General features: G+C 45.6%; 4 protein-coding genes, 1 long non-coding RNA gene and 1 pseudogene across 9 annotated transcripts; 2 read left to right on the top strand and 4 right to left on the bottom strand.

The window, feature by feature from the left end:
- Window positions 1–1,379: 1,379 nt before the first annotated feature.
- LOC118081076 (uncharacterized) lies at window positions 1,380–10,041 on the bottom strand. The gene is made up of 2 exons (XM_060271214.2): window positions 9,865–10,041; window positions 1,380–3,460 (listed from the first exon to the last, which is right to left on the bottom strand). Exons 1-2 carry the CDS (start codon window positions 9,947–9,949, stop codon window positions 2,781–2,783), a joined length of 765 nt encoding a protein of 254 aa, XP_060127197.1. The 5' UTR covers window positions 9,950–10,041; the 3' UTR covers window positions 1,380–2,780.
- Window positions 10,042–26,326: 16,285 nt separating this feature from the next.
- On the top strand, window positions 26,327–32,266 carry NRM (nurim). The gene is made up of 4 exons (XM_035107239.3): window positions 26,327–26,550; window positions 27,723–27,925; window positions 28,465–28,641; window positions 30,319–32,266. Exons 1-4 carry the CDS (start codon window positions 26,406–26,408, stop codon window positions 30,634–30,636), a joined length of 843 nt encoding a protein of 280 aa, XP_034963130.2. The 5' UTR covers window positions 26,327–26,405; the 3' UTR covers window positions 30,637–32,266.
- Window positions 32,267–37,433: 5,167 nt separating this feature from the next.
- On the bottom strand, window positions 37,434–53,706 carry LOC148687027 (uncharacterized; annotated as a pseudogene). The gene is made up of 4 exons (XR_015948315.1): window positions 51,199–53,706; window positions 41,381–41,504; window positions 40,472–40,598; window positions 37,434–39,134 (listed from the first exon to the last, which is right to left on the bottom strand). The product of XR_015948315.1 is annotated as an uncharacterized LOC148687027 (transcript).
- Window positions 53,707–53,835: 129 nt separating this feature from the next.
- LOC132591642 (uncharacterized) lies at window positions 53,836–98,228 on the bottom strand. 4 transcript variants are annotated; one of them, XM_088662712.1, is made up of 4 exons: window positions 98,023–98,228; window positions 78,166–78,352; window positions 75,179–77,093; window positions 53,836–58,946 (listed from the first exon to the last, which is right to left on the bottom strand). In XM_088662712.1, exons 2-4 carry the CDS (start codon window positions 78,263–78,265, stop codon window positions 57,173–57,175), a joined length of 3,789 nt encoding a protein of 1,262 aa, XP_088518838.1. In that variant the 5' UTR covers window positions 78,266–78,352; window positions 98,023–98,228; the 3' UTR covers window positions 53,836–57,172. The 4 variants fall into 4 exon arrangements, with proteins under 4 accessions (XP_088518838.1, XP_060126991.2, XP_088518837.1 ...); XM_060271008.2 differs by lacking the exons at window positions 75,179–77,093; window positions 78,166–78,352; window positions 98,023–98,228 and adding exons at window positions 60,127–60,186; window positions 60,414–60,540; window positions 69,367–69,537 and having other exon boundaries at window positions 53,836–59,013; XM_088662711.1 differs by lacking the exons at window positions 75,179–77,093; window positions 78,166–78,352; window positions 98,023–98,228 and adding exons at window positions 60,414–60,540; window positions 69,367–69,537 and having other exon boundaries at window positions 53,836–59,013.
- On the top strand, window positions 69,531–71,897 carry LOC148687026 (uncharacterized). The gene is made up of 2 exons (XR_015948316.1): window positions 69,531–69,646; window positions 71,546–71,897. It is a non-coding gene; the product is annotated as an uncharacterized LOC148687026 (long non-coding RNA).
- A 10,701-nt stretch (window positions 98,229–108,929) lies between the features above and the next one.
- Window positions 108,930–142,056, bottom strand: GNL1 (G protein nucleolar 1). Its single transcript, XM_060271217.2, has 12 exons — window positions 141,224–142,056; window positions 132,367–132,535; window positions 126,620–126,756; window positions 125,367–125,518; window positions 123,232–123,303; window positions 117,192–117,390; window positions 115,707–115,802; window positions 114,299–114,496; window positions 113,013–113,191; window positions 111,770–111,932; window positions 111,225–111,365; window positions 108,930–109,373 (listed from the first exon to the last, which is right to left on the bottom strand). Exons 1-12 carry the CDS (start codon window positions 141,297–141,299, stop codon window positions 109,072–109,074), a joined length of 1,884 nt encoding a protein of 627 aa, XP_060127200.2. The 5' UTR covers window positions 141,300–142,056; the 3' UTR covers window positions 108,930–109,071.
- Window positions 142,057–142,537: the final 481 nt, after the last annotated feature.

Raw genomic sequence — 142,537 nt, 5'->3', positions numbered from 1 at the left:
AACAGCTCCTCGGTACAGTAAGACAGAGCGGGTGAAGGATGGTTGTGTCCCAAATGTGGAAGCCTCCAAACAGGCCGTAGCAATTAAGGTTCCTTTTGTTAGCTGGAATCGGATGAGGCAGAATGCCCACCCAGGCCACTGTCAGGGCTGGTGCTAGGGTTTTTTGCGCCCTAGGCGAGATCACCTTCTGGGGGGCCCCCCCATTAATAAAAAATAAAATAGAAAAAATGCAGCGCTGTGAGGGGGCGAAGCAGCGACGGCGACCGGAGGATCAGCGCACTTCCCCGGGCAAAGAGACCCGCGTCCATGGGCGGCAGCGGGCAGGCTTGCCAGCAACGCCCCCTCCATTTTGGCGCTCTAGGCAGGTGCCTAGTTCACCTAAATGGACGCACCGGCCCTGGCCACTGTAGTCAATTCTCTTCGTAGCTTCACTGCGACTTCCCAGGGAAACGATAATATAGGCAAAGCACACTTGTCGGTTGGCCAGGTCTTACAGATGGTATCTTTTATTTCTTGAAAAACTGAACCACGGGGATTGAGGGCCATCCATCAGAAGAGGATAATTTAAAAGGCTGACAGCCCCACCACAACAATCCCATAACCCACCAAGCATTGTAGGATGGAGTGAGTTTAACAGAAAAGCCCTACTTGGATGCTGCTATCAGCCCCCAACTAAAGACTTCAGAGAGAAACTGGAAATGTGTGTTGTTCCTGTTGAGCACTTAAATATGGGCAGGGAAGGGATGGGGCAGTCCAGAGAAAAGCTGGGAGGCTTTCGAGTATTTGGGAAATGAGAGTTCTTCATTCAGCTTAGCTTCATGGCCTCCCTTCTCTGTGCCGTTCTCTATAGATGTCTGTTGCACCACAATATTAGAAACGAAGGGGGAAAGCTCTGGTTTGTATTATGGTGCCTCGCTAGACGAAATTAATTTGTTCCACGGGTCTTTTCTTATAGCGAAAAATTCGTCTAGCGAATCCCATAGGAATGCACTGGATTTTTTTGACTTTTTTTGCCCATAGGAACGCATTAATTGAATTTCAATGCATTCCTATGGGAAACCGCGATTCACTAGACGAATCTTTCGTAAAACGCATTCGTCTAGCGAGGCAACCTCCGCTCGAAAAATCATTTCGTTAAGCGGAAATTTCGTTAAGCAGGGCATTCGTTAAGCGAGGCACCACTGTATTGATTTCCACCTCAGATTGGGAAGGCGACTTAGTTCAAAACTCCAGATCAGCCGAATGCTGTGAGGCTCCTTTCCAACGTTGCGGTTTCATTCCCATTCTTTTCTACCCCTCTCTCCAAACTAGCAAGATGGCCCAGGAGGAGGATCTGCTTAGAGGCCCTGGATCAGTTCCAAAAGAAGACCATTATGGCATTACAGTACATAGGATTTTAATACAGGCATTTTGTCTGACAAGAATACAAAAAAGGCTTTGCTTCCAAAGGGGTTATGGTACATAACAAAAGCAGGTGACAAGAGGTGACAGAGGTTCTTTAATACATTCTGCTTCAGAGAGAGAGAGAGAGAGAGAGATGCACTAAACAATCAGGCCGGCATCACAAGCAACTATAAAACATTTTTGATACAAACAGCCCCTTTGATTTTGCCATCTCAGGCAGGTTTAACTCCCCTCAGGATTGCACTACGCTATGCAGGCCTGGTCCAAGATGGCCAAGATGCTTCATTTATGTTGGCACAGACACAGCCTGCTCAACTGGGCCGTGTAAACTGGTTCTTAATCAAGCGGCGAGCTAGCAACTATTGCTTGAGCAAAGGATTTCGGCCCCTGACTGGACAAGTCAACCCATATGACATACTATACTTTTAACCTACTGCGCCACATGGAGGAGTGGGACAGAACTGTGACACCAGAAGGCTGAGAGCAAACGATTCCGCCTTGGGATCTGGGCTACCAAGGGGGTTGAGAAGGAAGGGTTTCCTAATGGAAGAAGCAAGGGGGCATTGACTGGGAAACAGCTACACTACCAATTTGAAACTGGATTGCCATGGGAAGGCAACCCAAATGATCAAGGGTCTGGGAACCAAGCCTTATGAGAAACAGTTGAGGGAGATGGGTATGTTTAGCCTGGAAAAGAGGAGACAGAGGAGATGAGATAGCCATCTTCAAATCATCTGAAGGGCTGTCCCATGGACGATGGAGCATTGGAGCAAGCTTATTTCTCCTGCTCTGGAAGCTAAGACCCAAACCAATGGATTCAAGTTTACAAGAAAGGAGATTCCGACTAAATGTCAGGAAGAGCTTTCTGACAGTAAGAGCTGTGGAACGGACTGCCTTGAGAGGAGGTGGACTCTCCTTCCTTGGAGGTTTTTAAGCAGAGGCTGGGCAGCCATCTGTCACGGATGCTTTGGTTGAGATTCCTGCATTGGGCTGGATGACCTTCCATCTCCGATTCCTCCAGAAAACTCTTGTAGTTCTATGGCGGTTTGGAGCATATTTGTCAGGCAAAAGTTCTGAAAACTCCTTGGTCAGGAGGACTCATAACCATGTCTTTTGAATGTGTTTTAATTCATTTTTTAAGGGTAGGGGTCCAAAGCTTGGGGGGGGGGAACACAGCCTAAGATCACATACGCCTCTTCAGTGTATCTGAAGAAGTGTGCATGCACACGAAAGCTCATACCTATGACAAACTTAGTTGGTCTCTAAGGTGCTACTGGAAGGAATTTTTTTTAATCTTTTGTCCCTCTCAGAAGAGTTGAGCTGACATTCCACCCACCCCCGCCTCAAGTTCCCAGGATGTGGACCAGCCTTTCGCCCTAACAGTTTGGTGTGCAAGGGTTTCCTTTATCCCCACTGTCTCGCTGTCCACCAGGCTGCACACTTGCAGGGACGGGCCCGTAGCTGCCATCATACGTGCCCCTCGGCCCATATGCTACGGACCCGCCGCTGTAAGCCGATCCCCCTGCTGCAGCTCCACCAGCGCCATATGGATAAAGCCTAGGTGGTTCGTTTCGTATTGGGATGTAGCCTCCACCCCGCTCCTCAGCAGTCGGTATGTATGGGAGCCCAGGTCTCTTCCACACTGGGCGGGGGAAACCCCGGCTGTTATATCCAGGGCCATACCCATACTGGGTAGCGCCACCCGACATGCCAGGTTTCACATTTGGTGCCCCTAACGCAGGAGGGAGCGTCCCTCCAAATATAGACCCCAGCGGTTTGCCCGACAGCCCAGGCCGGCTTGGCTTGCCATATTGGAAGGGGCTCGCCCCTGGTGAACTGGGGCCAGCCGTAGAAGAACCCCCTGCCTGTCCCCCAAAGGTTGCAGGGCTGCCACCCACTATGCGGGTGTCTCCTCCATCAGGGATGCAATCTCTTCGGCCCATTGACGAGACGTCGGGTTGCATGAGGCCGCTGGGCAGAGAGTTCCGCTGCACTCCAGGAGGCATGGGCTGCAGGTCTTCCGTGGACGACCCTTCAATGCATCTGGAGGCTGAGCCTAGAAAGAGACAAAGCGGCCGATTTCAGGAATAGTAACAGTGGCATTCTGGGACTCGCCATGACAACCTGTCCTGTTGCCTTTGGTCTGCCAATGCAGTGAAAGGTGTGGAGGCTCAGGGGGCATTGACGCAGAATGGAGACAATGGCGAAACAGAAGGGGGCAGAGCCAGGCCCAACCCACTCCGTGGTTCTGTGTAGAGAGCCCCTGCCCGGCTGCTCAGTCTTCAAGAACTTCTGGTAAACGAACTCAGATAGCAAGCCCCCTGTTTAAATCCTGGATACAGGATACAGCAATGGGAAGCTAGGTGGACCAAGAATCTGCCTTCGCACCAAACATTTAAAGCATTGCAATGCCACTTTATGCAGTCGTGGCTTCCCCCAAAGAATTCTGGGAGCTGTAGTTTGTTAAGGGAGCTGAGACGCTCCATTACCCTCGCAGGTTCCACGAGTGGTTTAACAGTAAATCTTCACATGGGAACCCTAGAGATGGTAGCTCTGTGAGGGAAATACTGTAGGGGTTTTTCTAATAACTCTCAGCACCCTTAACAGCAGCTCCCAGAATTCATTTTGCACATGTGTGCACATATTATGCAGATTTAATTGGGGGCAGTTAAAGGATTGCTTGTTGCTTTTTTAAAAGGTCACCTGTTTACAGTGGTACCTGGTCCATTATGGCAAAAGGGTATATTGCTCTACCATTGTCTGTGTGCTAGCTCCCATTTGACAGCCTTCTTACTTAACAACTAGTCCCTGTGGGTGGTAGGGGGAGGGCATTGCCTGTCGGTTCGCTCCTCCTAAGTTAGTGTTGCCCTTGTAAACTCAGAAGGGAGACAGACTGGGACAAAACTTGCCTGTCATTGGCTCTTGCTCCCCCTACTGTTGACCTCCCTGCCTTCCATCCAATCAGGTCCACCAGGCACTGCTGGTTTTTTTTGTTTGGTTTGGTTTTTTTAAGTTTAAAAGAAGTCTAGGCTGCCCTTCAGTTCAGCAATCGGGATGCAGTAAAATTGACTCAACATAAGATCGCTTTAACTGGATGACAGCCCTCATTTTTACATCCTAATGGAATTGAAGGTAAGACATTCAGGAATGCTGTCAAGCACCTTAATTACCAGGCTCACATTGGAGAACCATTCTTTCCACGGCAAGTCACGAGGATCTTTAAAATCAGTTTCAGCTTGCGCTGAGTGAGGCCTCTGATGGCTGACGAGATTCTTGGAAGCACGAGGAGGGAAGGCAGGAAAGCAGCTCGCTAAGATGGGAGGAGTAGGCAGGGTACCATGACCCGTGGGTGGCATAAAAGTCAAGGGGTGTGGAGAACACAGACTGCCGTTCAAAACAACCAAAGCAAACAAAGGCTTATTGAGGACGCTTGCTTTCAGTTCGCATGCTCTGTGTCAGGGAGGGGCAACTGGGAAAGGGGTGGAGTGGGCCCTTCTGTGGGAATGTTGACATGAGCAAATCTCTCAGGAAGAAGGGCACCATGCTTTGCATTAAAGAGGAATCAGGACGCCTAGTTCCTTCATCGCAGATCTGTGCCTCTCCTCCGAACGTGGTTGAGCTCCCAACTCCCGTCAGTCCCAGCCAGCATATATAGCTGATGGTCAGGGATAGGGTTGCCAGACTCAATAGAGGACAGGACTTTTGTGCCTTTAATTGCCCTGCTCTCTTTTGAGTCTGGAAACCTTAAAGAGAAACCAGCAGACCCTATGTTTAATTTCCAAGCAAAGGGTCTGCTGGTTTCTCTTTAAGGTTTCCAGACTCAAAAGAGAGCAGGGCAATTAAAGGCACAGAAGTCCTGGCCTCTATTGAGTCTGGCAACCCTAGTCAGGGATGATGGGAGTTGTACTCCAGGAATATCTGGAGCCTTGCTATTTTTCTAGATAAAAGAGGTGCCGGAACTCTCCATGAACGCCTCCCTTGTTCTCTTTTCATGGCAATGGCGCCCACCTGAGAGGTGCTGGAACTGAGTTCTGGTGAGTTCCAGCTTGGGGGAGCCCTGATCTGGAGGGCTGCATGTTGCTCACCCCTCCTCTAACTCCTCCTGTGTCTCACCCGGCAACAAACAAATTATTGAAACAAAAGGGGGAGTTGGTGCATTCTGGGTTTGCTAAGTAACATAAGAGCTCATGAGAACCTAAATTGGATATAAAATTGTATAGATAACAGAATGCACAAATGGTAACAAAGATACAACAGAAGTCGGAAAAGCGACGGGGAGAAGTCGAGGGGGGAAAGGGGAGGGAAAGGGGGAAAGGTGACGGGAAATTGAGATGGGAAAAATGATGAAATGAATTGAAATGTATTTTTCTTTTTCAGTTATCTTTGTTATTCTTTATTTTTGTTGTTGGAGATATTGCAGAAATGGAATTGCAATGAATGTATTAATTTAAATAAATAAATACAGTAAGAGAGAGAACCTAGGTGCAATTGGGTGGGTAGGTAGGAAGGATTCCAAGAGTGCTGGAGTATAGCTGGTTGATTGTGATTTATGCTCATCCACATTTTACCTTTTTGTCCAAATGTGGACATGCACATCAGTGGCTTTAAATGCCGCAAGGTCATTTGCACCCGCTCCATTTCAAGTTGCAATTGCACATTGCTGTACACAGCACAGAGAGGGGCTGGGGGTGTCTTTTTCCAATGCACATCATCCCTTTGGTTTTCCCACCGCTGTAACTCCAGATACCCCTATTGATGAAGCTGTCGTCTGCCCATGTGCAGTGGCTCAAACGTACACACCACACCTCCGTTTAACTGTGAAGTAAATGTGCCTTAAGTTTTCCTTTTGGGTTGAGGCTGGTTTGAGGAGAAACGCATCAAATGGCAGTATATTTCGAGAAACCACAAGGTAGCTCTGCGTCGTGGGTAATGGGTGCATGCAAATTCAAAAGCCAGCAGTGGGAGTGCGCCGGAGGCAGAGTAAATGGTAATGTGTATGCAGCCTCGGATAATGCACAGTGAGAAGAGGCTTTTCTGAGACATTTGCTCTGTTAGTGTATATGGTACATACAAAATGCATCATACGATCACAAGTCTGCATTTGTAGCACACTTGCAAGCACAGTTGAGGTGTTGAATGCCAATTTTGCAGCCGCGCAAGGAGCAGTGTTTTATAATGCAGTGACTGGAGACATTCTGCAGGATACATTTATGGAAATTGATTCAATAAGAGTCTGCTGGATCAGGCCAGTCGCCCATCTAATTCAGCACCCTGTTCTCACAGTGACCAACCGGCTGCCTGTGGGGAACCCATGTAGGATAAAAGCACAAGAGCACTCTTGCAGTTTCCAGCAACTATGCATCCACTATGCTCCCATGGCTGGTTTTGGAAGCCATTAGCCACCTTCTAGAGATCTATCCTGTCCTTTCTTATGAAAAGCTGCACTGGATGCATTTCCCCTGCACAAACCAGCCTTGATCTGAATTAAGAATAATTCACGCCTTATCCTCCAGCTTCGCAACTGCTAATCAACCTCTTTGCACTGCAAGGCTTTCCGCATCAGGCACGCCCAAGAGTTTGATGCCCGATACCGCCTCTCATTCCCAAGCGCTGAATGCATTTGGAACATTACCCAGGAATTCTGACTCCCAGCCAAAAAAACATTTTCCTAATCTATAAGTAATAAAACAGAAGCATAGCTTTCATCACTAGGGACGGACTCATCTCACCTATAAGACATTTGCCCCAGGCAATGGGCAGGCCAAGAGCATCGTGTTAACCTGATCCAGGTCAAGTGCTGGCAATAATCGCGATAAAGGCAAACATGGGAGAAGGCGGGGGGGGGGGAGAACAAGACTAGGAAAAACGAAAAGGGAAGAAATGATCTGTATTGGCAAGATGTCATTCCCATCATCCACTCTCAAGATTCTATTCTTCTCCATCCACCTGCATTTACATCTCATCTCCTATTTCATTCTGTCTGCTCTAGGTGTGCAAGGTTGACTCTTGTTTGTTCGATTACTAGCATACGGTTTTATGCTGTTAACCACTTTGTTAACCACCGTTAAATGGTGGTACAGTATATGTTCTATAAACAGTGGGCAAATAAATAAACGAATATTGGATCATCTTCTTCTTCTTACTCCCACTTTAAGGCACAGTGCCATTCCCTTCCCTAGGGCTGGACCAGCTCTCGTTTTTTTTTGCAATTGGAGCAGTGTTGCAAATTTCCTTCCGCATTCCCCTGCTATCATTCCCCATCCATTAGCAAGAAAAGAAATTGCGCTCAAAAATGATCAAAGGGGAGGGGGAAATTGGGTCAAATTCTTGTGTGCAGGGTACGATGCGAGCTTTTTGTTGTGGTAACCTTACTATTGAAGTGGAGGAGAGGTTTCTGAACATCCTTTAAAAAAAACAACAACCATTCTGCAAATCCTCTTTCTAGGGGGTCTACACTCTGTAGTTTCACTGGACACTTGCGTTTCCTGAAAACCACCTGACATCGTCAGCTGGGCTTCCTTGTAAGTACAGGAGGCCAGGGAGTCTGTCTACCAACGCTACTGACAGCTGTTTATTGTTGTTTTTAAGTGAAGCCTTTTTGCTTTTAAAGAAATCAGCATGGGTTGTTGTTTTTTAAAAGAGATTTTTTTTTCTGGAACAAAATGATCAAGCTCACCAGTCTGAGACACTTCCTGGCTTTCTGTGCTTCAGTTAAAGCCCAAAAGAATAATAGAATCCTAGAACTGTAGTCTAGTCTAGTCAAACCCCCTGCAATGCAGGAATAGGCAGCTGTCCCAAATGGGGATCGAACCTGCAACCTTGGTTTTATCGGCACCATGCTCCAAGCAACTAAGACAGTGTGAGGTGTAGAGAAGGGTTGTTGCTCAGGGGTAGAGCGCACACCTTGCATGCAAAAAGTCCTGGGTTCAACCTCTAGCATCTCCAAGGCCAAGTTGACAGATATAATAAATAAATAATAATAATAATTTATTATTTATACCCCGCCCATCTGGCTGGGTTTCCCCAGCCACTCTGGGTGGCTTCCAACCGAATATTAAAACAGTACAGCATTAAACATTAAAAACTTCCCTAAACAGGGCCGCCTTCAGTTGTCTTCTAAAAATAAAATAATTACTTATTGCCTTGACATCTGCTGGGAGGGCGTTCCACAGGACGGGTGCCACTACCGAGAAGGCCCTCTGTCTGGTTCCCTGTAACCTCACTTCTCACAATGAGGGAACCGCCAGAAGGCCCTCGGTGCTGGATCTCTGTGTCCGGGCTGAATGGTGGGGGTGGAGACGCTCCTTCAGGTATACAGGACCGAAGCCGTTTAGGGCTTTAAAGGTCAGTACCAACACTTTGAATTGTGCTCGGAAACCTACTGGGAGCCAGTGTAGATCTCTCAGGACCGGTGTTATGTGGTCCCGGTGGCCACTCCCAGTCACTAGTCTAGCTGCCGCATTCTGGATTAATTGCAGTTTCTGGGACACCTTCAAAGGTAGCCCCACGTAGAGCACATTGCAGTAGTCCAAGCGGGAGATAACCAGAGCATGCACCACTCTGGCGAGACAGTCCGCGGGCAGGTAGGGTCTCAGCCTGCGTACCAGATGGAGCTGGTAGACAGCCGCCCTGGACACAGAATTGACCTGTGCCTCCATGGACAGCTGTGAGTCCAAAATGACTCCCAGGCTGCGCACCTGGTCCTTCAGGGGCACAGTTACCCCATTCAAGACCAGGGAGTCCCCCTCACCTGCCCGCCCCCTGTCCCCCCAAAATAGTACTTCTGTCTTGCCAGGATTCAACTTCTGCCCAACAGATGGGCAGAACCACTCCTCTGCTAATCACCTGGTGTCAGTTGACACTTCTTTTACACACATACATACTGCTGTCAGGGAACTATAGCAGACAGCCTTCCTGGCTTCTTGCACTTACAAGGGAGCCTGACAACCAAGGATGTCAGCTGATTGACAGAGCCTGAAAATCCTCTTTTGGCTGAGCCAAAAGCTCATTCATTACCTGCCCCACACTCGATGCCCAAAATACCTTGTTAAGATATAGGCAACTTAGCAAATCTAAAACATGGGCATCCCAAATAGCAAAGGAGCCAGGTAAGAACATGAGAAGACCCTGCAGGGCCATCATATCCATCCATCAGAATGGGCGCCCGGGCCCCGTGGGAAACCTGCAAGCTGTACCTGAGCACAATAGCCCTCTCTCTTCCTGTGGTTTCCAGCAGCTGGTGCTCAGAAGGTAGATTGAGGGACTATTAGGGATTTACATACCCTCCAACACTTCTCAGCTGAAAATAGGGACCTCCTAAGGAAAAGCGGGGCATTCCGGGATCAAATCAGAAACCGGGACGGCTTCTTTAATTCCGGGACTGGAAAATAGGGACACCTGGAGGATTTGTACTGATGATGTCTGAATGATGATAAGCCCTTGGGCCCCACCAAACCATACCTTGCCATTGGAGACACAGAACCAGGAGGAAGGCCGCAGGAGCCATGCCACAGAAGGGCCATCGCCCAGGACTTCCACAGTTCATATCGGGAGGCTTCTGAGAGGAGGAAGAGGAGGAGAAGTTCTGCTTCCCTCTGCTGACTCTGCCTTGGAGTGATGGAAGTATCCTGCTCCCTCCCTCTGTATTCTGGAATTTATATCACCAGAGCCCCACCCAGCCTTGAAAATAGCATCCCAAAATGGGATTAGGAGGCTGCATTCCACCTGCTCTATCACTGCGGTTGGCCACACCTGTCAGCCCTGCCATTAACTGGATGGTGCTTTCAGGGGAACAAGGTGATTGGGTGGGGAAATGGGAGGAGCCCATTTCGGGGGGAAATATGAACAAATTCCTATGCCCCACAAATAACCCAGAGATGCATTTTAAATAAAAGGATACATTCTACTCATGTAAAAACACCAGGCAGACTCCACAAATAACCCAGAGATGCATTTTAAATAAAAGGACACATTCTACTCATGTAAAACATGCTGATTCTCGGACCATCCGCGGGCCGGATTTAGAAGACGATTGGGCCGCATCCGGCCCCCGGGCCTTAGTTTGGTGACCCTGGCCTAAAGAATAATTTGCTACACTAAACGACCTCTTCAAAAAGACTCTTCCTCTGCACAGAAGTTGGTACCATCCTGCAGTAAGGGTATTACAATTAAAAGCACATGTGTTCGGACACCCATTTTTCGCCTTCTGAACAAAAACCCTGGAATTTCCCCCACCACATTCCTAGCTCAGTCAGTAGAGCATGGGACTTTCAATCTCTGGGCTGTGGGTTCAAGCCTCACCTTGGGTGAAAAAATTCTGCATTGCAGTGGGTTGGGCTAGATGACCCACATGGTCCCTTCCAGTTCTACAGTTCTATGATTCCAGTGGTCGTTTCATTTCCCTTCATCTCCATGCTAAGCCGCGTTTGGCCTGCTGGAGTTTCTGGTTGTTCCCTTGGTGCCAATGGGCTGGGACCAGCTAAGTCGTTGTGCGAGGCAAACCATTTCTGCTCGTGCAATGGAACTTTCCGTCCCTCTTCCTTCAACATGTCTCCACCACATCGCTTCCCAATCTGCTCCAGATGGTTGCGGGGAAACCCAGATCAGATGTTGAAGAAGTTTAGGGGAAGAGCAGAGGGAGGAGAAGTCCTGTTGTACTCGTGGAAGTCTTTCTGCTTGCACAGTGACAAAGGCTGTTGCGCAACTCTGCAACCGATGTCCTTCTGGCACTGGTTTTGGAAGCAATGTCCACACAGCCTAAGCCACAATTCATATCTATCCTGCACCTATCCTTTTGTTTTCTTACGGAATGCTGCGTTTCAATGAGCTTTCCCCCAAACTGGGTTTGATCCGAACTGAGAAAAACGATGGTCTTGCTTGTGTTGGGAACTGACAATGTGTACACAGCCCTTGTTGAATACACCCAGTGCTGGATTTACATATAAGCTAAACAAGCGATAGCAGGGGTCCCCAAACTAAGGCCCGGGGGCTGGATGTGGCCCAATCGCCTTCTAAATCCGGCCCGCGGACAGTCCAGGAATCAGCATGTTTTTACATGAGTAGAATGTGTCCTTTTATTTAAAACGCATCTCTGGGTTATTTGTGGGGCCTGCCTGGTGTTTTTACATGAGTAGAATGTGTCCTTTTATTAAAATGCATCTCTGGGTTATTTGTGGGGCCTGCCTGGTGTTTTTACATGAGTAGAATGTGTCCTTTTATTTAAAATGCATCTCTGGGTTATTTGTGGGGCCTGCCTGGTGTTTTTATATGAGTAGAATGTGTCCTTTTATTTAAAATGCATCTCTGGGTTATTTGTGAGGCCTGCCTGGTGTTTCTACATGAGTAGAATGTGTCCTTTTATTTAAAATGCATCTCTGGGTTATTTGTGGGGCATAGGAATTTGTTCATATATATTTTTTCAAAATATAGTCCTGCCCTCTACAAGGTCTGAGGGACAGTGGACCGGCCCCCTGCTGAAAAAAGTTTGCTGACCCCTGAGCTATAGCTTAGGGCCCCACTCTCTTGGGGGCCCCAGAAAATTTAAAGGAAAAAAAGGTGTACAGTTCCAAAACATAAGATAAAAAAACAAATAAAACAAAACCTACATACAGCAACAGTGTTTTGTGTTGTGTAGGCTCCTATGAATTACCATCTAGCATATATTCAACACAAAGAACAACAATTTGTTGTTGACAAAGGACAGCTGGACATACAAAGGGCCCCATTACCTTCAGTAGTTTAGGGCCTCATCAAACCGAAATCCGGCCCTGAACACATCCCCATGGATTCAGACATCGTGCAGAGGGCATGTTCATCTTTGGTTTAGTACTGTGATGATTGCCGCCCTTCTTTGGTGCCCAGTCATTACAATGCCATTCTTGGCCATATCCAGCACCACGGTGATTCATGCTGAAGAAATCATTATAAAGCACTTTAGCATTCCCTTCCTTTCATATTAGGTACCACGGTGATTAATGCTTCTTTACGCAGCAGTTTGATTACAGGCAATTTCGTTGCCTTCCTTTCATATCTGGTACTTTGTATAACTGAGCCACTGGAGTTACATATTTTGCACTCTATCTACCTAGTTTTGTTTGACAAAGAAAGACTTCCTGTGAATAGGGGTGAAATAACATTGTGAAACGGTTATCTGCATAACCGTCTGTGATAAAAATTAAAATTAAATTACTGTATTTTTCCATGTATAAGACTATATTTTTTCCTAAATTTTTGAAGTTTAAAATAAGGGGTCGTCTTATACACAGATAGTGCGTAGTGAATTTCATAAATTTAGAGTCCCCCAAAATAGGGGGCGTGTTATACACGGGGGCGTGTTATACATGGAAACATACGGTAAATAACAGAAGCTAGACACATGAACAATGTTTGAGCAATTAGTTCTTCCGCATTTGACCATTATGAAATTCACTCACTTGATAAGTACTTCACCACTCGGCTACTTTGATCAGGTGATATGTCTTTGAACAAACAGTGTTTTATGTAGGCTCTTTCCACCTGAAACGCAGAACTGGCCAATATATACAGCAGTGAAGAAAACTAAAGTGGTCTATAAAACAAAGAATAGCCACTACAAACTTGTTGAATTCCCGATCACGCATGAGGTTCAGATGTTTAACTTTTATCCCTTGCTAAACTAGATCACATCCGTCATCCTATACATTTAAAGCACTCTCTTAGCACTTGAGCAGTGATGGCTCTCACCAAAGGCTCCCGTAGTTTGTTAAGGCAGAGCCACAATTCCCAGCGCCCTTAACAAACTACAGTTCCCAGGATTCTTTGGTGGAAGCCATTACTGCCAAGGTGGTACAAGAATGCTTTAAAAGTATGATGTGGGTGTGACCCTAGTCCCTTTTTCTTCTCCGCTTCCTTGCCCACCATCAAAGCTGTAACCAGTGCTTTTTTTTCCTAAAAAAAAGTTTAGGGGTACTCTCATTTTCCTACTCATATTGAAATATTGCCCCTCAATGAGGCCAAACTTAGATTCAAAAAATGTTGTTAATAATAATAATTATTATTTATTTATTTATTTATTCATTTATTCATTTATTTATACCCCGCACGTCTGGCTGGATTTCCCAAGCCACTCTGGGCGGCTTCCAACAAGAGATTAAAAATACATTAAAACATCAATCATTGAAAACTTCCCTAAACAGGGCTGCCTTCAGATGTCTTCTAAACATCAGATAGTTGTTTATTCTTTTAGCATCTGATGGAAGAGTGTTCCACAGGGCAGGTGCCACTACCAAGAAGGCCCTCTACCTGGTTCCATGTTACCTCACTTTTTTCGCAGTGAGGGAACTGCCAGAAGGCCCTCGCAGCTAGACCTCAGTGTCCAGGCAGAACGATAGGGGTGGAGACACTCCTTCAAGTATACTGGGCCGAGGACATTTAGGGCTTTAAAGGTCAGCACCAACAGTTTGAATTGTGCTTGGAAACGTATTGGATACATTTAGGGGTATGCATAACCCTGCGTCCCCCCAGAAAGAAAAGCACTGGGTGTAACTGTACGCTCTGCAGGGCAGAGACCCGCACTTTCGTTTTTAGTTCATGTTTACCTGCAGGAGCAGGGTGGCACTGTGGGTTAAACCCCAGAGCCTAGGGCTTGCCGATCAGAAGGTCGGCGGTTTGAATCCCCGTGACAGGGTGAGCTCCCGTTGCTTGGTCCCAGCTCCTGCCAACCTAGCAGTTTGAAAGCACGTAAAGTGCAAGTAGATAAATAGGTACCACTACAGTGGGAAGGTAAACTGCGTTTCTGTGTGCTGCTCTGGTTTGCCAGAAGTGGCTTTATCATGCTGGCCACATGACCTGGAAGCTGTACACCGGCTCCCTCAGCCAATAACGTGAGATGAGCGCCGCAACCCCAAAGTCGGTCACGACTGGACCTAATGGTCAGGGGTCCCTTTACCTTTTACCTGCAGAGCACCATGCACCTGAATCGGTGCTCTATAAGAACATAAGAAGCGCCTGCTGAATGAGTTCAATAGCCCATCTAGTCCAGCATCCTGTTCTCACAGCGGCCAGACAGATGCTTGTGGGAAATCCACAAGCACAAATAGCTCTCTCCCCTCCTGCATTTTACAGCCACTGGCATTCAGAAGCAACCCTGCCTCCAAATGTGGACGCAGGTCACCGCCATTGTGCCTAGTAGCCCTTGAGAGCCATTCCCTCCATCCAAGTTTGCGGCCATCACTGCCTCCTGTGGGAGTGAGTTCCGTAGTTCAAATAAATCATCAGCATTACAGCTAACCACAGCCAGTGGACAAAACATGCAGTTAGGGTGGATCCTGATCTTATCCCGTGTTTGCCTTTCTGGATACCAATCTGCATTGCAAAGCGAGGCCAGCTCAGCAAAGAATAGAGCTGGCTCAGAGTTGGGAGTCCTTTGCCACATTGCCTTTCGTGTTAAGCAAGAACCCGTCCTGTAGGAACCTAGTTGGCAGGGATCAAGTATCTATTTCATCACTCGAATAGAACAGGAGAAATATTTAGGTCAGAAAATATGGGAGGGGGGAAGGTAAAGGGAATCGGGATTTCTCTCCGGTGCCCAGGAGGACATAGCACAACCGAAGTTGTGAGTCCTGGATTCCATCCACCTCCTCTTTGGGAGGAAAAGAATGAGGACGAGCGATGGGTTTTGCATGAGCCTGAGAATGGCAAACTATTGACTGGGAAAGATCACCCCAATGACCACGGCAAGTTAGGAGGGCAGGTCTTTCAGGCTGTTTATAAGCACCAGCTGCTATACACTATTACATCAAGAGACCTGCTTGCCATTCCAGCAGGACCTTGCATGGCTAGACTGGCACCCACTCACCCACATAATTCTGGGTGGGCAGAAGGAAAATGCAGGTGGAGCACATTGGTCAAAGTGCACAGGCTAAGGGAAGCACCAGAGCATCCTTAGGCAAGGCCCCTCACCCAGGACCAAGAGGGGTTGTTTCTCTAAAGAAGGTAAAGTGACCGCTGGAAAGTTAAGTCCAAAGGCGACTATGGAGGTGCGGCACTCATCTCGCTTTCAGGCCGAGGGAGCCAGTGTTTGTCCACAGACAGTTGGGGATTCGAACCTCCGACCTTCCGATCAGCAAGCCCAAGAGGCTCAGAGGTTTGGACCACAGCGCCACCCGCATCCCTTCTATAAAGAAGACAGGTCTGAAAAGGACCAGGAGGGGACAAAGCCTGTGTTTTGCATATTTGAATTACTTTTAAGTGGGTGGGTGTTATTATTTCATCAAGGCAAATGTGTTTTTATGTGCTCTCTCTTTTTGTACAATATTTTTATTAATCTTCACAAAAACATTACATTTTTTTAAAAAAGCCTACAAGAAAACATTTAAAAAAACCACAGTATATACACTATCAGTACTGAATCCACAGTATAGGAATAACTTGAATCCCCTGGATTCCCTCCACCACCTCCCTTTGTTCCCTTATAATATTTTCATTCACGCATGTCAATAAAGCCTTTTTCTCTGATTACTTCCAATTTTTGTACATTGTCTATAATATAACAAGTGTTTTTGACAACATGACAACAAATATATTTAAAAAAACGGAAAATGTCTATTGCATATTTGCAAAAGCAATGTACACAAGGTAACACATTAGCAGGGTTTTTTAATGGGCCATTTAAAACATCACTCCAGCTTCCCAAAATACCCAGATATACCTACAGTAGATAGGTTTTCCTGCCTATTTTTGAGCTGAAAGCAGTAACTGTTAGTTCGAAAGAGAAAGACCAAAGTTGAGGGCCAGATATAGGTCTGGAACGGATTAATCCACTTTCCATTACTTTCAATGGGAAAGTTCGCTTCAGGTTAAGTACACTTCAGGTTAAGTACAGACTTCCGGAACCAATTGTGTACTTAAACCGAGGTACCACTGTAATGTGATATGATTCTGAAAGACTTCCTAGACCAGGCACAGGGAATCTGTCACCTTCCAGATCAGGGGTCAGCAAACTTTTTCAGCAAGAGCCAGTCCACCGTCCCTCAGACCTTGTGGGGGGCCAGACTATATTGGGGGGGGGTGAACGAATTCCTGTGCCCCACAAATAACCCAAAGGTGCATTTTACATAAAAGCACACATTCTATTCACATAAAAACATGCTGATTCCCGAACCATCCGTGGGCCAGATTTAGAAGGTGATTGGGTCAGATCCAGCTCCTGGGCCTTAGTTTGCCCACCCATGTTCCAGATATTTGTTGGACTAAGGGACCCCTGACCATTAGGTCCAGTCGTAACCGACTCTGGGGTTGCGGCGCTCATCTCGCTTTATTGGCCGAGAGAGCCAGCGTACAGCTTCCAGGTCATGTAGCCAGCATGACAAAGCTGCTTCTGGCGAACTAGAGCAGCGCACGAAAACGCAGTTTACCTTCCCACCGAAGCGGTACCTATTTATCTACTTGCACTTCGAGGTGCTTTCGAACTGCTAGGTTGGCAGGAGCAGGGACCAAGCAACGGGAGCTCACCCCATCGCGGGGATTCGAACTGCCAACCTTCTGATCGGCAAGCCCTAGGCTCTGTGGTTTAACCCACAGAGCCACCCGCGTCCCTATTTGTTGGACTACAACTCCCATAATCCCTGCTCATTGACCAGGCTGGCTGGAGATATTGGGAGTTGGAGTCCCCCACCCTCAGATGCTCCATCCTAGACAATGTATTACTGATGAGCAGGTAAGTTTGGCTTCATTTGTATCTGCAGTTTATGCCACCTATTATTTAAGTGGTAGAATGCCTGATACCATTTAATGAATATATTTGAGTGCTCTCTCCTATTTAAATAAGAGTTAGCCGATTAAATGAATAAATGGATTCACAACATGCATAGCTTTGCAAACATCTGCATAAATGAATAAGAAATACAAGCACACTTTTGTTTATACAGAATCATAGAGTTGAGAGGGACACTGAGGAGCATCTAGTCCAACCTCCTTAGGGGATCAAACCTGCAACCTTGGCATTATCACACCACACTCTAACCAACTGAGCTATCCAGCTGAGCTGATAATAATTTGTGTATACAGTACATAGGCATGTTCCCAATACCTCACAGCAATATTTCTAAAATATTCTTCAACATGATTCTTCAACATCAACTTTGTTGGACTGGTCATGTTGTGCAGATGCCTGATTATCGTCTTCCAAAGCAACTACTTTATTCCAAACTTAAAAATGGAAAGCGTAATGCCAGTGGTCAATAAAAGAGGTTTAAAGACTCTCTCAAGGCAAATCTTTAAAATGTAGTATAAACACCAACAACTGGGAAACACTGGCCTGCAAGCGCTCCAATTGGAGAACAGCCTTTACCAAAGGTGTCATGGGCTTCGAAGACTCTCGAACTCAGGACACAAGGGAGAAAGGTGCTAAGAGGAAGGCACACTTGGCAAACCCTCACTGTGATCAACTCCCACCCGGAAACCTATGTCCCCACTGTGGAAGGACATGTGGATCCAGAATTGGTCTCCACCGTCACTTACGGACCCACTGTTATAACCGTGTTTATGGAAGACAATCTTACTTGGCTACGAGTGATCGCCAAAGAAAGAGGAAGATTGATAAAATGGAAATATGCAAGGGCAAGATACAGCAGGATAGCACATCCTTTTGGACTCTGGTGTGATGATCCTAGAGTCATAGACATGTACCAGCTTAGAAAAGGCATTCCCTTCTGTGAGAGATAAATGAGAAAACTTTAGTATGCAAAAGTCAAAGTAGCCAACTGTACAAAGGTAAAATCCGCCCCCCTCCTTTTCCTTCTCTGATGGCAAAGTGAGCTCTGGAACAGGCTTCCTGGACCTGCCACCTCAAATTGCTTCCTCTTTACTCACAAGCTCCATTTAAGGATTATTTTAATTGGCTAAAGACTGAGCAATGCCGTTGCTCAGATAAAAAGAGCCACGCAACAGGTTGTTACTGCTACTGACAACAGGATCAGAGTCACTGCTTAATACGTGGTTATCCCTCTGCTACTTTGATCCTCAATTGTCTATTGTAGTCCTGGCAAGGACTACAGTATCATCGGATGCAGGCTAGCCTTAAAACTCCCAAGTAATAAACAACAGTGATTGAGGGTGACAGCATGCCTGTTACTCTGATTTGTATTGTTAGAAGGCACCTAAAAGTGTGGGGGAGTTATTGTTTTGTTTTTATTATATATTTTTCTGGGTTTTTTTGTCTTGTATTTTTATGCTGTGAACCACCCTGAGATCTACAGATGAAGGATGGTATATAAATGTAATAAATAAAATACATACATACCTCAAAGGTCATCTACTCCAGTGGTCCCCAAACTTTTTTTCCTATGGAATACTTGAGAATTGCTGGTGGTCTTGGTGGACCACACAATGATTTTTCTGCCTGCCATAGTGTTACACAAATTTTAAGGTACACACGTAGCAGGGTCACACTCAGTGCCGGATTTACGTATAAGCTAAACAAGCTATAGCTTAGGGCCTCACTCTCTTGGGGGCCCCAAAAAAATTAAAGGGAAAAAAAGATGCACATTTCCAAAATATAAGATAAAAAAACACCTACATACAGCAACAGTGTTTTGTGTTGTGTAGGCTCCTATGAGTTACCATATAGCATATATTCAACACAAAAAACAGCGACAATTTGTTGTTGACAAAGGACAGCTGGACATAAAAAGGGCCCCATTACCTTCAGTAGCTTAGGCAGGCAGAGTGCTCTGGTTGACAGAGCAGTCTTTCACCACCCAAAGGTGGCAGTTGGACTCTGTGAAGCCGGGCATCGTGGCTCACAACGATCACGGCTGGAAGGGGGAAGACAGTTAGCACATATTGCTCTGAGAAAAACCCACTTGCCGCAACCCACCCACCCCAAAAAACCACTTCCACAGTACAATATACCGCACTTTTCCATGTATAACATGAAGGTTTTTTTACTCTAAAACAGGCATAGGCAACCTCGGCCCTCGAGATGTTTTTGGCCTATAACTCCCATGATCCCTAGCTAGCAAGACCAGTGGTCAGGGATGATGGGAATTGTAGTCCCAAAACAGCTGGAGGGGCGAGTTTGCCTATGCCTGTCTTAGGGCCTCATCAAACCTATATCTGGCCCTGGACACACTCCACAGAAAACCAATCCTTCACCCTTCAGAAATCAGGAAATACTCCCCACAAGAAATAGACACTTTATTTGAGTTCCCAACGTAATCCCGAAGCCTTCCCAAATATTTTCTCTGCAGCAGAAGGAAGTACCTTGAAAAAAAATAATTTCCAATAGTTATTTTCGCTTGCGAAAACCTTCAAATCCTGTAAAGAGATAAACTTCTCACATGCTCTGTGACAATAGAATCAAGAACTGGGGTATTTACTATTTCAAAAGAATGGCTCACACTAACCAAGATAAGGCAATCAGCAAGAATGATCAGGTATCTTGACTGGACAGGAGACAACAAGCCACACCCTCGTTTTTCTGTGCCTCTTTCTGTGATGCTGGTATGATGCTTGTAGGTGGTCTTTGGCTAAGGGGTTGGGCAATTTCTAAAGTCTTTAAAAGTTGTTCTGGGTCTTCACCTTCTTGCAAGGATGTGGTGGGCAGACTCTGATGCAACATAAAATAAAGACCTGGTTCCAGCCTCCACTCATTCTTTTGTGATCGAACATGGAGGACACTGAACCGCTTGGTGGATTTGGGAGTTAGGCTGTAAACGCCAACCCCATTTTGGTTTTCTTATAACAATAGCAACAGCAATACACTGTGCATGCTATGGTATGGTTTTCAATGGTATATTTGCAGCTATACCACAGACCACTTGAATTAAGTTTGTATACCACTGGTGGGAACCCTGATCTCGTCCAAAGAGGATTACACAACTTAATGGGGGATAAGCCTATCAACAGACACAATGGCTATGTTCTACTTCCCCTGGTGGAAGTATGCCTCTGAATGCCAGTTGCTGGAGATTCATGTTGTAGGATAACCAGTCTCATATAAAGCTCAGCCTCAGTGAAGAGGCTCAGCTGGTTGCTTCAACTTATCCACATAGTTCTTATAAGCTATTCTTGTGTTCTTATACCCATAATTTAGGAACTTTCACCACTGTAACGAAGCCAAGTTTTACTGCCTGCGCAACGTTTTCTGACCGCTGTATGGAAAAGCACACGAATCTGACCTTTGGAGAGTTTGTAAGTAAATCATTATTAACTTACCAAACGTGTGGTCTCTTTCTATGCTTATGCAAGCGGGGGATTTTGGAACTTAGTACAGTATATTTTAAAGATCTGTATTTCTATGTTTGGCTTTGGCAAGTCACAATATCCCAGGATAGCCTACCTCAAAGAATTGTTGGGATGTTAGAATGGCATCGTTGGGGAAAGGGCAGGACTCGGATGTAACAAATAATAACAGCTATGAACTAGCCAACACATTTAGGACATCTAAGGCTACAGTCCTTACCTGGCAGTCAGTCTCAGTGCATGCAGTAGATATTACTTATTGAGTAAGCATGCAAACAATCGAAGTACACAGACACAAAGCTCAGCAAACTTGGAAGAAAACTGTTAAAATCAGTGAGTTAGGCCTCATTCATACGATTGTTTATTCCAGTGGTCAGCAAAAATTTTCAGCAGGGGGCCGGTCCACTGTCCCTCAGACCTTGTGGGGGGCCGGACTATATTTTTTGGGGGGTGGGTTAACGAATTCCTATGCCTCACAAATAACTCAGAGATGCATTTTAAATAAAAACACACATTCTACTCATGTAAAAACATGCTGATTCCCGGACCATCCGTGGGCTGGATTTAGAAGGCAATTGGGCAGAATCTGGCCCACGGGCCTTGTTTTGCCTAGCCATGGTTTATTCTGTTTCCCTGTTAATTTCTATATCATCTTTGAGCTTTGAGCCACTTTTGAAATCAAGTGAAATCTAGTGGATGTTTAGTGATCATGTAAGGCAGGCATAGGCAAACTCCGGCCCTCCAAATGTTTGGGACTACAATTCCCATCATCCCTAGCTAACAGGACCAGTGGTCAGGGCTGATGGGAATTGTAGTCCCGAACATCTGGAGGGCCAGAGTTTGCCTATGCCTGATGTAAGGGTTAACCATGATCCCTTACAATTCTACAATTCTATGATTCCAATTTTTATTTTTCCAGCAAAGGATTACTTTCCTTATCACAAGCTGACGCAAGCACCTGCTGAAAGTTAAAATCCCACGATTGCAAGGACATATAATTGCATTTCAAAGCCTTCCACATTAGAACAGATTACAGTAGTTGCATTTTTGGAGTGATGTACTTTGAAGATCTCAATTAGCCAACCAACAGATAGATTATTACCTGTTTAATGGATAAAGAAGTGCATTCCTTATCCCAAAGGAATGCAAGCTCTGAAACGTCAGAGAGCTTATATGGCTACTTGTGAGTAAAGATTCACAAATGGTGCCTCCCATTTGATTCATGGCAGAGAGTCGCAAACCTCCCTCATGCATGCAACCGTCCATCAGGAACAGCCTATAATAAATTCAGGCGGAAAAGAAGTTAACTTAGCCACCAGAATCCTTTGCTTCTGCCTTCTGCACTTGGTTCTGAGTTTGTATAATTTCAGCCCATTTATTTCAATGGGAGAGATCTGAGCATCAATGAAACTTGAAACATGCTTCCTTTTGTCTGGATGGTGGCCTCTGACAGGGCTGGGATGACCAAAAGAGTATCTGATCTTAACAGGGCAGGTGCCAGACATCAGAGAACCCCCCCCCAACACACACACACACCAGCACAGTCTAGCCCAGTGTTTCTCAACCAGTGTGCCTCCAGATGTTTTGGGACTACAACTCCCATCATCCCTAGCTAGCAAGACCAGTGGTCAGGAATGATGGGAGTTGTAGTCCCAAAACATCTGGAGGCACACTGGTTGAGAAACACTGGTCTAGCCAATAGGTCCAGCCACCAGCAGGGATGTAAGACAGCAGCAAATTTTGCTGCAATCACAATCAGTGCTATTTCTGTTCCGCTGCAGTTTGGTTTATTAACTACAAGGTCCCAGGGTGGGTTACAACTGGCTTGAGAGCAGTACATGTGAAAAGGATCTGGGAATCCTGGTAGACCACAAACTTGACATGAGTCAACAGTGTGATGCAGCAGCTAAAAAAGCCAATGCAATTCTGGGCTGCATCAATAGGAGTATAGCATCTAGATCAAGGGAAGTAATAGTACCACTGTATTCTGCTCTGGTCAGACCTCACCTGGAGTACTGTGTCCAGTTCTGGGCACCACAGTTCAAGAAGGATACTGACAAGCTGGAACGTGTCCAGAGGAGGGCAACCAAAATGGTCAAAGGCCTGGAAATGATGCCTTATGAGGAACGGCTTAGGGAGCTGGGTATGTTTAGCCTGGAGAAGAGAAGGTTAAGGGGTGTTATGATAGCCATGTTCAAATATATAAAAGCATGTCATATAGAGGAGGGTGAAAGGTTGTTTTCTGCTGCTCCAGAAAAGCGGACACGGGGCAATGGATTAATACTACAAGAAAGAAGCTTCCACCTAAGCATTAGGAAGAACTTCCTGACAGTAAGAGCTGTTCGACAGTGGAATTTGCTGCCAAGAAGTGTGGTGGAGTCTCCTTCTTTGGAGGTCTTTAAGCGGAGGCTTGACAGCCATATGTCAAGAATGCTTTGATTGGGGTTTCCTGCTTGGCAGGGGGTTGGACTGGATGGCCCTTGTGGTCTCTTCCAACTCTATGATTCTATGATTTAAAATATAATATTTTAAACAACATACAACACATAAATAAGGAGGGTCCTAAAAACACACACCTCAGTAAGAATAGCTCAGTTGGCACAGCAAGACAGAGCATTAATCTCAGAGTTGTGGGTTCGAGCCCCACATTGGGCAAAAGATTCCTGCATTGCAGTGGGTTGAGCAAGATGGCCCTTGGGTTCCCTCCCAGCTTTAGAATTCTGTGATTCAGGTGTCAAAAATTAGGATGAAGAGCTGCATCTACAGCATTAGCCAAAAGCTGTACAATGAAGGTGCCAGGCACAACTTGGGGGCTCCCACAGAAGGGCATGTGACCCTCTTTGGCATGCGCTTTTAAACCTTGCTTCACTCTCATTCCCTAAGAATGACAAACACCATAAGAAATATCCGGGATTCAACAGATCAGTGACAGGTATGTGTGAACCCTGGCACACACACACACACACACACACACACACACACACCTCTTTCTCTCTCACACAGACAATTTGATCACTAATAACAGTTGCAATGCCAATAACTTAGGGTTTGCCTTTTCCTTTTCAGGTTTGTTTGTTTTGTTTTTTAGTTGCAAAATGCTGAACCAAGAAACACTAAGACGAACCATAAACGGGACCCCTGACCATTAGGTCCAGTTGTGACCGACTCTGGGGTTGCGGAGCCAGTGTGGTGTAGTGGTTAAGAGCGGTAGACTCCTAATCTGGGGAACCAGGTTCGCGTCTCCGCTCCTCCACATGCAGCTGCTGGGTGACCTTGGGCTTGTCACACTTCTCTGAAGTCTCTCAGCCTCACTCACCTCACAGAGTGTTTGTTGTGGGAGAGGAAGGGAAAGGAGAATGTCAGCTGCGTTGAGACTCCTTAGGGTAGTGATAAAGCGGTATTCAAATCCAAACTCTTCTTCTTCTTCCTCATCTCGCTCTATTGGCCGAGGGAAGCGGCGTAGTACAGCTTCTGGGTCATGTGGCCAGCATGACAAAGCTGCTTCTGGCAAACCAGAGCAGCACACGGAAACACAGTTTACCTTCCCGTTGTAGTGGTACCTATTTATCTACTTGCACTTTGAGGTGCTTTCGAACTGCTAGGTTGGCAGGAGCACGGACTGAGCAACGGGAGCTCAACCTGTCATGAACCGCCGACCTTCTGATCAGCACACCCTAGGCTCTGTGGTTTAACCCACAGCGCCACCTGCGTCCCAAGACGAACCATAAAAATGTGCTAATGGCAGCTTTGTCGTGTGGTGCGCCTGTGGAATTACCGGTAACTGTTCCTCTGAAGCATGAGCAATGATAGGTTCACCAGATGATTCAGTCTCCAGGGACTGGCTGAAGCAATGATAGGTGTTGAGGATCCACTTATTGGCTTCACCAGAACAGGAAGTGCAAGGAAAGCAAAAATGTTTTCCATCATGGGGACTTAAGAACTGCCACCTGCTGGTGAGAGCATCCTTAGTGCATCTAGCTGGGATGAAGCCAGAGTAGACCACTGCTTTTCAACTAGTGGGTTTGTCACCTGATCCAAGGTGGGTTGCAATTTGTGGTGAAAGATTAAGAAATGGGTCGCCCAGTGTATGTTTGTGGTAAAAATAGTTTTTGGGTCTGTAAAGATTGAAGATACCTGGTGTAAACAATACTGAGCCAGGTATTCTTCTCCTCCTCTAATATTGATCATTGACACTGCAAGCCAAATTCCCTACAATTCCCAAAATAATTATATGGACAGAACTGCCTACATTGTATAGAAATTTATTTATGTATGTGACTACAGCAGCAAGAATGCTACTTGCCCAAAAATGGAAATAATAAGTTTTTGGATACAAAAACTTATGGAATATGCAGAAATGGTGAAACTTACCGGAAGAATAAGAAATCAAGATGACAAACTTTTTATAATAGGATGGAAATGGTTGATTGAATATTTACAGATAAATTGCAAACAGATAAAAACATTGGCATTGTAATAACCTGCACTTTCATAAGAGTACCAGTATATATTTAAAGTAGATAATTAAATGAGCAAATTAAATGAATTTGGATATGCAGAAGATGTTAAAAATTAAATTTAAGGAACCACGGAAAGAGGGGGAAAGAAGTCAAACTTTGAAATGTTAAAATGATTGTAAAATTAATGAAATGTATAAATTTGAAAAATATATTTTTTTAAAAAAGACACTACAAGCCAAAGTGTGTCCTACCAAGACTGTTTGAACGTGATGTGTCGGGGGGGGGAGGGGCTTCCTTTCTTCCCTGTTGTTGTTTAGTCGTTTAGTCGTGTCCAACTTTTCATGACCCATGGACCAGAGCATGCCAGGCACTCCTGTCTTCCACTGCCTCCCACAGCTTGGTCAAACTCATGTTCGTAGCTTCGAGAACACTGTCCTGTCTTATGAATTATGTTTGGATTGAAAGAGGAAGGCGACCCTAAAATGTCACACCTGTACATTCGGGTTATCAGCATGTCGGGCGGTGGGGGGGGGGGAGCGTTTGTTTCACTGTGCAATCCTAAACATCACTACTCAGAAGTCAGACCGCCTGAGTTAGATGCTACTTACCCTAAGGTACGTGAGGATGGGATCGCAGCCCCCTACGCAGACTTACCTTTGAGCTTCCATTGAGCTCACTTCTGAGCAGGCAAGGTGAGAATGGAGGCATTCTTAGCCCCTCCTCCGCGGTATTGCGCTTAGAATCCGCTTTCTGCTTTCTACGTTGCGGTTTGCGGTCGTTCTTGGTCCGGATCAAAGAATCACAAAGTTATCAGGGACCACCAGGGTCATCTAGTCCAACCCCCTGCAATACAGGAATCTTTTGCCCAACGTGGGGATGGAAGAACGATAGCTGCGTCGAGGCCCCTGGAGGAAAAGAGCAGACGCTCCTTCCTTACAAGGTTCGAGGGAGCTTTTTTTTCCCCAACCCTTCCGTGTTCCTCTGCCACGGGGAGGAATATTTCGGCGGGCGGGGAGGTTCTGCTCCCTAGATCCATCCTGTATGACGTCAAAGCCCCCTCCCAAGAGTTCTTCGTGATGTCACGACGTGAAGGGGGAATCCCTCGACGAGAGCCCCCTTCCCAGCGTGTGATGTCACTCAGCTATGGGAATGCTAGGGGAAGACCCCCCTTCTCCCTCCCGCTCCTGATAGGGAGGAATCCCCCCCGCGCTCCTCATTACGCGTCTGTGACGTCACGGGAGGGCGGGAGATTCCGGAGGGAGCCCCTCCTCTCCGCGAGGCGGTTCCTCCAGGCGGCGGGAGAAGCGTAATTTCCCCGCTATGGCTGCTCTTCAACTCCTGATGATGGTCCCGGCGCTGGGCAGCTTCCTGTTCACCTTCGGGACCGGCGTGGAGCTGATCCGCTTCGTCTCCTTCCGCGCTCTGTTCCTGCAGCCGGGGACGGAGGATGCCCAGCACAGAACCGGTGCGTGGGCGGTGGGGCGGGAGAAAAATGGCGGGGTCTTGCGGGGGAGGGAATGAGAGCTTGGGTTTGCAAAGGGGTGCGGGCCGGGGTGCGCGGTCCTTGGACGGAGGAGCAGGGATCCGGCGGCCCTCCAGATTTGGGGCTCTGTATCGGGTCCAGGGCAGCATGGGCAGTGCTGAGGGATGACGGGAGTTGTAGTTCAGCAGCATGCCAAGAGGTATGAAAATTTGCCCGTTCATCCCCTATTTTTACTTTTGGTCTGGATCCTGAAGACGCCCAGGCGAGTGGCAGGAGGCTGAAACTCGAAAGCGGCCACCTTGAAACGGAGGAAGGCAAATGATAAAAAATTCCTAGATGTTAGCTAAGATCATAGCTGCCAAGTTTTCCCTTTTCTCGCAAGGAAGCCTATTCAGCATAAGGGAATTTCCCTTAAAAAAAGGGACAACTTGGCAGCTATGGCTAAGATGCTTTTAACACCGTGTTTTTATGTTTCAGTGGTTCCTGTTGGAAGTTTGCTTCTTGCCCTGGGCCTTTTCCAGCAACAGAAAGCTGGCAAGCAGAAATAAATGTGGCGCCTTGTTGTCAAAAGGCAGGGCAAAGGATGTGGTCTGAGATATTATTATTTTTTCTGCCGATGCTTCTAGTATGTGAACAATATGATTTGGTAAAAATATCCCATGATGTCGTAATAGATGATTGGATAAAAATGTCTGTATGTTCTACTTCCTTCTCTGTATGTTAAGGCCATTAAATTCAGCAGCTTCACAATACTTTGAGACAGCCTTCCCCATCCATAAGTTTTGAAGTACGATTCTCACCATCCCTGCTGGCTGGGGCTGATGGGTCTTGGAGTCCAACATCTCATACACAATAGAATCTGAGATTATAGAATCATAGAGTTGGAAGGGACCCTGAGGATCAGATGGTCAAGTCCCCCTGCAATGCAGGAATACGCAGCTGTCCCTTACCTGCAACCGTAGCACTATTGGCACCACGCTCTAACCAACTGAGCTATCCAGAGAACACCAGCTTGTGGAAGGATTGTTTTAAGATGATGAGAGAGAGAACAATTTATCTCTGGGATTAGTTTCTGGGCTACTATCTGAGATCCTCTGCCAGCCCACTGCTGGATGCAGTAGGCCTCACCTTGACCAAACCTCTTTTCTTTGCAGATGCTGCTCCTAATCTTCAATGGGAAGCTGCCCTGAGGGATCCCAAGATCATGCGGCCACTAATGGTGGATGTGGGCCTAATTGTCCTCTTCATCCTGCAACACAGCCTCATGGCCACCGAGCAAGTCAAACACTGGACCAGAAGTTGCTTTGGAGTTCTACAGAGATCTTTCTATGTCTTCTGCACAGCGCTGGCTCTCCAGGTAGGGGTATCAATTTGGGGCAGCAAAATTGGGGGGGGGGAGAGGACTGAAGGGGAGGAAGAAGTCCCAAAGGAAGATAACAGAGCAATTCAGACTGAATTATTGCCCAAGTCAGAAAAGCTAAGCTCAAAATGCAGAATATATCTTTCCAGGCATGATGCTGTTCGGATTTCATACGCTGCATTTCATGCATATTGCCAAAGCAAATCCCCCAATTTCAGCATTCTTTGCTCCTTGGTGCAGTTTATTTTGAGCACAGAGCTCCCAAACCCACACTGTTAACTCAGGATAGCGTTCTGTATGTTGTGAAGAAAAATGCATCATTGCAATGATGAGGACTAGAATCTTGCACCATTTAAAAACAACAACAACAACCCAGTGTGGATTTGATTTGTATGATTTGGCTAATGCCTCCAGGTCCAGCACCACACAGTTTCTACAATGTGATCGCAGTTCTGTATTCCCAAAATGCAGCCACATTAGACGTGTGCCTGCAGGAGAATCTACTTTATCTAATGCGCCTTTTCCTTCCCACGTAGCTGCTGATAAGGTACTGGCAGCCTGTGCAGGATGGTCCTGTGCTCTGGAATACGAGCAGGGAGCCGTGGGTCACTTGGGTCCCTCTCATCTGCTTCATCCTCCACTTCATTGCTTGGCTGGTCATCTTTAGCATCATCCTCATCTTTGACTACGCAGAGCTGATGGGGGTCAAACAGGTACCGCACAGCTTCCCTTTCCCCATCTAGAGAGGCCACCGTCCTATATTTGGTGGCTGAGCTCAGCGAGGCCAAATGACCCACCCAGTGATGGTGATAGAAGATCTTTGCTCCTGCTGAGCAATATTTCTAAAAAGAGAGGTCCCAGGGTTGAAGCAAATTTCAAAGCCATTACCTCTCTCTTGCTGTGGCTTTATAGTGATAGCAGTTAGGGGGTGCATTGGATTTGGATGAATTCTGAGGGATTAAAATAATAATAATAATTTTTATTTGATTTTTAAAAGTATAAGGTTATAACAATACAACCATCCACATTTGGAGATTCCTCAGAATCTCTGGACTTCCCACATCCCCCTCCGTGGGTCCTATTATTAAACCTTTTCTACTGCATCTTTTTCAATAGTCCATATCTATATATATTTATATAAATGTAAAAGGTCCATGTAAATGTAAATGTATATATATAATGTATACATGTACATGTATACATATAAATGTAAAAAGTGTGTGTGACCACAAACCTTTCTCCGCAACCGCTTGACCGATTGCGTTGAAATTTGGACACAATGTTCCATGCGTATATGCGGGTGTTCATACATACGTAGAATATACACATGCCATACCACTCACACGTAACAGCATAATTTGTGTGAAAAACAGCAAAATCAGGAGCATGAGAGGTTGCAAAACATCGCCCTCTAGCGGCCAATCCACTGGTACTGCACCTTCAAATTTTTCACTCTCCAAAGCAGCTCAGCCCACGTTTCCAGGGCTGCACGTTGTTCTGCACGTACTCCGTTCTCTAACTGGCCACGTCATCCCTTCTGTAATGGACTACGCGCAAACAGAAAACCGCCAACGGCCAAGAAACCACCAGCCTTAAGGAAGGGAGCCCCCTAAACGAACCATGGGGGGGGGAGGCAAAATCGCCATATGGTATGTCAGTGGGAGAGAGAGAGATCAGGGTGGGAGTGACACAATGTAGGGGGAGTATTGCGCGCAAACAGAAACCCCCAACAGGAAGAAACACCCACCCTTAAGGAAGGGAGCCACCTAAACGAACCAGCGGGGTGGGGGGAGGCAAAATCGCCATACAGTATCTGAACTGGAAAGAGACAGGGGTCGGGGTGGGGGCTGGCACAACGTGGGGGTAATATAAGGTTACACACCGGGCGCAACAGACAAAGGGGTGTCATTGCGTCATACGCCTATCCTGGGAAACGGGGACCCTGACTGGGCCACAGCAACGCGTGGCCGTGACAGCTACTTTTATATAAGTCCATTATCTCTATAGTACTTGCTACATTACGAGTGTTATTGCAATCCTGCTAATGTTTTCATCTGTTTAAAGTGGTCTCCAAGATAAATTATAAATTTTCCCCATCCTTTCTTAAAGGTTCTGGTCTTCTTGGTTCCTGAGCTTTATGGTCAGTTTTGCCATTTTGGCATAGTCCAACAGTTTAATTTGCAATTCCTCTCTGGTAGGGACTTTATCTTCTTTCCAACTCTGGAATTCTGAGGGATTTTTGGTCAGTCCAGTCCAGATAACAAAACATAAACAGATCTCACACACACCCTTTGTGAATATGTAGAGGCCTACAGATCTAAAACGGTGTCTTGTTTCCTCAAAAGATTTGTGTGCCTGTGGTGCAAATGGGTGTTTCTCTCATTCTGCAGGTTTACTACCACTGCCTGGGCATGGGGGACCCTTTGGCCGTGAAGTCCACGCGTGCTGTCCGCCTCTTCTCCCACCTTCGCCACCCCGTGTACCTGGAGTTTCTCCTCATCCTATGGGCGGTTCCCTGCCTCTCCCTCGACCGCCTGCTCCTCGCGTTGCTCTTCACAGCCTACATCACCTGCGCCCACAACCTTGACCACCACGACTACCTCTACCTGCGAGCTCAGCTAGACAAGAAGTTCCAGATCTTCTCCCGTGAGGAGGCAGCCTATGGGGATCTGCTGGCTCAAAATGGCCCCTCCGTCCTTAAGAACTGAACTGGTGTGGCCCCAACTTTATATGTGGGTGCTGGTGTCCCAGTATATTGGGGCCTGAGAGCCTGGTACCTTGCACTCTCCCATGCTAAGCACTGAACGATGCAATGTGTCTTACATCTCCTTTTGCTTTTATGCACTCGGGACTTGAGTGGTCTATAAATGGGACCCAAGAGTTCTGGCTTCCAGCAGGCCTACTTTGCTACATCTCTTAAAACACATATAAGGAGTTCTATATGGTGATGCCAGGTCGAGCCACATGGCCCATTAGGTTGGAATCCCTGAGGATAGAGGTGGCACTCCAAAGATGGCAGAATTCAACCCAAGTTCCTTGGTGGGAAGTCTCTAAAGCAGGGGGGGAAGCCTATGCCCCCCCAGTAGTTGGACTTCAGCTGCCATCAACATCTGGAGGGCTGTGGATGTCCCATACCTGATATATAAGCTTAAAGGGATATATTGGGCCCCAAAAGAGTCCCCCCCCCACACTAGTTCTAAGAAGAACAATGAGTCACTGATAACCGATTGGAATTTGGGTGAGGTGGTCAGGTTGTTGTTCTTTGTGTGAGGCTTTTTTACAATTCACAACTGCACACAGCAGGCAGGTAGGTCAACAGACAAAATGTTCCCCATCTCTGGGAAAGCTGCGCCCGCTGGAATCAGTGGGGCACTGCCCCAGTAACCTCAGTCTGCCCCCAGCCATTCCCCACCTGCTAGCTGGCTTGACTTACAACCAGTCAGGGGGTGGGCTCTGTCTGTCATGGACCCAAGAGGACACCAGGCACACCTGACTGGAATTCTGCAGCTGTTAAAAAGCATAGCAGATGCCTCAGTTGAAATTCATTATAATAACAAAGCATTAGAACTGGGTTTTTCCCATTCATTTTTTGCTACGGAACTTCTGCCCAAGTGATTTTTAAAGTATAGGATTTTTAGCTTTGATTCACAAGCAAGAACTATTTTAAAGAGGTAGCAGCCTGGATTATTTGTGGAGTGGGCTGTGAGCTTCAGCAGAGTGTCTCGCAAATACATTTCTGTTTCAAGCAAGCAATCAGAATTCATTGCCTGTCCTCTTGTTCCATCGTGTCAATTCAGTCCCAAAGCATTCTCGATTCAAAGGCCTACCTGGGTTGAAATAGACAAGGCCTTGAGAAAGTCTCGTCAAGATGGCCGTCCGGCAGTGGACCACCTGCCTCTCAAACCCAAATATACCTCCATGGGGCGACTTTTAACTCGTCCCCGCCCATTAGAATTAATGAAGAAAAAAATATCATGATTTATGTGATCTTTGAATCAATTCCACTTACAGGCAAAAGCGGGCTGTGGGGGGCAGGGGTTGATTCTAGGATTATGTCTCCTGGGTCTACCTAGCAATGGATGATCTTTGCCTTAATTTGTAACTCAATGCCTTGAACACCCACTAGCATTTCTTTTTAAATGCTAATGCTTTTATTGCAGTTTTTTGAATTATTTCTGTACCCTCTTGCTAACAAAGTATATTTACACATATGAAAAGCAAATCTTGGATTAAGAAGATTGTGGTTTGTAAAGTAAAAAATGGTGTTTTTTATTTTAAAAAATAGTTTATTTTGCCTCTGTTCTGAAATTTGGTTTTAAAGTAAAGTGTGTCAATATCTTTGGGTTTGTTTCTAAAGCAGAAGTGACCAGTTGCTCCTGGAAGCTAAAAATAAGCTCTGTATCAACAAAAGTTTTACCCATAATAATTCATAATGAAAAGCTGTAAGAAACGTGAGATTTTCCACCGCTGAGCTTTTGAACTACAACTCCCATCAACCTTGGCCATACGGGCTGAGACTTATGAGAGTTGTTCCCCAACATCTGAACAACCCCATGTTGGATATCCCTGCTCTATACTTTTATTTATTTATTTCTATACCGCTTTATATTTTTAAGGAAAACCTCAAAGCGGGTTGTTGTTGTCGTTTAGTCGTTTAGTCGTGTCCAACTGTTCGTGATGCCATGGACCAGAACATGCCGGGCACTCCTGTCTTCCACTGCCTCCCGCAGTTTGGTCAGACTCATGTTGGTAGCTTCGAGAACACTGTCCAACCATCTCGTCCTCTGTCGTCCCCTTCTCCTTGTGCCCTCCATCTTTCCCAACATCAGGGTCTTTTCCAGGGAGTCCTCCCTTCTCATGAGGTGGCCAAAGTACTGGAGCCTCAGCTTCACGATCTGTCCTTCCAGTGAGCACTCAGGGCTGATTTCCTTCAGAATGGATAGGTTTGATCTTCTTGCAGTCCATGGGACTCTCAAGAGTCTCCTCCAGCACCATAATTCAAAAGCATCAATTCTTCGGCGATCAGCCTTCTTTATGGTCCTGCTCTCACTTCCATACATCACTCCTGGGAAAACCATAGCTTTAACTATACGGACCTTTGTCGGCAAGGTGATGTCTCTGCTTTGTAAGATGCTATCTAGGTTTGTCATTGCTTTTCTCCCAAGAAGCAGGCGTCTTTTAATTTCGTAAGTGCTGTCACCATCTGCAGTGATCGTGGAACCCAAGAAAGTAAAATCTCTCACTGCCTCCATTTCTTCCCCTTCTATTTGCCAGGAGGTGATGGGACCAGTGGCCATGATCAGCATATTAAATCAACAAAACAAAAACAAAACAATTGAAAAAAGTGAAATATAGAGTATACTGTCAAAGCAACATAACAGAAAACTAAAATATTATCTTAAAGATTTCAAAATAGATTTCAAAATAAAACATTACAAAGGTCAACTACAGAATACATATTTAACATATTAGGGCTGGGTGAGTCTGGGCCCTGCCCCCTAGGCCAGGTGGAAAAGGCCTTGCAGGGCGTGGTGGCCTTCACGCCTCACAGTGGGGCAATGTTCGTCCGGCCTCATGAGGATCCTCTTTAATGGGACCCAAGTGTGTTTAAGGTTGCAATTAACTTAATCTTCATTAGATCTGCTTTTAACAGAAGCATGTGCCACTTCCACTGCCCATCTTCAAACTCAAAGACACTGCAAGCCATAGCCTACAGAAGATCAAAAGTGATTATGAGGCTCTGGGCAGGAAGTTGAAGCAATTAAATGCACAGATTGTCGTCTCATCTGTCCTCCCAGTTGAACGACATGGCCCAGGGAATAAAAAAATTCCTTCAGTAGCACCTTAAAGACCAACTAAGTTTTTATTTTGGCATGAGCTTTCGTGTGCATGCACACTTCTTCAGATACACTGAAATAGGAGTCCCCAGGCGCTTATGTAGAGAAGGGGTGGGGAGGGGGTGGGGTATCATTCAGAAGGGTGGTGGAAGTGGGTGATTGACTGACTGATAGATGTTGATGACCGAAAACGACTGCAAATGGTTTTGCATGAAAAAGCAAGGGTTGAGACAATGAGATGGCTGAAGATTGCTTTATCATGTATAATGAGATAAGAATCCAGTGTCTCTGTTCAAACCAGGTCCCTCCATGGTTTTGAGCTTGGTGATAAGTTGTAATTCAGCAACTTCTCTTTCCAGTCTATTTCTGAAATTCTTTTGTAGTAAGACAGCTACTTTGAGATCTTGTATAGAATGTCCTGGGAGATTGAAGTGTTCTCCTACTATCAGTCAGTCAATCACCCACTTCCACCACCCTTCTGAATGATACCCCACCCCCTCCCCACCCCTTCTCTACATAAGCGCCTGGGGACTCCTATTTCAGTGTATCTGAAGAAGTGTGCATGGACACGAAAGCTCATACCAAAATAAAAACTTAGTTGGTCTTTAAGGTGCTACTGAAGGAATTTTTTTATTTTACTTCGACCCAGACCAACACGGCTACCTACCTGTAACCATGGCCCAGGGAGAGAGGGAAAAATAGGGGAAGTGAACAACTGGCTTCGCAAATGGTGCAAACAGGAACGGTTTGGATTCTTAGATCACGGTCTGCAGTTTCTTGAAGATGGACTTCTGGAAAGTGATGGGCTGCACCTCACAAAAGTTGGGAGGAATATTTTTGCCATGAAACTCAAAAACCTCATCAGGAGGGCTTTAAACTGATTTATGTGGGGGAGGGAGACAGTGGTCCTGAAGGTAGGAGTCTATCAAGTTCTGAAGATGATCATCCAAATGTCAAGGACCAAATGGAGCAAAAAGCACACAGACCTAGTGGTGGGAGGAAAATATCCTTAAATAAGAGACATGGGGGAATGATAAATGGTATTCAATGTCTGTATACTAATGCACAGAGCATGGGAAATAAACAAGATGAACTTGAGCTCTTGGTACAGCAAACTAAATATGACATAATAGGCATTACTGAAACCTGGTGGGATGAGTCTCATGATTGGAATGTAGAAATAGAGGGATACAATCTATTTCAGAGAAACAGACCAAACAGGAGAGGAGGAGGAGTAGCGTTATACGTCAGGGATGTGTATACCTGTGAAGAGATCCAGGATTTAAAACTTCAAAGCCAAGTTGAGAGTATCTGGGTCAAAATTAAGGGAGAGAAAAATAACAGTGATCTCATTGTGGGAGTTTACTATAGACCCCCAAGCCAAACTGAGGACACAGATGATGCCTTCCTGGAACAGATGACCAGGCATTCAAAAGGAGGTGAGATAGTAGTAATGGGGGATTTCAACTATCCTGATATTTGTTGGATGTCAAACTCAGCCAAGAGCATAAGGTCAAACAGATTCCTCACTGGCCTTGCAGACAATTTCATTGTCCAGAAAGTGGGAGAAGCAACAAGAGGATCAGCCATTTTAGATCTGGTCCTAACCAATAGTGATGACCTGGTTAATGGGGTAGAAGTGGCAGGATCATTAGGTGGGAGTGATCATGCTCTTCTGGAGTTTATTGTTTATCGAGTTTATTTGCTCTCCTCTGGAGAAGAGAAGGTTAAGGGGTGATATGATAGCCATGTTCAAATACATAAAAGGATGTCATATAGAGGAGGGAGAAAGGTTGTTTTCTGCTGCTCCAGAGAAGCGGACACGGAACAATGGATTCAAACTACAAGAAAGAAGATTCCACCTAAACATTAGGAATAACTTCCTAACAGTAAGAGTTGTTCGGCAGTGGAATTTGCTACCAAGGAGTGTGGTGGAGTCTCCTTCTTTGGAGGTCTTTAAGCAGAGGCTTGACAGGCATATGTCAAGAATGCTTTGATGGTGTTTCCTGCTCGGCAGGGGGTTGGACTGGATGGCCCTTGTGGTCTCTTCCAACTCTATGATTCTATGATTCTACGATACCCAAGAAAGGTATTACAACAGCAGCTAGAATTGTACTAGCAAGGAATTGGAAAACCGAAGATGGACAGTGGACAACTGGCAGATGAAGCAATAGAAATTCATGGAACTGTCCGAGCTGACTGGGAGACTCCGGGACCAGGGGGAAGAATCAGTGGAAGAAGATTTGAAGAAATTTAAAGTTTATTTAGAGAAGAATTGTAAGATTAGCAGTATCTGGCAAAATATTTGGAAGTAAAAGGAGGTTGTAGAAGAGAGTTAGATAAGTATATTATGTATTAAGATTTAGTTAAGTGTTATTATGGCAGCGTTTCTCAACCGCTGTTCCACGGCACACTACTGTGCCGCGAAACGGTGGCTGGTGTGCTGTGACGTGTGGCTTGTTTCCCGGGCGAGAGCGCAAACCTGGCTGACGAGAGAAAGCTCCACTTCCGCCACCCCCGCACGCCGTTGAGGGAAAGGGAGCCAGAGAAAGGACTACAGTTCCCAGGGGCTCCTTTCGGGCAACTGTTCTCGCCGCTTGCTCTCGCGAGATGGCCCGGCGCCGCTCTGTTCCCCAACCCCACCTTTCGCAAGTTCGCGCTCGCTTGCGGCGCGGTGGTTGAATGTGGGGCGGTGGCGGCGATGGCAGCGCGCTCCGCTGCCTCGTCGCCTCCTCCGACATTCGTCCGGAAGCTCCGTAAGTGGTGGATCCTCCGAAGCCCCTCTCCCTTTCAGGCTAGCAGAGACGAGCGCGCTGGAGCCACAGCCGCTGCTTCTAGGGGCGCCGGAATGAGCGGCAGAGGGGAACTTTCTTCCAGGTGTGCCGCGTGGTTTTTTTCATGTAACAAGTGTGCCTTGGCCCAAAAAAGGTTGGGAAACACTGTATTATGGTATTGAATTTTTAAGATTTAATTAGAATAGAATTATATTTTGAGATAAGTATAAGAAATTTATTGTATTGATAAGGTATTAAGAGTATTAATCAATTTAGATAATTATTAAAAATATTGGAATCAAGACATGGAAAGTACTAAGGAAGGGATATAAAGAAACACAGTTAGGAGGGAATGGAGGAAGTCGACAAAGATACGTGATATAAGATTGATTGGAAATATTGTTGTTTTTGTTGTAATGTTGATATTTTGTTGTGTTGTGTATGTATTTTTTTGTGTTCTGTTTTTTCTATGTTTTGTTGCAAAAATCAATTAATATATTTTAAAAAGAAAAAGAAAACGTCAAATCTTCACCAAGGCCAACTATCCAGACTGGTCCTATGTGGGCCAGAAAAAAGCCAGGGAAGTCCCCAAAAAGGGGATCCATGACAGAAGGAAAAGGAAAGAGGGGGAGGTGATCAGGCTGATTCCAAGCCCAAAGCCAGGAGGAACAACTCTGTCTTACAGACCCTGCGGAAAGAAATCAGATCCCGCGGGGCCCTGGTCTCATGAGACAGAGCGTTCCACCAGGCCGGAGCCAGTGTTGAAAAGGCCCTGGCCCTGGCAGTTTTAAGCACCCTGACAATTGTTTACTGTTCCCCCACCATTGTAGCCCATCATTTTGGCAGTGAAGAGCGGAGGTCAAAACTCAACAGATTCATCACACACCTTGAGCATTCCAGATTCACTCTCCCCCTGTTTATCTAGCAACAACTTGCAACTTATTTTGTACATTTAGTATATGTGACCTTATTTACTTTAATACATATATGTGTGTATGCAAATTTAAATACAAGCACCAGAACATCACACGGGATCCATGCATTTAAAATTTACTTCCCCCTTTATGAGTTTCTTGATTTGTGAACCCTGAGTGGAACACTGCATACATTTATATGGCTTTTCACCTGTGTGAATTCACTCACAAATATATATATTTGTGAATAATTCTTTATTATTTTCTCCATAACAATATTTTCAACAATACAATTAACATATGCGCATGAATATTAAGGTCTCCAATCCCTCTGAAGTTCTTTCCACATTCCCTACATCTGTGGCTTTCTCCCTGTGTGAGATCATTGGTGTATTCTAAGGTATCCACTTTGACTGCTCTCTCCACATTCAATGCATTTAAATGGTTTCTCCTGTGTGAGTTCGTTGATGTTTTGTAAGGGATCCACTACGACTGAAGCTCTTTCCACATTCAATACATTTAAATGGTTTCTCCCCCGAGTGAGTTCGTTGGTGTATTCTAAGGTTTGAACTACTACGGAAGCTCTTTCCACATTCAATACATTTAAATGGTTTCTCCCCCGTGTGAGTTCGTTGGTGTATTCTAAGGTCTCCACTTTGATTGAAGCTCTTTCCACATTCAATACATTTAAATGGTTTCTCCCGTGTGAGTGCGTTGGTGTATTCTAAGGTATATACTACAAGTGAAGCTCTTTCCACATTCAATACATTCAAATGGTTTTCCCCCATGTGAGTTTTTTCATGTATTCTAAGGGCATCATGGCGACTAAAGCTCTTTCCACATTCAATGCAGTAAAATGGTTTCACCTCTGCGTGAGTTCGTTGATGTCTTCTAAATGTTCCACTTTGACTGTAGCTCTTTCCACATTCAATACATTTAAATGGTTTCTCCCCTGTGTGAGTTCGTTGGTGTATTCTAAGGCTTCCACTTCGACTGAAGCTCTCTCCACATTGAATGCAATTAAACGGTTTCTCCCCCGTGTGAGTTCGTTGATGTTTTCTAAGGTTTCCACTTTGACTGAAGTTCTTTCCACATTGAATACATTTAAATGGTTTCTCCCCTGTGTGAGTTCGTTGATGCATTCTAAGGGCTCCATGATAACTGAAGCTCTTTCCACATTGAATACATATAAATGGATTCTCCCCCGTGTGAGTTCGTTGATGTATTCTAAGGTTTTCACTACTACTGAAGCTCTTTCCACATTCAATACATTTAAATGGTTTCTCCCCCGTGTGAGTTCGTTGGTGTTTTCTAAACTCGCCAATACTACTGAAGCTCTTTCCACATTCAATACATTTAAATGGTTTCTCCCCTGTGTGAGTTCGTTGATGTATTCTAAGGTCTCCACTTTGACTGAAGCTCTTTCCACATTCAATACATTTAAACGGTTTCTCCCCCGTGTGAGTTCGTTGGTGTATTCTAAGGGATCCACTTTGACTGAAGCTCTTTCCACATTCAATACATTTAAATGGTTTCTCCCCTGTGTGAGTTCGTTGATGTCTTCGAAGTGTTCCACTACGACTGTAGCACATTCCACATTCCCTGCATTTAAACTGTTTCTTTGTTCTTCCCAATGAATTCACAGATGACTCCGCAGAATCCTGATCATCCTCCTCCTCACCTGTTTGGGAGTGGTGGGGGGGAGAGAATCGTGTTAAGGCTTTCAAGAAAGACAAGAAAGGAACTGAACACACGTCATCCCCATGTGCACCTTCTCTTATTTTAACACCCTCTCCATTCTCCACTGTCCTCTCCATGTTCCAAATTTTAATGACAAGAGAAACCCATGATCACTCCATTCACACTTAAGGAAGAACAATCATTTTATAACAGAGATCTACGATGGAACCGTCTTATAAAACACGTCTCTGTCTTTTTCGTCTCTCTTTTTTTCAATTTAGGAAATGATCTCAGGCTCCAATTGCAGTCTCCTCTATGAGTAAGAAGTAAAAATTAAATGTTATCATGCCACATGTAAGTGTAAAAACATTACAGTAGAATATTATTAGAACCTAAGAAGAGCCTGCTGGATTGGGCAAAGGCCCACCTAGTCCAGCATCCTGCTCTCACAGTGGCCAAGGAGATGCCTGTTGGAAACCAGCAAGCAAGATTTCAGCACAAGAGCCCTCTGCCCTCCTGTGCTTTCCAGAAACTATTATTAAGAAGCTGCTGGTCGTCACTGTCTCTTGTCCTTTTCTTTACTCATCTTTTGTAGCCCTTAAAAGCTCATAAATGTATTATGTCCTAAGCTTTTGTGGGCTGCAGTCTGACAAAGTGGAGTCTTCTGACACTGCGAGTCTCTTTGTTGGCTTTGTGCACTCAATTTGAAATCTGCACCAAGGTTTTCCACAGTATCTCCATGTAAGCTTATGGATGGGCAGAATTACAGGGGCACTATGATTTTTATCCCACTCACCCACTTTCACACACTGTAAGTTTGGCAGGTTTACACACTTCACATATAATTCTGGCCCAATCCAATGTGTAGAGCCTCCTTCCCCAGGAATTGTGTATCATGGTAACGGGTCCTTTGTCCCTTAAGCCCAGTAAACTGGGGTGGTGCATGCATTTACTGTGCATTTATGCTGGTGGAGTGTATCACTCTGACCCTGTTCATAAAAAATAAAAGTAACCGAAACTATTAAAATATATGAATTAAAAAATGACAGGAAGAATTTCCATAGCCCCCTTCACCCATTTTTTTGGATTGGTGTGCAGCATCATTATCATAAATTAATCCTGCAATGGAAAAAACACCAGAGATTTAAAAGTCTGGAGGAGGAAAATCTGCCCAGACTACTTTATGAAAGGGATTAAATAAAAAAAGAAAGGTGCTTTGGAAAAAGGCCTCATCACTTCCTTTGTTCTCACTGACTTTGTTCCCCTCTCCATCTTTTCCTCTTTCTCCCTCCACCATCCATCCATCCCTGTCCCCATCTCCTCTCCCTTGGAACTCACCAATTTTCTCCAATGGTCCTGGGAGGGGATGCTCAGAGGTTGTGGGGAGGGATGCGGGAGACAGCCTGACCAGGTCAACCGTCCATCTTCCTCCTTCCATCCTGACCAGGTTTGCAGGTTCAGCTTCCTGGGAGGAAGGAAAAAGCCAAGGGAGTATTAGAAACCTCTGCAGGGATTCTCCTGCCCAAGACATTCTGATGCCCCTGTAGAAGACCCTATTGGGCCCCACCTTCCCAAGAGCCCCCACCCATTTTCAAACACCTTTGGCAATTCCTCCCATCTGCCTGTCCCACCTCCCTTCCTAAGGCTGGCATGATATGCACAGTAGTGGCCTGAAAGTAGATCCCATGGAACTTTAGACTTAATCTTAAAAGGACTGCTCTGAATACATGGGTGGCCCTTGAATGTAGAAGAAAGCACCTTGCTTGCATCTGGAGTCTGGACCCCCTGGGAGAGGTTGTAGATCCACCCACTCCTCCTCTGCCCTCGCTGCCTCCTCCTCTATTCACCAGCTCTCCTCCTCCTGCCCTGCAAACACCCTTTGCTCATTCCACCTTCCTTTCATTCCACTTTTTTACGGTAACCTCTGTATCCCAAGTATGTGTTGCTGTTTCCTTTGTAAACTTCTCTGTATACCCACCCACTGGCCACCCCAATTTGTCTACATAAGAGCTCACAGATCCATCTGATACAGCAAAAGGGATTTTATTAGTGAACAAATAAAGCTAGAGAAGTTGAGAGAATGGCAAATGTACATGCAAATGTTCAGCTCCTGCACCCGCCCAAAATCCTGTCAGGCGACAACCACCGGGGAAATCATCTTTTGTATCTAAACACGACAACATCATACACAATCAGGAAAAACCCTCTCCCTTTCAACACCCTATTCATCCTCTATAATCCACTCACCGCACCCGGATAACTATATCTGCTCCATTGTCTTGTACTGTGTCAAAACTGTATATGGTAAATGTCCAGAAACTCTTTTGTTCATACTCAGGACCAGGCCCTTTAGGCTAACCCCTCACCGCACCTGGATAACGATAAGTATGTGACGGGTATAGGGCTCCATTGAGTTGTTTATGACTCAATTAGGAGCCTCTGATTATCGCCCGGCGCGCTTCCTCTCCGCTTCTCTGCTTCCGTAGAACCGGGCTGGCAGTAAAACACACACAGCAGAGTTCTTCTTCTCACACAGCGAAAGCTTGTATAGCCGTTGGATAAAAAGCCTCTTAAGAACACACAGAGTCCAAAGTGTTCTAATAACTACTTAAGTTTATTCTAGAGAGAAAATAACAAACAACCTGGTGAGAGCGCAGACATCTTGCGACCGTCTCCCAGGCAGAAACGAAACCAACCGCAACATACAGAAACACTTCTGGTACATTCTGTAACATGATATTCCTCAGTGGTCAGGTGCTACAGTACACAGTTAACTCTTTAGTTACTTGTTACTCATCACACCCCCTCTCACCTGAACACTGGGGATAGCGGGTATCCAAACTTACCCCCAAACCAACCCTTCACAGAATTCCCCATGCCGTTGGAAACTCAAGGGTTTTATGAACCCATCTGCTAGGTTCTTTTGGCTTGGACAATACCTCAACTTCACCAAGCCTACCTGTATGCTCTGACATACGTTTCGGAAGCGGATGTCTAAATGTTTGGTTCTGGCTTTGAACTGTCCAGACTCCGCCAGTCTCAAAGATGGTTGATTGTCGCCCCAAACAGTGATGGGCTGGCTACAATCACCCCAGATTTCCTGGACCAAACATCTGTAGTACTCCAATTCAGTGCATGTCGCAGACAACGCACAGAATTCGGCTTCCGTGGAAGACATTGCTATTAGGCTTTGCCTGCGCGACCGCCAACCAATCAGGGCATTTCCAAACTTGACTACCAAACCAGTCACTGACTTCCTGTCCTCCTGATTGGCCCAATCAGCATCTGCAAAACAAGTGAGTTGTGGCTCACCTTGCGCTGACATCTCCAAACAATACTCTTTGGTCTCCTGCAAATACCTAAGCACTCTCTTAATGCCATTCCAAGCATGCACGCTAGGTTTCGATGCTTCCCTACTGAGCAAATTGACTGCAAAAGCAATATCTGGTCTGCTCCATTGTGACAAATACAACAGACTCCCTAGCGCTGACTGAAACACTTCAGGACTCTCAAACGCTACTTTGTCCTTCACTTGTGACTCTTTCACAAAGTTTGTCTCCATGGGTGTTCTGACCCCTTTACAATCAGACATTCTGAACTTCTCAAGCAAATGTTCAATCTTGCCTTTCTGACTGAGCAAGAAACTTCCATCCTCAGTTCTGTCTATCTGCACACCTAGATAAACATTCACTGCACCTAGATTCTTGAGTTTGAACCTCTTGCCTAGCTCTTTTGCAAACTTCTGCACTTGCATCTGGCTCTTTGCTAAGCAGATCAAGTCATCAACATAGACAAGCAACAGTTCTTGCTGTTCTCCTTCACCTCTGAGATACAGACAACTGTCAGCTAGACTCTTCCTGAAACCTAGGCTCTTCAAAACAGAATCAAGACATGAATTCCAATTTTTAGCGGATTGCTTCAGACCGTAGATCGACTTGTGCAGCTTCCACACCTGACCTGGCACGTCACTCTCAAACCCTGGAGGAGGCAACATGTACAACTCCTCCTGGAGGTCAGAGTTCAAATAAGCGGTGTCCACATCAAAATGGTTGACCACTAGGCCTCTCTGCGCTGCAGTCGCTAAAAGCATCCTGAAAGATTCCACTCTCGAAGTCGGACTAAAGACATCTGTGTAGTGGATTCCTTTCTTCTGAGTAAAACCTCTAGCCACTAATCTAGCCTTGTACTGAGGCTCTCCAGTCACTGTGGGTTTCAGCCTGTAGACCCACCTACAACTGACTGCTTTCTTGCCTTCTGGCAACTGTGTTAGGCTATACACACCAAGAGATTGCATGGAGTTCAACTCTTTCTCCATTGCAACTTTCCACTTACCAGCTTCCTCTACTGACAACTGTTGCACCTCTTCAAAGCTTTCAGGCTCACACACTGCTAGGTTCGCCCATACACTGACAGCTGTAAACCTTTCAGGTGGTTTACCTTTCGTGGTGCGTTTTGAACGCCTTGGTCCCACATCTTCCCCCTCTAAATCCGAACTGCTTGTCTCTGACTGTGGCTCTCTCGGACTAGCAGCACTGTCAAGAGACCTACTACGCTTTACAGCCCCCTCTGGGCTTGCTTTGGGTGAAGTGGGTGACCTACCACGTTTGCTGTACTTCCCAGGCTTGACCTGGGGTGAAGTCGGTGCGCTTCTGACTACTTGCTTCACTTCCCTAGGAGCTACACCACTTGGACCAGCTGCCTGACCTGGATCTGGTCCTGCAGCACCTGGAACTCCAGCATCAGCTACCTGAGTTTCCTCTTCCTGGTCAAAACCTGAAGACCAGTCAAGAAGAACTTCGGGGTTAGCATGAATGCGTCTCCAGCCCTCTTGTTCACAGAACGTAGCACTCCTGCTAATGTGAACGCGGGTTTGGTCCCCCTCTGCTGGTACAAACCTCCAAGCCTTTGAGTTTGGTTCGTAACCACAGAAGATCATTTTTCTGGATCTTGATCCTCCCTTTCTGCGCTTCTGCTTTGGAATCAAAACCCAAGCCTCACACCCAAAAGTTCTGAAATAGTGCACCTTCGGAACTTTGCCATACAACATGTAGTAGGGTGTGTTGTCCACAACTGAATTAAAAGCGCGATTTGAACAATAATTCACAAATTTATAGCATTCCCCCCAAAACTTCTGGGGTAGTCCTGCATCAAACAACGTTGCCTCCACCAGTTCAGACAGCGTTCTAAATTTCCTTTCAGCTAAACCATTCTCCTGTGGACTAAAAGGAGCGGTTTTCCTGTGCCTAATTCCCTTGCTACGGAAAAACCCTTGTAGTTCTGCACTCAAAAACTCTCCCGCCCTGTCACTCTGAAAACACTGGACAGTGACGGAGAACTGTAGTTCTACCTCGGCTACCCACTCCTGTATCACTCTGGCAGCCTCCCCCTTCTCTTTCAGTGTTATGACCCAGGAAAAATGACTGAAATCATCCAGAAGACACAAAACATATTTTGAACCACCTAAACTTGACGTTGACATAGGCCCAGAAATATCCAAATGCACTAACTGAAATGGCTTTGTGCTCTTCCTCTCAGACCTAGGATAAGAGCATCTCTTCGTCTTCGCTTTCGTACATGCGCGGCATTGCAGGTGTTTTTGACATGGCTTGAACCTGCAACCTTTGACAAAATCAGGGGCTTTTTGCACATAAGGAAAAGACATATGACAATACCTTCTGTGCCAAGCATGAATACAATCCTTATGGATAGCGCCCTCTGTGCCCTTTGGGGTATTGGCACTTTTAGCCTGAGCATCACCAGTGTTACTTCCACCTGCTTGCCCCCTCCCATCTAGGACAAACAGACCATCAGACCCAACAGTAACACTTACCAGCTCAGCCCCATCTCTGGCAATTTTGCAAACACCATTAGCAAAACTTATTTCAAAGCCCTCACGCAATAAGCAAGACACACTTAAAAGACCATTTTCCATGCCTGGTACAACATAAACATCAAGGTTAGTGTCTAAGCATTGCATATAAAAAACACCCTTGCTTTTAATTGCTCCAGAAGAACCATCAGCAAGATGCAGGCTCTTTTCATCTTCAAGTGGCCTGCAGTTCAGGATCTGTCCTGAAGGCGGCACAAGATGATGGCTGCTGCCTGAGTCGATAATAAAAGCGAAACTGTCCTGTCCTCTGTTTCGAACCGTTGCTAAGGCAGCAGAAAGACGGCTGACAGGCTTATCTGGAGTTTTCCCACGTCCTCTGCCTCGGCGCTGCTGGCTGGTCCCACGACCACGTCCGCTGGGTTGCCTGGCACCTGGCTGAGTGACCTTGGCTGCTTCCGGAGCTGGGCAAAATCTCGCTACGTGCCCCGGCTCCTGGCACCGAAAACAAAGCCTTGTTGCGCACGCACTCACAGTGGATTCCTCAGTGCTTTTTACTGCACCCCCACTGGCTTCTCTGCGCCCACGGCCCCCCTTCTCAGCCGATTCTTTCTGGCGTCTCAGTTCCTCATCCGCCAAACTGTCCCAGGCTTGCTTGGCATTTTCAGCATTTTGCACATAGGGCAGTTGTGTAGCATCGCAGCTCATGGCAATGGCACATAGAGCCTTATTGTCTTTCCTGGTTTCTGCTGCAAACCTCTGTGCTTCAGCTGCTGAATTATCAGCGACAGGGGTTGGAGGATTTAACACACAAGTCCACAAATCCTTTCCCAGCAACCACATTCTGGCCCTTTCTCTCCACTCTGCATAGTTGTCGCCATTCAACCTCTGGAACGGCACGACAAATGACTCCTGTAGCTGCTCCGCCATCTTGTCCACCCCCGGGCTCCGTGTCTGTGTACTCACTCAGAATAGCTCACGTTGCTCCTCCGGGTAGACTGCGGATCCCAGCCTTCTGGTACAGGGTCTTTCTGCTAGCGAGTGCATCTATTGATTGCCGACTGCAAAACAACAGGTTTCTCCCAGCTAGCTCTTTACACCGGCTTTCTCCAAGGCTTTTACAGCTGCAATCACCTTTTATTGCTTTGGTGATTGATTAGGTTCAAGACCTCTTATCTCCCATAACCTGTGACGGGTATAGGGCTCCGTTGAGTTGTTTATGACTCAATTAGGAGCCTCTGATTATCGCCCGGCGCGCTTCCTCTCCGCTTCTCTGCTTCCGTAGAACCGGGCTGGCAGTAAAACACACACAGCAGAGTTCTTCTTCTCACACAGCGAAAGCTTGTATAGCCGTTGGATAAAAAGCCTCTTAAGAACACACAGAGTCCAAAGTGTTCTAATAACTACTTAAGTTTATTCTAGAGAGAAAATAACAAACAACCTGGTGAGAGCGCAGACATCTTGCGACCGTCTCCCAGGCAGAAACGAAACCAACCGCAACATACAGAAACACTTCTGGTACATTCTGTAACATGATATTCCTCAGTGGTCAGGTGCTACAGTACACAGTTAACTCTTTAGTTACTTGTTACTCATCACGATAACGATAAGTAACGGTAATAAGTGATGCAATTTCCTTCAATAAATGGCAAAAAGATATACTGTATATAAATGGCAAAAAGATATACTGTATATAAATTTAAAGATATACTGTATATAAAGATATACTGTATATAAATTCCCAGAAGTGCAAGCTGGATTTCGAAAGGGCAGAGGAACCAGAGACCAAATAGCAAACATGCGCTGGATTATGGAGAAAGCTAGAGAGTTCCAGAAAAACGTCTACTTCTGCTTCATTGATTATGCAAAAGCCTTTGACTGTGTCGACCACAGCAAACTATGGCAAGTTCTTAAAGAAATGGGAGTGCCTGATCACCTCATCTGTCTCCTGAGAAATCTCTATGTGGGACAAGAAGCTACAGTTAGAACTGGATATGGAACAACTGAGTGGTTCAAAATTAGGAAAGGAGTACGACAAGGTTGTATATTGTCTCCCTGCTTATTTAACTTATATGCAGAATTCATCATGCGAAAGGCTGGACTAGATGAATCCCAAACCGGAATTAAGATTGCCGGAAGAAATATCAACAACCTCAGATATGCAGATGACACAACCTTGATGGCAGAAAGCGAGGAGGAATTAAAGAACCTTTTAATGAGGGTGAAAGAGGAGAGCGCAAAATATGGTCTGAAGCTCAACATCAAAAAAACCAAGATCATGGCCACTGGTCCCATCACCTCCTGGCAAATAGAAGGGGAAGAAATGGAGGCAGTGAGAGATTTCACCTTCTTGGGCTCCTTGATCACTGCAGATGGTGACAGCAGTCACGAAATTAAAAGACGCCTGCTTCTTGGGAGAAAAGCAATGACAAACCTAGACAGCATCTTAAAAAGCAGAGACATCACCTTGCCGACAAAGGTCCGTATAGTTAAAGCTATGGTTTTCCCAGTAGTGATGTATGGAAGTGAGAGCTGGACCATCAAGAAGGCTGATCGCCGAAGAATTGATGCTTTTGAATTGTGGTGCTGGAGGAGACTCTTGAGAGTCCCATGGACTGCAAGAAGATCAAACCTATCCATTCTTAAGGAAATCAGCCCTGAGTGTTCCCTGGAAGGACAGATCGTGAAGCTGAGGCTCCAATACTTTGGCCACCTCAGGAGAAAAGAAGAATCTTTGGAAAAGACCCTGATGTTGGGAAAGATTGAGGGCACTAGGAGAAGGGGACGTCAGAGGACAAGATGGTTGGACAGTGTTCTCGAAGCTACGAACATGAGTTTGACCAAACTGCAGGAGGCAGTGCAAGACAGGAGTGCCTGGCGTGCTATGGTCCATGGGGTCACGAAGAGTCGGACACGACTAAACGACTAAACAACATATAAATTTATCTGGAGGGGGAAGAAGCCGAGAATAAAATATAAAATTTAAAATTCTAATTCTAATTTTATATAGGATAGAGGAGTGTTCACTCTTCCAAATATAAAATTGTATTATGAGGCAAGCTGCATCACTTGGATGCAGAATCAAATTAGAAAATACTGTATTGATTTATTGGATTTGGAAGGACACAATAATAGATCTGGTTGGCATGCATATTTATGGTATAATAAAGGGAAGATACATAAAGGATTTCATAATCATATAATTAGGAAAGCATTGTTAAAAGCATGGGGAAAATATAAAATTTGTTACAGCAAAAAACATCCGGGTGGGTGGCCCAACAGATGCAATGTCAATCAAAAGAATAAATATGGAGGAAAAATGGCCAACATATAGATATTTATTGATAGAAAGAGAAGGGAAATTAAGACTTTAAGATTACGGTGAAATAAAAGATTTGGTTCATGACTGGCTGCAACATTGACAACGAAATGAGATCTTCAAGGAAAATGATAAGAAAGGAATTAGTTATACCATATCTAGATTCCAAAGAGATATAATAGTAGATAATAATCAATTATTAAAGAAAACATATAACCTATTGTTAGAATAGGTTATAGAATAGGTTATTGTTAGAATAGGTTATAGAAGTAGTGTGACAGATGACCTTGAGCCAGACATCCTGGAGAGTGAAGTCAAATGGGCCTTAGAAAGCACTGCTAATAACCAGGCCGGTGAAAGTGATGACATTCCAGTGGAACTATTTAAAATCATAAAAGGTGGTGCTGTTAAGGTGCTACACTCAAAATGTCAGCAAGTTTGGAAAACTCAGAAGTGGCCGGAGGATTGGAGAAGATCAGTCTACATCCCAATCCCAAAGAAGGGCAGTGCCAAAGAATGCTCCAACTACCGCACAATTGTGCTCATTTTACACGCTAGCAAGGCAGGCTTAAGCAGTATGTGGACCGAGAACTCACAGAAGTACAAACTGGATTTCAGAGGGGCAGAGGATCCAAACACAAAGACAAAAATTGCAAACATGTGCTGGATTATGGAGAAAGCTAGAGAGTTCCAGAAAAACATCTACTTCTGCTTCATTGACTATGCAAAAAGCCTTTGACTGTGTGGAGCACAGCAAAAGCAAATTAGTTATACCATATCTAGATTCCAAAGAGATATATAATAGAAGATAATAATCAATTATTAAAGAAAACATATAACCTATTGTTAGAATGGGAGACTAAAGATGAGGAGGTGAAATCGGTAAGGATTAAATGGGCACAAGATATAGGACAAACTATGGCAAGTTCTTAAAGAAATGGGAGTGCCTGACCACCTCATCTGTCTCCTGAGAAATCTCTATGTGGGACAAGAAGCAACAGTTAGAACTGGATATGGAATAACTGACTGGTTCAAAATTGGGAAAGGAGTACAACAAGGCTGTATATTGTCTCCCTGCTTCTTTAACTTATATGCAGAGGACGAGATGGTAGGACAGTTTTCTCGAAACTACTAACATGAGTTTGACCAAACTGCGGGAGACAGTGGAAGAAAGGAGTGCCTGGAGTGCTCTGGTCCATGGGGTCATGAAGAGTCGGACACGACTAAGCGACTAAACAACAACAACATCAACAGCAATGTCCAATCAGCATTCACTAACGTAGAAGAAATTCTGAGAATGTTCCTTTGTATGATGATTGCAAATTGCCATTTGTAAAGATAAATTTCTCAGCTGAAAAGAATAAAAAATGAATTTAGAACAACAATGTCTCAAGATGAATTGTATTACTTCAGAAAGTGACAAGCTATGCAGTTTGTCATTTGATGGTATCATCAGTCACTTTGCTTTAGTAAAGGCAAGAAAGTATTGTAATCATGTTTGTGTCCGGTTTGTATACACAGTACACAATGAATCATGATAAAATTATACAGTTGAATGGGTATTGGATAGATGCATTACTATAATTAGCCCTGTAAAATAATTTTTTGATGTACATGTGTGTATAGTATTGATATTATTTATGAATGCGAAATATTACTAGAAATACCATCTTCAAGGTCTGCTGTCCCAATGAACAGTGTGGACCACTATGGTCATATTGATACTATATTAAAAAATGCTTTGTATTAACTACAATTGCATTGTACGGGTTATAACACTTAAGTTTTATATTAATAAAGCTATTTATAATTATTAGTAATTTGCATTGTATATTTGCACCTATTATTATTTCAAGTTATAGCAAGTTTCTAGGACTAGATCATGATTGTTTGTAAACTCTCTCTCTAAAAGGAACTTTTGTTATTGCCAAATGCCAATGTGTTTGCATTATTAAGGTTGTTATGAATAACAAAATCATTTTAAGTTAGAGTTTAATAATTATTTCACTATTAATGCAGTCAAACCTCAGTTTGCGACTGCCTCCGTTTGCGACCGCTTCAGTTTCCGACCACCGCGGACCCGGAAGTATTTACATCCGGGTTCCACGGCGCTCGGATGCGCAGAAGCATATTTTAGTTCAACAACAACTTTGAGAAAATATGTCTTTTGTTATGTGCAAATAGTTTTAAATACCTATTAGGTCCCTAAATGACCATATAGCAACACAAAAAACAGCGAGAATTTGTTTTTGACAAAGGACAGCTGGACATATAAAGGACCCCATTACCTTCAGTAGCTTAGGGCCTCATCAAACCTAAATCTGGCCCTGCCCCCACTACTTTATGAAAGGGGTTCAAGAAACAAGGAGCTGCTTTGGAGAAAGCCTCACCCCTTCCTTCTTCCTGCCAGGACCTCACTGCCTTTGTTCTCTCCATCTTTTCCTCTTTCTCCCTCTGCCATCTATCAATCCATGTCCCCATCTCCTCTACAAAATGGAAGACTTCGATGTTTAGATGTTCTTTTTGGTGTTTTTTATTTTGTTGGAAGCCCCCCAGAGTGGCTGTGGAAACCCAGACAATGGACGGGGTAGAAATAGCATTAATTTATTATTATTATTACTATTATTACTATGGCGAGCCCGGTCTGCAATACCCAACCCTCTCCCCTTTTCCGCCTCCTTCCATGCAACTCCCTTTGCACCAGATCCTGCAGGAGGAAGCTTCTCTCTTTCCACAGCGGAAATGCCCCCTCCACTTTCAAGGCCTCCATTAAAAAACAGTTCCCTTTCCTCCATTCTCTTATTCTCCCCGCCGGAACTTGTGCAGGCCGCCTCTCCCAGTCCCGAGGTTTCCCATCCTGGACCCCCACCGCCTTGCAAAGCCCCTTCCCTCCTTCTCCGCCACTGGCTTTGCACTCACCCGAAATCCTGGCGACGGTGGTAGCGACCCTGGGCAGCGGGGGCGGGAATGGGAACCCCCGCGTGGGAGGCAGGATATCTCCGCTGGATAATTGTAAGGGGGAAAGCCTTGCAGTACCCAGCCAATGGGGAGATAAGGGAGGGAACCTGCGCTTCGAGTACAGTATAGGGAACATACGCTCGTTGCCTTAAGGGTTAAAGCCAGAGAGTGCAAGCTGAGAAAGAGAGGAGAGGGGGTGCTGCTCGATACTGACTTGGGAAATGGGGCGCGGCTTAAGCAGAACAGTTTATCCGCCCCCTCTGCCGTCGTGCACTGCCCTTGTCCTGCAAAGAATCGGGTGAGTGCAAAGCACCTTGGGGTACAGCAAGCGTTGGGAGGGTTGTGCAATGCAATGCAATACCCATGGAATTGGGGTTCGGGGTGGAGAGAGAGCAGGCAGGGAAGGCGGGTCAAGTGTGGGCGTGTTGCAGCTGGTTCATCCTCGTTGCAAAGAAAAGATAGGGGCCTCTCCCTGAAGGTGCTCTCTCTCTCTTTCCCTCTCTCTCTGTCTTCTCACACACACACATCTGCATGCACAAAACACGTCTGCATGAAGGAAGAGCCTTCTGGTTTGATCAAGCCCATCTAGTCCCGCACCCTTTTAGAATCGTAGAGATGGAAGGGGACCCTGAGAGTCATCTAGTCCAACCCCCTGCAATGCAGGAATCTCAGTACTGTCTCTCCAGGGTGGCCAAGCCTGCAAGGAGGATTGGAGTCCAAGAGTATCTCTCCCCTCCAGCGGCTTCAATTAGGCGTAGTAATACAACCACCACCACGTCATTTATACCCGCTCCTCTGGCTGAGTTTCCCCAGCCACTTGGGAGGCTCCCAACAGAGTATTTTTTTAAAACCAATGAAACATCAAACATTAAAAGCTGCTCCATGCAGAGCTGCCTTCAGATGTCTTATAAAAGTCTGATAGATGTTTATTTTCTTGACATCTGCTGGGAGGGCGTTTCACAGACTGGGCACCACTACCGAGAAGGCCCTTTGCCTGGTTCCCTGTCACTTAGTTGATATATAGAGCATCTATCCTAAATTTTTCAGCTTCTCTCAAAGAAGCAGGAACAGGAAGTTTTTAATGTTTGATGTCTTATTATGATTTTATATTTTGCTGGAAGCAGCCCAAAGTGGCTGGGGAATTATTATTATTATTATTATTATTATTATTATTATTATTATTACACCACTTGTTGAATTTGAAAATTTTTTTGTACCAGTGCATTTGGAAGCATCATAATAACTTGAAGTTATATATTCATACAAAAACTTTGTTCCCGATTCATCATTTGCAATCCTACCAGCTGAATTTGATCTGAGTCCTGGGATAGTTCAGTTGGTAGAGCATGAGTTTCTTGGGGTTGTGGGTTCGAGCCCCAAAGATTCCTGCATTGCAGAGTGTTCTACTAGATGACCCTCTTGGCCCCTTCTAGCTCTATGATTATGTGGTCTATGAACCTCACTTATTCACAAAGAGAGAACCACCACATTTTGTTTAAGCAAAACTTTTTTAGAAGTTCTGCAACCCACCTTTGCATAATAAGAGTTTGCCTTTGTAAAATTGGAGAGCAAAAGGAAAAAGAATCTCAAGGTGAGCTTTTTTTGTGGGGGACATGACTTTTCTTGGTTAATGGGCAAAAGGAGCTTGGATCAATCCCTAGATAGAGGTCTGCCATCCCCTTGTCTCGGTCCAGATTTGGGTCTCTGCCTCCCAGGAGTTTAGACACACACACACACACACACACACACACACACTGTCGCCACATGTTGAGTGCAACAGGCAATGACTCCCTCGCATGTGTGAACAGCCATTGGGGGTTGCCTTAAAACACCAGAGAGATTGGGCATTGCTTCGACGAATATCCTGCAACCCCCTCTTGGGCCCTCTGGTCTCTCCGTTTACCTGACGCTGACACAAAAACTCACATACTATAGAAATGAAATGTTGATATCTTCCCCCCTTTCCTTCCCTCTCTCTTCCCACTTTTCTTCCCACCCCCAACCCCATATTGCCTAGAACAGTCCTGTCTCATTCTGAATAAGACTAACTTGTTTGAAGGATGCTGTGACTTGAAAACAAAGACTCTGAGTGTACCCAAGAATTTAATAAAAACATTTTTTTAAAACCACTGCCTCTCTCGTCCATAAACGTTTCTCAATGTAGCCTCATTGGAAAGCCATGAAATGTGATCCTGTAAAGGGCCAGTCTAGATATTAGGGCTGCCATCTTGTTTTGCACCTAGGAGGCAGACAATATGTGGTAGATAAATAAGACAATTTGGGTTGTAGTTGAGGAAGTTTCTTCTAAACCAGCACAAAAGCCCCCAAACATACGCCACAAAGCACATAGTAAACTTGCTGCATACATGTTATCTTTCACCTTATAACAGGCACTGTATCTCAGTGTGGTGTCTATCTGTTATTCTGGGGTGTGGGCTGAAGTATCAAATACCAGTTTTTGTGCAGCCTGGACCTATTCATATTTATTTAGGAGTCCCATTTGGTTCAGATTGTATTTTAAGGAGCGGTGATCAAGGGTTCCATGACCCACAATGTATGAAGTAGCTTACAGCAAAAAAACAAAAAGCCTAATAACTCTTCTGGTTAACTGAATAATTATTTTAATAAATATTTAAATGGAGAGCATATTTTACATTCTGATGTTCATGCAAACATGGTTCCACTCCAACCTCACTTATTCCCTACTTCCACCTCAGGAGTTATTTATACAGAAATCTCCTGAACAGAAGTCTCTCAGTTTACATATATAGGGAGGGATCACTCTGTCTGGCTTATTGCACCCTCATAACACCCTATATCTTTTGCAGTGTCCTATTTTCGGTGCTTCATTTTTAAAGCATAAATAGTGCCAGTACTCACCATGTACTCACCATGAAATTGTTACAGTAAGTGTCATACTTTGAACAGATTGGGGAAAAGAGGTTCCAGGACTGTGTACCATTGAGTAACCCTGGAAAAAGGACCCCTTCTTCTTCTTTTATGATCTGTACTAGCAAATGGGGTGGTGATGGGTAATAAGCAAATCCAAACAGCATTTTGAGTTCTGAGATCCCATCCAGGGGAAGGGAAATGTTCACATGCCTTACAGCTGTGATAACTTCTCTCTAAGAGTCTTACTTTTTTCATGCTATTTCCATAGTTCCCTCAACCATTCCACATGCAAGATTCAGTCTAGTTCTGCTGTGGCAACGTGCTCAGGGAAGCTATTTTGAGAGTGAAAATGTTAAGCAAGGAAGCCAGAGGAGCGGGTATAAATCTAGGCCAAGCCCCCATATCCCGTAAATACACTCAGAAACCCACTACCCAGAGACACACAGAGATAGGCTGATAAGGATTACCAAATAAGGACATGGTCTGAAGCTCAACATAAAAAAAAAAACCAAGATCATGGCCACTAGTCCCATCACTTCCTGGCAAATAGAAGGGGAAGAAATGGAGGCAGTGAGAGATTTTACTTTCTTGGGCTCCTTGATCACTGCAGATGGTGACAGCAGTCACGAAATTAAAAGACGTCTGCTTCTTGGGAGAAAAGCAATGACAAACCTAGACAGCATCTTAAAAAGCAGAGACATCACCTTGCCTACAAAGGTCCATGTTATGTATTAACTGCAGTACTCCTTCTGGCCACCATGGCTGCAGTTCTTACCCTGCCCACTGTGGCTGCAGTTCTCACTCAGGTCCACAACATGCAAATGAAGGATTGAGAGTGCTGTTCACGGATTGGGTAGCTAGGGGAAGTTTGTTACTGTTGCAAGTTACTGACTACTATATAAGCCAGTTGGCTAAGCTACTGTTCTGTCTGGACTCAGAGCTAGAATAAAGAGCTGGTTGTTTTGAGAGCTGTGTCTTCATCCTTCTTACCCACTATTCTACAGTCCGTATAGTTAAAACGATGGTTTTCCCAATAGTGATGTATGGAAGTGAGAGCTGGACCAAAAAGAAGGCTGATCGCCGAAGAATTGATGCTTTTGAATTATGGTGCTGGAGGAGACTCTTGAGAGTCCCATGGACTGCAAGAAGATCAAACCTATCCATTCTGAAGGAAATCAGCCCTGAGTGCTCACTGGAAGGACAGATCGTGAAGCTGAGGCTCCAATACTTTGGCCACCTCATGAGAAGAGAAGACTCCCTGGAAAAGACCCTGATGTTGGGAAAGATTGAGGGCACTAGGAGAAGGGGACGACAGAGGACGAAATGGTTGGACAGTGCTCTCGAAGCTACGAACATGAGTTTGACCAAACTGCGGGAGGCAGTAGAAGACAGGAGTCCCTGGCGTGCTATGGTCCATGGGGTCACGAAGAGTCGGACACGACTAAGCGACTAAACAACAACAACAACATTGTATCTATCAGAGAATGTCTAATGCTGTAACTTTTGATTGGATAAAGACCTGATTCAAGAATCAGGTCGTGAAGTGAGTCACAAAGACTCCCCCCCCATTCTAATGAAACAACAGTCTCCTTTTAACAACAACAACAACAACAACAACAACAACAAGGCGGCTAACATCAGGTATAAAAACAATTGATGAAAATACAAATTACAAACAGGATTAAAGTACACCTTAAAATGCAGCCTCATTTCAGTAGAAGCCCAGATCAAAAACTGTTTGGGGGGAGAAAACGTCAAATCTTCACCAAGGCCAACTATCCACACTGGTCCTATGTGTGCCAGAAAAAAAGCCAGGGAAGTCCCCAAATAGGGGATCAATGAGAGAAGGAAAAGGAAAGGGGGAGGGGATCAGGCTGATTCCAAGCCAAAGGCCAGGAGGAACAACTCTGTCTTACAGGCCCTGTGGAAAAAAATCAGATCCCGCAAGGACCTGGTCTCATGAGTCAGAGCGTTCCACGAGGCCAGAGCCAGTGCTGAAAAGGCCCTGGCGGTTTTAAGCACCCTGACAGTTATTTACTGTTCCCCCACCATTGCAGCCCAATATTTTGGCAGTAAAGAGGGGAGGTGAAAACTCAACAGATTCATCACACACCTTGAGCATTCCACATTCACTCTCCCCCTGTTTATCTAGCAACAACTTGCAACTTATTTTGTACATTTAATACATATATGTGTGTATACAAATTTAAGTACAAGCACCAGAACATCACATGGGTTCCATGCATTTAAAATTTACTTCCCCCTTTATGAGTTTCTTGATGTGAAGTAAAGGGTGAACCTTGAGTGGAACACAGCACACATTTATATGGCTTTTCACCAGTGTGAATTCACTCATCCTATATAATAAAGTCCCTGTGTCTCTGCGTCCAGATTCCGTGTGTCCCGTTTTCCACGCTAATGCGCATGTGCCCCAGGGACACAGGGATTGGACGCAGAGACAATATCTCGGTCGCGCACCCAGGACACTGTCATGCGGCGCTGGAGGCTGTTCTAGCGGGCCGCTCCCAGCTCTAGCCTCCATGGGCACCTAGAGGATCCCCGCCCCCTCCCGCCGCCGCCACCCCAGCTTCGGCCCCGCAACAGCCATGGGCACCCCCGGAGCCACCTTCGTCACCAGCCTCCATTGTTCTGGCGAAGGAAGGAGGCGGAGGCGGTAACAGCAGCAGCGGGAGCAGCCAGGGCCGAGCGTGCCTCACCTCCCTTGCCTCTGCCCGTCCTGAGCTCCTCGCCCTCAGGGGGCCGGCCTCAGCTGTGGGGCATGACGGGAGAGCGAGTTTGTTTACCTGCATTCCTGGTGCGCCCCGCGGCCGAGCGCAGAGAGAGAGGGAAGGCCGCGGCCCCGCTGCTCCTCTCACATATCCTCTAGCGCCCGTTTTCTAAACGGGCTGAACGACACTAGTGAATATATATTTTTTAAAATAATTTTTTACTATTTTCTCCATAACAATATCTTCAACCATACAATTAATATATGCTCATGAATATTAAGGTCTCCACTCCTCTGAAGCTCTTTCCTCATTCCCTACATCTGTGGCTTTCTCGCTGTGTGAGTTAGCTGATGTTTCCTAAGGTCTCCACTATGACTGAAGCTCTTACCACATTCAATACAATTAAACAGTTTCTCCCCCGTGTGAGTTCGTTGGTGTTTTCTAAGGGCATCACAACGACTGAAGCTCTTTCCACATTCAATACATTTAAATGGTTTCTCCCCCGTGTGAGTTCGTTGGTGTATTCTAAAGTACCCACTATAACTGAAATTCTTTCCACATTCAATACATTTAAATGGTTTCTCCCCCGTGTGAGTTCGTTGATGTTTTCTAAGGTCTCCACTTTGACTGAAGCTCTTTCCACATTCAATACAATTAAACGGTTTCTCCCCTGTGTGAGTTCGTTCGTGCATTCTAAGGGTTGAACTACGAGCAAAGCTGTTTCCACATTCAATACATTTAAACGGTTTCTCCCCCGTGTGAGTTCGTTGATGTTTTCTAAGGGCATCACAACGACTGAAGCTCTTTCCACATTCAATACATTTAAATGGTTTCTCCCCCGTGTGAGTTTGTTGATGTTTTCTAAGGTCTCCACATTGACTGAAGCTCTTTCCACATTCAATACAATTAAACGGTTTCTCCCCCGTGTGAGTTCGTTGGTGTATTCTAAGGGCTCCACTACGACTGAAGTTCTTTCCACATTCAATGCAATTAAACCGTTTCTCCCCCGTGTGAGTTCGTTGGTGTATTCTAAGGGCTCCACTTTGAGTGAATCTATTTCCACATTCAATACAATTAAACGGTTTCTCCCCCGTGTGAGTTCGTTCGTGCATTCTAAGGGTTGAACTATGACCAAAGCTCTTTCCACATTCAATACATTTATACGGTTTCTCCCCCGTGTGAGTTCGTTGGTGTATTCTAATGTATTCCCTGTGACTGAAGCTCTTTCCACATTCAATACATTTAAATGGTTTCTCCCCTGCGTGAGTTCGTTGATGTATCCTAAGGCCTCCACTATAACTGAAGCTCTTATCACATTCAATACATTTAAACGGTTTCTCCCCCGTGTGAGTACGTTCGTGCATTCTAAGGGTTGAACTATGACCAAAGCTCTTTCCACATTCAATACATTTAAACAGCTTCTCCCCTGTGTGAGTTCGTTGATGTATCCTAAGGACACCACTACAACTGAAGCTCTTTCCACATTCAATACATATAAACGGTTTCTCCCCTGTGTGAGTTCGTTGATGTATTATAAGGTCTCTATTTTGACTGAAGCTCTTTCCACATTCAATACATTTAAACGGCTTCTCCCCTGTGTGAGTTCGTTGATGACTTCTAAGGTCTTGACTACAACCGAAGCTCTTTCCACATTCAATACATTTAAACGGTTTCTCCCCTGTGTGAGTTCGTTGATGTATCCTAAGGCCTCCACTATAACTGAAGCTCTTACCACATTCAATACATTTAAACGGTTTCTCCCCCGTGTGAATTCGTTGATGTATTCTAAGGTCTCCACTATAACTGAAGCTCTTTCCACATTTAATGCATTTAAACGGCTTCTCTCCTGTGTGAGTTCGTTGATGTATTCTAAGGTCTCCACTATAACTGAAGCTCTTTCCACATTTAATACATTTAAACGGCTTCTCCCCTGTGTGAGTTCGTTGATGTCTTTTAAGGCCTCCACTATAACTGAAGCTCTTTCCACATTCAATACATTCAAATGGTTTCTCCCTTGTGTGAGTTCGTTGATGTCTTCGAAGTGTTCCACTACGACTGAAGCACATTCCACATTCCCTGCATTTAAACTGTTTCTTTGTTCTTCCCAATGAATTCACAGATGACTCCTTAGAATCCTGATCGTCATCTTCCTCACCTGTTTGGGAGCGGGGGTGGGGGGGAGGGACAGAATCCTGTTAAGAGTTTCAAGAAAGACAACAAAGGAACTGAACACACGTCATCCCCATGTGCACCTTCTCTTATTTTAACACCTCCACTGTCCCCTTTATGTTCCAAATTTTAATGGCAAGAGAAACCCATGATCACTCCATTCACACTTAAGAAAGAACTATCATTTTATAACAGAGATCTACGATGGAACCGTCTTATAAAACACGTCTCTGTCTTTTTCGTTTTCAAGTGAGGAAATGATCTGAGGCTCCAGTAGCAGTCTCTCCTATGAGTAAGAAGTAAAACTGAAGTGTTCTTATGCCACATGTAACTGTAAAAATATTGCAATATATTAGAACCTAAGAAGAGTCTGCTGAATTGGGCAAAGGCCCACCCAGTCCAGCATCCTGTTTTCACAGCGGCCAAGCAGATACTGGGGGAAACCAGCAATCAAGACTTCAGCAAAAGAGCCTTCTGCCCTCCTGTGCTTTCCAGAAACTATTATTAAGAAGCATTATTGCCTAGAACCGTGAGGGCAGAGCACAGACATCAGTCTAATACTTTTTTTCAAGCTATCCAAGTTGCTGGTCGTCACTGTCTCTTGTCCTTTTCTTTATTCATCTTTTGCAGCCCTTAAAAGCTCATAAATGTATTATGGCCTATGCTTTTGTGGGCTGCAGTCTGACAAAGTGGAGTCTTTGACCCTGCGAGTCTCTGTTGGCTTTGTGCACTCATTTTGAAATTTGTAACAAGGTTTTCCACAGTATCTCCATGTAAGTTTATGGATGGGCAGAATTACAGGGGCACTATGATTTTTATCCCACTCACCCACTTTCACACACAACCCGTATGTAAGTTTGGCAGGTTTATACAATTCGCATATAATTCTGGCCCAATCCTATGTGTAGAGCCTCCTGCCCCAGGAATTGTGTATCATGATAACGGGTCCTTTGTCCTTAAGCCCAGTAAACTGGGGTGGTGCATGCATTTACTGTACATTTATGCTGATGGAATGTATCACTCTGACCCTGTTCAGAAAAAAATAAAAGTAACAGAAACTATTTAAATATATGAATTAAAAAATGACAGAAAGAATTACCATAGCCCAATACACCCATTTTTCTGGATTGGTGTGCAACATCATTATCATCAATTAATCCTGCAATGGAAAAAACACCAGAGATTTAAAAGCCTGGAGAAGGAAAATCTGCCCCGACTACTTTATGAAAGGGATTCAAGAAAGAAAGAGGTGCTTTGGAAAAGGCCTCACCCCTTCCTTCTTCCTGCCTGGACCTCCATGCCTTTAGTCTCCTCTCCATCTTTCCCACTTTCTCCCTCCGCCACCCACCCATCCCTGTCCCCCATCTCCTCTCCCTTGGAACTCACCAGATTTCTCCAAGGGTCCTGGGAGGGGATGCTCAGAGGTTGTGGGGAGGAATGCAGGAGACAGCTTGACCAGGTCAAATGGCCATCTTCCTCCTTCCATGCTGACCAAGTTTGCAGGTTCAGCTTCCTGGGAGGGAAGAAGAAGCCAAGGGAGTCCCAGAAACCTCTGCAGGGATTCTCCTGCCCAAGACATTCTGATGCCCCTGTAGAAGACCCTATTGGGCACCACCTTCCCAAGAGCCCCCACCCATTTTCAAAAACCATTGACAATTCCTCCCATCTGCCTGTCTCACCTCCCTTCCTACGGCTGGCATGGTATACACAGTAGTGGCCTGAAATTAAATCCCATGGAACTTTAGACTTAATCTTTAAAGGACTGCTCTGAATACATGGGTGGCCCTTGAATGGAGAAGAAAGCATCTTGCTTGCATCTGGAGTCTGCACCCCCTGGGAGAGATGGTAGATCCACCCACTCCTCCTCTGCCCTCGCTGCCTCCTCCTCTGTCCACCAGCTCTCCTCCTCCTGCCCTGCAAACACCCTTTGCTTAGGGGAGAGAGGTGGAAAGAGCCTTCAAACCCATCCATTTCCTCCTCTGTTGCCTTTTCTTGCAGCAGCCCAGTGAGAGGGGAAGGAGCTGCAGTGCCTGGTCCACTTCAGTTGCACACAAGGTTTGCTGGGATTGTGAATGAACAAGACCTCTGCCATCCATGTGGTGGGAGTGGGGTGAGTTAAAAGTAGTTTTTAGAGGAGGAAAACAGGGGGGGAATATTGCTAGGTAGGGGCAATGGGAGTTGTATTTCAACAAATTCTGGGGACCCACAGGTTGAGAATGGCTGATACGGCATGTAAGGTGGGGTTTACCCGCCCACCCCCAATACTTTATTCAAGTTGGAAGAGGGGGGGAGGGAAGGAAGGAAGGGAGAGGTCACATTTGTGAGTGCCTGTGGGTGAGGCTGTGAGGAGGAGGAGACGTCGTTACAGGAGCCGCGTAAGCGGCTCTCTCTGCTTGCTTTACAGAGAGGCGGGAAGAGGGGCAGACGGGAACACCACCGCTTTTTGAAACATCACTGTGCCTTTCAAAGCTACAGCCCCCCTTTTTTCCTTATTCACTTCCTTGTAGCCTTGCAGAGCCACCTCAGCCAAATGGAACCCTCTGCACGCCTCATTAAACCGCCAATAGAACTCCTATTTAGAACTCCTTTATATAGAACATTAAACCGCCAATAGAACTCCTTTATAGCTGGACTATAAAGAAGGCTGATCGCCGAAGAATTGATGCTTTTGAATTATGGTGCTGGAGGAGACTCTTGAGAGTCCCATGGACTGCAAGAAGATCAAACCTATCCATTCTGAAGGAAATCAGCCCTGAGTGCTCACTGGAAGGACAGGTCGTGAAGCTGGGGCTCCAATACTTTGGCCACCTCATGAGAAGAGAAGACTCCCTGGAAAAGACCCTGATGTTGGGAAAGATTGAGGGCACAAGGAGAAGGGGACGACAGAAGACGAGATGGTTGGACAGTGTTCTCGAAGCTACGAACATGAGTTTGACCAAACTGCGGGAGGCAGTGGAAGACAGGAGTGCCTGGCGTGCTATGGTCCATGGGGTCACGAAGAGTCCGACACAACTAAACGACTAAACAACAACAAAGAACTCCTAATGTGATTACTGCATGCCTCATTAACAACTGATAACATTCCTGCTGAAGAACAATAGGGTAAAGCGGTGAGCTGTCAAATCTTGCCTGAAAGGGGATACAAACTATCGATCTGAAAATAAATAAAACTCTGAACCTCAAGGAAAACATGTTATGCTTGGGTTATAAACTGTGTGCATTTTTGTCTTGATTCTTGGACACTGTGTCTCTGAAATGTATCTCTTCATTCCACTGTTTTACGGTAACTTCTGTATCCCAGAGTATGTGATGCTGTTTCTTTTGTATCCTTCTCTGTATAGCCACCCACTGTTCTTCTCCATCGTCTGTCATGTGAGTAAGAACCCTGTTGTGAACAGTTCTCAATCATAATAAAAAACTGATCAGGCTTAACTTTGCTTTTCATTAGAACTCTGCACTTAGCCGACACTCATGATGCACAGAGTTTCTTTAAAGCCACAGCCAGGGGGAAAGGGGAGGCAGTTGAGCAGCTTGGCAGCGGTATCCATGACTGAGCAGCCCTTTTTTGGATCCACCCTGCTCACCCCGAAAAGGGGGAGGCGCTAGAAAAGGTGCCCTAAACATAGTCTGCCGCCCTTTCCCCCCCTGACTGGATTACTGTGCCCAGTGGGGTCACCACCTAGCGGTCGTAAAAGACAATTGAACTTTGGAACATGGAATATACCGTGTTTCCCCCTTTTTAAGACACCGTCTTATTACTTTTTTTCTCAAAAAACCACAGGGTGGCTTATTTTTGGTGGGATGTCTAACTGGTATTTTTATTACGAGTCTGAGGGAAGGGAGGTGTGTGCGTCCCTGGTGCAGCCCTCTCTCCCCGGCCCTGGGATGTTCGCGAAGGGCTGCTCTCTCTCTCCTCCAAGGTGGGGACTCACTTAATAGCAATCTGCTACACTGGAGCTTCTTAAATCTAAACCAGTATAATGGAATCTATCTGTGTGATACAGTCCTAGGTAAAGGTAAAGGTAAAGGGACCCCTGACCATTAGGTCCAGTCGTGACCGACTCTGGGGTTGCGCGCTCATCTCGCATTATTGGCCGAGGGAGCCGGCGTACAGCTTCCAGGTCATGTGGCCAGCATGACAAAGCCGCTTCTGGCAAACCAGAGCAGCAAATGGAAACACCGTTTACCTTCCCGCTGTAGCGGAACCTATTTATCTACTTGCATTTTGATGTGCTTTCGAACTGCTAGGTTGGCAGGAGCTGGGACCAAGCAACGGGAGCTCACCCCGTCACAGGGATTTGAACCGCTGACCTTCTGATCAGCAAGCCCTAGGCTCAGTGGTTTAACCCACAGTGCCACCTGGGTCCCTTTTGATACAGTCCTAGCAGTAGCCTATACATAAAGCAAGCAAGGATCTCTACCAGCTAGCTGCCCAAGACTTAAGTTCCAACAGTCTGAAGTTCCAACAATGTAGCACTTTGTAGTGCTATCACTGATAGCAAAGAAGCTACCTTTTTTAAAAAAATAATTTTTATTAATTTTTAGAAAAAGAAAACACATACAAAATATACAACATAAACTCTGTCCCTTCATTTTCCCTCCACCCACAAGCCCACCTCTGCCACCAGTGAGACCCATGGGTATTGGGGAACAAAGGGGTCCATTTTAAGCTGGGTTTGACCTCCCCCCTCCTTCCTCCCCCCTCATCCCCCCCCTGCCACTGAGAGGACAAAGGCGGAGGATCTCTGGGGATTGGCTTATCCCCCAGCTATTTCTTCACTGTACTGGAAAAAAGAAAAACAAGGAAAAAAGGGGGGGAAAGCAAAAATATAAAAGGGGGGGGGGGAAGGAAAGAAAAAAAAAGGAAAAAGGAAAAATATTAATGGCTTCCACGACTCTCCTCCTCCTGGATTTCCCAACCTCTTTACATAGTTATGGCGGGTTTTCTAATCCAATTCAGAATCTTATTCTTATAATATTAACACAATCCTCCTCCTTCTTCATGCTGTCCCCCTCTGAGCCCCCCCCCCTGCCACTGGGGTAGCCCGAGGAGTCCAGCAGTCAAAAGGTTCCATTTTTGTGTCTGGGTTTCCCTCCACCCTTCCCTCTCCCCTCAAGGCACCCCCTGCCACTGGGTACCAAGAGTAAGAAGGGGGAGACAGGCAGTTTTCCACCCAAACACCTCCTGATCACCAAAATTATTCAAAAACAAACTCTAAGCATATTTCCTCAGCCATTCTTTTTACTCCCTCCAGAAAGCTCTTAACCTTAAACTATAAAAATCTCTCCTCCCCCCCCCCCAATGTCCCTCCTCCCAATTGGATCAGCATATCCTTTAGCAGGCCAAGATTCCGACACCGTTGTTCATAAACCAAAAAAAGTACCTTAAACTAAAATTTTTACCCCACACCAATTCTTTCCCACATCCACTTCCAGACCTCTGCTCCTCCCTCTTTCTGCCTTTCCCTCCCTTCAATAACACCATTCAACATTTCAGTCTCTCCAGGATTTTCACTTCCATCAATCTTCTCTTCACTTTGCTTCTCCTTGTCGGCCTCATCTCTTTGTTCTGATCTTTGTTTTTCATCATCCAACACATATTTTTTATGGTCTGAATCAGTCTCCAAATTGTCCTCAAATTGTTGCTCCTCACACACAATCTCATAATCAAAATTGTCCTCTAAAACTTGCTCTTGCACCTCATTCTCCTTTTCTGTTGGATTGAAGCATTGCCTTTCCTTGTAGATATCTTCCCATGTTTGTAAATAGCCCAGCACAGCCTCCTGGAAAGCTCAAGAGAATTTTGTTTTCATAGTTCACTTGACCACAGGCAGACCAGAGATAAGGGCAGAAGGGTACTGGAAAATTCCTCTCTACCACGTTGTCGGCTCCATCTTGGCTGTTCTTATCCTTTGTCTTTAACCTCATCAGATTTCAAATTTACAGTCCACTTAAATCCTTTTAAAACCTTTTGAATCAATTTTTCCAATTCACAGGAATAAAATCGTCTTTCTTAGTCCTTTAACAATTTGACAGCTTTTGACAGCTGTCAAAGCGTCCTCCCCCTTGTTGCTGCTGAACCTCAAGGGGCAACGACACCGGGGGCTGGGGAGGTTTGGAAAAGTCTTTCTTTCTCTCGGGTCCGCAATCTTGAAAGAAGTTTTCCCTTTTCGGCTTGGGAATATTTAATGCGCCTCCCGATTGTCCATTTGGAAGAGATCGGCTTCCGTTACTTTAGAATCTCTTCCTATCTTCAAATTTAAAATTTTTAAGATCCGAATGGAGATTTGACTTACTTTGAAGAAGTCTTTTATTTCCTTGGAAGAATCCGCCGCTTGCAGGCTGAGGACTCGGAGCTTCACTTCAAGGAGGTAAGATGAAACCCAAAAATGGCTCCCGCGACTCCACTCCGCTGGCTCTCGATTGCTCTACTGAGCTCTCGGGCAGCAGAGGATTCGCGTCCGGAGCAAACAGCTGGGCACTATGTCACCGGGACTCTCTACCCGGTGTTTTTTCGGGGAGTCCGCTCGCTCTGCGGACTTCCCCCCCCTCCACGAAGCAAAGAAGCTACCTGCTGAGAACAAAGAAGCCAGCTAAGCAGCAATTAAGATTGCTGACTTGGTAAATGGTAGCAATTGAGAAGCAATTGAACCAGCGAGGTGAGGAAGCACGTGTTGTTAGGCCCGGCAGTTTAACTTTTGTGTAGAGCAGCGTTTAGCAGCTCCGTTTAGCAGCTCGCAAACAGCGAAGGAAAAAGTCCTTAATAAAAAAAAAAGTCCCCAAGGCAAGGGCTGCGATCCAAACTACTTGCAATTCCTTAAAGGGGCAGCTCCACAGACAACCAAGCAGCATAAGGTAGAAAGAAAACTGCAGCAGGCTTTTTAAAAGGCTGCCTTATGCCTTCGGTAAAAGCAAGGAGACAACAATCAGACACGGGAGATTCCCGTTAAGAGGAAATCAACGTGCATTGAATGGAAGGGAATTTAGGGAAAGGTGGGGGGAAGCGAGAGGTGGGCTGTGTGTGTGTGTGTGTGAGAGAGAGAGAGAGAGAGATGAAGGGGGGGGAGAGACAGACGCGTGCACGGAGGTCTCTCCCTAAAAGGGAAAACAGCCTTTGCATTCTTCAATCGCCCCTCTTCCTCGTGCCTTCATCTCCTCCCCACCCCACTTTTCTCCCCTTCACCAAGTAGAGCTTACACAGCTTGGCTAAAAAAATATTTTTGGATCCTTTTATTTAAAAAAATGCTCTCAGAAACGGGGAAGGGAAATCACGAGGCTTCGGCAGCCAGCAGTTACGGCTGTTCGGTGCATTTTTACAAGCTTTTAAAGGAAATACGTGTCTGTGGAGCGACAGCAAAATGGGGAGAGATTTTTAAGGGGGGAGTTGGCTGGCGGGAGGGGGGTTATTGCTAGTGGGTGAAGGGTCTATCAGTATGTCTTATTTTCGGGGTATGGCTTGTATCGCGCAATTGCTTAGAAATCCTGCTATGGCTTATATTATGCCTACGTCTTAAAAAAGGGAAAAGACGGTACGAACTTTGTCAGATAACACAGACAGAGAGCGTCCTGAATGCAGAACTGCCATCATTGCAAGACAGTGGCGATGTTTTAACATCGATATCGCAGTGCTCCAAGAGACTCGAAGAGCAGGCGAGGGACTACTGAAGGAAGAAAAAGGAGGCTACACTTTCTTCTGGAAAGGTCTATCTGAACAAGAACATCGAATACATGGGGTAGGCTTCTCTATCAAAAACAACCTTGTGAAGCTCCTGTCAGAAGTCCCTACTGGCATTAATGAGCGACTCTCAACCCTTTGAATAAAGCTCTCCCAAAGAGAAATAAAAAGCTGTTGGAGAATAAGACCCCATGGTGGATATCACCCGTAGAGGTATTAACAGTTAGAAAGACAAATATGGAGGGGAGGAGGGCCACCTATGAGGAAATATTGAGGAAAGTTGATGGAGTGTGGAAATTAAAGCCACATGAAGAAATAAAAACATGTTTGACAGGATGGCTTCAGTATCACCAGGTAAACGATGTATTCTTAAGTGATAGAAAAATAGGTTTTGAGGATAAAAAGTCCAGATTTCAGAAAGAAGTGTTGGAAGGCAAAGTGAAATTGTTGTCAAAAATTTATAATCTGTTGTTAGAGTGGTTTACGAAAGATGAATTGACAAAAGATGTGATGATAAAATGGGCAAAAGATTTTGGGCATAATATTGAATATGATGCGTGGTTGAAATTGTGGAATGAAACTATGAAATTTACTGCATGTACCGCCTTGAAAGAAAACATAATGAAAATGATGTATAGATGGTATTTGACTCCAGTAAAATTAGCTAAAATGTATAGAATGAGTGGTAAAACGTGCTGGAAATGTCAAGAGAAAGATGGAGAATTTTATCATATGTGGTGGGCGTGCGAGAAAATCAAAAGATTTTGGGAAATAATATATAATGAATTGAAAAAGATGTTTAAGTATACGTTCCCTAAAAAACCTGAGGCTTTTTTATTGGGACTAATGGGAGAGGAAATAGCAAAAGGGGATCAGAGATTATTTATGTATGCTACAACTGCTGCTAGGACTTTAGTAGCCCAAAAGTGGAAAACACAGGAGATACCGACGATTGAGGAGTGGCAGACGAAAATGATGGACTACGCAGAATTAGCAAATATGACTTATGGAATGAGAGACCAAGGAGAGACAAAGTACCAACGAGAATAGAGTAAATTCATTGACTATATGGAGAGGAACTGTAAGAGTCTGAAGACACTTGCGGGACTGAGAAAAATCCTACGAACTGAGTTTAAAATGGACAATAAAAGAAACTGCGGGATAAGAGTGACCAATAAAACCGAATGACGGGAGGGAGGGAAGTCACAACTCGGCAGAGAGATTGAAATTGAGATGAGGAGATATAAGTAGGATTGAAATTGTGATTTGTGTTGTTTTTGTTGTTTTTGTTTGTGTATTTGGAAAATTGAATAAAAATATTTTTTTAAAAAAAGAATAAAGCTCTCCAAAAACCAACAGGCTACTATTACCTTGTTTCTCCTTTTTTTTAAGACACCGACTTATAACTTTTTAAAATAATAATAATAATAATAATAATAATAATAATAAACGGTGCCTTATTTTCAGTGGGGTGTCTCCCAGCAGATGTCAAGGCAATAAGCAACTATTTTACTTTTAGAAGACAACTGAAAGCGGCCCTGTTTAGGGAAGTTTTTAATGTTTGATGCTGTACTGTTTTTAATATTCGGTTGGAAGCCACGCAGAGTGGCTGGGGAAGCCCAGTCAGATGGGCGGGGTATAAATAATATATTATTATCATTATTATTATTATTATTATAGCGGAGGTTTGACAGCCTTCTGACAGGAATGCTTTGATGGTGTTTCCTGCTTGGCAGGGGGTTGGACTGGATGGCCCTTGTGGTCTCTTCCAACTCTATGATTCTAATAATAAGAAAGGATTTAGTTATACCATATCTACATTCCAAAGAGATATAATAGAAGATAATAAATAATTATTAAAGAAAACTTATAACCTATTGTTGGAATGGGAGATTAAAGATGAGGAGGTGAAATCGGTAATGATTAAATGGGCACAAGTTATAGGACATAACATACATATGGAAGATTGGGAAAAGCTATGGAAAAATAATTTAAAATTTATGGATTGTATATTGCTGCAAGAGAATTACAGCGGTACCTTGGTTTACAAACAGCCTAGTTTATGACCATTTGGGATTACGACCAACTCAAACCCGGAAATGAGTGCTTCGGGCTGCGGGGTTTTTTTTTGGATTGTGAACGTACTCCGTTCGCGGGTGCACTTCCGTTTTGAGTGCCACACTTCCGTTGTCCGGCAGCAGAGAAGGGGCTGCTCATCTGAGTCCTCCCGATCGTAATTAAGCTGTTTTTATTCCCACCTCTGCCCTTGCGCCGCTCATTTGAGTCTGCGGGAGGCTTGGGTAATTACGATTGGGGGGGGGGAACCAGATGAGCAGCTCAAAGGCAGAAAAGGAGGGGGAAAGGCTGAATTATTATTATGGCGAGCCTGGTCTGCAATACCCAACCCTCTCCCCTTTTCCGCCTTCTTCCTTGCAACTTCCTTTGCACCAGATCATGCAGGAGGAAACTTCTCTCTTCCACAGCGGGACCCCCACCCTTCAAGGCCCCATTTAAAAAAAAAAAGCTCCCTTTCCTCCATTCTCTTATTCTCCCCGCCCGGAACTTGTGCAGGCCGCCTCTCCCCGTCCCGGGGTTTCCCATCCTGGACCCCCACCGCCTTGCAAAACTCCTTCCCTCTTTCCCCGCCACTGGCTTTGCACTCACCCGAAATCCTGGCGACGGTGGCAGCGACTCTGGGCAGCGGGGGCGGGAATGGGAGCCCCCGCGTGGGAGGTAGGCAGGGACCCCGCTTAATTAGGAGGCTGAATTCGGAAGCAGCCGCCTCCTCTGCATCTACACGAAGCAGCCCCGCTGCCCGCCCCCTTCCCTCCCTGTGGAGGCGGGGCTTCTCGATACTGACTTGGGAAAGGGGGCGCGGCTTAAGCAGAACAGCTGACCCGCCCCCTCTGCCATCGTGCATTGCCCTTGTCCTGCAAGGAATCGGGTGAGTGCAAAGCGCCGGGTGTGGGTGTGTGTGCAATACAATGCAATACCCATCGAATTGGGGTTCGGGGTGTAGAGAGAGCAGGCAGGGAAGCTGCGGGTCAAATGTGGGGGTGTTGCAGCTGATTCATCCTCGTTGCAAAGAAGAGACAGTGGGCTCTCCTGAAGGTGTTTTCTCTCTCTCTCTCTCTCTCACACACACACACACGTCTGCATGGACAAACAGATCACACGAAGACCCCTCTGGTTTGATCAAGCCCATCTAGTCCCGCACCCTTTTAGAATCGTAGAGATGGAAGGGTACCCTGAGAGTCATCTAGTCCAACCCCCTGCAATGCAGGAATCTCAGCACTGTCTCCTCACGATGGCCAAGCCTGGGAGAATTGGAGCCCAAGAGCATCTCTCCCCTCCAGCGGCTTCTGGCAACTGCTATTAAATTAGGCATAATCATCTGGCTGGGTTTCCCCAGCCTCTTGGGAGGCTCCCAACAGCATATTTTTTAAAAACCAATGAAACATCAAACATTAAAAGCTTCTCCATACAGGACTGCCTTCAGATGTCTTCTAAAAGTCAGATAGATGTTTATTTTCTTGACATCTGACGGGAGGGCATTCCACAGGGCGGCACCACTACCGAGAAGGCCCTCTGCCTGGTTTCCTGTCACTTACTTGATATATAGAGCATGTATCCTAAATTTAGTTACAGGTAGGTAGCCGTGTTGGTCTGAGTCGAAACAAAATAAAAAAATTCCTTCAGTAACACCTTAAAGACCAACTAAGTTTTTATTTTGGTATGAGCTTTCGTGTGCATGCACACAAAATAAAATCTTAGTTGGTCTTTAAGGTGCTACTGAAGGAATCTTTTTATTTTATCCTAAATTTGTCAGCTTTTCTCAAAGAAGTAGGATCAGGAAGTTCTTAATGTTTGATGTCTTATTATGATTTTATATTTTGCTGGAAGCCGCCCAAAGTGGCTGGGGAATTATTATCAGTGGCAGAGCTTCATGCTCTGGTACCGGGGGGGGGGGCTGTCCCCGGGGGCGGGGCATGCATTTTGGGGCGGAACACATTTCGGGGCAGGGCATGCGTTTTGGATACTGACAAGCTGGAACATGTCCAGAAGATTGCAACCAAAATGGTCAAAGGCCCGGAAACGATGCCTTGTGAGGAACGTCTTAGGGAGCTGGCCATGTTTAGCCTGGAGAAGAGAAGGTTAAGGGGTGATATGATAGCCATGTTCAAATATATTAAAGGATGCCATATAGAGGAGGGAGAAAGGTTGTTTTTTGCTGCTCCAGAAAAGTGGACACAAGAGCCATGAATTCAAACTACAAGAAAGAAGATTCCACCTAAACATTAGGAAGAACTTCCTGACAGTAAGAGCTGTTCGGCAGTGGAATTTTCTGCCAAGGAGTGTGGTGGAGTCTCCTTCTTTGGAGGTCTTTAAGCGGAGGCTTGACAGCCATCTGTCAGGAATGCTTTGATGGTGTTTCCTGCTTGGCAGGGGGTTGGACTGGATGGCCCTGGTGGTCTCTTCCAACTCTATGATTCTAAGCGCCATCTTGTTTCTTCTTTTATCTTTATCAAGTCTAAGTAAAACTGCACAGTTGAATACTTAATTATAAATAGAAGTCCATCTGTACTCCGTTGTTGTTGTTGTTGTTGTTGTTGTTTTAAAAAAGGTTTGTTAATGAGGCTTGGCATAGAAAAACAATTGTAGGTATAGAGAAGAAAAAAGAACGTACTAATCACCTCCGTAAATCCAAACACCATGATGAGAATCTATTTGAAGTCCAAGCTTAAACACCAAGCACTATGCAATTCTGTAGATTTTTTTCTCAGTCTTCTTCGGTGCAGACTATGTCTGTTTATTGTCCAAATCTAATTATTTTACCAAACAGATTCCAGCTTGTGAGAGTGAATTTGGAGTGTGCCAGCCATGCTGTACTCTGGGACCCAGTGTCCTGCCGCTTGCACCTTGATGCCAGCTGACAATCTTGGACGATCTGCGGGTCTACAAGACAGTCCTCCGCCACCCTGGGGAGTCTGCCAGGGCTAATTACCCCCATATCAACCCTGAATTACCGGCACAGCTGAGGTCTGATTGTGTGGGAGTCAGTCATTTCTCAGCGCCGGAAACAGGAAGCCCCAAAATATAGAAAGTAGCTTACAGCAAAAAAAAAAAAAAAAGCCTAATAACTCTTTTGGGTAACTGAATAAATTATTTTATTAAATATTCAAATGGAGAACATATTTTACATTCTCGTGTTCATGTAAACATGGTTCTACTCCAACCTCACATAATCCCAATTTCCACCTCAGCAAAGAGTTATTTATACAGAAATCTTCCGGACAGAAGTATCTCTATTTACATTATAGGGAGGGATCGCTCTCTGTCTGGTTTATTGCACCCTCATAACACCCTATGTCTTTTGCAGTGTCCTGTAATGTATTCTCCTCACAGAAACACACAAACAGTAAAGAGTGACATGAAGCAGCAGCAAGACAGACTCACTGTCAAAGAATACCTCCCATACGACCACTCCCATCAATTTTTGGGGAGAATCATGTACTTTAAATGTCTGCCGAATGTATGCTACGGATGTCAAAACAATACTCTTCGTGGGAAGTACTGAGAAAAAGTCGTGGGCAATTTGATTATTATTTTCATAGAACCATAGAATCATAGAGTTGGAAGAGACCACAAGGGCCATCCAGTCCAACCCCCTGCCAAGCAGGAAACACCATCAAAGCATTCTTGACATATGCCTGTCAAGCCTCTGCTTAAAGACCTCCAAAGAAGGAGACTCCACCACACTCCTTGGTAGCAAATTCCACTGCCGAACAGCTCTTACTGTCAGGAAGTTCTTCCTAATGTTTAGGTGGAATCTTCTTTCTTGAAGTTTGAATCCATTGCTCCGTGTCCGCTTCTCTGGAGCAGCAGGAAACAATCTTTCTCCCTCCTCCATATGACATCCTTTCATATATTTGAAATATATTTCATATATTTTATTTTTTTACTGAGAAAAAGTCGTGGGCAATTTGGTTTTTATTTTTATTTTATTAATCTTTATTAATTTAGGTTTTAAAAATTGTATACACAACATACATAGGCATAGGAATAAAGAAGAGGGAAAAAGAAAAAAGAACATAATAAAAACCAAATACATAACTGCCCAAACTCTTATGGCTGGTCATGCAACAAGAAACATCCACTCCCGGATTCTGCGAGTGACTGAAAAGTCGTGTTTTCTGCTATCTCTGCACTGTAAATACTATGCACAATAAAACTCTTAAAGACAGAGCGGACTTGGCGTCTTTACTCAAGAGTAGCCGCAACAGCACTATTACAATAGCATTATACATTTCTTCCATACATTTATCATATCATGTTCTCACTTATGTTCCTAGAAATATAAACTCGCTGAAGATGAAAAGAAAAAAAGAAAAAAGTTAGAAATGTTTCTAAAAATAACCTTGAATAGAACTTCCAATTCTTCTCATTTACTATATCTATACCTCAGTCATACCTCAGTTTAAGTACGCTTTGGTTTGAGTACTTTCAGTTTAAGTACTCTGTGGACCTGTCTGGAACGGATTAATCCACTTTCCATTACTTTCAAAGGGAAAGTTCACTTCAGGTTAAGTACAGACTTCCAGAACCAATTGTGTACTTAAATTGAGGTACCACTGTATTACATTTGATTAACTTCATTCATCTGAACAAGTTTTCATTTTCCTTTTTCGCTATGCAAGAATCAGTCTAGTTCTTCTGTGCCAATGTGCTCAGGGAAGCCATTCTGAGAGTTAAAATGTTAAGCAAGAAAGCCATTTTGTTGATCTAGGCCAAGCCCCCATATCCAGTAAATGAACTCAGATACCCACTACCCAGAGAGAAACACAGAGATAGACTGATAAGGATTACCAAATAAGTACATGGAAGGGTAATGTCCAACTCCTCATGCGACCCTCGTACCTACGGGACCGCCTCTCCTGGTATGCCCCGCGGAGGACCTTAAGGTCCACAAACAACAATATTCTGGAGATCCCGAGCCATAAGGTGGCTAGATTGGCCTCTACTAGGGCCAGGGCCTTTCCAGTATTGGCCCCAACCTGGTGGAACGCTCTTTCACAGGAGACCAGGGCCCTGCGGGATTTGTCATCTTTCCGCAGGGCCTGCAAAACAGAGCTGTTCCGCCTGGCTTTTGGGCTGGACTTAAGTCTGACCCCTATGTTTTCCTCCCTCATGGCTTGGATTTACGGACTACTTAAAATGAGGCTGCATTTTAAATTTTAATATTGTATTTTAATCTGCATTTTAATTAATTGCTTTTTATGTTTTATTGTAATTTTATTGGTGTTAGCCACCCTGAGCCCGGTTTTGACTGGGGAAGGCGGGGTATAAATAAAAATTCTTATTCTTATTCTTATGCCTTGTCTCTAGGCAGAATCTATTGTATCTATTAGAGAATGTGTAATGCTGTAACTTTTGACTGGATAAATACCTGATTCAAGAATCAGGTCGCGAAGACTCCCCTCCCCCCGCCCACTCTCATGAAACAACAGCCTCCTAATAATAATAATCTTTAATAATAATAAACTTTATTTATACCCCGCCCTCCCCGGAGAAGACCGGGCTCAGGGCGGCTAACATCAGGTATAAAAACAATGGATTAAAATACAATTTACAAATAGGATCAAAGTACAACTTAAAATACAGCCTCATTTCAGTAGAAGCCCAGATCAAAAACTGTTTGGAGGGGAGAAAAGGTCAAATCTTCACCAAGGCCAACTATCCAGACTGGTCCTATGTGGGCCAGAAAAAAACCAGGGAAGTCCCCAAATAGGGGATCCATGATAGAAGGAAAAGGAAAGAGGGGGTGGGGATCAGGCTGATTCCAAGCCAAAGGCCAGGCGGAACGACTCTGTCTTACAGACCCTGCGGAAAGAAATCAGATCCCGCAGGGCCCTGGTCTCATGAGACAGAGCGTTCCATGAGGCCGGAGCCAGTGTTGAAAAAGCCCTGGCCCTGGCAGTTTTAAGCACCCTGACAGTTATTTACTGTTCCCCCACCATTGCAGCCCATCATTTTGGCAGTGAAGAGCGGAGGTCAAAACTCAACAGATTCATCGCACACCTTGAGCATTCCAGATTCACTCTCCCCCTGTTTATCTAGTAACAACTTGCAACTTATTTTCTACATTTAGTATATGTGGCCTTAATTACTTTAATACATATATGTAGGTATACAAATTTAAATACAAACACCAGAACATGACACGGGTTCCAGGCATTTGAAATTAACTTTCCCCTTTATGAGTTTCTTAATGTGAATTAAGAGTGAACCATGGCTTTTCACCTGTGTAAATTCACTCATGAATATATATTTTTAAAAAATAACGATTATTTTATTCATAACAATATTTTCAACCATACAATTAACATACGTTCATGAATATTAAGGTCTCCACTCCCTCTGAAGCTCTTTCCACATTCCCTACATCCGTGGCTTTTTCCCTGTGGGAGTTATAAATGGATTCTCCCCCATGTGAGTTCGTTGATGTCTTCTAAGGCCTCCACTATGACTGAAGCTCTTTCCACATTCAATACATTTAAACGGTTTCTCCCCTGTGTGAGTTCGTTGATGTCTTCTAAGGCCTCCACTATGACTGAAGCTCTTTCCACATTCAATACATTTATACGGTTTCTCCCCTGTGTGAGTTCGTTGATGTCTTCTAAGGACTCCACTACGACTGAAGCTCTTTCCACATTCAATACATTTAAACAGCTTCTCCCCTGTGTGAGTTTGTTGATGACTTCTAAGGCCTCCACTATGACTGAAGCTCTTTCCACATTCAATACATTTAAACGGCTTCTCCCCTGTGTGAGTTCGTTGATGACTTCTAAGGCCTGCACTATGACTGAAGCTCTTTCCACATTCAATACATTTAAACGGCTTCTCCCCTGTGTGAGTTCGTTGATGTCTTCTAAGGTCTCCACTACGACTGAAGCTCTTTCCACATTCAATACATTTAAACAGCTTCTCCCCTGTGTGAGTTCGTTGATGTATCCTAAGGCCTCCACTGTAACTGAAGCTCTTACCACATTCAATACATTTAAACGGTTTCTCCCCCGTGTGAGTTCGTTGATGTATTCTAAGGTCTTGACTATGACCGAAGCTCTTTCCACATTCAATACATTTAAACGGTTTCTCCCCCGTGTGAGTTCGTTGATGACTTCTAAGGCCTCCACTATGACTGAAGCTCTTTCCACATTCAATACATTTAAACAGCTTCTCCCCTGTGTGAGTTTGTTGATGTATCCTAAGGCCTCCACTATAACTGAAGCTCTTACCACATTCAATACATTTAAACGGTTTATCCCCCGTGTGAGTTCGTTGGTGTATTCTAAGCTCTTCACTACGACCGAAGCTCTTTCCACATTCAATACATTTAAACGGTTTCTCCCCTGTGTGAGTTCGTTGATGCATTATAAGGTCTCTATTTTGACTGAAGCTCTTTCCACATTCAATACATTTAAACGGCTTCTCCCCTGTGTGAGTTCGTTGATGTATCCTAAGGACTCCACTATAACTGAAGCTCTTACCACATTCAATACATTTAAACGGCTTCTCCCCTGTGTGAGTTCGTTGATGTATTATAAGGTCTCTATTTTGACTGAAGCTCTTTCCACATTCAATACATTTAAATGGTTTCTCCCCTGTGTGAGTTCGTTGATGTATCCTAAGGACTTCACTATAACTGAAGCTCTTACCACATTCAATACATTTAAACGGCTTCTCCCCTGTGTGAGTTCGTTGATGTCTTTTAAGGGTTTCACTTTGACTGAAGCTCTTTCCACATTCAATACATTTAAACGGCTTCTCCCCTGTGTGAGTTCGTTGGTGTATTCCAAGATTTCCACTTTGACTGAAGTTCCTTCCACATTCAATACATTTAAACCGTTTCTCCCCCGTGTGAGTTTGTTGGTGTATTCTAAGTGTTCCACTACTACTGAAGCTCTTTCCACATTCAATACATTTAAACGGCTTCTCCCCTGTGTGAGTTCGTTGATGTATTCTAAGATTTCCACTTTGACTGAAGTTCTTTCCACATTCAATGCAATTAAACCGTTTCTCCCCCGTGTGAGTTTGTTGGTGTATTCTAAGTGTTCCACTACTACTGAAGCTCTTTCCACATTCAATACATTTAAACGGCTTCTCCCCGGTGTGAGTTCGTTGATGTGTTTTAAGGCCTCCACTATAACTGAAGCTCTTTCCACATTCAATACATTCAAATGGTTTCTCCCCTGTGTGAGTTCGTTGATGTCTTCGAAGTGTTCCACTACGACTGAAGCACATTCCACATTCCCTGCATTTAAACTGTTTCTTTGTTCTTCCCAATGAATTCACAGATGATTCCGTAGAATCCTGATCCTCATCTTCCTCACCTGTTTGGGAGCGGGGGGGGGGAGGACAGAATCCTGTTAAGACTTTCAAGAAAGACAATTTAACACCCTTCCCATTCTCCACTGTCCTCTCAATGATCTGAGGCTCCAGTAGCAGTCTCTCCTATGAGTAAGAAGTAAAACTGAAGTGTTCTTATGCCACATGTATGTGTAAAAATGTTGCAATATATTAGAACCTAAGAAGAGACTGCTGGATTGGGCAAAGGCCCATCTAGTCCAGCATCATGTTCTCACAGTGGCCGAGCAGATGCATGGGGGAAACCAGCAAGCAAGATTTCAGCACAAGAGCCCTCTGCCCTCCTGTGCTTTCCAGAAACTATTATTAAGAAGCATTCTTGCCTAGGACCATGGGGGCAGAGCACAGACATCAGTCTAATCCTTTTTTGTGCTTTGTGCACTCATTTTGAAATTTGTACCAATGTTTTCCACAGTATCTCCATGTAAGCTTATGGATGGGCAGAATTACAGGGGCTCTATAATTTTTATCCCACTCACCCACAACCCCAGTCTGTAAGATTGGCAGGTTTACACAATTTGCATATAATACTGGCCCAATCCTATGTGTAGAGCCTCCTGCCACAGGAATTGTGTATCACGATAACGGGTCCTTTGTCCCTTAAGCCCAACAAACTAGGGAGCTGCATGCATCTACTATATTTTTATGCTAGTGGAATGTATCACTCTGACCCTGGCTATAAAAAATAAAAGTAATAGAAACTATGTCAATATATGAATAATAAATAATGACAGGAAGCATTTCCATAGCCCCCTTCACCCATTTTTCTGGATTGGTGTGCAACATCATTATCAACACTTAATCTTGCAGTGGAATTAACACCAGAGATTTAAAAGCCTGGAGGAGCAAAATCTGCCCCGACTCCTTTATGAAAGGGATTCAAGGAAGAAAGAGCTGCTTTGGAGAAGGCCTGACCCCTTCCTTCTTCCTGCCAGGACCTCCCTGCTTTTGGTCTCCTCTCCATCTTCCCCTCTTTCTCCCTCTGCCATCCATCCATCCATCCATCCCTGTCCCCATCTCCTCTCCCTTGGAGCTCACCAGATCTCTCCGAGGGTCCTGGGAGGGATTGCTCAGAGGTTGTGGGAAGGGATGCGGGAGACAGCCTGACCAGGTCAACCGTCCATCTTCCTCCTTCCATCCTGACCAGATTTGCAGGTTCAGTCTCAGCCAGGTTTGCAGGTTCAACTTCCTGAGGAGTGCAGAAGCTAGAGCAAATAGTAGCTTCCTGGTAGGGAGGAAGAAGGCAAGGGAGTCTCAGAAACCTCTGCAGGGATTCTCCTGCCCAAGACATTCAGATTCCCCAGCAGAAGCCCCTATTGGGGACTCCCTTCCCAAGAACCCCCACCCATTTTCAAAGGCTGGCCTGATATGCATAGTAGTGGCCTAAGAGTAGATCCCATGGAACTTTAGACTTAGAAAGGAGTGCTCTCAATACAGGAGTGGCCCTTGAATGGAGAAGAAAGCCCATTGTTTGCATCTGGTCCTCCTGGGAGAGGTGGTGGATCCGCCCACTGCTTCTTCTGCCCTCACTGTCTCCTCCTCTGTCCTCCTGCCCTGCAACCAGGGAGGCAGAAAGAGCCTTCAAACCCATCCGCTTACTCTTCCGCTGCCTTTTCTTGCAGCAGCCCAGTGAGAGTGGGAGGAGCTGCAGCGCCTGGTTCACTTCAGATACACACATGGTTTACTGGGATTGTGAATGAACAAGACCTCTGCCTTCCATGTGGTTTGAGTGGGGTGAGTTAAACGTGGAGGAGACCTCCCCCTCCTGTCCTTTTGGGAAACAGGAGATGTTGCCGCAGCATTTAACTGTTGCCTAGATGCAATGAACTTTTTTGGAATTGTTAAAAAAATGTATATAATTTCTTTTCATCATCTACACATACCGTATTTTTCGCTCCATAAGACACACCTGACCATAAGATGCTCCTAGTTTTTAGAGGAGGAGAATAAGAATAAAATATTGCTAGGTAGGGGCAATGGGAGTTGTATTTCAACAACATCGGGGGACCCAGAAGTTGAGAAAGGCGGACATAGTATGTGAGGTGGGGCTTAACTGCCCCCCCCCCCAATATTTTATTCAAGTTGGAAGAGGGAGGGAGAGGTCACATTTGAGCAAGAGGAGGAGGAGGAGACGCTGGTACAGGAGTCGTGTAAGTGGCTCGTTCTATGCTTGCTTTACAGAGAGGCAGGAGAGGGGTGGACGGGAACACCACTGCTTTTTGAAAAATCAGTGTGCCTATCAAAGCTACAGCCCCCCCATTTTCCTTATTCACTTCCTTGTAGCCTTGCAGAGCCACCTCAGCCAAATGGAACCCTCTGCACGCCTCATTAAACCGCCAATAGAACTCCTAATTTGATCGCTGCATGCCTCATTAACAACTGATAACACTCCCGCTGAAGAACAGTAGGGTAAAGCGTTGAGCTGTCAAATCTTGCCTGAAAGGGGATACAAACGTATGGATCTGCAAATAAATAAAACTCTGAACCTCAAGGAAAACTTGTTACGCTTGGGTTATAAACTGTATGCATTTTTGTCCCGATTCTTGGACACTGTATCTCTGAAATGTTTCCCTCCATTCCAGTGGCGTAGCGTGGGTTGTCAGCACCCGGGGCAAGGCAAGTAATTTGCGCCCCCTAACCCGTGGATTTCAGCACTCGAGTCTCTTCCACTAGATTAGTTAAAGAAACCCTTACCCCCTAAGCACATGTATAATGACATATGTCATTATGCAAACCCTTACCACCACTGGCCCCTAAAAGATGGGTGGAATCACTGCACTGGGAGACCAACAGATAGGATAGAAACATATGTCATTATGCAAACTAAAAGACTTCCTGCATCACCCATTCTTGAACTGTGGTGCCCAGAACTGTGGTACTATTACTTCCCTTGATCTAGACGCTATACTCCTATTGATGCAGCCCAGAATTGCATTGGCTTTTTTAGCTGCTGCATCACACTGCTGACTCATGTCAAGTTTGTGGTCTACCAGGACTCCTAGATCCTTTTCACATGTACTGCTCTCAAGCCAGGTATCACCCATCCTGTATTTGTGCCTTTCATTTTTTTTTTGCCCAAGTGTAGTACTTTACATTTCTCCTTGTTAAAATTCATCTTGTTTGCTTTGGCCCAGTTGTCTAATCTGTTAAGGTCATTTTGAAGTGTGTTCCTGTCCTCTGGGGTATTAGTCACCCCTTCCAATTTGGTGTCATCTGCAAACTTGATCAGGATGCCCTCAAGCCCATCATCCAAGTCATTGATGAAGATGTTGAATAAGACTGAGCCCAAGACAGAACCCTGTGGCACCCCACTAGTCACTTCTCTCCAGGATGAAGAGGAGCCATTGATGAGCACCCTTTGGGTTCGGTCAGTCAGCCAGTTACAAATCCACTGAATGGTAGCATTGTCTAGCCCGCATTTTACCAGCTTCTTTACAAGAATATCATGGGGCACCTTGTCAAAGGCCTTGCTGAAATCAAGATGGGCTATATCTACAGCATTCCCTTCATCTACCAGGCTTGTAATTCTGTCAAAAAAATAGATCAGATTAGTCTGACATGACTTATTTTTCAGAAACCCATGCTGACTTTTAGTGATCACAGCGTTCCTTTCTAGGTGCTCACAGACCGTTTGCTTAATGATCATGCTGTAAAGAAGCTGAGTCACTTCATCAAGTTAGCGAATGGAATTAAATTCCATTGTGCAGACAAAAAGGAAGTCAATCATGGGGGTTGATCAGGACGGATCTGCTATGAAACTAATTAAGTTGAAGTTTCAGGGCCCCTAACCCCAGAAGGGGCCCAGTCACAAGCAACTTTATCCCACATTGCTTTTTAAAAAATTGCTTTAAAAAGTGCATTATGCATGTATATGACATTTCTCTAATTTTCATCACAGAATAGTCTGAAGGGACCACAAGGATCATCAAATATTTCACCCCACATGGGACTTGAACCCATGACCCTGAGATTAAGAGTCTCTTGCGCTACCAACCAAGCTATAACTCAAAAACTATAGGGCATTGGAAATGTTCATTCACGCCAGTGACTTTCCAGTACTGTACAGAAATTTTAAGCAAAATCTAAGGTGTAGCAGCTATTTTTAAATAAATAAATGTGATCTTTCTTGGAGCAAACCCACTTAAGAAAGTAACAGTGGTTTACAGGTCTCTGGTAGAGAGGGAGGCAGAGGGTTTGAGACCCATTGGCTACCCTCACCTGGTTTAGCTGGCCAGTTGAAGCCGTTCCCGGGGTGTGGTTGCTGTCGCACGCTACGGGTGAGGAGCCCTGGTTATGTTCCTAATAGTTATCAAACTTTGAATTTTCCAACAGCTTTATTTAACATAAAGAAAACAACAAGAGCCCTGCGACAGGCAGGATCTGATAAGAAAAATTTGTTCTCGGTGCAGCTTGCATCGTACAAAGCTACAATACCGGAAAATAGATGCCAAGGGGCAGCAGAAATGAAAGGAGAAATTGGGCACACGCTCTTTCTTAGGGGCCAAACCCAGAGTGTCCGCCTCGCAGGCGCACTTACTCCTGAAATGCCCGCGCTTGGTCCTGCGCCTCCAAGGCTGGTTCCTCAGCAGGCAGCGGCAGTTCAAGCGCGGAGGGAGCTCCATGGCCATGAGAGGCTGCAGCTCGAAATGACGCGGGCCCAGCAGGAAACGAGGACACCCAGTTTCCTCTCTGGCCGGTGGGGTGTGTGGCCACCAGCAGCAGCAACGGCGGCGGCGGCTCTGGGGAAGCCCGACGACGCAGGGCAAGTGGCTCTGCTGGGCGCCCGCCACCGCCTCCCCCTCCTCCCATGCCATGTTTTATGCATGAGGGCATGTGGGCGCTACTGAGGTGAAGGAAGGCAAGCACATCGCTTAGCGCCTCTGGCTTGTGTGAGCAGCTGCAGCGAAGCAGCCCCTCGAATCGGCGCAGAGGCTCTGAGGCGCGCTGGCGGTGGCCGGCTGGCTGGCTGGAGAGCGCTGAAGCCTTGCCCCCGCTGGGCTCATGGCGCTCGGCCGGTGCCGTCGCTGATGCGCTGGGCGCGCGCGCGCTCTACTTCCCCCGCCTCCCCGTCGTGCGGCGTGGCCCTGCGCCCCCTGCAGGGCATTGCAGGGAAGCACCTCAACAGCAAGGGAAACAGGAGAGAAAGCGGCGGGCGGCGAGCGGCGGGCAGGGGGCAGGCTAGCAGTGCCCCCTCCATGACAGCGCCCTCCCTGATGTTGTGCCCGGGGCGCCTGCCCCCTCTGCCCCCCCACGCTACGCCACTGCTCCATTCCACTTTTTTATGGTAACTTCTGTATCCCACAGTATGTGTTGCTGTTTCTTTTGTAACCTCTGTATAGCCACCCACTGTTCTTCTCCATCGTCTGTCATGTGAGTACCGTAAGAACCCTGTTGTGAACAGTTCTCAACCTTATAATAAAAAACTGATCAGGCTTAACTTTGCTTTTCATTAGAACTCTGCACTTAGCCGACACTCATTATGCACAGTGTTTCTTTAAAGCCACAGCCAGGGGGAGGCAGTTGAGCAGCTCAGCAGCGGTATCCATGACTGAGCAGCCCTTTTTTGGATCCAACCTGCTCACCCCGAAAAGGGGGAGGGGCTAGAAAAGGTGCCCTAAACATAGTCTGCCACCCTTTTTCCCCCTGACTGGATTACCGTGCCCAGTGGGGTCACCACCTAGCGGTCGTAAAAGACAATTGAACTTTGGAACATGGAATATACGGACTTTGTCAGATAACACAGACAGAGAGCGTCCTGAACGCAGAACTGCCATCATTGCAAGAGAGCTGCGACGTTTTAACATTGATAGCGCAGCGCTCCAAGAGCAGGCGAGGGACTACTGAAGGAAGAAAAATGAGGCTACACTTTCTTCTGGAAAGGTCTATCTGAACAAGAACATTGAATACATGGGGTAGGCTTCGCTATCAAAAACGACCTTGTGAAGCTCCTGTCAGAAGTCCCTACTGGCATTAATGAGCAACTCTCAACCCTTCGAATAAAGCTCTCAAAAAACCAACAGGCTACTATTACCGTGTTTCTCCTTTTTAAAGACACCGTCTTATAACTTTTCTTTATAAAAAAACAAAAAACAAACACAGGGTGCCTTATTTTTTGGTGGGGTGTCTTTTTTTATTATTATTGGTACGGTTTTTATTACCATATGGCCTCCTCGGCCTGGCGAGGTGGAGGCCACTGGCTCAGGTGCTCCGCCCAGCCTGGTGCTCCCCGCTGCAGCTGCCGGTTCCGGGCAGCAGGCCTCCTCAGTCGGGCCGAGCCACGGCCGCTGGCTCTGGCGCTCCGCCGGGCAGGGCACTCCAAGCGTTTGGCACTCCTGAACGCCTGGCGCGCTCCGCGCTGCAGCTGCCAGTTCCGGGTGGCAGGGCGGCAGGCCTTCTTGGTTGGGCTGGGCGGAGGCCGCCGGTTTCAGCGCGCCACCCGACCCAGCAGGGCGCTCTAAGTGCTTGGTGCTGTTGAGTGCCCAGCATGCTCCGCGCTGCAGCTACCAGTTCCGGGCGGCAGGCCTCCTCAGTCGGGCCGAGCCAGGGCTGATGGGTGTGGCGCTCCGCCCGGCAGGGCACGCCAAGCGCTTGGCGCTGTTGAGCGCCCGACGCGCTCCGCGCTGCAGCTGCCAGTTCCGGGCAGCAGGCCTCCTCGGCCGGGCCAGCGGGAGGCAAGGCTGCCGACTCGGGCGCTCCGCGCACTCGCCGCTGCAACAGCAGCAGGTTCCAGGTGCCGAGCTGGCGAGCCTCCTCCTGATGCTGCTGCCGCAGCCAGCATACTGGGTCCCACTGGCTGGCTGGGGCGTTCGGCGGTCTCGCTCCACACATGCAGGTATGTCTTATTTTCGGGGTATGTCTTATATTTCGCGAATACATAAAAACCCTGCCATGGCTTACTTTATGACTACGTATTAAAAAACAGGAAACACGGTATAAGCACTTATGTACCAAAACTGGATGCCATTGAAGACATTAAAGAAAATTTTTACTCTCAGCTGGATACCGTCCTATCAGAGACACCTAAGGAAGATAAAATTATCCTCCTGGGTGATTTTAATGCAAGAGTTGGACGAGATTTCGATCTCTGGCCTGAAACTATTGGGAAAGAAGGAGTTGGCAACAGCAACCAGAACGGACTCTTACTTTTGACAATATGTGCAGCACACAGCCTTGTTATTACCAACACACTCTTTCAACAGAAAAATAAATTTAAAACTTCCTGGAGGTATCCTCGGTCAAACCACTGGCACCTCTTAGACTATGTTATTGTCCGTGCTAAAGATCGCCGTGATGTGCTCCTTACCAGAGCTATGACTAGCGCTGATGACTGCTGGACAGATCACCGACTAATACGCTCCACGATGGCTATCAAGATTATACCTCATCGCAGGATTCACAGAAGGAAACCAAGGCGCAAAATGAACACTCAAGCCCTTCAAGACCCTATTAAGCGGGATTACTTCCAAACGACTCTTAAGGACCATCTGCTTTCAGAATTCCCTGATAACATTGAGGAACACTGGACCAAGCTATAAACATCCATTATTGCAGCCTGTGAACAAACTATTGGATACCAAACCAAGAAACACGACTGGTTTGATGACAATGACTGAGATTGAACGCATGATTGACAAGAAAAGGAAGGCCTTTCAGATCTGGCAAAGAGATAGAAACTGTGCCACTAAGAAAAAAACCTATGCCAATGCTAAGGCTGAGGTTCAAAGAAGAACCAGAGAACTAAAAAACACCTGGTGGATAAAAAAAGCTCAAAAGATCCAGCACTTAGCCGAAACTCATGATGCACATTGTTGTTGTTGTTTAGTCGTTTAGTCGTGTCCGACTCTTCGTGACCCCATGGACCATAGCACGTCAGGCACTCCTGTCTTGCACTGCCTCCTGCAGTTTGGTCAAACTCATGTTGGTAGCTTCGAGAACACTGTCCAACCATCTCATCCTCTGTCATCCCCTTCTCCTAGTGCCCTCAATCTTTCCCAACATCAGGGTCTTTTCCAGGGAGTCTTCTCTTCTCATGAGGTGGCCAAAGTATTGGAGCCTCAGCTTCACGATCTGTCCTTCCAGGGAGCACTCAGGGCTGATTTCCTTCAGAATGGATAGGTTTGATCTTCTTGCAGTCCATGGGACTCTCAAGAGTCTCCTCCAACACCATAATTCAAAAGCATCAATTCTTTGGCGATCAGCCTTCTTTATGGTCCAGCTCTCACTTCCATACATCACTACTGGGAAAACCATAGCTTTAACTATACGGACCTTTGTCGGCAAGGTGATGTCTCTGCTTTTTCACATGCTGTCTCGGTTTGTCATTGCTTTTCTCCCAAGAAGCAGGCGTCTTTTAATTTCGTGACTGCTGTCACCATCTGCAGTGATCAAGGAGCCCAAGAAAGTAAAATATCTCACTGCCTCCATTTCTTCCCCTTCTATTTGCCAGGAGGTGATGGGACCAGTGGCCATGATAGTTTTTTTTGATGTTGAGCTTCAGACCATATTTTGCGCTCTCCTCTTTCACCCCCATTAAAAGGTTCTTTAATTCCTCCTCACTTTCTGCCATCAAGGTTGTGTCATCTGCATACCTGAGGTTGTTGATATTTCTTCCGGCAATCTTAATTCCGGCTTGGGATTCATCTAGTCCAGCCTTTCGCATGATGAATTCTGCATATAAGTTAAAGAAGCAGGGAGACAATATACAACCTTGTCGTACTCCTTTCCCAATTTTGAACCAATCAGTTGTTCCATATCCAGTTCTAGCTGTAGCTTCTTGTCCCACATAGAGATTTCTCAGGAGACAGATGAGGTGATCAGGCACTCCCATTTCTTTAAGAACTTGCCATAGTTTGCTGTGGTCGACACAGTCAAAGGCTTTTGCATAGTCTGTAGACGTTTTTCTGGAACTCTCTAGCTTTCTCCAAAATCCAGCGCATGTTTGCTATTTATCTCTGGTTCCTCTGCCCCTTCGAAATCCAGCTTGCACTTCTGGGAGTTCTCGGTCCACATACTGCCTAAGCCTGCCTTGTAGAATTTTAAGCATAACCTTGCTAGCGTGTGAAATGAGCGCAATTGTGCGGTAGTTGGAGCATTCTTTGGCACTGCCCTTCTTTGGAATTGGGATGTAGACTGATCTTCTCCAATCCTCTGGTCATTGCTGAGTTTTCCAAACTTGCTGGCATATTGGGTTAGCAATTAGCCGACACTCATGATGCACATAGTTTCTTTAAAGCGAAAAAGACCATCTATGGGCCAATAAATCATGGCATATGCCCCCTACGCTCAGCAGACAGTAATCACACTTCTAAAAGATAAATAAGCTATTGCACTGCGCGGGAAAGAACATTACCAACATCTCCTTAACCGCAACTTTCCCGTAGCTGCTGAGGTCCTCTCACAAATTCCGCAAAAACAAGTTAGAGATGAGCTTGCAGTATCTCAAAATCTGGGAGAGTTGTGTAAAGCTATTAACCAAATGAAAAACAACAAAGCCAGTGGACCTGATGGGAAACCTGCCGAAATCTTCAAAGTGGGCGGAATTGAACTTACACAACAACTTCACAAGCTCATCGAAAAAATCTGGGAAAGAGAAGAAATCCCAGCAGACTTTAGGGATGCCAAAATTACCAATCTCTTTAAAAAAGGTGACAGAACTGATTGTGGAAACTATCAAGGCATCTCTCTATTAGCTGCAGCCGGCAAAATTCTTGCAAGGATCTTAGCAAACCGTCTGGTAACAATATCCGAGGTGACCCTTCCTGAATCCCAAAATGGTTTTCGGCCTTCTAGGGGGACAGTGGACATGATTTTCACCGCTCGACAGCTTCAATAAAAATGCAGAGAGCAAAACCAACCCCTGTATATGGTGTTTATTGACCTGACTAAGGCTTTCGACACTGTAAATCGTAATGCCCTGTGGACTGTCCTTCTGAAAATTGACCGCCCAGATAAATTTGTAAAGATCATTCAGCTCCTCCATGATAATATGACAGCAACAATCACAGAAAACAATGGCTCTCAAAGTGAACTATTCCCAATGGGAGCAGGTGTTAAACAGGGGTTGTTATTGCCCCAACTCTATTCATTATTTTCATTGCCATGATCCTACACTTTGTCAATGGAAAACTCCCCACCAGAGTAGAAATCATATATCGAACAGATGGAAAGCTCTTCAATCTGAGCAGGCTGAAAGCAAAAAGTAAGGTTACCGTAACTTCCGTCATAGAGCTTCAGTATGCTGATAACAACGTAGTGTGTGCACGCTCAGAGGATGACCTCCAAATCATCCTAAATATCTTTGCAGAAGCTTACAAAAAGCTTGGCCTATCACTCAACATCCAAAAAACCAAAGTGCTGCACCAACAAGTACAAAACAACCCCTCTGCAGAGCCACAAATCCAACTCAGTGGTGTAACGTTGGAAAATGTTGATCACTTCTCCTACCTAGGCAGTTACCTTTCCACAAGGGCCAACATTGATGCCAAAATCCAGCATCACCTGAGCTCTGTGAGTGCAGCTTTCTCCTGATTGATGTGCAGAATATTTGAGGATCGGGATATTCGCAGGGAAACAAAAATGCTTGTTTACAAAGCTATTGTAGTACCAACGCTACTATATGCTTGTGAAACATGGACCAATTATAAACGCCTTCTCCAACTCCTCGAAAGATTCCATCAACGGTGTCTCCAAAATTTTTTACACATCACTTGGGAAGTTACAGGTAGGTAGCCGTGTTGGTCTGACATAGTTGAAACAAAATAAAAAATTCCTTCCAGCAGCACCTTAAAGACCAACTAAGTTTTTATTTTGGTATGAGCTTTCGTGTGCATGCACACTTCTTCAGATACACTGAAATAGAAGTCCCCAGACACTTATGTAGAGAAAGGGTGGGGAGGGGGTATCACTCAGAAGGGTGGTGGAAATGGGTGATTGACTGACTGATAGCTGTTGACTGTAAACGACTGCAAATGGTCTTGCATGAAAAAGCAAGAGTTGAGATGGCTGAAGATCGCTTTATCATGTATAATGAGATAAGAATCTTCTTACCCAGTCCGTCGCGCTGGCAAGAACGCGCAGAGACGTCGAGCTCCGAGGTCTCTGGCATCGCGGAGGGGGGGAGAATCCGCAGGGGCACGCGGATCCCCGAAAAACCCCGGGTCGAGCGTCCCGGGGGCATAGTTAGCCCGGCAGAGCTCCGAACGCGACTCCTTTGCTGCCCGGGAAGCTCAGTAGAGCCTCCCGAGAGCCGGCGGAGTGGCAGTCGCGGGAGCCATCTTGGGCACCATCGTCACCTCCAAGGAGCGAAGCCCCGAGCCTGCAGCCTGCAAGCGGCGGACTCTTCCTGTCAAAGTAAAGATTCGGACTAAGTAAGTAAAAATTTATTGATCGGACCTATTGGAATATAATTCAGAAACGAGAGAGATAGAAAATACGGAAGCCATCTCCTCCCATCGGTTGAATGGGGAAACAGTGACTTAAGAATCCGATACCGTGATAAGAAGTAATTTCGTATAAAGACAACTCCAAAGACCAGAAAAAATATTCTCCCCTCGAAGCAGGGTAAAAGGGGAGAGGAACAGTCGTGACTAAAATTCCCTGCAAAATAAAGAGGACTCAATTCGGGAAAGGTCTGCTCTAGCCTGGGCACCGTCAGCCCTGACAGACCAGCGAGTTGACAGAATCATTAATAAGAAGAGAAGGAAAAGACTGTATAGACTTGAAAGTATTCTACATTAAACATTTTGATAAAATTCAGGGCAATAGAACTGTGACAAACATGACAGCCAGTTTTGTAAAATATGGTGTATGAAACTACATAACTATTGCCTGACTCCCAAGACAAGTGACCTTGAAAGAGTCTGAGAATGACAACAAAAGTTTATGCACCTGGGTTCCAGCAAAATGTTTTGAGAAAGCTGTGGGAACTGAGAATCGGACTATACTATGAGGAATTACAGTTGCAAGAATTTTACAGTTGCAAAAATTACAGTTGCAAATTTTACAGTTGGAAGGCACAAACAATGTAACAACAGAGGAAGACAAAACAAACAATGTATAAAGTGACAGAGACATTGTAAAGCAAGAGGAAATTAAACAGGAAAAGGAAGAGGAAGAAATTGAGGAAACTGCTCAACAAGAAGATGTGGAATTTACCCCCCATATGTTGGGGGAAGGGAAAGACGCTTTCGGACTGGTTGAAAGGATGGAACTTTTTGAAGTTCAGAATACCCACAAGGAAATGGAAGAAGTGGGGAAACCCAGGGGGGCTACAAGGAAGCTTGGATGGTAAAATATTGGAAAAAGGGGGTGAGATGAAGCAGGAATGTACAATTCGTTATTAGGATGGACTAAAAGGTTTGAAAACTGGACTGTTGACTATGGAACTTGCTGGACTGAAGGGAGTTGACGGGTCCCAAGGGAGGAGTAGATATATTACTAAATAGATATATGGTTAATTAAAGTTAGGAATGAATAAATGGTTTAAAAGGGATGAAAGTCCTTGGAGGTAAAAATTAGGTATGGGAAGAAAAGAAGGCTGATTAGTTGAAACTATGATAAGATTTGTAAATGAGAATATTAAATAAGGTTAAAAAATAAGGTTCATTAGAATGGGAATAATGATAAGAAATATGTTAAATGAGAATTGAAAATGAAGACCGGGGTAGGGGGGAGGTTGGGGAAGCCCCTAAAATGTGATTATAATGAATGATCATGATGCTTATTTTTCTTTTTCTTTTCTTGGGTGGGATTTTTGAGGGTGGGGTGGGGGTTTTTTTTAAAGTATATTTGGATAAATAGTTGGGTGGATACTCTCCTGCTTTCTTCCTTGTTAATCTGGAGCTCTCTGGTGGCAGGGGGGGGCCTATGGGGCGAGGGAGGGGGGAGGGGATAAATTCAACTATGAAATGGACTACCTTTGACTGTCCACCTTCACCGGACTTTCTTGTGGCAGGAGGGGGCCTGTGGATGATGGATGGTAAAAAGGCGGATATTATGCATGTTTTGTTTTTAATGTGTAAAATCAATAAAAACTATATATATATAATGTATAATGAGATAAGAATCCAATGTCTCTGTTCAAACCAGGTCCCTCCATGGTTTTGAGCTTGGTGATAAGTTGCAATTCAGCAACTTCTCTTTCCAGTCTATTTCTGAAATTCTTTTGTAACAGGACAGCTACTTTGAGATCTTGTATAGAATGTCCTGGGAGATTGAAGTGTTCTCCTACTGGTTTCTCTGTCTTGTAATTCCTGATGTCAGATTTATGTCCATTTATCCTTTGGCGTAGGGTTTGGCCTGTTTGTCCAATATAGAGAACTGAAGGGCACTGTTGGCATTTGATGGCATACACAATATTAGAGGATAAGCAATTAAATAGTCCTGAGCTGGTATGTTGGGAAGACAGGCGAACTAATATCAGTGTACTGGAAGAAGCAAAGATCACCAGTGTTGAAGCAATGGTTCTTCAACATCAACTTCATTGGACTGGTCATGTTGTGCGGATGCCTGATGATCCAAAGTAACTACTCTATTCCGAACTTAAAAATGGAAAGCGTAATGCTGGTGGTCAACAAAAGAGGTTTAAAGGCTGTCTCAAGGCAAATCTAAAAAAATGTAGTATAAACACTGACAACTGGGAAACACTGGCCTGCAAGCGCTCCAGTTGGAGAACAGCCTTTACCTAAGGTGTAGTGGACTTTGAAGACGCTCAAACACAGGACGCAAGGGAGAAACGTGCTAAGAGGAAGGCACGCTTGGCAAGCCCTCACCGTGATCAACACCCGCCCGGAAATCAATGTCCCCACTGTGGAAGCATGTGTGGATCCAGAATTGGCATCCACGGTCACTTACGGACCCATTGTTAAAATTGTGTTTATGGAAGACAATCTTACTCGGATACGAGTTATCGCCAAAGAAGGTCTGGTCTCTGTTATTTTTACACCGGCCAGGGCTTTTGAAATAGTATCTTGCCGGGGGTCAGGGTTCTGCCCGGAATCAGACTCCAAATTTTATAACGCTTTACAATGAGGCGGGCGAAGGGACAGACTGGAGCCCTGGCTCCCATCCACCCCTCCACCCAGCTCGCTGTAAAGCAAGCAGAGCGAGAGCCGGTTCCACACTGTGCGCGGCTCTCGCTCAAGCAAAGGGATCCCGCTGCCGTCCAGTGCCGTCGCTCCAGGAGACGCACAGATATTTCCCCTTAATTTTTAGGAGGGAAAACTGTGTCTTATGGAGCAAAAAATACGGTAGATCAGCAGTGCTGTTGTCATTATTCAAAGACGATTTAAATATTATGGGCTGTCCTGTGAATCCGCTATATGACATTGCGGAAGAACGTTGCCTCAGGAGAGTGAGGAAAATTCTCAGGGATGATTCACACTCTGGCCGGCACTTCCCTGATCTCCTGCCCTTAGGCAGAAGATATAGAAGCATGATTAGTCGCACCAACAGGGTAAAGAACAGCTTCTTTCATTCAGCAGCCCAACCGTGGGCTGTTGGGCTGCTGAATGAAAAGCAACAGGGCAACTGACTTTCGGATTTGGTGGTTGTTTGGTGGTTGTGCGTCAGTAAATGAGGGGAATTAAGACTAAGAGATCTGAGTGGGGGGTGCTCGTGCAATCTCACTATATACAAGTTGTACAAGTGACAATAAAGTATTTCAATTTAAATGCTGACTCCTTGTTTTGGCGAATACTCTGTCATTAGGTTTGCTATTGGTACCGTATATTCCGGCGTATAAGACGACTCCCAACTTTTCCAGTTAAAATATAGAGTTTGGGATATACTCGCCGTATAAAAAATACGACCCGGCGTATAAGACGACCCCTGACCTTTGAGAAGATTTTCCTGGGTTAAAAAGTAGTCTTATACGCAGGAATATACAGTACTAGCCTGAGAATTGAAACAAATCCTAGAGGTGGCCTTGAATGACTGATAAGGGGTGCTGAGAAGTTTATATATAGCCAGTGTTTTGAGAATAGATAGGAAACTGGAAGTAAATAAGAGATGGACAAAGCAATGGCATCATCAACCAGAAGAAAAGGCCTTACAGGCCGAAGGGACTCAGTCCTGGAGAGCAGTGTTGCCTCAGAAATGTCATCACTACTGAGAGACTTTAAAAAGGAGATGCTGGCTCAAATGCAATCACAATTGAATAGTTTTAAGCAAGAGATAAAGGGGCATTTTGAAAAAAATGCAAAACCAGTTACAGATAAATTGGATACTATGGAAATAATGGTAAATAACTTAGAATCTAGAGCTCAAAAAAACAGAAAACGTTACCCTGGATTTACAGGAAGAACAGGATGTCACCAAGGCCAATATGAGAGGCTTCGGCAGACAGGATCAATTTGAGTTACAGCTTGCTCTGCTTGAGATGAGACAAAAATCCAATGTCCTTAGAATAAAAAGCAATAAAAAGTTAGGAATGTAATTTATAATAGCAGACAAATCCAAAAAGCGTGGAATAGTCTTTTAAATAAAATCAAAATTTGAGCCCAAAGAATTATTAAAGGATGATCAACGGTGTGTTATAATGGTACAGATCATGGTGCAAGGCGGGGAAAACTTATCAATAGGAATTTATGCCCCAATGGGGGGAAAAAATCGGAATTTCATAAGAAATTAGAGACTGACCTAAAGGATTTTGCAGATCAGAAAATGATTTTGATGGGTGATTTGAATGGAGTTATGTCATTGGAAATGGATAGAACAATTAGGAAAAAGGATACCAAAGAGGACAGACTTCCAAAAACTGTTTGTGAATTGGTTGAAAATTTAAATCTGATAGATATTTGGAGAAATAAACATTTGTTAGATAGGGAATTCACTTTCCATTCAAATGTACATGGAAGCAGTGCATGAACTGATGTTGTCTGGGTGTCTAAAGAATTAGAATTGAAGGTAAGGAAAACACAAATAATGCCGAGAACAGTATCAGATCATAACCCTGTATTCTTAGAAATGCAAAATGAAATTCAATCTTAATAAAGGTACTAAAACAGAGGTAGTACGGGACGCAAGTAAAGCAGTTATGAGGGGTCTATTTATTCAGCAAAACGTACAGTATAGAAGGAAACAGAGAGAGAGTGAAAGAAAAGAGAGATATTAGAGGCATTAATGAAAAAATGAAAAAGAGTTAATTGATAAACCAAATAAAGAGTCCCTAAAGCAAGCAATAAAACTATTACAAACACAATATTCAATTATTATCAATCAAGAAATAGAGTGGAAAATAAAAAGAATGAAACAAAAGCATTTCGAACCTGCGAACAAATAAAAATGAGCAAAAAAAAAATACAACAAAATCAAACCAAATGAAGTCCAAATGAACCAATCCATTCTGCGGATGCGTTCGCTCGCTGAGGTGTTTGGTTGCCGAAGGCACACTTCTGCAATTGCGCGAAGCGCCAATAGAGCGCTTCAGTGCACACGTGCGCAGATCGCTTCTGCGTATGCGCTACCTGCGCAGATCGCTTCTGCGCATCCGACACCGCAGAACCCGGATGCAAACACTTCCGGGTCCGTGCCGTTGGTAAACAGAGTCGTTCATAAACGTAGGTAGGCGTAAACCGAGGTTCCACTGTAATTAGGAAAGCATTGGGAAAATATAAAGATTTGTTAGGGCAAAAAACATCCTGGTGGGTGACCCCAAGAGAGGCAATCTCAATCAAAAGAATAAATATGGAGGCAAAATGGCCAACATATAGAGATTTATTGATAGAAAGAGAAGGAAAATTAAGACTTTAAGATTATGATGAAATAAAAGATTTGGTTCATGACTAGCTGCAACATCGACAACTAAATGAGATCTTCAGAAAAGCTAAAGCACAGAATGAACTCAGGCTTGCTAGAGAGGTTAAAAGCAACAAAAAGGGCTTTTCTGAAGAAACAATGGGGTCACTTAGAGGAGATGGTGAAATGCGAACAGGGGACAGAGAAAGGGCAGAACTCCTCAATACCTTCTTTGCCTCAGTCTTCTCCAAAAAAGAAAACAATGCCCGACCTGAAGAATATGGAGCAGATGATTCAGCAGGGAAAACACAGACCCGAACAAGTACCGGTAAGGAGGTAGTATAAGAATACTTGGCTAGTTTAGATGTATTCAAGTCTCCAGGGCCAGATGAACTACATCCAAGAGTATTAAAAGAACTGGCAGAGGTGATTTTCGAACCACTGGCAGTAATCTTTGAGAATTTCTGGAGAACAGGCGAAGTCCCAGCAGACTGGAGGAGGGCAAATGTTGTCCCTATTTTCAAAAAGGGGGAAAGAGAGGATCCAAACAATTACCACCCAGTCAGCCTGGCATCAATAACAGGAAAGATTATAATCTAGAGCATATCATTAAGGAAACGGTCTGTGAGCACCTAAAAAGGAACGCTGTGATCACTAAAAGTCAGCATGGGTTTCTGAAAAATAAGTCATGTCAGACTAATCTGATCTCATTTTTTGACAGAATTACAAGCCTGGTAGATGAAGGGAACACTGTGGATATAGCCTATCGTGATTTCAGCAAGGCCTTTGACAAGGTGCCCCATGATATTCTTGTAAAGAAGCTGGTAAAATGCGGGCTAGACAATGCTACCATTCAGTGGATTTGTAAGTGGCTTACTGACCGAACCCAAAGGGTGCTCATCAATGGCTCTTCTTCAAACTGGAGAGAAGTGACTAGTGGGGTGCCACAGGGTTCTGTCTTCGGCCCAGTCTTATTCAACATCAATGACTTGGATGATGGGCTTGAGGGCATCCTGAGCAAGTTTGCAGATGACACCAAATTGGGAGGGGTGACTAATACCCCAGAGGACCGGATCACACTTCAAAATGACCTTAACAGATTAGACAACTGGGCCAAAGAAAGGCACAAATACAGGATGGGTGATACCTGGCTTGAGAGCAGTACATGTGAAAAGGATCTAGGAGTCTTGGTAGACCACAAACTTGACATGAGTCAACAGTGTGATGCAGCAGCTAAAAAAGCCAATGCAATTCTGGGCTGCATCAATAGGAGTATAGCATCTAGATCAAGGGAAGTAATAGTACCACTGTATTCCTCTCTGGTCAGACCTCACCTGGAATACTGTGTCCAGTTCTGGGCACCACAGTTCAAGAAGGATCCTGACAAGCTGAAACGTGTCCAGAGGAGGGCAACCTAAATGGTCAAAGGCCTGGAAACAATACCTTATGAGGAACGGCTTAGGGAGCTGGGTATGTTTAGCCTGGAGAAGAGAAGGTTAAGGGGTGATATGATAGCCATGTTCAAATATATAAAAGGATGTCATATAGAAGAGGGTGAAAGGTTGTTTTCTGCTGCTCCAGAGAAGCGGACACGGAGCAATCGATTCAAGCTACAAGAAAGAAGATTCCACATAACATTAGGAAGAACTTCCTGACAGTAAGAGCTGTTCAACAGTGGAATTTGCTGCCTAGGAGTGTGGAGGAGTCTCCTTCTTTAAGGAGACCGGTCCTGAGAGATCTACACTGGCTCCCAATACGTTTCCGAGCACAATTCAAAGTGTTGGTGCTGACCTTTAAAGCCCTAAACAGCCTCAGTCCTGTATACCTGAAGGAGCATCTCCACCCCCATCATTCAGCCCGGACACTGAGATCCAGCACCAAGGGCCTTCTGGCGGTTCCCTCATTGCGAGAAGTGAGGTTACAGGGAACCAGACAGAGGGCCTTCTCGGTAGTGGCACCCGTCCTGTGGAATGCCCTCCCAGAAGATGTCAAGGCAATAAGCAACTATTTTACTTTTAGAAGACAACTGAAGGCGGCCCTGTTTAGGGAAGTTTTTAATGTTTGATGCTGTACTGTTTTTAATATTCGGTTGGAAGCCGCGCAGAGTGGCTGGGGAAGCCCAGCCAGATGGGCAGGGTATAAATAATAAATTATTATTATTTAAGCGGAGGCTTGACAGCCATCTGTCAGGAATGCTTTGATGGAGTTTCCTGCTTGGCAGGGGGTTGGACTGGATGGCCCTTGTGGTCTCTTCCAACTCTATGATTCTAATAATAAGAATGGATTTAGTTATACCATATCTAGATTCCAAAGAGATATAGGGCACAAGATATAGGACATAACATACATGTGGAAGATTGGGAAAATCTATGGGAAAGTAATTTAAAATTTACGGATTGTATATTGCTGAAAGAGAATTACAACGGTGCCTTGGTTTACGAACACCCTAGTTTATGACCATTTGGGATTATGACCAACTCAAACCCGGAAATGAGTGCTTCGGGTTGCGGGTTTTTTTTGGATTGTGAACGTACTCCGTTCGCGGGTGCACTTCTGTTTTGAGTGCCACACTTCCGTTGTCCGGCAGCAGACAAGGGGATCCTCATGGCGTTTCCTGAAGCTGCGAGGGAGAGTTGCGGGCCCGCCAGCCATACGCAGCTTCCCTCCCAAGCCTCTGCAGGGATTACTCTCCTCCCGTAGAGGCTTGGGAGAGAGTTCCGAGCCTTTTTTCTTCCCGCTTCTGCCCTCTCGCTGCTCATCTGAGTCCTCCCGATCGTAATTAAGCCGTTTTTATTCCCACTTCTGCCCTTGCGCCGCTCATTTGAGTCTGCGGGAGGCTTGGGTGCTCTAGGGGTTGCTGCTGCGCCCAGAGGCCTCCTTCCCATTTGGCTGAGTGGCCCCATGCACCGCCCCTCAGCGAATCCGGCGCAATCCGCTCCGCCGACTCGGGAGTCTCCTTGGGTCTCCTCAGAGGAGGAGGCGCTACGCCGAAAGCCCCACAGAGCTCGCCTGCCTCCTTCCCGCCCTCTCCCTGCCTGTGGCCAGCAGCGCCAGACGCTGTTCTGTGGAGTTTTTTGCGTGGCTCCGCCTCCTCCGAGGAGACCCAATGAGACTCCCGAGTCGGCGGAGGGCGGCGGACTCGATGCTGAGCGCCCCTGCTCCCTCAACTCAGGACCCGGTGGGAGGCTTTGAAGCGGGCGCGAGGCGCCTCTTCGCCTCGGCAGCTGCGCCTCCCCCTCCCCTCCCCACCCCATTCCACCGCCCACCCCAGAGAGAGAGGGGGCCCCTTTTTGGGGTGGTGGTGGTCTTACCCCTTCTGTCAGTGAGGGAGCAGTGCGGGCGCCTTACAAATCAGCCCCCTTTGCACAGAAGGGTGGCTGGGTGGGAGAAGCCCACGGGACGCAGGCGCTCTAGCCCCGAAGAGGCTGTCACCTTGCTTGCAAAATCAACAGCCTCTCCCGGGCTGAGCCGCCTGCCTTCCCTGCCTGCCTTCCGTTGGAACGCAGACACGGAAGGCAGGAGGAGCACTTTTGGGATGCTCCGTTCCCCCCCTGCTGCCAGTTACCAAGCCTGCTCCGCTTGCTTTGCTGCGAGCTGGGAGGGGTGGTGGTGGACGGGGAGCTCCTGTCAGTCCGTCCCTTCTCCCAGCTCGCTGTACCAGCAAGAAAAGCAGGAGCCGCTTGGGCGCTGTGCGCGGCTCCTTCCTTCCTTCCTTCCTTCCTTCCTTCCTTCCTTCCTTCCTTCCTTCCTTCCTTCCTTCCTTCTCTTTCTTTCTTTCTTTCTTTCTTTCTTTCTTTCTTTCTTTCTTTCTTTCTTTCTTTCTTTCTTTCTTTCTTTCTTTCTTTCTCTCTGACTCCTTCCTCCCTCCCTCTCTTCCCTCCCTCCCTCCTTCCTTCCCTCTCTCTTCCTCACTCTCTCTTTCACCCCTTCTTTCCTTAGCATTTGCTAATTTCCACCCGCTGCTTCTTGTCAGCTTCTTCTCTGGGGAACCTTTCCTAAAAATGGTCAACAACTTTGGGGGTCCCCCGTCTAAAAAGGTTGTCAATTCTTGGGAATTGGGGGGGGGCGCTGGATATGCTTAAGACGGCCCTGCCCGTCCTGGACCCCTACAAGCCTTGCAAAACTCCTTCCCTCCTTCCCCGCCACTGGCTTTGCACTCACCCGAAATCCTGGCGACGGTGGCAGCGACCCTGGGCAGCGGGGGCGGGAATGGGAGCCACCGCGTGGGAGGTAGGCAGGGACCCCGCTTAATTAGGAGGCTGAATTCGGAAGCAGCCGCCTCCTCTGCATCTGCACGAAGCAGCCCCGCTGCCCGCCGCCTTCCCTCCCTGTGGAGGGGGGGCTTCTCGATACTGACTTGGGAAAGGGGGCGCGGCTTAAGCAGAACAGCTGACCCGCCCCCTCTGCCGTCGTGCATTGCCCTTGTTCTGCAAGGAATCGGGTGAGTGCAAGGCGCCTAGGGGTGCAGCAAGCTTTTGGGGTGGAGTGGGGGGGGTTGTGCAATACAATGCAATACCCATCGAATTGGGGTTCGGGATGGAGAGAGAGCAGGCAGGGAAGCGGCGGGTCAAATGTGAGGTTGTTGCAGCTGATTCATCCTCGTTGCAAAGAAGAGACAGAGGGCTCTCTTGAAGGTGTTCTCCCTCCCTCCCTCTCTCTCTCTCTCTCGCACACACACTCACTCAGACACGTGCGCCTGCATGAACAAACAGATCACACGAAGAGCCGTCTGGTTTGATCAAGCCCATCTAGTCCCTTACCCTTTTAGAATCCTAGAATCGTAGAGATGGAAGGGGGCCCTGAGAGTCATCTAGTCCAACCCCCTGCAATGCAGGAATCTCAGCACTGTCTCCTCACGGTGGCCAAGCCTGCAAGGAGAATTGGAGCCCAAGAGCATTTCTCCCTTCCAGCAGCTTCCGGCAACTGCTATTCAATTAGGCGTAATAATATTAATAATAATAATAATAATACAACAACATTATTTATACCCACTCATCTGGCTGGGTTTCCCCAGCCACTTGGGAGGCTCCCAACATAATATTTTTTTAAAACCAATGAAGCATCAAACATTAAAAGCTTCTCCATACAGGACTGCCTTCAGATGTCTTATAAAAGTCAGATAGATGTTTATTTTCTTGACATCTGGCATTTCACAGGGCGGCACCACTACCGAGAAGGCCCTCTGCCTGTTCCCTGTCACTTAGTGAAAGAGCATCTATCCTAAATTTGTCAGCTTCTCTCAAAGAAGCAGGATCAAGAAGTTCTTAATGTTTGATGTCTTATTATGATTTTATATTTTTCTGGAAGCCGCCCAAAGTGGCTGGGGAATTATTATCAGTGGCGGAGCTTCATGCTCTGGTACCGGGGGCGGGGCGTGCGTTTTGGGGCGGATCACATTTTGGGCCGGGCGGGCATTTTGGGGGCGGGGCGTGCCACCTGCGGGGGCGTGGCACACGTTCTGGGGCCGGGGCATGCAGCCCACAGGCAGGAAGGGCAGCCACGATGGCGCCCTCGGGATCGTGCTGCCCGGAGTGCAGCGCCCTCATCGCCCCCGTCTTCCTACGCCCCTGATTATTATTATTATTAGTAGTAGTAGTAGTAGTAGTAGTATGATACCACTTGTTCAATCTGAAAATTTATTTGTACCAGTGCATTTGGAAGCATCATCATAACTTGAGGTTATATATTCATACAAAACCTTTGCTCCTGATTCATCTTACAATCCTACCAGCTGAATTTGATCTGAGTCCTGGGATACTTCAGTTGGTAGAGCATGAGTTTCTTGGGGTTGTGGGTTCAAGCCCCACCTTGTCAAAAATATTCCTGCATTGCAGGGTGTTCAACTAGATTACCTTATTGGTCCCTTCAAACTCTATGATTCTGTGGTCTATGAACCTCACTTATTCGCAAAGAGAGAACCACCACATTTTGTTTAAGCAAAACTCTTTTAGAAGTTCTGCAACCCACCTTTGCCTAATAGGAGTTTGCCTTTGTAAAATTGGAGAGCGAAAGGAAAAAGAATCTCAGGGTGGGCTTTCTTTGTGGGGGACATGACTTTTCTGGTCAACGGGCAGAAGGAGCTTGGATCAATCCCTAGCTAGAGATCTGCCATCCCCTTGTCTCGGTCCAGATTTGGGTCTCTGCCTCCCAGGAGTTTAGAAACGCACACACACGGTCGCCGCATGTTGAGTGCAGCAGGCAATGACTCCCTCGCATGTGTGAACAGCCATTGGGGGTTACCTTAAAACACCAGAGATTTTGGGCATTGCTTCGAGGAATATTCTGCAACCAACCACCTCCTGGGCCCTCTGATCTCTCCCACCGCCAATAAAAATAAAATACCTGTTCACCTGACACTGACACAAAGGCTCACATGCTATAGAAATGAGTGTCTAATGTGTTTTAAAATGTCCTTAAGCAGTTGGTGGCATTTTAAGTTTTTTCTCTCCCCCCCCTGCTTTGTTTTGAAGGAAGTAGATAGCCTTCGGCTATAGATAAGATCAGGGGTTCCCAAACCAAGGCCCGGGGGCCGGATGCGGCCCAATCGCCTTCTAAATCATGCCCGCGGACGGTCTGGAAATCAGCATGTTTTTACATGAGTAGAATGTGTCCTTTTATTTAAAATGCATCTCTGGGTTATTTGTGGGGCATAGGAATTCGTTCGATTCCCCCCCCCAAAAAAATATATAGACTGGCCCCCCACAAGGTCTGAGGGACAGTGGACCGGCCCCCTGCTGAAAAGGTTTGCTGACCCCTGGATAAGATCATCACATACCTACCCTTGCAAGAACAGCTGCCAAACAGGATGAGCAGCTACAGTGGGCAAGGACACTACATACTCATCCTTGCAGGGACAACATTCCTTACAAAGGGCCAGGATCACAAGCCTCAGGACATACCAGACATAAGCTGATAACATAGAATCAGAGAATCATAGAGTTGGAGGAGACCACAGGGGCCATCCAGTCCAACCGGCCAAGCAGGAAACAGGATCAGAGCAGGGCCGGTGCTAGGGTTTTTTGCGCCCTAGGCGAGATCACCTTCTGGCACCCCCCCCCCCCCACCGGCCAATCATATTTCAAACACATGTGAAAGCAAGTAAGCAAATGACACTGGCTAATTCTTAGCCTTCCTTTCCTACTCTGTCTCCCTCCCCCAAATCCCTTGTATTCGTAAGAAGAAATGAGGAGGAGCTACCTTATGCTCAGTCCAATCAATGGTCTGCCTTATTCAAAACATAATTTTCTTTTATTCTTTTTATTGTGTAGAAAATGTGCAAAAGGTGCATATTTGTAACAAATTCCACCTCAAGTGCTATATAACGAGTGCCACCATCATTTTTATTCATTCATTATTTTTTTCTACCTTCCCTACTGTTTTCTATAGCTCGGCAAACTATGCCTCAATGGTGTTGCGTTCGCTGGGGGGGGGGGACTTCTCGTCTGGTCCAGCATAGAATCATAGAGTTGGAAGAGACCACAAGGGTCATCCAGTCCAACCCCCTGCCAAGCAGGAAACACCATCAAAGCATTCCTGACAGATGGCTGTCAAGCCTCTGCTTAAAGACCTCCAAAGAAGGAGACTCCACCACACTTCTTGGCAGCAAATTCCACTGTCGAACAGCTCTTACTGTCAGGAAGTTCTTCCTAATGTTTAGGTGTAATCTTCTTTCTTGAAGTTTGAATCCATTGCTCTGTGTCCGCTTCTCTGGAGCAGCAGAAAACAACCTTTCTCCCTCCTCTATATGGCATCCTTTAATACATTTGAACATGGCTATCCTATTACCCCTCAACCTTCTCTTCTCCAGGCTAAACTTACCCAGCTCCCTAAGCCGTTCCTCATAAGGCATCATTTCCAGGCCTTTGACCATTTTGGTTGCCCTCCTCTGGACACATTCCAGCTTGTCAGTATCCTCCTTGAACTGTGGTTCCCAGAACTGGACACAGTACTCCAGGTGAGGTCTGACCAGAGCAGAATACAGTGGTACTATTACTTCCCTTGAACTAGATGCTATACTCCTATTGATGCAGCCCAGAATTGCATTGGCTTTTTTAGCTGCTGCATTACACTGTTGACTCATGTCAAGTTTGTGGTCTACCAAGACTCCTAGTTCCTTTTCACATGTACTGCTCTCAAGCCAGGTGTCTCCCATCCTTTATTTGTGGCTTTCATTTTTTTTTTTTGCCCAAGTGCAGTACTGTTAAAATTCATCTTGTTTGCTTTGGCCCAGTTGTCTAATCTGTTAAGGTCATTTTGAAGTGTGATCCTGTCCTCTGGGGTATTAGCCACCCCTCCCAATTTGGTGTCCCCAAAACACCCCTCAAAGTAAAACACACTCCACACACTCCAACCCAATCTTAAACAACTCCTCACCCACAATAATACAACCACCAGACTTAACATGGACACTGGTACCAGAGCCTGCAATAAACCCAGATGCCAACTTTGCTGCCACATACACCCAGACAACACCATTACTGGCCCCAACAACATCCAACATACCATCTCAAGACTATTTAATTGCTCATCCTCTAACATTGTGTATGCCATCAAATGCCAACAGTGCCCTTCAGCTCTCTATATTGGACAAACAGGCCAAACCCTACGCCAAAGGATAAATGGACATAAATCTGACATCAGGAATCACAAGACAGAGAAACCAGTAGGAGAACACTTCAATCTCCCAGGACATTCTATACAAGATCTCAAAGTAGCTGTTTTATTACAGAAAAATTTCAGAAACAGACTGGAAAGAGAAGTTGCTGAATTGCAACTCATTACGAAGCTTAAAACCACGGAGAGACCTGGTCTGAACAAGGACACCGGATTCTTATCTCATTCTACACGATAAAGCTATTTTTAGCCATCTCACCCCTTGCTTTTTCCTGTAAGTCCAATTGCAGTCATTAACAGTCATCCCCAGCTCCGAGGGTAGTTCCTCTTGGAACCTTTTCCCCTTCCTTCGCGACTCTTGATCCGACAGGAGTTCCAAATTCCAGGCAGGCAGACAGGCACAGGCAGGCAGGCACAGGCAGACACGGGCAGGCAGGCGCAGGCAGGCAGGCACAGGCAGGCAGGCAGAGGCAGGCAGACACAGGCAGGCAGGCAGGCAGGCAACCTTACACCTTCCTCTATATGGCATCCTTTCATCATATCACCCCTCAACCTTCTCTTCTCCAGGCTAAACATACCCAGCCCCCTAAGCCGTTCCTCATAAGGCATTCCTTATAGTATAACGAGATTATGTCAGATTATTAAGACAGAAAGAATCACAGTTTATTTTCATGTTTAAAACGCTCCATCCAGAGGGATTGAACTCTGAGTGTGATTTGAGTTGTTTTATTTAATTAGATTACTTTCAGGATCTTGAGGTGCATGTTACTTTAAAATTTCATTAGCCTTGGTTGACTAGGGTGTGACCTGTGGTGCTACTGTATATTAAGCTCTTTATTCCTTGCATCAGGCAGCAGGGGTTACGTATGAGTATGACCCCTGTTCCGCAGAGTACACGCAAGTACTAGGTATGTTGTATGTTTGTTTCATTGTCTTATTGCTGTATTTTCCTGTATTTTTGCATTGTGATAATAATATGGACTGTATATATTCGTGTCCATGCCGGCTATTGACCTGATTATAATGTATGATTTATAGTATGTATGACATGATTATTAACTTATATTTATTTGATTTATTTTAGTTATAAAACTGAAGAAGCATTAACCGAAACAGATGATTACCCTGGGTCATTGTCTGATTTATGGTTAACTACAGATTAAAATAGTTATTTTTTGCCCAAGAACTGGTCGACGTGTTGCCTCCTTTTCTCAGCATTTTGACTTTAATTTGCAACACAAGGGTTGTTTTATCAGCATAGACACAGGCAGGCAGACACAGGCAGGCAGGCAGACAACCTTTCACCCTCCTCTATATGGCATCCTTTCATCATATCACCCCTCAACCTTCTCTTCTCCAGGCTAAACATACCCAGCCCCCTAAGCCGTTCCTCATAAGGCATTCCTTAAAGTATACGAGCCTGTAGTAAGATAAGAAAGGAATGCTTGTCAGGCTACATTTCTGGGGGCTCGCAGACCACGTCTCTCACATGAACAATATATGAGCTTGTAAAGTAAGATGAGAAGGAAAATACTTTGCTCCATCATCTTGCTTGATGGGAACTTGCAAGACCCCCGCTGTGGGGCTAGGAGGGGCCTCGCAGGGAGGCTTAGTCATTGTTTGAAGACTATCCGTGCCTCCGGGTCTGGTCTTGACCGGATAGATACTGGAATCAGCAAGGGAAACCCACATGACCTGAAGGTGTTGCTGTGCAATGCTAGGTCAATGATTCATAAGACCACTGCCATCCATGACTTGATCGTGGATGGAGGACTTGACCTGACATGTGTAACAGAGACTTGGTTGGATGAAGCAGGTGGGCCTGTCCTAGCTGCTGCTTGTCCACCAGGTTTCTCTTACGCACAGCAACCCAGGTCATGTGGGCGGCGGCGGGGGGGTTGCAGTGATTTTTAGGAAGTCACTAGCTTGCATCAGGCATCCTACTGGGAAGACCCAGTTCTCTGAGTGCATGTTCTGGAAGTTGGGCAATAGGGGCAGTACAGGATTCCTTTTGGTGTACCGACCTCCCCGCTGCACCAAAGATTCCCTGCCCGAGCTGCTTCAGGCAGATGGCGGATGTTCTCCTGGAGACACCTAGTTTGGTTGTCTTAGGGGATTTTAACACCCATGCCGATACGACCTTACAAGGGGCTGCTCGGAACTTCGTGGAAAGAATGGCCTCCATGGGGCTGTCCCTGAATAAGTCTGTGGACATGCCTTGGACCTGGTGTTCACCTCTAGTGACGTGGGTGATCTGACACTAAGTAAAAGTGAAACAAAGGAAGTGCCATGGTCAGATCACTTCCTGGTGCAACTGGACTTCTCCGCGACCCTTCGCCTCTGCAGGAAGGTGGGACCAATTGAGATGGTCCACCCTCACCACTTAATGGATCCAAATGGTTTCCAGAGAGTGGTAGGGAATGCTTTATTCCATGTTGATGGCCTTTCAGCTGATTCCCTGGTGACCCATTGGAATATGGAGTTAACCCAGGCTATTGACTGTCTGGCTCCAAAGCGTCCTCTCCGATTGCATGGAGGCTGGCCGCCCCGTGGTTTTCCCTGGAGCTGAGGGTGATGAAACAATCACTGAGACGGCTAGAACACCGGTGGTGAAAAACTCATTCTGAATCGGGCCAGACACGGGTTAGAGCTCAACATCGAGCCTACCAAGTGGCGACGGCGACGGCGAAGAAGACTTTCTTCACCGCCTCTATTGCATCTGCAGAAAATAGTAGCAGGAAACTCTTTCAGGTGGTTCACAATTTAACAGAACCACCTTCACCATCGGGGCCTTGTGAAGACCCCAATATCTTTTGCAGTTTTTTTGCAGATGAAGTTGCTCAGATTCGGAAGGAGGTAGACACCACTGTGGGAGCAAAGCAGGGGCGGGAAAGTGCCGGAGCCCTGTCTGGGCGAGTTGCATGGAATCAGTTTCAATCTGTTACCACCGAGGATGTGGACAGGCTGCTTGGATGCATGAAACCAACCACCTGTCTTCTTGATCCTTGTGCATCCTGTCTGATAAGAGCAAGCCGGGAAGGGCTGGGCGATGGGCTCTGTGGGGTGGTGAATGCTTCCCTCTGTGAGGGAGCATTCCCAGACCTCCTGAAAGAGGCGGTCATTAAACCGCTTCTTTAAAAAACATCTTTAGAACAGGCCAGTATGGCCAACTATTGCCCAGTCTCAAATCTTCCATTCTTGGGCAAGGTGATTGAGTGGGTGGTTGCTGAAGCAACTATTTTACTTTTAGAAGACAACTGAAGGCGGTCCTGTTTAGGGAAGTTTTTAATGTTTGATGCTGTACTGTTTTTAATATTCGGTTGGAAGCCGATATTACCTATCACCTTATAACATGCCCTGTATGGAGCAGTTACAAAAATCTCAGTATGGTGTCTATCTGTTATTCTGAGATGTGGGCTGAAGTACCAAATACCAGTTTTTGTGCAGCCTGGACCTATTCATTTAGGAATCCCTAAATTTTAATGGATTTACACCTATTAGTAAGTGTGCATAAGAGTAGGGCTTTACCTGTGTTAAGTTGAAAAAGGCTTATTTGCTTATGGTCAGGTTCAGGGGTGCCAACACATTACCGGATTCCCTGCTTATGGGATGGTCCACATGCAGACAGATCTAAAGACAGAGACACTAGCTGTTATAAATAAAGGCTGATTGAATTTATTTTGATGACTTTTATAGAGAATGGGGGGGGGAAGCAATGAACTAGCTGAAAAACTACGGTAATTTTAGGGAAGTCAATCTCTTTCAGGTCTACTCACCCACCCCCCCGACATGTTCCCCTTGTTTCTTTCTCAACAGAGGTCATCATACCTCTTACATTTTATATATTTCAAATATATAAAAGTATGTAATATAGAGGAGGGAGAAAGGTTGTTTTCTGCTGCTCCAGAGAAGCGGACACGGAGCAATGGATTCAAACTGCAAGAAAGAAGATCCCACCTAAACATTAGGAAGAACTTCCTGACAGTAAGTGCTGTTCGACAGTGGAATTTGCTGCCAAGGAGTGTGGTGGAGTCTCCTTCTTTGGAGGTCTTTAAGCGGAGGCTTGACAGCCATCTGTCAGGAATGCTTTGATGGTGTTTCCTGCTTGGCAGGGGGTTGGACTGGATGGCCCTTGTGGTCTCTTCCAACTCTATGATTCTATGCTGGACCAGACGAGAAGTCCCCCCCCCCCAGCGATTCTATACCAAAGCAGTTTCTCTCATACTCTCACCAGTGGCATAGGAAGGGGGGCAGTGCAGGCATCCCTGGGTGTCATCATTGAGGGGGGTGACAAAATGGCAAAATATGTTTTAAAAGTAAAAAAAAATTGGGCTCACATTTTTAAAAATAATAATATTAAAACGAGTTTAACAACTTCGTCTGACAATTAACCTCAACAAGTCAACAAAATACGTATTGAAACTTTTTAGTTCAGTCAACAAACGCAACAAAATGCGGCTGAACTCGACGCTGTGTAGTGGAGAGCATATGGATAAGGAAGGAGAGGGGGTGTTTCTTTCTGCCAAAAGCAAAAGGAATTGATTTTGATGATGTGATTTCAAAATTTGCAGAGTACAAAGTCAGGTTTTAAGTGCTTATGGTCCCAATGTTAAGTAATTAAACCAGTAAATAACACTTGCAACTGTATCTTATTTTTTTCTTTTAAAAATAATTTCAATGTGTGTTGGGGTGACAAAAAAAAATTCCGCACCGGGTACCACCTGACATTGCTACGCCACTGGACTGACTTGAAGTGGTACTAGGGTGATATAAATGTGGTGTGGATGTGGCCCTCGAGGGAAAAGGCAAGCAATCAGGAGGTGACAGTGAACACCAGGCATCCCCAAACTGCGGCCCTCCAGATGTTTTGGCCTACAACTCCCATGATCCCTAGCTAGCAGGACCAGTGGTCGGGGAAGATGGGAATTGTAGTCCAAAACATCTGGAGGGCCGAAGTTTGGGGGTGCCTGATGAACACAATGGAGCCCACTGGGGCCATTTTGCTCAGCAGCCTCCAGTGCTGTTTTGTGTTCCTCAAAGGGCAACACAGCACTTGTCCCCACTGCCTGCCTTCTGAGATCTGGGACCGTTCCCAAGGACAGCTTGTGACACAGCGTTGTAGAGCATGGTTGTTTCAGGGGAAGGTGGGAAAATGCATATCTGCCACAGGCAAGGTTAGCTAACTGACTGGATTCTTCCATAATAGCTTTCATTTTGCTTTTCAATCACTTCTGTGAGGCTCATGCCTTGTGTCATTACCATAGGAAGCAATTTTGGGAGCCCGATTGGGCAAATGAAACTTTTTTCAGCTTGCCCCTTCTGTATCCCAATGCAGAGCATTCTATCAAATTAGTATTTTTTTGCCACCTTTGTCTATAAGGCCCCACCCTGGGCAGTTTAAAGCAATATTAAAATGCTATTAAAATCAGTTGAAATTACTTATGTTCAAAACAGTATCCTGGCAACATACCTCCCCCCTGCCCAAAATCCAACATGAGGAAGCATCCTGCAGGCCTATATAGCAGGGCCTTGATTTATTTAAGAAACATTACTTTCAATTTCCTGCTGCCGTATCCTTCCTTTCTTCCATTATCAAATTCAAGGTGGTATATGTGTGGCCGCCTATCAAGACCCAGGACTACTTAGCCTAGGCAACAATATGTCCTACAAGCTGGTGTCATTCAATCTTGGGTCCCTAGATGTTGTTGGACTACAACTCCCATCATCCCCGATGCTCTTAGCCAACAAGGACCCAACTCTGTCTTAGGCTGGAGCCTACATGTAAGTGTGGAAACCTCTGGCCCTCCACATGTTGCTGAACTACAACCCCCATCAGGCTCAGCAATCGTCACATATGGCTGTGGATGATGGGAGAAGAAGCTGAAGGCAAGGTACTCTCTCTCTTCAGTGATAAGCACCAGAGCAGCAGTAGCCACGGAAGTCTGTCCAGTAAAGACTTGGAAGAAAATGTCAGGGCATTGAGTGCTTCTGATCCAAAACGTTACCCTTTCCCAGCACACTCCATTGCTACCCATCCCTCTCCAGTTTGCCATTCCTGCAGTCCACCAGCCCCCCCCCCCCCAGCCAGTTTTCTGTACTCACTGAGCATATCCAGTTCTCATTGCGTGGCTTTATCTATTCCCCCCCCCAAAAAAAAAAATTCTTGGATATACGTAACCAACAGAGCTGCCCCAAGGTTTCTGATACCTCCCTCTCTTCCTTGGAGGAAGGGTTCCATTTTGGCCACATAAAGGCTGGCAGCTAGGAAATTGAATTTGCTATTTGTGTACGAGATCTCCTCAGATGGGGTGGGGTCACAAAGAGAGGGTGGCTCTTTTGCCTTCATGCCGTTTGTGAGTTTTGCAGGAATGCCTGGATGGCCACGGTCGGAGCCAAAGAACGAATGTATTCTTATCCCTTGCCCCATGCCCTCCCCACAGTGATGGGAGGTGGGCCAGGAAATAAACATCACCTTTATTGATATACAGTGGCTCTGGAGCTTGAAAATGAACATGGGGTGTGTGGGGAGGCGGGAGCAGAATGGGGGAGAGGAGAGGGCCACCCATCTCCTCTCAGTCTGTCCAGCAGGGGGAGCTGCTAACATTCATCCTCCCCAAGCAAAGCAAACAAGTTCCGGCCAGCAAACTTTCCTTTCCTAGAAGGGCCAAGCTGGCTAGGCCCGCTCTTGGGCGCCGAGTGTGGTTCTTCTTCCTCCTCACCTTCTTCGTCTGCATCCCGATCTTTCTCATCATCCTCTTCTTCTCCCGAGCTGGAGATTTCATCTTCCTCCTCCTCTTCCTCTTCTTCCACCTCCTCCCCGGAGCTGCACTTGCCTTCATGGCGGTGGGCCTCTTGCAAAGCGGCAATCTCAGCCGTTTCAGGGTGGTGTTCCCACATTGCTGGAGAGAGAGGGGGAGGGAACTGTCAGAATCACAGGAATTGCCAAGGGTCAAAGGTCACCTGGTGAAAGCCACTAAGGTGGCAAATTTCATAGTTCTAGTAAAACGGGGTGGGGAACTGTCTCCCGAAAGCCTCAAGTTCAAATTTCATGAGTGTATATACGAAATTAAGATGTTTTGTCCCGACACACATCACTTTACACTTGTTTACACTGAACGGCATTTGCCATTTTACCACCCATGCACATAGTTTGGAGAGGTCCTTTCGGAGCACTTCATAAATCTCCTTTTTTTAAATGATCCTGAACAATTTAGCAATGTCAGCAAACCTGACTACCTCACTGCTCACTTCTAACTATAGATCATTTACGAACAAATTCAAAAGGGCTGCCATGTGGAAGATGGTGCAAGCTTGTTTTCTCTTGCTCTGGACAGTAAGATATCTGAAGGCAATCCTCTTTAGGGAAGTTGTTAATGTTTGATGATTTATAGTGTTTTTAATATTATGTTCTGAAGGAAATCAGCCCTGAGTGCTCACTGGAAGGACAGATCGTGATGCTGAGGCTCCAATACTTTGGCCACCTCATGAGAAGAGAAGACTCCCTGGAAAAGACCCTGATGTTGGGAAAGATTGAGGGCACTAGGAGAAGGGGACGACAGAGGATGAGATGATTGGACAGTGTTCTCGAAGCTACGAACATGAGTTTGACCAAACTGCGGGAGGCAGTGGAAGACAGGAGTGCCTGGCGTGCTCTGGTCCATGGGGTCACGAAGAATCGGACACGACTAAACGACAACAACAACAACATTCTGTTGGGAGCCGCCCAGAGTTGTCGGGGAAACCCAGCCATATGGGCGGGGTAGAATTATAATTATTATTATGAAGACCCAAAACCAATGGATTCAAGTTGCAAGAAAGGAGATTCTAACTAAACATAAGGAAGGACATTCTGACACTAAGAACTGTTTGACAGTGGAATGGACTCACTCGGGAGGTTGTGCACCCTCCATCACTGGGGGTTTTTAAGCAGAAGTTGGATGGCCACCTGTCATGGATGCTTTTAAATTGAGTTTCCTTCATTGCAGTGGGTTGGACTAGATGACCCTCAGGGTCCCTTCCAACTCTACGATTTTATGAAAAGTACAGGTCCCAATGTTGAACCTTGGTGGCTCCAGTTTCTCTACCTCTTCATTCAGATAACTGTAAATTTATGATAACCATTCCTGATCCACCACAAAACCTATTCTCTTATCCCATGACTGCTAAACTTACTTGGGAGTCTTTGCTGAGGCGCCTTTGTCAAAACCTTTTTGAAAGTCCGAGTACACTATGTCAACCAGATCACCTCTCTCTATGTGCTGGTTGACATAGAATTCTAATAGGTTTGTGAGACAGGACTTTTCCTTGCATAGCCCCTGCTGACTCTGCTTCAAGTGAGGCTTTATATAAGCTTGGTTAAGGTAAAGGTAAAGGGACCCCTGACCATCAGGTCCAGTCGTGTCCGACTCTGGGGTTGCGGCGCTCATCTCGCTCTATAGGCCGAGGGAGCCGGCGTTTGTCCGCAGACAGCTTCCAGGTCATGTGGCCAGCATGACAAAGCTGCTTCTGGCGAACCAGAGCAGCACACGGAAATGCCGTTTACCTTCCTGCCGGAGCAGTCCCTATTTATCTACTTGCACTTTGATGTACTTTCGAACTGCTACGTGGCCAGGAGCTGGGACCGAGCAACGGGAGCTCACCCTGTTGCAGGGATTCGAACCGCCGACCTTCTGATCAGCAAGCCCTAGACTCTGTGGTTTAACCCACAGCGCCACCTGGGTCTTGGTTATTTTATCCTTAACCACGGGTACCTTTCCTTGCAGAGTAGCCCGGAGGCCTCATGCAGACACAGAGGCGCCCGTCCACCGCCAGACGTAGGAGGCTATTGGCTGCTCGGTAGACATCATTGCGGGCTCCCTTGGCGGTCTTGTAGCCTCGCTTCTCAGCCCAGGCTAAAAAAAAGAGGGTAGAGATGGCGTCAGAGTTCACAGACATACTGACATTGCTCAGCCTTCCTGCTAAATCAAGGGTTGCCAGCATGATGCCTCCAGACGTCATGGACCCCACCCACCTGCATTATCCCAGACCATTGGCTGTGCTGACTGAGACTGTCTATGGCAGGGGTTTTCCAAACTGGGTCTCCTGCTGTTTTTGTTTTTTTTGGACTACAACTCCCATCATCCCTAGCTAGCAGGACCAGTGGTCAAGGATGATGGGAGTTGTAGTCCAAAAAAGAAGAAGCTGGAAACCCAAGTTTGGGAAACCCCGGTCTATGACATCTGGAGGACACCAGACTGGCTACCCTGTGCTAAACTGCAGCGCCATGCCTTCGCTGCACCCTTGTTCACCCTTTTACCTTCGCAGACATCCCAGGCGCACCACGGGGGCTCAGGTTTCCCATGTTCGGCCTCAGGATGTTTCAGCTTGAGCAAGGCTTGGACTGGAATTCGGCTGGCCAGGAACCCCACAGAAGTGTAGGGCTCCTGGATCTGGGAAATAGGGTAGATGCCAGCCAGGATCTAAAAACGAGAGGAAGGGCACACTTGTTACAGGGCCTGCTGATCCCATCTATTACTCTGAGGAAGCAGACTGAGAAGACACAAGGGATTTTCTTTCAACCAATGTGAGACCAACCAGACTTTTGAGTTCTACTCCCCCTGCTGAAGAAACAACACGATTGAATCCTGACAAGACAGAAGTACTGTTTGTGGGGGACAGGAGGCGGGCAGGTGTGGAGGACTCCATGGTCCTGAATGGGGTAACTGTGCCCCTGAAGGACCAGGAGTCATTTTGGACTCACAGCTGTCCATGGAGGCGCAGGTCAATTCTGTGTCCAGGGCAGCTGTTTATCAGCTCTATCTGGTACGCAGGCTGAGACCCTACCTGCCTGCGGACTGTCTCGCCAGAGTGGTTATCTCTCGCTTGGACTACTGCAATGCGCTCTATGTGGGGCTACCTTTGAAGGTGACCCGGGAACTGCAATTAATCCAGAATGCGGCAGCTAGACTGGTGACTGGGAGCGGCCGCCAAGACCACATAACACCGGTTCTGAAAGACCTACATTGGCTCCCAGTAAGTTTCCGAGCACAATTCAAAGTGTTGGTGCTGACCTTTAAAGCCCTAAACGGCCTCGGTCCAGTATACCTGAAGGAGCGTCTCCACCCCCATCGTTCTGCCTGGACACTGAGGTCCAGCGCCAAGGGCCTTCTGGAGGTTCCCTCGCTATGAGAAGCCAAGTTACAGGGAACCAGGCAGAGGGCCTTCTCGGTAGTGGCACCCGCCCTGTGGAATGCCCTCCCACCAGAGGTCAAAGAGAACAACAATTACTAGACCTTTAGAAGGCATCTTAAGGCAGCCCTGTTTAGGGAAGCTTTTAATGTCTGGTGGATTTCTGTATTTTAATATTTTGTTGGAAGCCACCCAGAGTGGCTGGGGGAACCCAGCCAGATGGGCGGGGTATAAATAATAAATTATTATTATTATTATTATACCACCTCCCAGCTTGTTCAACCTCACGCCCTCTCCCCCAAAGTCCCAGTAATAAATCCCTCCCAGATCATTCGTCTCCTCCACTCCTCTCCTACTTCACAAACACTTACCTGCTGTTTCCTGTCCACCAGGGAGGGGAAGATGAGCCCAGGGCAGTCACACAGCTTGACTGTGGGCGTCAGGAAGTAGGTCTGGAAGTACTTGGTGTGGCCTGGAGTGCGGGAGACGCTCACCACCTTGTGGCCCACCAAGCCATTTATGAGCGAGGACTTGCCCACGTTGGGAAAGCCTGTGGGGGGAGGAAGAGGTATTGGAGGTCTTCAAGCAGAGGCTGGGCAATTGTATGTCGTGGATGCTCTAGTCATGGATGTCCTGCAGTAGATGCCCTTTGAGGTCTACCTCCAACCGTATTTATGCTGCACCACTGGTGAGGCAATCAGCTTTAAAATCACTCCCAATGAGCTTTAAAATCTAAACGTCTTCAAGCTGAGCCTGGAAAGTCATTTGTTGGGGGTGCTCTAGCCCTGCATGTCCTGCATTAGATACCCTACAAGATCTACCGGTTTATTTATGCTGCACCCTTGCTGCTTATGGGGGCTCAAGAAAGGCAATGCAGGTGGGTCCTCACTCCCAATGAGCTTTAAAATCCAAAACAGGCAAGTGGGGAAACAGAGGGGGGGGTAGGAGAGTTAAGGGGAGGATGGAAGGAATGCGGGCAGATGCCACTGCATTTGCCTAAAGGTTGGCTGCAGTGACAAATGAGGATTATGAGGATAAATTAAAGTAAGGTTACCAGATTTTTTTTCAATGAATCCGGGGACACTTTTCAACTTCAATGGATTTTGTATGGGGACTGATTGGTAAATCTGGGGACTGTCCCCGGGAAACGGGGACATCTGGTAACCTAAAAGGAGGGTTTAGAGGAGGGATTTGAAGGGCGGGAGAACTGTTTCCTCATGTACCCATTCAGGAAGGCAGATCCATACATAATATAAAGAGCAGCAAATGAGGCAATCATTTAATAAAGCTTATTTCTTAAGCAAGTACTTGCTTATTTCTTAAGCAAGTACTGATACGGTTTACGACTACCTCGGTTTACGAAAACCTCTGTTTACGAACGCTGCGGACCCGGAAGTGTTTACATCCGGGTTCTGCGGTGTTGGATGCGCAGATGCGATCTGTGCAGCGTGCGCGCAGAAGCGCTCTATTGGCGCTTTGCGCACGTGCAGAAGCGTGCCTTCGGCGAGCGAATACCTTGGCGAGCGAACGCCTCCGCAGAACAGATTGTATTCACAAACCGAGGTACCACTGTATAAACATCCCAACCCAACTTAAGAGTCAACACTCAACCGTTTCTAGCTGGATGTCTTTGTCCACCACCAGAGGGCACACTCACCTACACAGCCCACTGTCAGGATTCCATCTTTATAGATTTCCTGGGAGAAGCCCCCGACTTCCATGGCCACATCCGTTTGGTGCTCCACCAGTACCGCTGCGCTTTCGTCGTCGTCATCCTCTTCCTCCGAGTCCTCAAGCGGCAGGCGAGAGCTAGCTGCGTCCCGCTCGATTTTCTCCTTCCAGCTGCTCAAATCCACTGGAGAAAAGAGGAAAGAGATGCAAAAAAAGACCCACAACAAGCAGTGATGCAAACAGCGCCACACAACCCGTTTCGGAATCTAATGCTGAAATCCAATGCACAAATCCAAGTGCAGGTGAAATTATGTGGGGCTTACTTCTGCTTGAAAGAGAAGGAAAACTGGGCTGCACAAATATTGTATCAAAACTTTGTTGGGACTGTGTTACTCTGAATGCCTAGATTAGCTGGAGGGAACCTTAGAGCAGACACAGGCCTGGTTCATGTGCTATGTTAAGCAAATCATGGGTTAGTGTGAACACATAAGTACATGGGTGGTGCTGTGGTCTAAACCACTGAGCCTCTTGGGGTTGCAGGCCATAAGGTCGACGGTTCGAATCCCCGTGATGGAGTGAGCTCCTGTTGTTCTGTCCCAGCTTCTGCCAACCTAGCAGTTCAAAAGCACACCAGTGCAAATAGATAAATAGGTACTGCTGTGACGGGAAGGTAAATAGCATTTCTATGCGCTCTGGTTTCCATCACGGTATCCCGTTGCGTAAGAAGCAGTTTAGTCATGCTGGCTACATGACCCAGAAAGCTGCCTGTGGACAAACGCCGGCTCCCTTGGCCTGAAAGCGAGATGAGCGCTGCAACCCCAGTCGCATTTGACTGGACTTAACCGTCCAGGGGTCCTTTACCCTTTTACCTTCCCAGAGGGAAGATCATGACCACTTTGCTCCTGCTCTAGTCCTGACTCTGCTGCATTGCTGTAAGCTAAGCCATGGTTATGGTTTGGTAACCAAGGTTTACTCTTGGTTTACAGGCCTGTGGTTTGTCTCAAAGAAACAAACCATGAGCAGAGGTTCAGATGTCACAGTAAACCAAACCGTGGCTTAACTCATGGTAGCACAGCAACAGCAGTGGTGGAGGTGGAACAAAGCAGCCACAATCTCTCCAGGAGCCTTCACCTTCATGCCAAGCCATGCTTTGGCTCAGTGCTACATACAAACTGAGCCACAGTGTGCCTCTCCTTTATTTCTGAGGTTCCATTCATCTGGGCAAAAGAGGCTTCAGGATCAGAAAATGTGGCTTATAAGCAGGATCGAGTTCTGGGAGCTTCCCTTGTTTAAAGAACAAACAGGTGCTGACCACCAAGAGGAATTTTAGCCCTGGAGTTAAACCAACTCCGTAGGGGTAAGCCAAGAGCTCAGAGTGACGCATGCAAACTCACCTCTTCCAGCCACGATGCTCTCGCAAGCGCTCAGCAGCTGATCGGGCCCCATGGCTCTGCTCCAGCCCTTCCGACGCTTCCGACGCTTCTTAAACACTGACGAGAGAGAAAACCCAGAAAATCAAGTCTTGGGAGCCAAGATTTCACCCAGCAGGGAAGTAAAGGGTGTGAGCCAATGTACCTCTTCCTAAAAAAGCAGCTGGATCTAAAGATTCAGAAAAAGGGAGGCAGGCAAGTTGGCAACCAAAGCACCATCTTTGACTTTCATGCAGTTTAGGAAGGCATAGAAGTCAAAGGGGGTGTTTACATGTTGACTTATTGCCCCTTTGAGTTTGCCAGTAGTTAAGAACTTTTCCCACCTGCTTCAGCCCTGACTTTCCCATTTGTAAACACAAGAACCTAACACAAGCCTGCTGGATCAGGCCAATGGTCCATCTAGTCCACCATCCTGTTCTCACAAGGGCCAACCAGTTGCCTGGGGGGAAACTTAAAAGCAGGAACCAAACACAAGAGCACTTTTGCCACTTGCCATTTTCAGAAACCGGCATTCAGAACCATTACCGCTTCTAACAATGGAGGCAGAGCATAGCCAACATCCCTAGTGGCTACTACTGATAGCCTTATCCTCCATGAATTTGTCCAATTCTCTTTTCAAAGCCGTTCAAGTTGGTGGCCATCCCTGCCTCCTGTGGGAGAGAGTTCCAAAGTTTGAGCAGCATGGATAAGTACTTTCTTTCATCTGCCCCGAATCTTCCAACATTCAGCTTCCCACTTGGATTTCTATGAGTTCTAGAGTTACGAGAGAGCGAGAAAATATTTGGCCGACTGATTTTCTCCACGCCAAGCATAATTTTGCCAATAACGCAAAACAAAATAAACGAATTCAGGTTTCCGTTATCCCAATTAGGCCCTAAGTCCCATCATGTTACAACAATGGGGATCTGCGATGCCTGGAACAAAGCAACGCTGCATTACGAAGCTTCAAAAAAACAGATATTTAATTTATGTGTTTTCTCTTTTGAGTTCTTTTCTATCTCTTCTGATTGTTTTCTCTCATTTTCTCTCTCTCTCTCTCCTCTCCTCTTCTTTTCTTTTCTCCTCCTTTCCTTTTTCTCCTCCTTTTTCTATATGTTGCTTTTAATTTCAATTACAGTGGTACCTCTACTTACGAATAACTCTACTTACGAATTTTTCTCCTTACAAATGGAGCTCCGTCCGCCATCTTGGATGCGGTTTAGATAGGATGTTTTCTACTTACGAATTTTTAGATTGGGTTGCTTCTACTTACGAATTTTTTCTCCCAATGCATTCCTATGGGATTCGACTTACAATTTTTTTTCACTTACAAATGTGCGTTCCGAACGCATTAAATTTGTAAGTAGAGGTACCACTGTAGATTAACGTTGGATATTTGGTATAGGTTTCGTACTGTACCTCTCTTTATAAACGCTAATAAAATGTATTTTTAAGAAAGGGGAGGAATACCGGTGCTGGGATCTTGGTCCTGTTGCGGGTAGGAAGTGAAGCAGATCACGTGGATTTCGGGGAAGCGGCTCTTGAAGTAGTGCTTCCAGGCCACCACCAGGGATGGGGGAGCCAGGTCAATCTTGTTCAGTACCAGGATGAGGTTCCTCTTCATCTGCTTAGTCACGAAGTCATAGAGGGCTGGGGAGAAGTTGATGACCTGGGCAGGAAGGGTTGGGGAAGGGAGAGCCAAATTAAGTGAGTGGTCCCAAACAGTAAGGGCTAAGAATACATGTTTCTTACTTCTTCTCTGTGATATAGATGTGATTAGAGAATATAGTGGCGGGTTGGGGTGGCTTTACAGAAGTGTTTGGATTTGATATCCCGCTTTATCACTACCCGAAGGAGTCTCAAAGCGGCTCACAATCTCCTTTCCCTTCCTCCCCCACAACAAACACTCTGTGAGGTGAGTGAGGCTGAGAGACTTCAGAGAAGTGTGACAAGCCCAAGGTCACCCAGCAGCTGCATGTGGGGGAACGGAGACACGAACCCGGTTCCCCAGATTACGAGTCCACCGCTCTTAACCACTACACCACACTGGCTCTCGTGTCCAAACTCTTCTTTATACAAAATGCCATTCCACATTGTCATGGGAGACACTGCCCCCGGGCCACAGAGTATTGTTGAATGATTGTGTAAAAGTGTCATTATTGTTTCACTGTACCTTTAAGAGTCAGGAAAGATTTAATGACTGGGGCTCTGCAGCTGTGGAGCAGCTCTACAGGTGTTGCTGTGAAGCTGATGATGCAGGGTATATCAGGGGTGTTGTGTGTTGCCTCTGTGCTGGGCGTTTTCCCAGTGTGCTCTTGGTGGGTGGTTTGGTTGTGTGGGTATTTTGTGTAAGTATTTTGTGTAAGCCTAATTTAATTTTTTGTAATTTTTCCTTTCTCCATTAAACCAAGCATTTGTTTAAGCCTTGGTCTCTATGTGTAAGTTCCTCAACCAGTTTCTGCTGATTTTGCTTTTAACCCTAACATCTTGGTTATGGGCCCAGTGGTTGAGCGTGGAACTGCACATGTTAGTTTTTGGAGAAAGGTTTAGAAAGGTTTTTTCCTTCTTTTTGCTGCAACGGTTTTGTGGGCTGGTGGTTGAAAAGTTCCAGCATGGCAGACCGTGTTGCTGAGGCTGAGAAGGCTTTAACATTCCCGCAACTAACGGCCGAGAACTACAGTCTATGGTCCTTTCGATTGGAAGCACTTCTAACTTCCCGTGATGTGTGGAAGTACGTGACCGAGGACCCTCCTGCTCCTGTGACCGATGCCTGGTCGAAAGGTGATGCTAAAGCAAGGGCATTAATTAACTTGTCTGTTAGTGATCAGCAAGTTGTGTATATAAGAAATAAGAAGACTGCCAAAGAAATGTGGGACAGTCTTGCGGCAGTGCACGTTAGAAAGGAGTCAGCGTCTGCCATAGCTAGTCAGATATCTGCTGTACCTCCAGCAAAATTAACTGTGGAAGGGGTAACAGCAAGATTGATGGGCGAGCTGGACAGAAGGGAGGCTTGTGGGATTAGCACTCCTATTTCTAAAAATAATGAGGAACGCCGTATGCAAGTCTGTGGTGATTCATCTGCTTTCAAAACTTCCAAGCATTGCTGGTTTTGTAAAAAGCAGGGGCACCTTGCGAGGGACTGCAAATTTAAAAAGCAAAATGCTTCAGAGTCCGTTCCAGTTCGTAAATCACAGACAGCAACCCAGCAGTCGGCAGCACATTGTAAAGATGGACGTGAGCCGCGAGCGTTCCATGCTCGTGAATTAGGTCGTAAAGTAATTAAAGATGACACGTGGAAATCGTTTGTAGTAGATTCCGGGGCGTCAATTCATCTTTGTAACGACCGAAGTCTGTTTATTTCTTTCGAAGAGGAAATTGGCACCATTCATCTGGCCAACTCCGACGTTCTACAGTCGCTTGGCAGAGGTACTGTGAAACTTGACTCCTTGAACATCACAATAGCAAATTGCACTTACTGCCCATCAGTGGACAATTTATTATCAGTAAGTTGCTTTGCACGCCAAGGAGTAACTGTGTGCTTCACAAAATCACTATGTGAGTTCTACAAAGGGGGAAAGCGTGTATTGTATGCCAGAGAGTCTGAAGGTTTATATAGACTATATTTTAAAAAGCATTCACAGCCACCTGTGAACTGTAGAGTAACCCAGCCAAGTCAAGGGTTGAGAAAAAGTCAGGGGCTGAGAAATGTAAAGCCTCACTCCGGATGTATTCATGAGGCGCATAGACTTTTGGGACATTTAAATTTCACAGATGTGATAAAGACAGAGAAGATTGTTGATGGACTAAACTTGAAGCCATGTAAATACTATATGCAATGTGTATCTTGTTGTAAGAATAAGATAAAAGTTGCAAGAAAGGGTAAATGCTCAGGCAGGAAAGTAACAGAGCCATTTGAACGTGTGCATTGTGATTTAGTAGGGCCACTCCCTCCTTCCTTAGGAAATTCAAAATATTGGCTTACTCTTATTGATCAGTACAGCAGATATTGTTTTGTTTACACCATTGCTGAAAAGTCACAAGCACTTGAGAAATACAAGATTTTTTGCAACTGGGTAAAAACCCACTTTAACAAACCTATAAAGCATTTGTTTTCTGACAGGGGGGGAGAATTTGTTTCTGAGGAATTTTCACATTTCCTGGAAGCGCAGGGGACTGTTCACGAGTTGTCCTGCCCTAGAAGTCCTTGGCAGAATGGGATTGTAGAAGTAGTGCAACGTGATTTGCAGGCAGGTGTTAAAACTTACTTGCATGATGCTAATTTGGGGAAAGAATATTGGGCGGAATCTCTTCATGCCTATCTTTTTGTTAAAAACAGATCCTATCATTCTAGTTTAAATGTTACACCCTATGAAATGTTGTTTAAAAAACGCCCTAATTTGAAATACCTGCGAATTTGGGGTTCAGACGTTATTATTCACTACCCTGCTAGACACAAGTTGGATGAGCGTAGTGTTCAAGGAAAGTTTATGGGCTACCAGCAGGGGGCGTACAGAGTTTATGTACCAGCAACTGGCAAATTTCATATTACCAGAAGCATGATTGAAACTGTAAATTGGAATAGAGTTGCTATTTTTCAAGATAGTGATGGTTTAGATAATGCTGATGAGGAGGAAGTAGAAGTAGAAGAGGGAGAAGCTGGAGCAGGGGATACTAGTGAATCTGAAGACGAAAAGCCTGTTGTGTCTGGTGATTTGTTTGAAAATTTAAAGACACAGACACCTAAAGAAAGGTTAAGTTCTTCTGAGTTTTCTGAAAGTAAGAAAAGCCCACAAGAGTCTCATCAGTCTGATGATAGCAATTTACAGTCTGAAGCTAGAAGTCCAAATAGTTCTACTGATTCTGAAGGGCCTAGCTCTTCGTCAGGACTAAGATGTTCAGACAGAAAGAGACAGGAACCAAGACGGTTTTCAAAAGAGCAGTTATACACTGTGTATGCCAATAAAGTAGTTTTTGAGCCAAAATGCTACAATGATGTTCAAAAATTACCTTTGCATGAAGCTGTAAATTGGTACAAAGCTATGGATGCTGAAATAGCTTCTTTAAAAGAGCATAACACTTGGTCTCTTGTACCACAAACCCCAGACATGAGAGTTATTGATTCAAAATGGGTTTATAAAGTGAAAATGAATGATAAAAACGAAGTTGTAAGGTACAAGGCTAGGTTAGTAGCCAGAGGTTTCCAGCAAATCCCAGGTGAAGACTATGATTTGTGTTACTCACCGAGCGTAAAATATGAATCTGTTAAGCTTTTGTTAAAAGATGCATCCCAGCGTGGACATTCTGTCTATCATGTAGATATAAAAACTGCCTATTTGTTTGCAGATTTAGAAGAACAAATTTTTATGCGTGTCCCTGATGGCGTAATCGCCACTAAAGGAGTAGTGTGCAAACTAAATAAATCTCTTTATGGTTTGCATCAGAGTGGTAAAAACTGGCATCAGACTTTAGTGAAGGAATTGCTGAATTTTGGCTTTACACAAGGCAAGGCAGATAACTGTGTATTTACAAAAGAAAATGGAAATTCTGTGACCAAATTATGTGTGTTTGTAGATGATATATTAATTTCTACAAAAACTAAACATGAATATACACAGATAGTGTCACTGTTACAAGAAAAATTTGATGTGGTAGAATTAGGCAAAGCTAAAAACTATATATCCATGCAAATTGAAGAAGGCAAAAATGGTTCTTATCTGATTCATCAAAATGCAAAAATAGATGATCTTGTTGAAATGTTATGTTTAAAGAATGCAAATGGGAAAGAAACGCCTATGGTATGTGGTTTCACTTTTACAGATGGCAATAACACGTTCTCTGACAAAACTTTGTATCGCTCTGCCATAGGCAAGCTCAATTTTATTCAAAGAGTTTCAAGGCCAGATGTAACTTATGCTTTTCATTTTCTGGCAAAATTTGTAGAAAAACCCACTACCCAATGCTTCAAAGCTCTTAAGAGAGTGGTGATGTACCTCAAACACACAAAACATTATAGGTTGGAATTTACACCATCTATTGACAAAGGTTTTGAAATATATTGTGATGCATCTCATGCTGTAGAGCAAAATAATTACAAAGGTACATCTGGTATGGTTTATTTTTATAATGGGTGTCCTTTTGAATGGAAAGCACAGAATCAAAGGATTAATTGTCTTTCTTCAACTGAAAGTGAGTTATATGCCTGTACTCAGGCCATCCGTGATATAGAGTGGTATTTACAAATATTTGAAGACTTAAAGATGCCAGCATCACTCCCAGTAAAAGTTTATCTCTATTCCCAGAGTGGACTTGCTATCCTGTGCTCAGAAACCAACACACAGCGCACTAGAGTGTTGAGATTACGTTTACAATTTGTAAAGAATTTGATTGCTGACAAAACAATTGTTTTTGAATATGTTCCAGGTGACAAACAAGTTGCAGACATCTTTACTAAAGCACTTCCAAAAGTTGCGCATGAAAGACATGTACAAAGTTTGTCTCTGTTTCACAATAATGAACTGCAGGGGATATGTTGAATGATTGTGTAAAAGTGTCATTATTGTTTCACTGTACCTTTAAGAGTCAGGAAAGATTTAATGACTGGGGCTCTGCAGCTGTGGAGCAGCTCTACAGGTGTTGCTGTGAAGCTGATGATGCAGGGTATATCAGGGGTGTTGTGTGTTGCCTCTGTGCTGGGCGTTTTCCCAGTGTGCTCTTGGTGGGTGGTTTGGTTGTGTGGGTATTTTGTGTAAGCCTAATTTAATTTTTTGTAATTTTTCCTTTCTCCATTAAACCAAGCATTTGTTTAAGCCTTGGTCTCTATGTGTAAGTTCCTCAACCAGTTTCTGCTGATTTTGCTTTTAACCCTAACAAGTATGTGGCTCCTGAAGGATCTTCCCATTTTCTTCTTAAGCAGCTAATAATAATAATAATAATAATAATAATAATAATAATAATAATAAATTGTTTATACCTCACCCATCTGGCTGGGTTTCCCCAGACACTCTGGGTGGTTCCCAACAGAATATTAAAAACACAATAAAACATTAAACATTAAAAACTTCCCTAATCAGGGCTGCCTTCAGATGACTTCTAAAAGTCAGATAGTTTTTTATTTCCTTGACATCTGACGGGAGTGCGTTCCACAGGGCAGGTGCCACTACCAAGAAGGCCCTCTGCCTCGTTCCCTGTAGCCTCGCTTCTTCTTTTTTATTTTCTTGCAGGGAGGGAACCGCCAGAAGGCCCTTGGTGCTGGACCTCAGTGTCTGGGCTGAATGATGGGGGTGGAGACGTTCAGCTAGGAATTCACATTAAACTGCTACCCCAGGACTACCCTTGGGGCATGTAGTAAAAAATTTTTTTTGGGGGGGAGGCTGCACTCCATAGAGTCAGCCCTAGAAATTCTCCTCCCACTTAGCTAGTTAAATCACATTAAAATCTGAGAAACCAAGTCAAAGGTCTGCGCAAACAAGGTCTATGGAGAACAAGCCACAGAACCGCAAAGTGTCCTTACTGGGTGCCGGATGTCTGTAATGAGTAACACAATGTCGGACATCTCCAGTACACGCCACAGCTGCCTCCATGTCTACAAGAGAAATCAGGAGATTAGAAAAGGCCTGTGTAAGATCACATTAGGCCTAAGGGGATTAAAAGGACCCCTTTGACCCTAGGTACTGTCACAGTGCTCGAAATCAAACTGGAGTCCCAGCAATCACAACTCCCCAAGGGCTTAATTGGCATTTTGGAGCAGAATCCGCAAATGTCATTGTGTTTACACTGCACCAAAAACCCAAGAAGAAGAAAAAAAAATTGAAAATGAAAAATGAAAGCACGTAGGAAAAAGCATGAAAGCCACATGTTAGATTGTCATGTGTGAAAATCGCGCACATGTGTCTCACTGGGTGGACGAATCCTAGGGAGTTGCTGCCAACTGTGTCCTTTTCATTGCTTGCACACCCAGTGAAATATGCACATGTGCAATTGCCACATGATTCTCATGCTATTTTCTGCACAATAGCATTTCCTGTTTAGAAACTGCATAATATGTGAAGCGAATATCCATGGAAACAGAATTAGGCGTTAATAGTTTGTTAAAGGACTGGAGGCAAAGGAAACAGTACTGGTTCATAAGGCGGGGGGAATCCAAAATCTGTAGTTGGGCGATACCTTTATAAGGGCCAACGTAAATGTCATAAAATATTGAGCAAACTTTCACATTCTCCAGGACTCTGTTTGTTGAACTGAACATTAAGCAAAAAAGGGATGGGGAGAGAGAGAGAGAGAAAGGAACTAGCTTGATGGTCTAGCTACAACCTGCATTTAGTCACAGCTTTTCAATAGTGTGTAGGAGACAGCACACCAAATTGGATTAGGCTGGATCAGGTCTCAAGTTACACCGAGGGCTGCAGAGACAAAGGCCACATTGACACCATACATTTACAGCACTACAATCTTGACTTCTGCCAAAGAATTATGGGAGCTGCAGTTTGCTAAGGTTGCTGGGAGTTGGTAGGAGACCCCACTATTCCCCTCACATAAGAGTTGCAATTCCCAGAGTGGTTCCCTCTTCGAAGGGAACTCTGGGAATTGTAGCTCTGTGAGGGGTGTCAGGATAAGGCCTACTTATCCCGAGTAGGACCCTGGCAGAGACAGCATTCTCCAGCCCGAACATCACAGCGACTGGTGCCAGGCGAACACCAGCACCCTTCACAGATACGCAGAGGTTTGCGCAGTTGCGTAACAGACTCAGTAGCACAGCATTTGGCTAAACTACTTTATTTACATATAAACACACGGAGCTCTTCATCATGGCTCCCTCTCTCTCTAGCATCACACAGCAAAGAGAAAGAACAAAGGAACAACAGTCCCACTTAGGAAGACAGGAAGACAAACATCCTGTCTACGTCACTTCCACTCTGTGGGAACAAAAACATATACAGCCATTGTTGTGGTTTAGTTGTTTAGTCGTGTCCGACTCTTCGTGACCCCATGGACCAGAGCACGCCAGGCACTCCTGTCTTCCACTGCCTCCCGCAGTTTGGTCAAACTCATGTTCGTAGCTTCGAGAACACTGTCCAACCATCTCGTCCTCTGTCGTCCCCTTCTCCTAGTGCCCTCAATCTTTCCCAACATCAGGGTCTTTTCCAGGGGGTCTTCTCTTCTCATGAGGTGGCCAAAGTATTGGAGCCTCAGCTTCACGATCTGTCCTTCCAGTGAGCACTCAGGGCTGATTTCCTTCAGAATGGATAGGTTTGATCTTCTTGCAGTCCTGGAATGAATCTCCCAACAAGGGGAATATATTGGGGTATCTCAACAACTCTCAGTACCCTTAACAAACGGCAGCCCCCAGAATTCCTTAGGGAGAAGCCATGACAACTTAAAGTGGTATCGTTGTGCTTTAAAGGCATGGAGTGAATGTGGCTAAAGAAACACAACTCTTTGTCGCCCCAGCTCTTGCCCCAAAATAGCTGAAACCCTGAACCATAAAAGCAAAGTTAATTACGCAAGATAACCAGTTACAAATCCGTTTTTGACACTTGACTCTGGCTGCATGAAATGAACGGACTGGTGGAAAAGATCACCCCACTCAGCTCCCATGCAGCTGAACCATTCAGCCTGAGTTTCCTCTTCAGGCTTTTAAAGGCTCACCTCCAAATTGTGCTCAAAGTAGCTCAGCTGGCTTGGTGGGAATGTACTGTAGATATTCTCGAGATATTCCCGAAAACACTTCTCCTCTCGGGCTAGGAGCTGGTCCTTGGTCATCTGATAATTCCAGGGCGGACGTTTTGGAAAATCCAGTGCTGAGAAAGGTTAAGGATCAGTTGGAAGATATAGCCAAGGTCTTGCAAGAAGCAGGAGAGAAGTTCTAAGGGGAAAAGCTACATCTTGCATTAATAAACTTCCCTGATCACTCCAACTCCCATCAGTGCTTTTCAACGATGCCACTTCTCTCTCTGGCTACCATTTGGAGAATCCGAGAAATATAAAGCCTTTCTGAAAGCCAGGACAAGGCTGACATTATGATAAGAAAGGGAGCATAAAAACTGAATTGAGCAGAGGCTTACTGAACTGATGGAATGTGGGCAACATGGCAGGCCTTTAAGGGGTTTTAAACTTGCATGCAGTCACATTAATGTTATATAAAAAATCCTTCCAGTAGCACCTTAGAGACCAACTAAGTTTGTCATAGGTATGAGCTTTCGTGTGCATGCACACTTCTTTAGATACGAAGTATCTGGTATCTGAAGAAGTGTGCATGCACACGAAACTTCATACCTATGATAAACTTAGTTGGTCTCTAAGGTGCTACTGGAAGGATTTATTTATTTTTTATTTTGACTGCGTCAGACCAACACGGCTACCTACCTGTAATTAATGTTATATATATATCAAACCAGGGCTGCCAAAAGTCCGGAATTTCCTGGACATATCCGGGATTCATCCACCAACAATAGCGTCCGGGCGGAATTTTCAGAAATTGGTTTAAATGCCCGGGAAAATCCAGGATGTATTGCAGCCCATATCAGTAGTGTTGATTTTTTTTTTCTAATTCCATTTTAAAAAAAGCTCAATAACTTAATTTTGGGGGATTTTGCAAATAAAGCTGAACAACTTTGGCCAAAAAAAAAGCTCCGGATTTTCACTTTTTGAAATATGGCAACTGTTTATCCACCTACTGCTTAGTAATAACAGGGAACTTTCATACTCAATCCCCATTTTTTCCTATTGGGGCCATTTTTAGACCACCTGCATATGGTACTTCCATAGGGCAAAACTGTCTGCTGCCTCCAGAGGCCAGGAGGGGTAGTGCTTTACAGGCAGAGGGAGGAACTCTTCTTCAGCATTTTCCCCTATCAGCCGAGACTCCCCACAAATGCCTTAGCCAGATCCCCTTTGCTCACCTGAACCAGTCTTATAAACGTCTTCTATGTCCACCTCCGTCTCAGCTTCTGGAGCCGGCTCCAAGATCTTCTCTCGGGCAATCTTTTTCCTCCGCTCCACCTCCTCTTTACTCTCCCGGTCAAAGTGCAGCCGGTATCTGTCAGGCAGGGGGAAAGCAGCGGAAGATCAGGCAGGGGCTACAAGGGAGGGGCCATCGTTGGCTGAAATTCGTTGCCCAGCTTCCCACCCGAGGCCCAGAACCGGGCATGTCTTGCTCAGTTTCAGGATTACAGTGATTTAAGCAGCCACTACAACACAACACAACACAATACATTACATCTGAAAGGAGGCCCAGGTTACCTGCCACGTGAAAAAGCTGCAGCAAAGTATGTTGGAAATGCAAAGAAAAAGAAGGCACGTTCTACTACATGTGGTGGATGTGCAAAGTAACAAAAGCATTCTGGGAAATGATATATAATGAGTTGGGAAAAAATGTTTCAAATAACATTTGTGGAAAAATCAGAGCCTTTTTTGTTAGGCATTATAGGTACAGAAATTCAAAAAGAGCAGAAAAGACTATTTATGTATGCGACGACAGCCGTAAAAATACTACTGGCCCAGAAATGGAAAGAAGATGAAGTTCTAACTGGAGAAGAATGGCTGATGAAGATGACGGACTATGCCAAAATGGCGAAACTGACCGGGAGAATCAGAGACCAGGATGACCAGAAGTTTAGGAGAGAATGGGAAAATTTATAGGTTACCTAAAAGAACATTGTAAACAGCTAAAAACTTTCGCAGGATTAAAAGACTTGTAAAAGACAAAATAGAATGGAAAAGTTAAAAATAGATATAACAAATTTGGGGGGGGGGGTTAGGATAAGTGGAATAAAAAGGGATGGACAATGGAAACCAGAGAAGGGCGAAGTCAATGGATTCTGAAAATCCTAAATGTAAAGGCGATTGATATGTTTAAATGAAAATTTGTTATGTAAAACTTAATTAAAAATATTTACATCAAAAAAAGCTGCAGCAAAGGATGTGACCCCGACATTCTCTCCCTGTTTCAGGAAAGGCCAGCAGTAATGACGGCCAGCAACTCGGACAGCTTTAAAAGATTAGACCGATTCATGGAAGATAAAGTGATTAATGGCTACAAACCAGAGGTGGTCATGTTTCTGAATCCCAGTTTTCTGGAAACTGCACAAATGTGGCGAGCCTCTAGTGCTCAGATTCTGCTTGTGGGCACCCCATAGGCATTTGGTTGGCCTCACGGGATGCTGGACTAGAAGCAGCCATTGGCCTGATCCAGCAAGCATCTTCTTGTCTACTTCCACAAAGGCCAGTATATATATCTATAGCCTCTGTCTCAGTCTGTGACACAGACTCGCACTATGGGGATTGCCTGGCATCAAATGTTATTGTCCCTTTGGTTAAGACAGGTATTTTAATACTTTGTAGTTTAAAACAGCACCGGAGGATGCTACATATTAAAAACAAACAAACCTGGAACCTTTTCATTTTGCTGTTTTTTTTTTTTTTATTAAGGATTTTCTTGTCTCTCGTAACATTTTTACAGATCAGTTTCATTTGTTGAGACATGGGGAAGGAAAGTTATTGCTGTTTCAATAACTCTTTAATTTGTGTATTGTGCCAAGTACGTTATTATTTTCCCACTATGTTTAACAGCTTTCATGTCTATTGCATTAATGTTTTTTATTTAAATGATATTGTAAACTACCCTGGGGCAAATTTATTACAAAGGGTGGTAACACAAATTCCTGAAATCAGAGGCAGGGCCTCCCCAGTCCATTTGGCCTGCCAGGCCACTTTGCCAAACCACACCCCACTTGCCAATCACCTGGTATCAAGTGTGGGCAGTTAAGAAGGCAACCGGGATGAGACAAAAGGGGCCTTCTGAAGCAACACACACACAGTGTTTCTGAAGTCTCAAAACTTGAAGACTTCAGAGCACAGTGCAGAGCTCTTTGAAAGCCCCTGTGTGATGCTTTGAAGCCCCAACTATAGCAGACAGGCAGCGTCGAGCAAGGCTGTTTGCGAGGGTCTTATGAAGAGCCCTGTGCAGCACTGAGGTCCAGCACCGAGGGCCTTCTGGCGGTTCCCTCGTTGCGAGAAGCCAAGTTGCAGGGAACCAGGCAGAGGGCCTTCTCGGTAGTGGCACCCGCCCTGTGGAACGCCCTCCCATCTGATGTCAAAGAGAAAAACAGCTACCAGACTTTTAGAAGACATCTGAAGGCAGCCCTGTTTAGGAAGGCTTTTAATGTTTAATAGATTACTGTATTTTATTTTTCTGTTGGAAGCCGCCCAGAGTGGCTGGGGAAACCCAGCCAGATGGGCAGGGTATAAATAATAAATAACAATTATTATTATTATTATTATTATTATTATTATTATTATTATTATTTCAAAGTTCCCAACATTCAGCTGTCAGGGCCTTACCTTCCAAGTCCCGGACTGCAGAATCCGGGACCGGCAGCCGTGTGACACTGGAAGTTGCGTCAACGTAACTTCCGGTGTCGTTTTGCCCTTCTATGGGCACAAAAATGGCTGCCGCTGGCTTCAAAAGTCGTTTCTACGCATGCCAGGAAGTGCGTCGACACAATTTTCGGTGTCGCTCTGCCCATCTATGGGCACCAAAAATGGCCGCCGCTGACACCGGAAGTTGCCTCCATGCACTTCCGGACATGCGTAGATGCGACTTTTGAAGTCAGCGACGGCCATTTTTGGTGCCCATAGAAGGGCAAATCAGAAAGGAAAAAAAAAGGCCACCGGCAGGAGAAAATAACGGAGAAAACGGGAGACGAAGTGATACGGGGGACCACCAGGAAAAGGTAAGTAAAAAGGGGGGTTTCCCGGGGAAAACAGGGTACTTGGCAGCTATGGTCAGGGCTTACAAATGCCATGTCACCATTGCATCAGATGATTGACTGGGACAGCCTTTCCCACCAGTCACAACTGGTAGGGGAGATAAGGATCTGGCCTGCTGGCTGGATCCGCCTCTTACCTTAAATGAAACAAAACAATAACAAACAATAGTGGCAACATGGATGCCCTTGCTACTGGCGGCCTGTTCCATTCATTCATATTTGTCCCTTTCCCCCAGTTAGTTGAGAAGGGATTTCGCGGGCTTCTAAAGTCTCACTCCGTCCTTGTACTGGCCAAGCTTTTGCAGGGATGTTTATCTTCAGGGATGAAATTACACCACATGCCTTAAGAGTTCTCTCTCAGCCTACCTCATAGGGCCAGGTGGAAAAGAGATAGGGGTTATGAAATAAGAGTGCAATAAAAGTGCTGCAGAAAACTATACAAGAGCCTGCCTCACATCAAGTTGGATCACTGATCCATGAGGTCTCCTCTGACTGGAGCAGCCTGTCAAGTTCTCTAGCAAGGAACATGGGTGGCTGTGATCAAGGACCACGATGGCTACGTTCTCCCTCTGAATGCCAGATGCTGGAAATCACAAGTGGGGCAATGTCAGGGGTTAAACCCGAGACTTTCGCCACGGAAGACACACATTCTTTCAACAAGACTCCTCTGAGTGCCTGGGTTTCATTTCCATGGAATAAATACAAAAAAGAGAGAGAAAATCCAAGTCTGGTGGTGGGAAACTGTAGACAGAACTCTCTGCTCCAGGAGGAAGGCTAGTGTTCATGAGAATAGTGTTGCATGCGCACATGAACGTTGTGACTTACTTTCGCATGCATGCTTTAACATACATTCACCCCACAGGAGGAGGGTTATGTGGTGAGACTGACAGCTCTCCCCTGTTCTGCCTTCTAAAGGAGAGCTTGTCATTTACTCTATGTTGCACTCAGAGGCACAACAGGAAATGGTGGAGCATGGCCTATTCTGCTAACGTTCACAAGTCGGGAGAAACTTTTCCTACATCCTCCTCACGTGCAAGTCTCTTACTGAGAAGAGTACAGGTGTCAAAAGCACGGTGCTGACTTCTTAAGTACTTGTAAATGTTCGTGTGCACGTGTGAGCGAAAGGGATTTCTGCCCTGAAGATGTCAGAGCAGCAGAATCGCAATTTTGAAAGGAAGTCCCTGGTTCTATTTCAAAATGGAGCACATCAGGGCGGCCTGCTCAGCTGAGGGGAATTCAAAGGAAGGATAAGAATGGAGGACTCACTGTCTCACATGCAGCAAAATTACCACACCTAAGCTAAGAACAACCAACACATTCTGACCACAAAAGTTGCACTTTACATTGAGTAGGCCCAGGCCATTAACCAACGTCCATGGGAAAAAAAAGAATTTGCCAATTAAGGAAATAAATGGGTTAGAGGAGGCATGGGGAGCTTATGGCGCTCCAAATATCAGTGGACTACAAATCCCATCACCCCTGGATGGGATTGATGGGAATGGAAGTCCAACCACATCCGCAGGTTAATAGGTTTTCTGGCCCTGAGTCACTCTAATTCAGGGATGGGTAATTTATGGCCATGCAGATATTGTGGGACTCCGGCTCCCTTCAGTCCTAGCAACATGGCCAATGGTCAAGGGTGAGGGGATTTGTAGTCCAATGCCACCCAGAGGCCCACAGGCCTTTCCACCACTGCAAGTAGCTGGGAAGTCAGATCTATATTATGGCTGTTCAGTCTCATTAGCATAATTAAACATGCATGTTATGGTTACGCCGGGCACACATGTGGGCGGGAGGGCTTACCAGGAGAAAGGGGCTCCTCCAATGAGCATCAGGTGGACTCCATTGTAATTGCCCAGAATGCCTTGCAGCAATAGTGCTGCTATTGGGGGGGGCATTGTGGTAAATACAAAGGCGGTTGCTTGGCATTCATTGGAGAGTAGGAAGAGCAGGGTCCAAGGGAGTGGTTTTAGTAGCAATCGGCTCCTAGCAGCTGCCCAAGATGTTGCCCTCTTCTCAGACCAGGAGCCACATCAGCTGAGTTAAGCAACATCTGGAGGGCCACAAGTTCTCAATCCCTGAAGCAGGAGCTTTCTCCAGCAGGAAGGGCACCCAAAGAGAGGCCTCTGAAGAGGAACACAGGGCATTAGCAGGGTGGGATGGAAGCAGGTTTCAGCTAACTGGGTCTCAACCCATGTAGGTCCCTGAAAGCTGGGAACAAGCACAGTGAATTGGGCTCAAGCAATGGAATGGGGTCTGGGGAGCTCATGCGAGAATATGTCCCTGATGAAGAATGTATCTTAAATCAGGATCAGATTTAAGGTGCTTGTTTTTTACCTTTAAAGCCCTATGCGGCTTGGGACCCTCGTACCTACGGGACCGCCTCTCCTGGCATGCCCCGCGGAGGACCTTAAGGTCCACAAATAACAATATTTTGGAGATCCCGAGCCATAAGGTGGATAGATTGGCCTCAGCTAGGGCCAGGGCCTTGTCAGTATTGACCCCGACTTGGTGGAACACTCTCTCACAGGAGACCAGGGCCCTGCGGGATTTGACATCTTTCCGCAGGGCCTGCAAGATGGAGCTGTTCTGCCTGGGTTTTGGGTTTTGATTTGGGCCATTTTAAAATGAGGCTGCATTTTAAAACAATTTTAAAATCTAAATTGTATTTTAACCTGCATTTTAATCAATTGTTTTTCTTTCTTTTAAGTTTTATTGTGATTTTGTTGATGTCAGCCGCCCTGAGCCCGACTCTCACTGGGGAGGGTGGGGTATAAATAAAAATTTATTATTATTATTATTATTAAAAGTTGTTGGGCAGCTTCAGCCCCTCCCCGGATGCCTCTTCAAATCAAGCGCAGCAAAATCCCCCACATTACCTGTTGGGATCGTAGCCATGTTCTCCCGGCTTGCGGACTTGGGGCTGCAAGTTCAGCTTGCGCACCTGCAGAGAGAACGACTCGCTGTCCGACGTGTCCGTATGGTCCTCGTGCCTGTCGTGGCTGCCACTCCGGCTGTTGGAGCTGGACCTCACGCCATCTTGAAAGCCTGGAGGGACAAGCAAAGGGGAAGTGAGCAGAGAGGCCGAGTCCTAACTCTGAAACTCCAGGGAAGGAATTCAAAGTACAGTGGTACCTCGGTTTATGAACACAATTGGTTCCGGAAGTCTGTTCATAAACTGAAGCGTTCATAAACTGAAGCGAACTTTCCCATTGAAAGTAATGGAAAGTGAATCAATCCGTTCCAGATGGGTCTGCGGCGTTCGTAAACCGAAAATTCGTAAACCGAGGTGTTCATAAACCGAGGTTCCACTGTGGCACTAAGTAGACCACTCTGCCTGTACAAAAGCTTCTGTTCGCCTGATGATGGAACCATCTCCCCTTCCATTGCTGTTCTGGGGGTTCTCCCGGCCCCCTCACAATTTCTGGGAGGCACAGGGGGAATTACAGTATTTTTCCGTCTATAAGACGCCCCCATGTATAAGATCCCCCCTATTTTGGGGGACTCAGATTTAAGAAAATTGGGGGGGGGTTGATGGCCCCATGTATAAGACGCCCCCTAATTTCCGACATCATTTTTTTTTAAAAAAACAACAACCTAGTCTTATACATGGAAAAATACGGCATATCATGATTTAAATCACTAGTCCAGGTCCCCAAACTAAGGCCCGGGGGCCGGATGCGGTCCACTCGCCTTCTAAATCCAGCCCATGGACGGTCCGGGAATCAGCATGTTTTTACATGAGTAGAATGTGTCCTTTTATTTAAAATGCATCTCTGGGTTATTTGTGTGGCATAGGAATTCGTTCATTCTCTCTCCCCCCCCCCATATAGTCCGGCCCCCCACAAGGTCTGAGGGAAAGTGTACCGGCCCCCTGCTGAAAAGGTTTGCTGACCCCTGCACCAGTCAGTAAGACTTGATTTAAATCCCCCCCCCAAAGGCTCATTCTTGCTGGTACCATCTTAATATTTACAACCAGGTTTCATTTTTGGAATAATAAATTTTCAGAGTAGTTTTTACAGTTATATAAAAAATGACTGATTTGTTTATATTATTAGAAATACATAGATAATTATGAAATTATTGTGAGGTTTAATAAGTTAATTGTTTATATTTGGACAACTTTTCTGCTGTACTTTATTGTAAGGGGAAAACAACCATTTCCTTAAATAAATTGTTTAAATTGTTATTAACTAAAACAATAACATTATAGCATATGTATCCATGTTTGTTAACTGCTGTGGTTAGTCTAAATTTTTTTTAAAAAAAGTTTGAGTTTTAGCACACATGAAAAGCTTTAAACAAATCCTTATTTCCTGATGAATAGCCTTGGGACTATAATGTAACTTAAATAGAAAACTATCTTTAGGAAGATTTTTCCTCCAAAAGCATTTTATTTTAAAATCCAATTTAGATTTTAAAAATGCGATTTAGATAAAATAAAATAAATCTGATTTTTTTTAAAAAAATTTTTTAAAAAATCATTGATTTCTTTATCCACGCTGGTTGAAAACCACACCAGGGGTGGGAAGCAACGGGTTCCCAGATGTTGCTGGGACTACAACTCCCATCATCCATGACCACTGGCCACGCTGGATGGGACAAGAGACACGAAAGTTCAAAACCACTAGATACCCGTCGAAATTATAAGAGGCGGAGGGAGTGGGATTTGAGGGTCGCGTTGCAATACAGAAGGCAAACGCCTCCCAGCCAGATTTCTGTGTAGGGGTTTAAAGTAGACAAGAACACAACAGCACCTTAGACTCTACCCACATTTTTGGCCAGGGTGTGCACCGTAACTAAAAGCAGGGACGGGCGTTTGCAGACTTAACAGAGGGAGGTAGAACTAAAGGGATTCCAGGGCTTGTTCCTATGAGGGCGAGGGAGCAATCCAGTTCTACGGCCAAAGGTGGAGGCCGAAGGAAGGAGAAAGGACAGGCCGCCTGGGCGTCTGTTGTCGACTCTGCAACAACTCAGCCGCCTGACCTTGGCAGGAGGAGTAGAAAGGGGATTTGCCTGAAAGAGCTGCAACAGTCTTGCTGGTTGTTTCTGAGGGGCTTTTGAGGCCGAGAAGGGGCTCAAAAGACAGGAAACAGATGACTCACCCCAGGGTGGGGCCTGTAGTCTTGTTATCGACTGCTCCCAGCTCACATCTGCAAAGCCGGGCTGTGGTGTTGGTGGGTGGGGAGGATAAAGAGCCAGCCATTTTTCCAAATCATGAAACAGGAGACCCAGCCCCTAATTCATGGAGCGGAGAACTCTACTGACACAGAGCTCTCTCCTCAGCACCGATCATTTACATACAAAGACATATTTTGCTTTGCACATACGCTTGCATGGGATGGGTGGGCGGACCGCGGACCACCCATCGGACTAGATTCTGAAGTACAACTTTCCCAGTGCCCAACTGGGCTTACTGGCTGTTAACGGTCGTGCCAATGCAACAGTGCCACTGCCTTCTCTTGCAGCAGCCACACCTGTGAGTTTGCCTCTCCCCAAATTTCCTGTTCTCAGTCTTAAGGTTTTAAACTGGCCCTCAGGATGAAGGTCTTTGATCCTTGCAACACGTTCCTGTTTTTCCTGTTTGCTTCCAAGGATAGGCTGATTGATAACCCGGCAATCCAGAGCCCCTACACCAGCCAGCAGTAGGCAGATGTCAGGCAAGATCTGAGGCTCAGCAGAAGAGCACATGATTGGCATGCAAACGGTCCCCACAGTTCAATCCGCAGCATATCCCAGTGTGGAAGGTAGACATCTCAGTCCAACAAGCTGGAAAGACACTGCCGGTCAGTGTAAACCAGTGTTTCCCAAACTTGGAGCTCCAACTGTTTTCAGACTACAACTCCCATCATTCCTAGCTAGTTAGCAAGGCCAGCGGTCAGGGGTGATGGGAACTGTAGTCCCAAAACAGCCTCGGTCCAGTATACCTGAAGGAGCGTCTCCACCCCCATTGTTCTGCCCGGACACTGAGGTCCAGCGCCGAGGGTCTTGTGGCAGTTCCCTCGCTACGAGAAGCCAAGTTACAGGGAACCAGGCAGAGGGCCTTCTCGGTAGTGGCACCCACCCTGTGGAATGCCCTCCCACCAGAGGTCAAAGAGAACAACAATTACCAGACCTTTAGAAGGCATCTCAAGGCAGCCCTGTTTAGGGAAGCTTTTAATGTTTGATTTCTGTATTTTAATGTTTTGTTGGAAGCCACCCAGAGTGGCTGGGGGAACCCGGCCAGATGGGCGGGGTATAAATAATATATTATTATATTATTATTATTATAGAGACCCAAATTTGGGAAGCACTGGTGTAGACAATAGTAAGCTACATGAAACGATGGTCTGACGTGGTATAAGGAAGTTCCCTACGTTCTTTTGGTGGTTTAGTGAAGCAAGAAACTCATCGCGAAGAAGGTCACCCTTCAGATACCGGTATCCTGGTCCCAGTGGCTTTAATTGCCGTTACCAACATTACAGAAACAAATCCATGTGCATTAAAAGTTTGAAGCCTGAGTCCCTCTATCCACCGCATCAGGGCTGGGGAACCTGTGTTCCTCCAGATGTTGCAGGACTACAACTCCCATCATCTCTGACCACTGGCCACACTACTTGGAGGCTGCTGGGAGGAGAACTCAGGCTACCTCCCCTGCATGCACTGAATAGGAGAAAGGAGAAAGACTGTGATGCGGCCCTGCCTTAAAAACTGCAAACAAAGAACAAAGAAGTAAATCTATCTCACCTGAAGAACCACCGCAGGACTCCAAATTTGCTTATACTGTATGTTCATGTGAGCAAAGGTACTACCATAATGTCCCAATTATGTGTGTGGAGCCTAAACGTTTTGGCCAGAAGTCAGGGAGTGGGACATACGGATTTCACTAACAGCTCCACAGCTTTCCATCTACGATTTCAAGCGCTTTGCAGTTATATATTTACTTCCCCAAAACTTTGCCCGATCCACCATTTAAGCTGAGCTTTGACATCTTGATGCATGCAGGCAGGGTGGCTGGTGAAACGGTCATACTCCTCTAATCTAGTCAGGTTTGAAAAGGTCGAATCTGCCGTGCGACAGCAATATCCCACAGTCGCCTCTAAAGTATTTAGTTTTTGATTCGACACCAACAACAAATCCGCAAAGCTATTGAAAATATTAGCAAGCAACATTCCCGTCAGCGTATTCAAATAAAAGCACACACAAAAGGAATGTTGTGTAAAGCAATTCAACAACTAATGCAGTTCAGTACAAACGTGTATTAATATAAAATAATAATTATCAGAAATGGCTATCCAATCCTCTTTTAAAGCCATCCAAATTGGTGGCCATCACTGCCTCCTGTGGCAGGGAGTTCCGTAGTTTAACTATACACTGTGCAACAGTATTCTATCTAGGAAGGGCCCTCTTCACCCAGTGCAGCAATACAATCCCAGAAGCAGTTTCTTCCATAGTTCTGGCCCAGAAGTGAAGTGGCACACTCATGCCCACCTTCCTGTTCTGTGTCAACCGGTGCTCTCTTATCTGAGAAACCAGTGCAAAAAAAAAAGCGCCAGCTGCCCATTTAATGCCCTACAGAGTTATTTCAGTCCCATTAGCACATAATTCATAACCCCCATAAAGCGTTTTCATCCCACTGCCTGTCACTGAAGCTCAGCACTTTTCTTTCCAATTGTTTCTAGTTGAGTTGGCACAGTAGCAGTTTGAGCACAGTGCATCTCTCTCTCTGTCACAAGAGGTGGGGTTTCCTCCCCTCCCCTCCTTCATATGAATCCCCCCCCACACACACACCATAACGCAGCAACACAAGAGGATACGTCACCTCCCTCTGTTAGCTCTGCCCGACAAAGATGCTACAGTCAACAAAAACCTTGCAGGGCGCAGGAGTACAGCTAAATAGCCTGGACCACGCTGGCTATTTTTAAATAAGACCGCATTGAAAACGACCGTATTGCACTGGAATGAACGGCTTAGCGTAGATCCAGCTATAATGGCACACCGGTCGGTACTACTACCCCTTGTTTCTGAGCAAAGCTTCCATTTATACCACATGCACCTATCACGGTCTCAAAAGCCCCGTAGCTTTCCGACTGCCGAAATTGTTAATACAAGGATCTGATCCAGGGACAGTAGGATGGGCTCCCCCCCCCTTAATGCACCCAAGTCAATGTCTGACGTCTTATTTTGCTTTAATATCTGTTGGAAGCCGTCCAGAGTGGCTGGGGCATAAGCAACAACAAAAATAATAGTTATAACAAAAGACAACAATAACAATAATAGCTGATTATAATAACTGAGGTCCAGCGCCGAGGGCCTTCTGGCGGTTCCCTCATTGCAAGAAGCCAAGTTGCAGGGAACCAGGCAGAGGGCCTTCTCGGTAGCGGCGCCCGCCCTGTGGAACGCCCTCCCATCAGATGTCAAAGAGAAAAACAGCTACCAGATTTTTAGAAGACATCTGAAGGCAGCCCTGTTTAGGGAGGCTTTTAATGTTTAATAGATTATTTTATTTCATTTTTCTGTTGGAAGCCACCCAGAGTGGCTGGGGAAACCCAGCCAGATGGGCGGGGTATAAATAATAAATTATTATTATTATTAGCTATAAAGCAAGCTATGCATAAAGGAAGTGGAATGGGACATGGCGCAGGCCTGAGCAATTTGTGGTCCACCATGCTGAATGGAGTTCACATCACATCTGACAGGCGCTCGACGAACCTCTTGATACTGCAGACCCTGCCTGGGCCTGCAGAAGTGAAAAGGGCTGCTAACCACCAGGCAGGCTGCCTTCAGCTTGGTGGGTTGCAAGATATGCAGGCCTGATGCAAACATTACAATGTAATGCTAAACACAGATACAGCCCTATTGATTTCAGGGCAAGTTAAGGCCAAGGTGGAACCTTGTGGCCCTCCAGATGTTGTTGGGACTCCAGGAGAAGAGACATGGCTTAGCTGCAGGGGATCTGTTTTGCATGCAGAAAGTTCCATGTTCAGTTCCTCCAGTCAATTAAATCCGCCCCCCCTGTGGAAGTTTATTTCCTGGGGTAAAACCCAAGAAAAAGCTCAAGAACTTTAACCCTAAAAAAAAAAAAAGCTCAGCAATTGTGGGTTTAAAATCGTAAAATCTGGCCCTCTTTGAAAAAAGTTTGGGCACCCCGATATCCTATATAATAAAGTGCAAGTGTCTCTGCGTCCAGTCTCTGTGTCCGTGGGATAGCGCTACTGCGCATGTGCCCCACGGGCAGCCGTTGGGACTTGGAGCGCAGAGACTTCGGATGGGATAAACCAGGACCGTGAGAGAGATTACATGCTTTCATATACACAACCATACAAAAAAAAAAGTGTGTGGCTTCCCCTTGCCTCTGCTGCGCTATGGAAGGATCTCTCTCTTTCCTCCTGGTTTCTTCTCTGTTAGAGGGGAAGGAGAGGAGGCAGGCGTGTGCCGGCGAAAGGGAAAGGGAGGGTAGGTGGGTGTGGATAGAGAGCGCGAGCGCGAGCCGCGAGTGATGCGGCTGCTGGGCTGAAGGATCGTTTAGCCGTTACTGAGGGGCGAGAGCAGGAGAGCGAGTGGGCGGGCGCACCTGCGGGGGAAGGGGGAATTAGTCCCTGGAAGTGTGTGTGGATATGTTTTGGGGGGTTGGAAGGGCTGCTGCAACTGGGACCAGCGAGGGGAGAGGGAGAGAGAGAGAGAGAGAGAGAGAAAAGAGGAGTAGAAAAAAGAGGGTGGGAAATGGGGAGGGAGAGAGGAAGCTGAGGAGGCAGCTGGCTGGGGCGGGGGGGGGCGGGGAAGGGACTGAGTGAGGGGCTGAGGTGGCGGCGATTGGTGAGTCATGGGGGGGGACCCCGCTAATTAATTCTAGCACCCGTTAATTTAACGGGCTTCATGATACTAGTAGACAATATTGACCTAGGAGGGCCTATGATCTGACTCCGAACTCTTGTCAGTCCCAGCCAGCATTAACATCTTGATGACCACAGCTTCCACATTCCTACTTTAATGCAACCTTTTACTAATGCGTTCTTTTTTTAATAAATAAAAAATCCATATAGAAAATTACATTTGTTACTGAACAATTGAACAAAGCTAGTGATTTCCTGCTCACCCAACACTGATATTTATAACCCAAATTACATACAATTGCATTTTAAGGTTTCGTCTTACTTAATTCCATCCCCTCTAACATGTTTCTTAACAAACCACACCATTTTCGCAGTTTCCCTGCTCACTTTTAGAGCTGTTTTTGCGCCTCTTCATGCCACTTCCATGTTCGCAGCAATGTGCGTGCCCATAAATGGGGAGTTACCTGTAAATTTGTATTCCATGCTTTCAGTATGTTATTTGCAAGTCTCTCCCCTCTTGTCCTAACAATAACCCTGTGAGGTAGATCAGGCTGAGAGACCCAAGTTCACCCAGTGTTATTTGTTGTCAGAGTGGAGATTTGAACCCAGCTCTCCTAGTTCAACGCTCCAACTGCTAATACCACATTGGTTCCCCTCCTCCCATAAATTGTACTTTTATACACAGTTACTTGGAAGTAAGTCCTACTGAGAGAAACCATGTGTAAGATCTGGCTGTGTATATCTGGAAAGGGACAAAATTGAATATGAATAGTAGAACAGATTCAATGGTTACAGCCCAAAGCCAAAATAACTGAAGGAAAGAGTTGTGTTCTGTATTTGAAAAGTGTTTCTGTCTCCCCGCTATGGGGAGGTGAGGACACAGCATTCCCGATGCACTGGAGAAGGGCAGTTTATTCCATTAAGTAGTTTTAGGTGGGAGAAAAAGAGAAAACAATATAATGCCCACTGCATTGCAGATGTTGGGTGTACACAGAAATCTAGCAAGCACCCCCAATGCCTTCCAAAGAGAGAATCATCCTTCAAGTGTACATCAAGAGGCCATTATCCAAAAAATGGGAGGGGGGAACCTAAAATTTTATTTTGAACACAGTTTAAAAGGTGGTTCAGAAGTAAGAGGCTAGTGCTCCCTCTACCAAAAGGGCCTAGTTTTATTTCATTTTAGGGAGAAGACTGGACGACTGCTCCACAAAAGAGTTGACAATTCCATGTACGTGTGCGTACATGCAAAGGGGGGGTGGGGAAGAGATAAGTCTTGTCAATTAGCATGAATTAGCAGCATGCACCCCACATGTCAGAAGCCAGAGAGAGAAAGTGAACATCTCTAGACTCATCTTCCAAATTGTTTCCAGGAGGGGAGCAGCGGGGTGCTAAGTCGTGAGGTGAAAGGCCTGGCTCACTTATGCCTGCCCACCCCCGCTTTGCAGAGAGAGAGAGAGAGAGAGAGGAGGGAAAGGGAGAGGAAGAGATAGGTGCTAAACGTTTTCAGGAAAGAAGATTTGCTTTCTCTGTAAGCGGTTCATGCAGAAGCCAATAAATATCCAAACGCCCCCCCCCCGATTTGTTTTAATGGAGGAGAGGTAGAGGTCACGCTTTCTCTTCCCTCCAACGCCCCCTCTAAAATGTTTCAAGGAGGAAGAGGAGGTGTGGCCTTATGCTACCCAGATGTTTGTGTGGGCGATCATAAGAACCAGATGTTGCTAATGATCGGTCCCTTCGCATCATGAAAAGGGGAGAGGTGTTTGGGGGGTAAGAGAAAGGTGAGGATACAGATGTTGAAGAGAGGGGGGATCCTCCCCACATGCAGCCCAAAGAGGGTGGGGGAATGTTACATCCTTCCAGTTGTTTCAAGGTAGGGCCGGGGCCCCGCCCCCTCCCGCACGGCCCCGCCCCCTCCCGCGCTCACCCTGCCGCTTTCTCTCCCGTTTGTCCTGCAGCTGCTTCTTCTTCTGCTTAGCGCTGAACGGCCTCTTGCGGTGCATGTCCTATCCCGGCTGCCGTCCCCTCCTCCTCCTCCTCCTGCTCCTCCACCACCAGCCCCGACTCGCGGCACCGGAGTGGGCGTGGCCAAGGGGAGAGCGCTCCTCAGCGGAGAGATGAGGGCCCAATGAGCACCGCGCAAGAGGCGGGGCCGAAAGGAAAAGGGGGCGGGGCCTCCCGAGTGAAAGAATGCGGGGCCGTGACGTAGGGAACGGAAACGCTGAAGTTGTGCGGAGAGGGGGGGGGGAAGCTGACTGGTTGGCCAAACCATTCGGGACTCATAAAAAGGGAGGTGGACGGAGGCGATGGAACGTCGCCTTCCACGAAAACGGAACGCGATTTGGGATTTGCGGACGGTGCCATTAAGGGTGGCGCGGGGGGAGAGAAATCAAGACCTCGCACTGCCATTCTGCAAGGGTGCTCGGGCCGTACCATTTCAGTCGGGGGAGGAAGCGGACGGAACTAAACTGCTCCATTCAACCATTTGATGGAGCCTTTGAGCGCCTCCTAGTGCTGTTTGGGAAAAGCGCAGACGGAATTCCCACCTTCTACAAAGACTTGAGAATCGTAGAGTTGGAAGGGGCTGTAAGGGTCATCTAGTCCAACTCCCTGCAATGCAAGAATAATGCAGTGCAACATGCAATTTACTAGTTTCATTTACTGTAATACTGTTTGTTTCCGCATCAGAGATGAAAAAGGGAAATGGACTTGGAAGGAAAAACACCCACTACCCTTCCCTCAATGGTCTGAATAACTTACTGCTCTTTCAACTGTATATCAGTCTCATTTGGTTTTCTATCTGGGCATGTGGGCTGCTTATGTTTTTATAGAATAAAACCATTTGCATCTAAGGCAACAATAATATTTTTAGTGGGGGTAGGCAGGACATCCTAAGTGTCATGTCTAGGCCCACTGAAATCAACTGATTCAAAAATGCTTATTAAGAAGTGAGGTTAATAATCTTACTATGTCCTGAAGCACCCATCTAATATATTGGGACTTAATTCATAAGAATGCAGTTAGAGCTGGCTGTCTATGTGTTTGGAATTGCAGCCAGATTTTAAATACTCCATTAACTGTCTTGTTATATAGATTTTTGGCCACTAACAAAGGAACTGACATTATTTGAAAGCTTACATTCTTTCATTAAGTTAATAGTGACTGCTACATTATTTATTGGGTTTATTAATGGCTTCCCATGAGGTATGCAATAAAAAAGAACTGCATATATAAAAACAGG

This window comes from Zootoca vivipara, chromosome 2 (genome assembly GCF_965207765.1).
Source record: "Zootoca vivipara chromosome 2, rZooViv2.hap1.1, whole genome shotgun sequence".
Classification (NCBI taxonomy): domain Eukaryota; kingdom Metazoa; phylum Chordata; class Lepidosauria; order Squamata; family Lacertidae; genus Zootoca; species Zootoca vivipara.
This window is presented reverse-complemented; position numbering and strand designations above follow the sequence as displayed.

Excerpts from the sequence above, each read along its gene's own strand:
- LOC118081076 (XM_060271214.2), bottom strand. The coding sequence starts at position 9,949 with ATGAACTGTGGAAGTCCTGGGCGATGGCCCTTCTGTGGCATGGCTCCT. Across the intron at positions 3,461-9,864 it reads TCTGTGTCTCCAATGGCAAG|GCTCAGCCTCCAGATGCATT; the intron begins GTATGGTTTGGT and ends GTCTCTTTCTAG.
- NRM (XM_035107239.3), top strand. The coding sequence starts at position 26,406 with ATGGCTGCTCTTCAACTCCTGATGATGGTCCCGGCGCTGGGCAGCTTC. Across the intron at positions 27,926-28,464 it reads GCACAGCGCTGGCTCTCCAG|CTGCTGATAAGGTACTGGCA; the intron begins GTAGGGGTATCA and ends CTTCCCACGTAG. Across the intron at positions 28,642-30,318 it reads AGCTGATGGGGGTCAAACAG|GTTTACTACCACTGCCTGGG; the intron begins GTACCGCACAGC and ends CTCATTCTGCAG.
- GNL1 (XM_060271217.2), bottom strand. The coding sequence starts at position 141,299 with ATGCACCGCAAGAGGCCGTTCAGCGCTAAGCAGAAGAAGAAGCAGCTG. Across the intron at positions 115,803-117,191 it reads GGACCAAGATCCCAGCACCG|TGTTTAAGAAGCGTCGGAAG; the intron begins GTATTCCTCCCC and ends CTCTCTCGTCAG. Across the intron at positions 111,366-111,769 it reads CGCCTGGGATGTCTGCGAAG|CCTGGGCTGAGAAGCGAGGC; the intron begins GTAAAAGGGTGA and ends TCTTTTTTTTAG.
- LOC132591642 (XM_088662712.1), bottom strand. The coding sequence starts at position 78,265 with ATGGAAGGAGGAAGATGGACGGTTGACCTGGTCAGGCTGTCTCCCGCA. Across the intron at positions 77,094-78,165 it reads AGGACCCTCGGAGAGATCTG|GTGAGGAAGATGAGGATCAG; the intron begins GTGAGCTCCAAG and ends GCTCCCAAACAG. Across the intron at positions 58,947-75,178 it reads ACTCACATGGGGGAGAATCC|GTTTAAATGCAGGGAATGTG; the intron begins ATTTATAACTCC and ends AACAAAGAAACA.